At 36.3% G+C, this 144179-nt stretch overlaps 1 protein-coding gene and 1 long non-coding RNA gene across 4 annotated transcripts; both read right to left on the bottom strand.

Moving 5' to 3' along the window:
* Positions 1 to 81247: 81247 nt before the first annotated feature.
* On the bottom strand, positions 81248 to 88780 carry LOC144330616 (uncharacterized). Its single transcript, XR_013396911.1, has 3 exons — positions 88347 to 88780; positions 86497 to 87248; positions 81248 to 83738 (listed from the first exon to the last, which is right to left on the bottom strand). It is a non-coding gene; the product is annotated as an uncharacterized LOC144330616 (long non-coding RNA).
* Positions 88781 to 97899: 9119 nt separating this feature from the next.
* On the bottom strand, positions 97900 to 127480 carry PI15 (peptidase inhibitor 15). 3 transcript variants are annotated; one of them, XM_015145508.3, is made up of 6 exons: positions 127281 to 127480; positions 126426 to 126738; positions 108644 to 108762; positions 107503 to 107635; positions 107266 to 107381; positions 97900 to 103844 (listed from the first exon to the last, which is right to left on the bottom strand). In XM_015145508.3, exons 2-6 carry the CDS (start codon positions 126696 to 126698, stop codon positions 103709 to 103711), a joined length of 777 nt encoding a protein of 258 aa, XP_015000994.1. In that variant the 5' UTR covers positions 126699 to 126738; positions 127281 to 127480; the 3' UTR covers positions 97900 to 103708.
* Between the last annotated feature and the right edge of the window lie 16699 nt (positions 127481 to 144179).

The raw sequence follows: 144179 nt of genomic DNA, 5'->3' as shown, positions 1-144179 counted from the left end.
AAGAAACAGTTTTAAAGTTGGCAAAAAAATATATTACACTTTTAAGATTTTTAATGAAAATTTTGAAAATTGTAAACACACTGAGTATTTTGAAAAATCTCATTAAAAGAAGAAAGTTCTAGTTGACACTGATAGAACAGCACAAATAAATTGTAGTGAGCCCCATATTGCTGGAGAAAATTTAATATTATAATTATCCAAGACATTATTAGGACATCTTAGGATGGAGGGAAATACAAGTTATGTAATCTCTGTGCCTCTTTTATGATATTTTGTTCAATATTTGATATTATAGATTTTTGATTTAATTAAAAACAGAATGAATATATGAAATTGTTTGATAAAGGTTTTTATGTATTAAAATATATCAATAGTTTCTTTTAAATGTGTAATGATATGCAGTAGATTTTCTTAAAGTGAATAAAATTGCCACTGGTTTATCAATAAAGTTGTTAGTTTAAAAATGTCTGTCTGACTGAGAATTTTTATAGGATTTTTTTAGAAAATTAGATGTGATAAATTTATAAATGTTGGTTAGTAAATAATGTGTTCTCATGTGGAGGCTATTAAAAACTATGATCTTTGGACTTAAAAATCCATATGAACTTAAACAGGAGGTTAGGATATTAATTAATTTGAAATAGAAATGGAACATACAAGCCAACTTTTACAGAAAGTGTTAATTGAGCTAAAAGATAACCTTGAAAGCAAAGTTGAATTATCAAACATTTGAATCTAGTGAAGGCTTTCATATACACATTCTCGGAAAAAAAATAGCATTTTTCTTTTTATAGTACCTGACAAGTTTTTCACAGATGTACTGCAGCTACGGCAAAACAGATGTAACCAACTAAATATGAATAACAGAGGTGACTGGAGACTCTTTCCATCATGTGAATGAAATATTAAATGCAGGGATCTCATAAAATTTTGTTAATGAGGCTAATAAAAGTTGTAAAATGTTTCGTATCATTATCATACTAAATACCTGACATGTATTATAGCACAATGGTAAGTAATATATTTTGTTACAATTATATATTTAAGACACATTTTTGTATTGTGCATTATTTTTTAATCTTTCCCTAATATGGTCCCTAGAGGTTTAGAACATAGACTCTTGTATCATTTTATCTTTGTTCCACCCTAATGTCTGTTTCCTATCAAATACTGAATATACAGTGTTTAGGTTATTTTTAAGAACTAAAGACTCAATGATTGCCTTGACACATGCTGTGATTTTAGACAGAAAAATACTTGCTATCAAAAGCTTGTCTCATAACATAATGTCAAGAATTCGATGCTTAAATTTGAAAATAAAGTCCAGCATATTTGCAAGAATATTATACTTCCTTTTTTCTCCCCTTCAGCAGCTATTAATTTTCTTGGAACAATAGTCTTACCCCAATTATTTTCATTTTTATCTTATTACATACAAGTTACTTTACTTTGTTAACACTTTTTCTGAAACTTTCACTTTTCTTCTGATTGTTGTTACTCTCTTCATCCCAAATGTCTTATTATAAATATGTTCAACAATCATTGAAACACCTCATTTTTTCTCTTAGTGTAGTCAATTCAGAGTAATAATTGATAGAAATGCAATTTATTTGTTTGTTTGTTTGTTTGTTTGAGATGGAGTCTTGCTCTGTTGCCCAGGCTGGAGTGCAGCGGTGCGATCTCGGCTCACTGCAAGCTCCGTCTCCCGGGTTCACGCCATTCTCCTGCCTCAGCTTCCCGAGTAGCTGGGACTACGGGCGCCCGCCACCAAGCCCAGCTAATTTTTTGTATTTTTAGTTGAGATGGGGCTTCACCGTGGTCTCCATCTCCTAACATGATCCGCCCGCCTTGGCCTCCCAAAGTGCTGGGATTACAGGCATAAGCCACCATGCCCAGGCTCAGAAATGCAGTTTTATTATAAATTACTTTCCTTTCCTTTTTCCTTGCTGTTATAATGAGGATGTCATATTGATTAGCTCTTAAATATTCGAATTAAAATTCAGTGGTTTGGGATACGAATCAGCAGCTAAAAGAAACATGCTATCGATTCACACAAAAACATTGTTAAAAACGTAAACAATGCTTTAACCTTCCCTCATTTTATGTAGTAGCTGTATCCCTGGAAAAATTCAGTGTATATTAAAATTGTATAAAAATATTCTGTTTTTATCAAAGAGAAAGATTCTAGGTCGCATAATTATGAGCATAGTTTTCACTTGTGTGAAAGCTTAACAAGACGTTTGAAACATATGCATGATCTGAAAAAATTATTCTCTATGAAGGATGGCGAACCTTTGTGACTTTATATCAAATTTCTTTTCCACTTTTGAAGCTGATTTTTATACCCTTGATATTTAAGTTTAATGCCTATATCTGATATAGACAATCATGACACAGCAATTTACATAAACTTTTGGTTACTACTTCAAATTTAAAAATTGACAACATTAACAAGACAATTGATGTGAAATTTCCCAACTATTAGTTTAGTTTCAGACACAGGAATCTATGACACCTAATTAAATTATTTTACTTTTCAAATCTAGTTTGGGAACATGTGTCAGACAACTGGATGCAACTAGACATGTCTATAAAATGTTAGAGAGAAATAAGCTGGGCCCCTGTTTACACATCTTTGAGATTTCAGGGATTAAAAAGATGCTTAAAGTATTTACTACTGTGCCTGATTTATAAAAAGGCACCATAAAGCAGTAAATTATTAATGAAGATAATTTGTTTCAGGAGGCATATTTAAACTCAGAATGTATATGAAGTTATTCCTGGAGTAGAGTAAAAATCATTTTTTTCTTATCCAAAGCCAAAATAATTTGAGCAAGAAAATAAATAGATGTGGATAGACTCAACTTATAAAATAAATATCCATGAGTCCATAGTGATATAAGTATTTGAATAAATAAGGGATACATTTAATATATTAGACAAATTAGATTATATTAGAAAAAATTAGATTATATTAGACAAATATCACATGCAGAAAAATTAAAAATAATTCATTTAGATACTCTGCCCTCAAGGAGATAGAGCACAACGTCCCACTTCTTAAGTGTGGGCTGCAGACAGTAACTATCTTCCAACGATGACAGTATGGAAAGAAGTACAGGAGGAGTAGCTTTAACCTGGAGAAACCTGACAAACGCTGCCTCAGCCATGTGATCTAAGTCAACATCAACAATGAGAAATCACATTGAACCCATTTGCCCTTGATAAGATGTGATGAAAATGGCACCCCACCTCTGTGGTCTTCTTTTCAAAATCATATCACCCCAGGATAATCAATAGGAAAATATCAGACAAATCTTAAAAAGGACATTCCACAAAACATCTGACCCAGTACTCCTAAAACCTGTCAAGGTCGTGAAAAATAACAAAGTCTGAAAAACTGTTGCAGCCTACATAGGAGACTATAAAGACGTGATGCTAAATGTAAAGCAGTTATCTCAGAGGTGACCCTGGAACTGAAAAAGAACACTAGATAACTCAGGAAATCTGATTCAGTACAGACTTTAGTTAATCCTAATGTATCAATATTTTTCATTAATTATAACAAATGTAATTTGTTAATAATACAGGAAACTATGTACGGGGTATATGGGAACTCTGTGCTATCATCACATTTTCTTCTTGTAAATCTAACACTGTTCTGAAGTAAAATGTTTATTTTAAAATGTCTTAAATTAGAGCTTTTTTTTAAAAAAAAAATGACATAATCCAATGAAACAAACCAGAGCATCTTGGAGAACTGATATATCAAAGACCAGAAAATATTAAATGCATGATTAACTTGAAGCATTTGTTTTGACAGGAAGTTACAAAACAACCACCACCACATAAAATATGGATGGGAACATGTCAGAACACAGGAACAAACCTGAAAGAGCTTCTAATGGCCAAAGCTAGGATGATTTTAGCAACTAATGAATAACAATAGTGTTGGATCCAAATAATTAAAAATTAAAATCAATATGCACAATTACACAATTGTTATAAGTAAATTATTGAATAAGTAAATAAATGGGGTGGGGAGGGGAAAAATTTCAAATAATGCGTTTCAATAATTTTCATTTCTGAGCAATAAAGCTTAATTCCCCTCTTCCTGAGTGTGAGTTGGAATTAACAACTTACTTCCAAATAATAGAATGTGGAAAGGGAAAAATACTAATTTAACAGTGGAGAAACTTGGCAGACATCACCTTAACACCTAAGTGATCGGTGTTAACACCACCAGCACTGAGTCGTGTTGATATTAGGTACCCAAGTAACTAATATGTTGTAAAGAGAGGGGCACTTTACTCCTGTGGTGTTTTTCCCCTAAACTATAATATTATGTAATCATAAGAAAACATCAGACAAACTCAAATACAGAGACATCCTACAAAATACCTGACTAGTACTCTTCAAAACACTCCAAAATCACAAAAAAAGGGAAAAGGCTGAAAGGTTACAATTCAAAGGAGAAAAAGGAGATAATATTGAGTAAATGCAATGTGGTATCCTGGATAAGATCCTGAAACAGAAAAGGGACATTACAGGAAAACTGATGAAATCCAAATGCAGTCTGTAGTTTAACCAATAGTATTATATCAATGATATTTTCATAATTTTGAGAAATGTACTGCAGATATGTAAAATGTCTACATTAGGGGAAAATCAGTGCTATATGAGATATATGAGAAGTTATATGAGAATTCCATATACCATCCTTTGAAACCTGTCTGTAAATCTTAAACTGTTACATAATGGCCGTCTTTTCAAAATAATCACACATATCAATGAAACTACTGACATTTTGAATTCAGACATGAAGAAATCAATAAAAAGAGGAGCAGTGGCTTTGCTTTTTGCCTCAAAACTATCTATTCACAGAAAAGAAAATTTCCAAAATGACACTTGCTTTCTGAAATGTCAGCAAAATCTTAGAAAAGTAGATAAAGAAATATTTGAAACAATTGTCCACACACATGTGGTTTTGTTATTAATGGATGAAATTAAGAGTTCAAATGTTTACTCAGAACAAGTCAAAAATGTAGCTACTATGGTAGACTCCAGATTTATTTAGTTGGTCAATTCTCATGAGATTTTTAAAAGTGTAACTTTATCTAAGAATTACTCATATAAAAGCTTCTGCAGAAATTTACTCCAGTTCTTCAGAAGGAAAAAAAAGTCAATGATTTTTAGAACTCTACCTCAAGAAAATTGTCACATAAGAATTATTTTAATTTTTAATTAAACTAATGAATCCTACACATAGATGTACTTACCCAGCAATGAACACTAACAAAGAATCTGGAAACTATCCTTTTCACTCTTGGCCAATAGAAATACAGATTGCAATATCTTTTACCAGCTGCACAAACATCCACAGATTCAAGCCAAAATCATATACTGTCTAGCGTAACTTTTCTCATCATTGCTTTTCATGTACACATATTTCCAAAGCCTATTTGTTGTTCTTTCCTAAATTACTCATCAAATTTAGGGAATTGTTTTGGCAACATGTGCATTTAGGAAAAACTTTAGAGTTTTGAAAAAAAGAACTAGACCCATAAATTTACTAGGTAGGCACTGGAGTAATGCTTTACCTTTTCAACAGAGGAAGCAAGAAATTTACAACAGAAAAATGTATTGCACATTTTTTTTCAAAAAGACAGGGACCAGGTGCGATCTTGCTATCGCAGCACCATATATTAAAATTTGCCATTAACTTGCATATATATCTGGCAAATTCTCTCTCTTTCTCGTTTTCTCTGTGAAGAAAGAAATTAGAACACTTGGAACCTGTTAGATTGAGAATTGCCTACCTTACATAGAGACAATAAGGTTGCCTTGGTTTGCTTCAATCCGTGGAAGAAAAGTCAGTATCAGTCCACTCTCTTTGGTCAACACAAGGCACCTCTTGCTTTTAGGTTGAGAGATGATATGAGAGCAATTGTAATAGGGCCACGTGGTAAATTAATAGGCAGCCGTAGAACCACTATCTTTTCACTGCTGTGATCCCAATCAGAGTAAGTACACGTTTGATGTATTACAAAGGCATGCCCTTGGCAGAAAATATGGAAACAATGAGCTTCTTTGTGCTACAAATGTGACATTTTCTTACATAAAATCGTCACCATCTGCTTACCTCACAGGCGTTAAATGATGGGATGGTGTGATTGAAAAGCTTGTATTCCTAAAGAGCTTTGAAGACTTGTGCTTCATTCTTCATGTTGATATCTCTAATCATTTAATTTTCCAAGCTGTGTTTAAATAAGGTATTGTTTTCCCAAATTATATAAAGAGATCTCTAGCTTCAGATTTTACAGAATTTTTAAGCAAATAAATTTTTGTTTAACAAATCCTAGGTTTGGGATAGAGTTAGAGTGGACTTCTCCATGTGAACTGATCTTCTATTATAGAACTTGCATGTTATATAAATAAGCATGCATTGTGACTTTTTAATATATTTTGAAATTTATCAAACTAAAACTACTTTTTTTTTTTCTAATTTTCAAACAGCCTCTAGAAATATATTCAAGAGACTACAGGAATAGCGATTTTGGCCCCAATTCATCTACTTCTTCAACAAATGTTTACTGAGCATCTCCTCAGCTGATGAGTATTTGGCTTTCAGATTTGGTACTGCTATGTTGGCACCAATTCTCACATATTCATATGAAGTGTAATGAGTTGTTTTCTGCTTCCACAGTGGTTAGGAAAATTTTCATGTTCTGTTTATTATTGCCTTACCTTAAGGAATGAGAAAGGGAGAGTGAGAGTCAAGTTGTTATGAATAATGCCCAGATAAATAGTATTTATAATTGTCTCATTTAGGAAGAAGTCTAAACATGATTTAGTTCAGAATGTGCTGTTTTTAATAATTTTTTGTACATCTTAGAGACCTGGCAATGGAATTGCTTTGCTTTCTGGTCATAAATCAGAAATTGAAGAAAAGGAAAAACAGTAGAATTTGTAAATAAGTCAATTACAAAGTAGACAATTTTAGATGAATCATGAATGTCTAAAATTGGCTGAAAAGGTAGAATATTTTAATAGCAAAGTGACCATAGGAGAAACTAAGGATGTTGCCAAATACCTACCACTCCATACCCACATAAAATATTGGATCAAGATGACTTTAATGTAAAATTCTTTCAAAACCTCAAGGAATTCATGTTTATATCCTATTTTAAATGATCTGCAGAAAGTAGAAAAAATGTTTTTCTGAAAAAGTGTACAGAGCATATATAATGCAGAGAAATCCTCATAGAAATGCCTTAAAAACATATAAAGGAAGGAAAGGAAACATGGAAAAATTAAGAACAATAGGTCAATATCATTGAAAATTTGAAAATCAAAATCAAAAATGATATTTGGAAAACTAAATTCAGCAATATATTAAAGTAATTGTTCAGAATGGCCAGGAAAGTTTTATTCTAAAAGCCTGGTATGATTGGACATTGAATAATCTATGGACATAATTTATTTCAAAATAAGGCAGTTAAAACATTGTATGATAATCTTGATATATTTCAAAAAGTTATTTCATAGATCTTCAGGTTAATTTTAGATTTATAAAGTTATTGATGGAATAAGAATTAAAGAGTGGTTTAGAAAATCCTATCTATTTCAACCGAACAGTCGAGATTTTGTTTAACAGTTTAAATTAGTGTCATTTTGAGTAAAATGGTGAAATAATTGGTATATATATGGTCATCGCTGTCACAGCCCCCAAATCTTAGTGGTTTATTCGATAAAATTTGCTCACACTACTTTTCTACATGAGAGTTCTTATTCTGGCAGTGCTGTTGGGCAGTTCTCCTCTAAGTGTTGATTCAAGATTCACTCTCTTTTTTATTTTGGCCTCAAAATTCACCAAGGAATCAGAACTTTTGGCCTCTAACTTCAGATGGGAACAGAGAAAGTAAGGAAGATTACTTGGGAAGTTTCTAGGGAAAAGGCTTGGGAGTCACGTACATCACTTCTGCCCACATCCCGTCCACTTCTATGGTCCCACGTTTGTGCAAAAGGGAATGGAAAATGTAGTCTAGCGGCGTACCGAGAAGGAAAAGAAACTAGGGTTTGGGAGGTGCCTAGAAGTCTCTTCTCTAATGAGAAATAAACCAAGGCTGCCTCCTTTCATGACTGTGTATCATCATTCCAGAAATGACAGCTAATACAACGTATGATGTAGTCACAGGTGGTAAAAATATTGGTAAAAGGTAGGAAAAATTGTAACTATTTACTGATGATTCCATATTACAGAGAGAAAATAATCAACTGAAATGCTGTTAGAAATTATGGGAGTTCAGTAAGTTTACTATTCCAAAAATAATTGTAGAAAATCCAATCATTTTCTGATAAAACAATAATAATTTAATAGTATAATGGCAAACATTTAGGAACACACATGAAAAAAAATCCTTAGGCCTGACACGGTGGTTCACATCTGTAATCCCAGCACTTTGGGAGGCCACAGAAGGCAGATTGCTTGGGTCCAGGAGTTCAAGAATGGCCTGGACAACATGGTGAAACCCTGTCTCTTTAAAATAAAAAAATAAAATAAAATAAATATTTAAGGCTTACAACAGTAAGCCTTCAAAATTATACAAAAGCATGAGAGAAACCTTGAATCAGTGAAGAGATATGTTTCTCTACATGAATATTTTATATACTAAACAGAACTATATCCCTTAAATTAAACTATAAATTTAAATGCAACATTCAGAAAATTCTCATAATTTTAAATTTTATGATGTGGTTTTAGAATTTTATGTGGAAGCATGAATATGTGAAAATATTGAAAAAAGTTGACAAATGAGTATAAGTTTGCTGTATCAGACATCAGAATATATTCTAAAGCTGTAATAGTCCAAGTGATGTATTATGGGCACCAGAGAACAGAACAAAAATGTTTTTAAAATATGAACACTAACATAACTGTTAAATGTGAGATTGATGCTGGCAGGGGAAATTAGAGAGAAAAAATTCAGTTTTTGAACAAATACTTTTTATTTGAAAAAAATTAGTAAGGTCAAGTCACAATTTTAAATAACAAATCAAAATATATTTCCTATTAAAGAATTAAGATATCATAAAGGCAGTAAAAGTAGAATTCAATATTGTATACTGGGAAAGTTATTTTTAAGGACAATGCCAAAGGTAGAATCCATCTACAGATTTCTTTCTTTCTTTTTTGTTCTACAAATATTCACTCAGTGCCAAATATAAGCTGGACATTAATGACCACTAGTGAAATATTTTTGTGTGTTTTTACAATGTTAATCGTTACACAAATATTTAATGAAACTGTGAATGCCAATATGAAGGATAATTATAGGAAAATATAAGAATGTACAACATGAAGAAACAATCTACTTTGGAATGTTAGGGAATAGTTCCTTGCAGCAGTGACATCAAAGATTAACTCGAAAGATAAATAGAATTTAGGCAGGCTATTGTGTGAACATAAATTCAAGATAGGCATGAGGGGAAGTGGGTAGAACTGTAGGTGAAAGATGAAGATTTAACTATGGTAATGATTGGTAGTGGCTGGAGAGATGGAGAGAGTAATAGATTCATTATCTATTTTAGAGGAAGAATCCACCTACTAATGGTCACAGTAATGAATTAGATAATGGAAAAGAGAGGAAAATGTAAAAGATGACTCCTACGCTTCAGATGACAACCATGTGTTGGCTTAAGGTCCCATTTCCTGACATAAAATACTCTGGAGGAGGAATTTATCTCCGTTAATGGGAGGTCAGGAGTTGAACTCTGAACATTTGAATTTAAGATCTCTATCTTAAATGAGGCATCTAATTAAATATACTAAGTAGGATGCTAGATGAAAAGATCTGCAGCTCAAGGTATTCTCACCTAGATTGGTTTCCAGTCATGAGCATAGTCAAATAGAACTGAAGTTTCAGGAATAAATGGCATGATTTGAGAATAGAAATTTTACAGTGTATGAGAAGTATCAATAGTGTGTAAGGAAAATGAGAAGGAATAATGTCTATGGCTGAATGCAGATAACTCTACCATTTAAATATTGTGATGTGATCACAAGGTTAAGACTTATGCGTCTGAGACTTCAGCATGAGAGCTTTAAACATTCTAAGATAGAGAAATAAAAGGCTTAAAAAAGGAAAGAACAATATTCCATTTGGTTTTACTATTATTATTTCTCTTTCTTGTATTCCATTCTAAGTATAAAGAAACAGTATTTTTAAAAGAGATGGGGTCTCCCACTGTTGCCCAGACTGGAGTGAAGGGGTCTTAGCTCACTGCAACCTCTAACTCCTGGGCTCAAGTGATGCCCCTGCCTCAGCCTCCCAAGTAGCTAGGACTATAGGCAGGCACCACCATGCATGGTTATTTTTTCATGGTGGAGTTAAGGGTCTTCCTATGTTGCCCAGGCTAGTCTGTAGTCTCAAACTCTTGGCCTTAAGTGATCTCCCATTTCAGCCTCCCAAAGTGCTGGTATTGCAGATGTGAGTCATGGCGCCCAGTCAAGAGATAGCAGTTTTGACAAATTGAATGAATACCCCATTTATTCTCTGTAAGTTTTGTTGTACAATGGCTTTCTATTCATTGCATTAATGACATCCATGACTGCAGGATTTGATGAATAAAGTCGAAAGCAATAGTTGAGCTAATGTTTCAAAGTATATTGCTTTTAAGCTCATAGTCAGATAATCTTAAGTCATGATATGTAAGGTAAGCTTTTTGAATTTAGACAACTTCATTCTCAATAAAAAGCCTTGTCAAAAAAGGAGCAATGCAAAGGAAGTATCACGTATTTGATTGTTAATTAGTACTGTATATAAATATATTTACCACAATGCAACATCTTTCTGGAAGAAAATAATGGCTAAAATAATAACAAATTTTATAACCATCTAGTAGACAGAATTTCAGTTTTACACATTCAAACATAATTTATATCTACATCATCAAAGCAGCTTTATATACAAAGTATCCTTTTAAAATAACAATCATATATTCAGTCATTCATTTGTTCAGCAAATATTTGCTAAGTATCTCCTATGTTGTAATAACCATATCAGGTATTTGAAGTCTTGAGCTATTGATGCAAGAGGAAGTAACATCCAAGCAGAGACCTACAATTTTAGCAAAATAGGAATGGATGATGAGGGAAATGTGAATGAGAAGAGTATATCAAGCAAAAGGAATGACTCTTAAGAAGGCTAAGTGGCTAAAGAGGACCACACAATAAAAAGATAAAAACACTAGTGGAAAAGGCATAGAATAAGGCCAGAAAGCCAAGGGCCTTCACAATTACTTGAAGGAATATGAACTATGTTGTAAGAATAATTGGGAGCCATTGACTAGATTTTTTCGAAACTTCTTTGAGGTATGTTCCACATGTCATAAAATTCACCCACTTCGAGTGTACAATTTAATGATTTTTTTTTTTTGTAATCTTACCAAATATAGTGATGCAACCATCACCACAACTTAGTTTTGGAATCTTTATCCACCCCCACAGTAAGATCCCTCATGCATAATTACTCCTCATTCCCATTACAAGCCCCATTAATCTACATTCTTTCTGTATATTTGTCTTTTCACGATGATTCATGGAAATTGATTTATATAATGTGGTTTCTTATATGTAGCTTCTTTCGTTGAATATAATGTTTTAGAAGTTCATTCATGATGTAATATGTCAATAATTTAAAGGTAATAATGAAAGACAATCTAATACATGTATTTGTCGAATCCCTACTATATGCTAGGTACTATTATAGTCACTTAAGGATGTATCAATCAATGAAATGGATAACATTAACTTCTCTTGAGAATATTACATGCTAGAAGAAATGACAGAAAATAAATATTTAATGTAATGAATAATTGGATTAGGCAGTATTTGAGGCAAAGATGAAAGCTGTGGAGAAAAAAGCATAATTCTGGGAAAGGAAGACTAGCTGTACTGCTCAGGGTGCAAGTTGCAAAGTAAATTAGGGTGAAAAAAGTAGACCTCATCAAGAAGATGAAATTTGAGCAAAGAATTTAAAGAGTGAAGGATTGAGCTAATGAACATTTGTGGAAAAGAACCAGGTACTGGAAATAATCAGAGAAAAGGTCCCAGAGTATGCTGAGAGGAACATCAGAAGGAAGAAATAGGAGATGGATAAGAGAAGTAAAGAGAGGCCTGATAAAGAGAACCCCGTGAATCTTTGAAAGACTTTGGCTTTGCCCCAGGTGAAATGGGAAAACGTTGCCGCATTTTGAAAGAACTAATGTCATGTGGCTTAGATACTAAAAAGGTCCACTCTGACTGCTGTATAAAAAAAGACTGTAAGTGGAAAAGGATAGATGCTAGAGGATACAGTAGGAAGCAACTGCAGAAATCCAACCCAGAGATAAATGGTGGCTTGGACAAATTTAGCAACAGCAGAGGTGATGAGAAGCAGTCAGATTCGGGATATATTTTAGTGGTAGCATCAATAGATGTGTGAGAAAGAGGAGTTCAAAAGAACTCCAAAGTTTCTGTTCTGAACAATTTTAATGATGAAGTCAACTGAGACTGGGAAAGTGAAAGGTAGAGCAACCCAAGAAGAACATTAGGAGCTCGGTTATAGAAATGCTAAATTTCAGATGTCCCATCCAAATGAAGGCAGTTGGATAAATACATCTGTTCAGAGGGGAATTCTAGGATGGAGATACAAATTTTGAGTTTACTAGGTTAGAGATAATATTTGATACCATTCGTATGTGGAGAGATCATCAAGACAGAGAATGCAGATGGAAAATAGAAGATTACCAAAAAATGAGCTCTATGGGCATATTACAGGAAGGTAATTCCACAGTAGTAAATGTAATCTAGATTGCATGCTCAGTTAATACATTAAAGACTATAGATGGCTCTAGGGAGTTTTTACTCTTAAAGAAGTAAATAACCTAATTTTGAATCATTATAACCAAGATTGATCCCAAAAAGGAAGTCTTTAGCAGACTGAGGTGATATGAGTTCATTAGGTCTTGGCCAAGGCCCTTTGAAGGGGAGACAAAAATGATAATAAGAGATTGGCCTGATTTATTGACTGAATCCAGTTGAATAAAGATTATTCCCAAATAATTCTCAAGATGTTGTTACAGATGTGAAAGAGCAACCTGTTTTGCATTACTGCAGACAGTTATGAATTAACTGAGTTCTTTAGTTCTTGTAAATATTTTATAATATGGCAATTACAAAAGGACATTCATACAGTGGCATAGGTGTGAAAACATCATTTATGCCAACGCTATTTTCTTTGGCAGAAATTTTATGAGTTCTCATTTTAACTTTAAAGAGTAGGAGTCTATATATGATTAATAATATCTCATAACATTTAATTTTCACCTTCATTGAATAACCATTGTCTTAAACGGAAGCTTTTAACTTTTCTTGGTAATGATTGAAGTCCAAGGGAAACAACTTTTTATTTTTTAGAATTTCACAGGAATTCTGATGATGTAATAACAGAGAGAGACAGAGAGAGACAGAGAGAGAGAGAGAGAGAGAGAGAGGGAGAGAGGAGTGAGAAATTGGAATAGTTTTTTCATCTCCCTACTGCCGGCGAATCCTTTGGCCTTGGTAGGTCCCAACTTGCCTTCATAGAAATGTATTTATTGCAATCACGTGACTGACTGGTTCTGTAAGGAGGTCTTAGGGGCACAGGAAGCTAGTAAAGAAGAACAATATATTTTTAGGCTGATTAGATATCTCTTGTGATGCCTTCAGTAAGAGAAACAAGAAAATTCAACAGACAGAAAAAATTAGAACCAGACAGTTAAAAGGCCTATTCTGACAAATAGATCTGGAGTTACGAGATTGACAAATAGATTTATTTTCCGAACAATTTGACTTTCTTTTTAAAATCAAAGGGCACATATTGTAACAATCTTTACTTAGATTTGCAAATTCTTGCCTAGAAGTTATCTTATTCATTCCGCAATGTATTGCATATTCACATTGGTGTTTTCCAGAGTCCTTCCAGTTTCTCACATCTCTCGGCCAGCTGCTTTTCCCTCGCCCCAGTCACAGCTGGTCTATTCATCTGCTTATGTTGATCAAGTTATTGAAAGACATGACCTTAGTTTGCCTTGTGAGACTTATTAGCAGTGGAAATGTGCTTTTGCCTCTGATTTCAGTTTACTCTGTTAATGTGAAAAATGAAAGAACACTGCTGCTTCACTATGCAATTAAAACTGATTTTATTAAAATAGGAAGATTTTCTTTTTATTTTTTTTCCTTCTTTTGAAAAAAGTCTTACCAACTCTATTATTCTCTTCCTTCATTCTTCAAGGGTAACCACAATTCTAACATATAGCCTTGAATCCATGAGTTTTGTCGTTTACACACTTACATATGCATCTAATATGACATTGTTTCATCTGTCAAATTTTTTGGAAGTGGCATTGTACTGCAGCCAGCTTTGGTTCACATATTGTGTTCCCGATATCTCTCCATGCCAATACCTCCATATGTATGTGTATATAGGTATTAGTAAATGCTGATAAAGAATTTTTCTAGCATTTGTACAAATTTACCCTCCTACCAGCAATGTATGGGAGTTCTGAGAAATCCATATTATTGAGGCATTTGTTATTACTAGTCATTTTATTTAACTATTCTGGGGAAAATGCGGTGGTATGCATTGTGATTATAACTTGAATTTCACTGATTTTTTTGCACTTAAAAAGTTGAGATAAAATTCACATAGCATAAAATTAACCATTTAAAAATATGTCAGTCAGTAGTTCTTAGTATATTCATAAGGTTGTACAATTATCATCAGTATTTAATTCCAAGAAATTTTCATCACCCCAAAAAGAAACACAATACCATTAGCAGACACTCCCAATTCCCCCCTCCGGCATACTCTGACAACCACTAATATACTTTCTGTCTCTATGCATTTGCCTATTTTAGACATTTTATGTGAATGTCATTGAACAATGTGTGACATTTTGTGTCTGGCTCTTTCATTTAGCATAGTGTTTTTAAGGTTTTCTTTTATACCTGAATAATATTCCATTATATAAATACATCACATCTTATTTATGTATTCATCAGTTGAAGAACATTTGGTTTATTTCCACTTTTTGGAATATCATGAATAATACCGCCATGAACATTTTTATACAAGTTTTTTGTGGATATGCTTTGAACCCAATAAAAAATGAAACATAAGAGAATATAAGAGAATTGAATATAAGGTAATTAAATATATTAATTATATTGAGTATGAAATAAATATTTTGAAATATACGTGTTTTCAATACCAAAGAGTTGAATTGCTGGGTCATATGCTAAATCTATGTTTAACTTTTGAGAAACTGCCAAACTTTTCCACAGCAGCTGTCCCATTTTACTTTACCACCAGCAATGTTGAGGGTATGAGTTTCTCCACATCTTCACCAACATTTGTTAATTTTCATTTTTTCCATTAAAGTCATTCTAGTGGGTGTGAAGTGGCATCTCAGTAAATTTTATTTGCATTTCCTTGATGACTAATGATGTTGAGCATCTCCTGATGTGGTGAATGACCATCTGTAGATCTTTCTTGGAGAAATGGGTTATTTTTAAAATGGGTTATCTGTTTTTTCTTCTTGAGTTGTAAATGTTCTTCATATATTCTGCATACTAGATCCTATAATATATAATTTGCAAATATAACTTTGTTCTACTCTGTGGGTAGTATTTTTATTTTCCTGACAGTATCTTTTTGAGGAACAAACATTTTTAATTTTAATAAAGTCAAATTTATCTATTTTTCCATGGTCACTTGTGGTTTTAAAGCCACAGCTAAGAAATTACTGATTAATTCAAGATCATGAAAAATTACACATGTATTTGATTATTAAAGTAGTTGTACCAGTCAGGGTTCTCCAGAAAAATAAAACTAATAATTAGGGTAGGTACAGAAAGAAAGAAGAAAGGAAGAAAGCAAGGAAGGAAAGAAGGTAAATAAAGAAAGAAAAGAAAGAAAGAAGGAAGGAAGGAAGGAAGAAAGAAAGAAAGAAAGAAAGAAAGAAAGAAAGAAAGAAAGAAACAAAGAAAGAAACAAAGAAAGAAAGAAAGAAAGAGGAAGGAAGGAAGGAAGACATTTATTTGTCTTAAGGATTGGCTTAAGCAAACATGATGATGGCAAGTTTAGAATCTATAGAGCAGATAGGGTGAAAACTGAGGTAAGAGCTAATGCAAATAGAGTCCAAATCCGTAAGACAGGCCAGCAGATTGGAAACTCAGGCACGATTTCTACATTACAGACTTGAGGTATCTCTACAAGCCTGCAAGAGCCACAGTGTTACTGGGCTTGGGTTACCCCCTAATGCAGATATGGCTGCATCAGCTGATGCCCATGGAGGAAGCATTTAGACCAGTGCTAGCGAGAGGGGAATTGTTCATCCAAGTGACTGGAACTGAGTTCTGGCAAGCCTCGCTGCTGTGGGCTAAAGTACTCTGGGGTCCTATATAAACTTGAAAAGCAGTCTAGGCCACAAGGACTGCAATTCCTGTGCAAGTCCTCATTCTGTGCTGGGTTTGAAGCCAGTGGCCTTGAGGGTAACATGGCCCAGTGAGAAACCAGCTGGAGTGGCCAAAGGAGGGCTTTCACCACCCATCAGACAGCCCAGCCCAAAGAAGTGCATCTCACAGCTCCAAGAGACTCCATCCTTCCAGTTGAGGAGAGAAGAGGAAAGAGTGAAGAGGACTATGTCTTTCAACATGAATACCAGTTCAGCCATAGTAGGATGGGGAACTAGGCAAGTCCTGAGGCACTTATTCCAGGTCAAAGCTCCCAGACATTTCTCGACATATGCTGGGCCAGAAGGGGACCTGCTGGATTAAAGGGAAGGATTCAGTTTTGGCAGGAGTCAACACCTGCTGACTAAAGAGCCCTTGGACCCTGAATAAGCAGCAGAAGTAGCCAGGTAGTAGAGGCCATGGGCCTTGGGTGAGACTCTGAGCCATACTGTCTTCAGATGTGACCAAGCACATTCCCAGCTGTGGTGCTTATGACTCTTTCTGCTTGAGAAAAGCAGAGGGAAGAGTAAAAGGGACTTTGTCTTGCAGTTTAAATACCAGCTTGGTCACAGTGGGGTAGAGCACCAAGTAGGCCCTTGGGGTGCCTAATTCCAGGCCTTGGTTCTTGGACATCATTTCTGTGTTTTCCCTGGGTCAGAAGGGAGCCCACTTCCCTGAAATGGGAGTCCCAGGTCTGACAGCATCCACCACAAGCTGACCGAAAAACACTTGAGCCTTCAATGGACATAGGTAGTAGTACTCTCTTCAGGCCTGCTCTGGTGATGGCCATGGGGAGAGAATCCTTGGCTAGTGGAAGGGGGAGGGAAGAGTGGGGAGGACTTTGTCTTGAGATTGTAGTCAGCACAATCACAACAGAATAGAGCACCACATATATTCTTAAAATATTTGGCTCCAGGTCCTGGCCCCCAGACAACATCTCTAGACCTACCCATGGCTAGGGGAAACTCACCACCCTGAAGCAAAATCAAAGCTTGGTTGGCTTTGTCACTTGCTAATTGCATAGCTCTAGGGCCCTGAATAAACACAGGCAGTAGCTACATAGTGGTTACATGGGCCTTGGGCAAGTCCCTGTGCTTTCTTGCTCTCAAGTCTGACCCAGTACAATTCTAATGTTGGTGGCCACAGGGGTGCTTATGGCCCCCCCTGTCCAGATCCAGGCAGCTCAGCAGAAAGAGAGAGACTTCTTTTGTTTGTGAAAAAGTAAGTGATGAGAATAAGTGTCTCTGCCTGGTAATCCACGGAATTCTTGTGGATCTTATTCAAGACCATCAATATGGTATCTTTACAAGTCTGCAAGAGCCAACGTGTTACTGAGCTTGGGGTGTCCCCTAATGCAGATATGGCTGCAGTAATGAAAAACTTAGATCACAAGACCCAAGTCCCCTCAAATACATGGAAAGTCTTCCTAAGAAGGGCAGGTAAAAATAAGCCCAGACTGTAAAAATTACAATAAATACCTAACTCTTCAATGCTCAGACACCGATGATTATCCACTAGCATCAGTACCATCCAGGAAAACAAGACCTCACCAGACAAACTACATGAGACACCAGGGACCAATCCATGAGAGACAGAGAAATGTGGCATTTCAGACACAGAATTCAGAATAGCTGTTTTGAGGAAACTCAATGAAATTCAAGATAAGACAGAGAAGGAATCCAGAATCCTATCAGATAAACTTAACAAAGAAATTAAATAATTAAAAGAATCAAGCAGAAATTCCAGAGTTGAAAAGCACAAATGACATAATGAATAATGCATCAGAGTCTCTCAATACCAGAATTGATAAAGCAGAAGAAAAAATTAGTGAGCTTGAAGAAAGGCTATTTGAAAATACACAGACGAGATGAAAGCAAAAAGAATAAGAAAGAATGAAGTGTACCTATAAGATCTAGAAAATAGCCTCAAAAGGGCAAAACTAAGAGTTATTGCCCTTAAAGAGGAGGTAGAGAGAGAGATAGGGGTAGAAAGCTTATTCAAAGGAATAATAACCGAGAACCTCCCAAAACCTAGAGAAAGATACCAATATTCAAGTACAGGAAGGCTATAGAACACCAACTAGATTCAGACCAAATAAGACAACCTCAAGGCATTTAATAATCAAACTCACAAAGGTCAAAAATAAAGAAAGGATCCTAAAAGCAGCAAGAAACAAAGAAAAAAATAACATACAGCAGAGCTCAAATATATCTGGCAGCAGACTTTCCAGAGGAAATCTTACAGACCAGGAGAGTGTGGTATCAAGTATTTAAAGTGCTGAAGGGGCCAGGTGCGATGGCTCATGCCTAATCCTAGCACCTTGGGAGGCTGAGGAGGATGGATCATTTGAGGTCAGGAGTTCAAAACCAGCCTGGCCAACATGGTGAAACCCATTTCTACTAAAAATAGAAAAAAAAAAAAAAAACAAGCCATGCCTGGTGGCGGGCACCTGTAATCCCAGCTGCTTGGGAAGCTGATGCAGGAGAATTGATTGAACCTGGGAAGTGGAGGTTGCAGTGAGCTGAGAGCACACCACTGCACTCTTACCTGGATGGGGTAAGACTCCATCTCACAAAAATAAAATATAAATAAATAAAATGCTGTGGGAAAATTTGTTTTATCATAACCTGGTATATCTGGTGAAAATATCCTTCAAACAGGAAGGCGAAATAAAGACTTTCCTCAACCAACAAAAGCTGAAAGATTTCATCAACACCAGACCTGTCCTACAAGAAACTATAGGAGTTCTTCAATGTGAAAGAGAAAGACCTTAATGAGCAATATGAAATCATCCAAAGGTACAAAACTCTCTGGTAATAGTAAGTACACAGAAAAGCACAGAATATTACAACACTGTGGTTGTGGTGCATAAACTACTCATATCTTAAGTAGAAGGATTAAAGTTGGCCAATCAAAAATAATCCTACAACTTTTTAAGACATAGTACAATAAAATGTAAATAGAAACAACAAAAAGTTTAAACGTGAGAGGACTAAGTTAAAATGTAGAGTTTTTGTTAATTTTCTCTACTTATTTGTTGGTTTGTTTTTGCAGTCAGTGTTACATTGTCATTAGTTTAAAATAATGGGTCATAAGATAGTATCTGCAAGCTTCATGGTAACCTCAAATAAAAAGCATACAACAAATACACAAAAAATAAAAAGCAAGAAATTAAAACATACCAACAGAGAAAATCACCTTTGCTAAAAGGAAGACAGGAAGAAAGGAAAAAGGAAAGAGACCACCTCCAAACAACCAGGAAACAAATAACAACATGGCAGCAGTAAGTTCTTACTCATCAATAGTAACATTGAATGTAAATGGACTAAACTCTCCAATCAAAGCTCATGAACTAGCTGAATGAATAAAAATAATGACCCAATGATCTGTTGCCTTCAAGAAACATACTTGACCCATAAAGACACACACAGAATGAAAATAAAAGGATGGAAAAAGACGTTTCATGCAAACAAAAACCAAAAAAAGAACAGGAGTAGCTATACTTGTATCAAACAAAATAGATTTCAAGACAAAAACTATGAAAAGAGACAAATAAGATCATTATATAACGATAAAGTAGTCAATTCAGTAAGAGAATATAACAATTGCAAATATATATACACCCAACACTGGAGCACCCAGATGTATAAATCAAATATCATTAGAGTTAAATAGAGAAATAGACCCTAATACAATAATAGCTGGAGACTTCAACACCTCACTTCAGCATTGGACAGATCATCCAGACAAAAAACCAACAAAAAAATTGGACTTAACCTGCAGTATAGAACAAATGGACCTAATAGATAATTGCAGAACATTTCATCCAGTGGCTACAGAATACATATTTTTCTCCTCAGCATAAATCATTCTCAAGGATAGACCATATTCTAGGCCACAAAACAAGTCAACACAGTCAAAAATCTTGGAATAATATCAATTATTCTCTAATCACATGGAATAAAATTAGAAATTGATAACAAGAAGAATATTGGAAAGTGTAAAAAGACATGGAAATTTAAACAATATGCTACTGAATGACCCAGTGGGTCAATGAAGAAATTAAGAAAGAAATTTTAAAATTTCTTGAAACAAATGATAATGGAAATACAACATACCAAAACCTATGGGATGCAGTGAAAGCAGTAATAAGAGGGAATGCCTACATCAACAAAAAGAAAAACCTTTTAAAAATGATCTGATGATGCTTAAAGAACTAGAAAAGCAAGAGCAAGGCAAACCCAAAATTAGTAGAAGAAAAGAAATAATAAAGATCCAAGCAGAAATAAATTAAATTGAAATGAGAAAAATAATACAAGATATCAATGGACTGAAAACTTTGGTTTTTGATAAGATAAATAAAATTAACACACCTTTAGCCAGACTGAGAAGAAAAGAGAGAAGACCCAAATAAATAAAATCAAAGATAAAAAAGGAGACGTTACACCCAATACCATAGAAATTCAAAGGACCACAGAAGTCTACTGTAAGTTGCAAGTATATGCAAATAAATTGGAAAACCTGGAAGAAATATACAAATTGCTAGACACATATAAGCTACTGCCATTCAACCATGAGAAAATCTAAAAGCTGAACAGACCAACAACAATTAATAAGATCAATGCCATAAAAAGTCTCCCAGCAAAGAAAAGCCCAGGACCCAATGACATCACTGCTGAATTTTACCAAGCATTTAAAGAAAAAGTAATTTTAATCCCACTCCAAGTATTCCCAAAAATAGAAGAGGGAATCCTTTTTCTTTTTTTCTTTTTTTTTTTTTTTTTTTGAGATAAAGTCTCGCTCTTATCCCCCAGGCTGGAGTGTGATGGCACGATCTTGGCTCACTGCAACCTCCACCTCCCAAGTCCAAGCGATGAAGTAGGGGATACTTTCAAACTAATTTCATGGGACCAACATTACCCTGATATCGAAATAGGACAAAGACACATCAAAAAGAGAAAACTGCAGGCCAATATCCCTGATAAACATGGATGCAAAAATCCTCAATAAAATACTAGAAATTGATTACAACAGCACATTAAATGATCACTTATCATGACCAAATGGAATTTATCCCAGGGATGTTAAACATACATATATATATAACAGATTGTTAAACATACATAAATCAATCAATGTGATATATCGTATCAACAGAATGAAGGACAAAACCCATGTGATCATTTCAATTGATGCTGAAAAGGCATTTTATTAAATTCAACATTCCTTCATGATAAGAGCCTCCAAAAAACTGGGTATAGAATGAATATGCCTCAACATAACAAAAGCCATATATGGCAGACCCATGGCTAGTATCATAATGAATGGGGAAAACATGAAAGCCTTTCCTCTAAAATCTGGAACATGACAAGGATGACCACTGTCACCACTGTTATTAGACATAGTACTAGAAGTTCTAGCTACAGCAATCAGACAAGAGAAATAAATAAAGGGCATCCAAATTGGAAAGGAAGAACTCAAATTAACCGTGTTTGCAGATGACATAATCTTATATTTAGGAAAACCTAAAGACTTCACCAAAGAACTATTAGAATTGATATACAAACTCAGTAAATTTGCAGGATACAAAATCAACATACAAAAATCAGCAGCATTTCTATATGCCAACAACAAACAATCTGAACAAGAAGTCAAAAAGTAATTCTGTTTACAATAGTGACAAATAAAATTAAATACCTAGGAATTAACAACAAAAAAAAGTGAAACATTTCTATAATGAAAACTATAAATCACTGATGCAATCAATTGCAGAGGACACAAAAACATGGACGGATACTCCATGTTTATGAATTGGAGGAAGCAATATTGTTAAAATGTCCATACTACTAAAAGTCATATAAAAAATCTTGCCATATAAAGAGATCAAATCAAAGTAGGTTAAAGACTTAAATCTAAGATCTCAAACTATGAAACAACTAAAAGAAAACATTGTAGAAATTCTCCAGATCATTGGACTGAGCAAAGATTTCTGAGGAATACCCCACAATTACAGTCAACAAAAGCAAAAATAGACAAATGGGTTCATATTAAGTTAAAAAGATTCTGCACAGCAAAGGAAATAATCAACAAAGTGAAGAGACAACCCACAGAATGAGAGAAAATATTTGCAAACTATCTACTTGACAAGGGATTAATAATGAGAATATATAAACAGCTCAGACAACTCTATAGGAAAAAATCAAATAATCTGATTAAAATGAGCAAAAGATCTGAATAGACATTTCTCAGAAGAAAACATGCAAATGACAAACAGGCATATGAAAAGGTACTCAACATCACTGATCATCAGAGAAATTCAAATCAAACAGACAATGAGGTATCATCTCACCCCAGTTAAAATGGTTTTTTATCAAAAAGACAGGCAATAACAAATACTGGTGAGGATATGGGGAAAAGGAAACCTTCGTACAGTGTTGATGGGAACGTAAATTAGTGCAACCACTATGGAGAACAGTTCGGAAGTTCCTCAAAAAACTAAAAATCAAGGTATTATAAAATTCAGCAATCCCACTGCTGGGTATACACCCCAAAGAAAGGAAACCAGTATACTGAAGATATATCTGCATTCCCATGTTTATTGTAGCACTATTCATAATAACCAAGATTTGGAAGCAACCTAAGTGTCCATCAACAGACAAATATGTAAAGAAAATGTAGTACATATACACAATGGAGTACTATTCAACCATAAGAAAGATTGAGATCCTATCATTTGCAACAGCATCAAAGGAACTGGAGGTCACGATGCTAAATGAAATATACCAGGCAAAGAGAGACAAACTTTGCATGTTCTCACTTATTAGCGGGAGCTAAAAATTAAAGCAATTGAACTCATGAAGACATAGAGTAGGAGGATAGCTACCAGAGGCTGGGAAGCATACTAGAGGGGTGGGCATGGAGGGATGGGAGCAAGTGGGGATGGCTAATGGGTACAAAAAATAGAAAGAATGGATGAGATACTCTATTTGATAAAACAACAGGGTGACTATAGTCAATAAGTTAATTGTACATTTTAAGATAACTAAGAGTTTAAATTGGATTATTTGTAACCCAAATAATAACGGCTTGAAACTAACACAGGAAGAGAAAACCAAACAACACATGTTCTCACTTATAAGTGAACGGTGAGAACACATGGACACTTGGAGGGGACTAACACACGTGGGGGCCTGTGGCGGTGGTGGCGGGAGAGAGGCAGCGCGTCAGGATAAATAACTAATGCATGCAGGACTTAATACCTAGGTGATGGGTTGATAGGTGCAGCAATCCACCACAACACACATTTACCTATGTGACAAACCTGAACATCCTGCACATGTATCCCAGAACTTTAAATTAAATTTAAAAAAGAATAACTGCTTGGGGTTATGGATATCCCATTTATCCTGGTGTGAATATTATGCATTCTATGCCTGTATCTAAATATCTCATGCACTTCATAAATACATACACCTACTATATGCCCCAAAAGACTAAAAACTAAAAAAAAAATTTAAAAAGAAAAGCCCTATCAGATTTTGCTGTGAAGATTATTAGGCTTCCTAAATAATTTAGAAAACATTAATACTTTAAAAAATCTTCATAAAATTGTTTTATATAGGTATTATAGCTTAAAATCAACTGGTGAGTTTTCTTTTAGGAAAGCTTTTAATTCTGGGTTCCAATGCGTAGTATATATTGAACTATTTAACTTTCCCTTTTTATTTTGTTAATATGAGTAAGCCATGATTCTTTTCTAGAAATTTGTCTGTTTCATTTAATTTTCAGGTTTATTGAAAAAGTTTTCTAAAATAGCTCCTCAGAATATGTTTAATATCTGGAGGAATTGTTTTAATCCTAACTTTGATCATTTTTTGTCTTTTTTCTTTTTTCTATTTTTTCCAGGAGACTATCAAATAATCACTTTATTTGCAAAACATCTATCGGTTACACTAGTTACATATTCTTAAAATCAGCTTCCAATATATATTGTTGCTTCTATCGTAGCCAGGTCTCATGGGCCTGTGAATCATGGGGTGGAAATGGGAATGACTCTTCGCTATTGCTTCAGCAGGCAACATGCTTTGCTTAGCTCAGGTCATCCAGAAAGACAATATGCTGTGCTACAAAGTAAGTCTAAATAAATTAAAAGCATCTGTAGTATGTCCTCTGAACACATTATAATTAAATATAAATAAATAATATAAAAACAATACTAATTTGGTTATGAAACAATGCACTTCTAAATAATCATAGTTGAAAGGAGAAATTACAAGGCAAACCTGAATAATAATAAAAATACTACACATCAGAATCATCAACGATAAAAAAACCCAAAACTTACCTGGAAATAAATGATAGGAAATCTCAGTTTGCAAGATTAATATAAGGAAGTCAATTGTTTTTCTATACATTATCAATTAATACTTGAAATTGGAAATATAAAAATACCATTCACAATAGCACTGAAAAAATACTTAAGTAAGTGTGTGTGTGTGTGTGTGTGTGTGTGTATATATAGCAAAGTATATATAGGATATATATGTGGAAAACTATAAAACTCTGATGAAAGAAATCAAAGACCTAAATAAATAGAAATGTATTCCATGTTCATGCCTTGGAAGACTCAATATTGCTAAGATATAAATACTTTCCAACTTGATCTATAAATTCAACACAATCCCAATCAAAATCACAAAAAGCTATTTTGCAGATATCAACAATTTGATTTTTAGTATATATGAAAAGGCAAAAAATCTAGAATAGCCAACAAAATACTGAAGAAAAACACAGAGCATTGATATTATTCAACTTTAATAGTTACTATAAAACTACAGTAGTCTGGGCGTGCTAGCTCAGGCCTGTAATTCCAGCACTTTGGGAGGCCAAGGTGAGCAAGTCACTTAAGGTCAGGAGTTCGAGACCAGTCTGACCAACATGCTGAAACCCCATCTCTACTAAAAATACAAAAGAAATAGCTGAGTGTCATAACGGGCACCTGTAATCCCAGCTGCTTGGGAGGCTGAGGCATAAGAATCACTTGAACCCAGAAGTCAGAGGTTGCAGTGAGCCGAGATTGTACCACTGTACTCCAGCCTGGGCGACAGAGCCAGACTCTGTCTCAAAAAAAAAAAAAAAAAAAAAAAAAAAACACTACAGTAAAGAAAAAAGTATAGTATTGGTGAAAAAAAAAAAGGGCACATAGATCAACAGAACAGAATACACAGTCTAGAATTGACACATATAAAGTCAATGGACCTTTGACAAAAGAGCAAAAGCAATTCACGGAGAAAGGATATCTTTCTAAATGTGATGTGGAGCAGTTAGATGTTTATACGCAGAAAGAAAAAAAAGGGACTCCAGCCACAGACCTTGCCTTTCATAAAATTAATTCAAAATGGATCAATATTAAAATGTAAAATGCAAAACTTTATAATTTCCAGAAGAAAACACAAAAAGACGTGTGTGACCTTGGGTTTGAGAAGAGATTTTAGATACAATACCAAAATCGTGGTTCATGAAAAATACGAAGTTAAATTATTTTAAAATTAAAATTTTCTGTTTTGCAAAAGAAACTGTAATGCACATGAAAAGACAAGCCACAGGCTGAAATAAAGCATTTTCAAAACACATATCTGATAAAGGACCTGATCTAAGTAACACTAAGAACACTTTAAGCAATAACAAAACAAAGTCTAAACAAGCAAAACATTTGGATAGACACCTCACCAAAGAATATATACAGATGGTAAATAAGCATATGGAAAGATGCTCAACTTCATTTGCCCCTAGAAAATTGCAAATCTGAACTACCAGATACCACTAGACACCTGTTAGAATGGTTAAAATCCAAAACACTGACAATACCAAAATCTGTCAAGGATGTGGAGCAACCAGAACCCTCATTCATTACTGGTAGGAAAATAAAATGGTACAACTGCTTTGGAAGACAGTTAATCAGTTTCTTACAACTGTGAGCCAGAAATTGTGTTCCTACATATTCACCCAGTTGATCTGAAAACTTTTGCCCACCAAAAAACCTGAATGTGAATATTTATAGCAGCATTATTCATAATCACCAAACACTGGAAGCAACTAAGATCTCCTTCAATAGATGAATGGATAAACATAATGTAGCAGTCTATATAATGGAACAGTATTCAGTGATATAAAAAATGAACTTTCGAGTATGAAAAGGCATTTGAGGAACCCTAAATGCATATTGCTAAGTTAGAAAAAAAAAGCAATCTGAAAGGCTACACACTTTATGAGTCCACTTACATTATATTCTGTAAAGGGCAACCAAAGAGACAGTAAAAAGATTAATGGTTGCTAGGGTTTGGGGGAAAGAGGCAAGGGTTAAATAGGTAAAACAAAAAGGATATTTTTAGGGTGGCGAGACTATTCTGTATAAAACTCTAATGGTGGGTATAAGGCATTATTCCTTGTCAAACTGCATAGAACTTTTCAAGCACAAAGAGTATACTTTAATGTATTCAAATTTAAGAAAATAATTTATGAGATCAGTGGATCCCAGAAAGGAATGCAGATTATGACAAGAGACTTTAACTGTATTACAGATGTATGAAACAATCTCACTGAAGGGATGAGGGGAAAAATGACAATCCAAGTTTCTTTGAAAATGAGTGGCATCTGCAAGACTAAAGGCAGAAAGAACTGCACATAAGCGCTCTGTGTAGAGCACATAAATACTCTAGTTCCTAAAGCTGCTGTCCATGGAGATATAGGTCAACAATTCTGATACTGCTATGAGTGTACACTGAAAATGAACGATCAAGTCAATAGGTGGCAGGTTGTAGGAGCCAGATTTCTCACTGTTGAAGTGGGAAGTTACAGATAAGAAAGGGGAGAAGGCTAGATGATCTATGTGGTAATGGATTAGAGTTGGAGCTCTCAGTATGAACTATGTAATATTAATATAGACATAGTTGTATATGAGTGTTTGTAGATATGCGTATATAAACAAGTTAATATTTAAACCCAGATATTTTCTTTTTTCTGTTAGTTGTAAAGGCCTAGAATCAGTAGCAATGAACACACTCGGTACCCCTAATACCTATATCTTAGTTTTTATTACTATTCTTCAGTTTTAAAAAAAAGAAAAACAGGACACCTTAGAGAAATGGATGATTGTACAACTGGAGTGAAAAATACATAAGCTGAACTGGAGCATCTTGTAAAGCCACAAAGAAAGAAATGTTTTTTAAAATTCCACGTTGATGGAAATATAATGAATAGTACAGGAGCCAAGCGAAAAACTCCAAGGCAAGACTAGAACAATTTGAACAGAATAAATAAAATAGTATTGAATTATAACCCAAAGCGTAAAGTAAATATCCCTGAGTTCATTCTTATATAAATAAGTGATTTACTAAATTAATAAAAGAGGGAGAAGTGACAAATACGCTATAAAGAAGAAATCCAAATATACTTACCACTTTTATTCAGCATGGTCATAACTATAGCAATAAAAAAGAAAAATAAATAATAACCATAAATATCAGAAAAAAGAGGAGTAAAACTATGCAAAGCGAAATAATTATTTACATACAAAATTATTTACATACAGAAATCCTATAAGATCTACCTAACTAGAATGAATTAGTAAATTCAGAAAAATTGTAGGATACAAAATTAACGTACGGAAGTCAAATTTTGTCATGATAACAGCACAAAATGAGGGAGATAAATTTTAGAAAATAATTCAATTTAAAATAGCATGATAAGGCACAAAATTCCTAGGAAAAATATTTTAACAAAATAGATGGAAGATTTATATGCTCAAAATTATAAAACATTACTGACAGGAATTAAAGAGGACAAATAAATGAAGACATATTAAAAGGTTGAAAATACTAGTATTATTAAAATGTCAATCCACATGCACAGTGTATATATAGATTTGGACATATCCCAGTAATGTACCTAAAGGCTGTTTTGTAAAAATAGAGAAACTTATTTTGAAATTCATATAAAACTGCAAAAGATCTAGAATATCCAAAGCAACCTTATAATAGAAGAACAAATTTGTAAGACATATTACTTGACTTCAACACATATGAAACTACAAACACAAAGACAGTTATTCGATAAAATAGAAAAGAGGACTCAGAAATTGACTCACACTTACAAAGTCATTTGATTATAGACAAAGATGCCAAAACATTCAATGGGGAAAGAAAGTCTGTTAACAAATGGTACTGTACCAACTGGATGTACATTTAAAAAAAAAAAAGAAGACATCAACCTCTACCTCGTTTTATACACAAAATTTAATTCAAATTAGCTCATCGACCTAAATGTAAAGACTAAAATCTTAAAGCTTTAGAGGTCATCATCAAACAATATCTTCATGACTTGGGAGTGAGTGGACAAGTGTCCTAGAGTGGTCCCAGATAGCAATGAAAATAAGGAAAGATATTTAAAATTGATTTTATCAAAGTTTTAAAAATTTCCTTCATCAGAAACTATTGTTTAGAGGGGCATGGTGGTGTGTGCCTGTAGTTCCAGCTACTTGACAGACTGAAGCAGGAGAATTGCCTGAGCAGGGAGGTCGAGGCTACAGTGAGCTATGATTGTGCCACTGCACCCCAGCCTAGGAAACAAGAAGAAGATCCATCTGAAACAAGAAAGAAAAGAAAAGAAAAGAAAAGAAAGGAAAGAAAGAAAGAAAGAAAGAAAGAAAGAAAGAAAGAAAGAAAGAAAGAAAGAAAGAAAGAAAGAAAGAAAGAAAGAAAGAAAGAAGGAAAGAAAGGAAGGAAGGAAGGAAGGAAGAAAGAAAGGAAGGAAGAGAAAGAGAGAGAGAAGGAAGGAAGGAAGGAAGGAAGGAAGGAAGGAAGGAAGGAAGGAAGGAAGGAAGGAAAAGAGAAAGAAAAGTAAGAAAGAGAGAGAAAGAAAGAAAGAAAGAAAGGAAGGAAGGAAGGAAGGAAGGAAGGAAGGAAGGAAGGAAGGAAGGAAGGAAGGAAGGAAGGAAGGAAGGAAGGGGTAGAAAGGGAGGGAGAAAGAGGGAGGAAAGGAAGGAAAGAAGGAAGGGAAAGAAAGAAGGAGGGAAGGAAGGAAGGGAAAGAGAAAACAATTTTTAAAGCAACTACTGTTAAGAAAATTAACAGGTAAGCCATGTTTAGGGAGAAAATATCTATAAAACAGATACATGACAAAGAACAGTATGTTTTTTAAAATAGTATATTTTATAAGCATATTTTATATAGTCTACATTTATATAGTATGTGTCATATAAAATAAAATGCATTTTTAAAATACTCACTACTTAACAACAGACCAATATCCCAATTAAAAATGTATAAAGGATTAGACCACACTTCACAAAAGGAGATATATGAATAGCCAACCAATACATAAGTGATCAATATTATTAGTCATCCAGGAAATGACAAAATTAAACAAATATTAAACTCTAGCTAATGATAAGAATGCAGAAGCGTTTAGGGAAGAGTGTACTTACATCTACATTAATAAAATGATAAAAATGAGATAGATTCATGATAGAAAGAATGATGGATTTGTGACACAGCAGCTATAGTAAAATATTACTGGTTAAAACCAAGTTACAAGTAAATATCCACTATAAAATTCTTACAATCAATATTTGAGTTTTTCATAAGATGTTAGAAGAAGTTGACGTTGAATATTAGCAAAATATATCTTCAATTAGGAATAAATTATTCTCAGAATGTATCAAAATTTTGAGAAATATGCAGCAAAAAAATAAAAGAATTGTGGTTTGTCTTCTGGCAGAGACTCCAAGTTACTGCTGCATACACCTCTCAAACCGTGTGAAGATGATCACTAGAGAATACTAGCACACGTAAAAAAACACATTTAGTGTTTTTAAAAAATGGTTTCTCTCAAAATCTTGATCCTCTCCATTGTTGAAATTTCAGTCCTTATGTATATCTTCCCACAAAAATGAAAATCTATGCATCAATATTGGCAAGTCTGCCTATATTATTATTAACTTCAATATATGAATACCTAATTAACACACTTCAGCTCAATCTTGACTTAGAAGATCCTTGGCTGATAGTTTTAGTTTTCATAATCCTATCATTTGGCCTTAGTCCTTCCTGACAAATGATATTTAACTACTGTAGATAGTAGGAATAGATGTTCCCAGATACATTTCCTAAATGGGATATTTAGTTATTTTAGTAGGCTTAGTTTTAATGATAATAGGGAGAAATCTTATTTTGCTCAAAAGAGCACCTGACTTTATCTCCAAAGGGCGCAGGACTATTTAATGTGAATTGATCTCTGTGGGAATAACCGAAAACATTTCGGATACAGCTGAAATCCAATAGATGGCAGTGAAATACAGAAAATTCGCTGATTCCTGAATCTTTATGTGATTGCTTTCAGTGGTAAGCTGCTAGTCTACTGCCAATTAGAAGCTCCCATAAAACTGTAGAATCTCTTTAGGATCATATTATATTTTTTAAACCCTGTGAGGTCTTGGATAAAAAATATTTCCAAATCTACTGTGTCCATGAGGATGCTGTGGCTTTGTGGGATTAAAGAACCTACTTGAGGTTATATAAGTATGTTTGTGGTTCATTCAAGTGTAGAATCAACATAATTCAGTGGTGCTTGTATAAATTCTAAATCCATCTCACAGCTGGATGATGTATTTTGGAATATCAAAGCTGTATTTTAATAACAGTAACAATCCATGGAGTGGAAATGAGGTCCAAGATGAGTCTGGAGATGGGCAGAGGTTAAGCTATGAAGGGCCATCGTGGATTAGCAATTGAAGGATTAGCAATATGAAGGATTAGCAATTTCCTTGTAAGTGCAACACATAATTAAATGAAGTTTAACTCTGGCTTTTTACAGCTATTATCTTTGAGGAGTTTTAAAAAACAAAAACACACCAATAGCCCATCTCCCTGCAAACTCTCAGAGATGCTGATTTAATTTTTCTCAGAACGTGTCTGTAAAATGACATTTAAAAATGCTTCCCAAAATGATTGTAATATGGATCCAGGGCTGAGAACTCCTGTCACAGAAATAAGGATCATGGGCTTTGGTATCAGAGAGACTTGAGATTTGATTTGTACTCCATCCACTTCCTAGCTCAGTAAACTGTTATACATTATTTAATTTCTTTAAGCCTCAGTTTTCTCATATGTAAAACAGGTGATAATAGTATTATCTACTTCATAGGATTAGTTTCAGGATTACTTATAAATCCCTGGATTTAAAAAATAATTCTGTAAGTTCAATACATATATGACTACTTTTGAATATGTGCTTTGATTCTTCATCTGTGGAATTCTATTTTATTGTTGTGGTGTTATTTTATTTTCATATTGATTCATGAATTTCCTAGCTGACAATTGTATATTCATTCAAAGACAGTCATGATTTCATGAATACTGGTTATAATAATCAAATTGGAAAAAATACTATTAAATTACACGGTATTTTTTCTCAATAAAGTCATCATAAAATTATTATTTACATCATAGGTTTAAGGATTGCCATGTAGAAGGAGAATTTATCTTTATATCAGTTAACTATGGCTGTCTAATAAATTACCTCAAAATTCAGTGGCTCAAAACAACAATTTATTTAACTCTCAATTCTATGGATCAATTTAGGTTGGTCTCAGATGGGACATTTCTGGTTTTGGGTGATTGCCACTGCAATTCCTCACATGTTGACAGTCAGCAACTGGGCCAACTATGAGTTGGTGATCTAGAATGGGCAGAACTGGGATGACTCGTCTCTGGTCCAGGTGGTCTCTCATCTTCCAGCATGCTAGTTCATGTTTCTTCTCATGGCATGGCATGGGTTCCAAGAGAGCCAACCAAAGCACGAAAAGCCTTCTGAAGCCAAAGCTCATAGTTGGTACGCCATCACATCTGGTCCTTTCCATATGTCAAACTCAGTTACAAAACCAGCTCAGATTTAAAGGGGAGGGAAATGGTCCCCACTCCTTGATAGGCAGAGATGCAAGAGATATAGACACAGGAAAGTGTAATGATCAGAGGTATTTTTGCAGTCATACCATAGTCTTCTTTGGGATTTCTCCAGAAATAAAAACTCTAATAAATTGTTGGGATTTACACAGAGACAGAAATCACCAAATCTATAAGAAGGACTTTATAACTGTTGAAATAATGAGCTCCCTGTCACTGCAAGCAACCAAGCAAAGGCCAGATGCCATTTTACACCTATAATGTAGAAATGACTGATGCATTGCTTAGAAGTTTGATAAGGACTATCGACACGTTTGAATTCTAAAATTTCACTCTGAGCTATTTTAATGTGGAATTTGAAGGATGAGTAAAAAAAAAAATAAATTACAAGTAGATAAGCAATCAAGGGCTTAAATATAAAAAGCAGATCTTAGAAAGTTTTAGGCAAAATATAGGAGAATGTGTTTATGACAAAAATACTAACAGATGCTCAGCCTTATGATAATAAAAGATATAGAATAATCAAGGGACTGTAAATTAAATGATAATGAAATACTATTATACACAGCAGATTGAAAAGTTAATTAAGAATCTGTCAATATTAAGTGTGGATGAGAAGAGAACTTATTAAATGTGGATCAATGGTAACTCAGGCACCACTTTGGGGAGTACAAATTGAACTACCACTTCAGAAGGAATTTGGGATTATCAGGTAAAACAAAGGAATATACACCTTGTAACTAGCAATTTGACTCTTAGTTTAAGAGGAAATATTTCACATGAACACAAGGAAGCATGTAAGAAAATACTCAGAGCAGCGCTATTCTTCATAACCATAATAAAAAAGAAATAAGCCAAATGTCCATCATGGGAATGCATAAGCAGGTGACAATGTATTCTCAGCATGGTATGTAAAGCAACTGTGACATGGAAGGGATCATAGCTAGAGGCATCAACATGGATGAATCTTAAAAGCATAATGTTGAGTAATAAAAATGCTCATAATGTTCAGCAAAAGAATTCATACTAAAGCATTTTCTTTACTTAAAGTAAAAAATTAGCAATGCGAAGTAGTTTATAGCTAAGAGATATATACACATGGTACATATAAGCAAATGAATTGTGAACAATTCAGGATAGAGATGACCTCTGAATAATATTCCATTTCTTAAGTTATTTCTTAAGGGTGAGGATAATAGGTGTTAGCGCTTTTACTAATTAGACTATGCATGCATAAGCACGCATATGTATATGTACAAAATGCACATGATATATACATTGATTTGTATGTGTATTTCATTTTGCTTCCTGGCCTCTTGGCTAAGATCAAGTGTGATATTTCACAATAAAGAAGGCTGAAAGTCATCCTTATGTTAAGTTTAAGGAATAATTTGGGTTTTTTTTCTCCCACTGCAAGGAAGAAATTAGCTGCCTTCTTGGCCTCACTGGTGTACATTTTCATCAGATTATATAGAGAGCTTTAATCACCTTCAGTTTTCAGAGACATAACTAAGGTTATAACAATTCCTTAATGGCACTATTTTTTTTCCAAGAGATGTTCAGAAACTATTCCAGATCCTAGTCCCCTCATAGACTGCGGTGTTAAGACAGAAATTCGCTTTAAGGAAGTTCATTCTGGGACAAATGCCTGGGATGATATGAAGATTTCTCAGTCCTCTGCACCCTGGGGATGTGTGTTCCCTCTTGTTTAAGGTGTAATTCCCCTCACCGTGTCTTTTTTGGGAGGTGAATTTTAAGTCACAGCTTTGCCCAATCACTGTGGGAAGAGGACAGTTTCTTTCTTCAAATCTTTTCATTTCCCATGTCACATTCTTTTCTCATTCACTCATGGCCCCACTCTTGGACCTCCTAGCTCCAGCCCCAGTCCCAAACTTCTCCCCACTGCAACCATACTGCTTAGTCAAAGAGTAACAGTCTCCCTCTGTGCACTCGCTTATGGTTGATTCTACAACAATCCTTTGGTGAGTGAAATATCAAGCCTCTGCGTTTGGCAGCTCTGGCCACCTGCAAATGAGAACGACTATATGGTTGAAGGCAGAGCACCACTCTGATGTAAATCAGAGCTGATTAAATATGTGGGTCTCCTTTTTACTGTTGAAAGGAGTCTAGACCAAATATGTTTAGAGGGTAGTTGTGGCAACAAAGATTCGATCCCAGATTACCTGTGAGAGCATCAATTATAGCTTCTCGGCGTGATCCATATTAATTTGGATCATTATGTCGTACTAAATTTCCACCTTCATTCCTAGTGTTTATTTTAGATTTGGTTTGGAGTAGTATCCAGGCCTAAGCCCCACCTAGTAAGTAGATACACAGACCTCTCCCTCTGCTCCTCTTCCCTCTTTCCCCCGGGGACTATTTCTAGTACTCTTCTCAGGAAGAGGTGCCAGAGCATCTGAACATGACTGTTCAATGAGTGCTCCTGATACCACACCCTCTTCTCTCAAATCAATAGCCCCAAGTAACAACGTTAGCTTCTGTTGAACTGAAGTCCAAATGCGTCTCTTGGCCTTACAGATTTAGACAGCTGTCTCCTTCCTGGAATGAATAGCTTTCTTCCTTGCTGGTCACCTGTGATCCATGTATTCTGTCCCCTCAGATTTTGTCCACTTGCTCCCTGATAAGCACTCCCACCAAGTCTCATGGTAGTAGCCATGTGGCTTATAAAATTGATCATCTACCAGTTCTCTTTGACAGCGGCTTCATGATCCACTTCTTAATTTACTAACACCTGGTAAGTTTTACCCTGAAAGATTAAATAATTCCATCTTCAACCTCCACTAATTATTATAGAAATCAGATTCAAAAAATATTTCCCTAAAGAAATGATTCTGGCATTTCAAATATTTTTGTTCTCTCTTTTCTGTCCCTTTGATATTATTCACTCTCAATTTTTCCTTTTTTTAAGGCCATCTGTCTATGTGAGTGTATACACATGAGTGTGTGTTACATTTACCTATATGAATTGTGCCTTTAAAGTAGACATAATATCTTCTATTTGTAGGTGATGACAAAGAAAATTAAATTTAACATTGATAGTTATAAAGAAGCAAATATTAAAATTAAACTCATAAGCATACACAATTCTATTGAATACAATACCCTGCACACAGTAGGTACACTATAGACGTTGCTATTTTAAGATAAAACTGTTTTTGGGTGATATTGCTTTGAATATAGAGCTTCCTTGAATCATAGCTACATCACTTTACCTGCTGACACCTTCTACGTGAATGATTCTGCTAGTTGCCCAAACTTAAAGTTAGATTTATTAGTATTAAACAAGAAACATTTCTAGCAAAGTTCCAAACAGAATGAAGCATATTAACAATGGGTAGCGCTTGGTTCTCTCTGTAATCTCTACTTCTAAAAAGGGCTTCCTAATGAAAATATGGGGAAACTAATCAAGTCTCTTTGAAGCTGCTGGCCTTGACTGGAGAGGAAGAGAGGAGGGAGTGTAAAAAGAAAGTGGGAGAGAAGGAATAGGAGGAAGGAAACTAAAAACAAGGAAGAGAGGAATCTTAGAAAATGGCTAGGAGAGAGATTTATGGAAAGGATGCTAAAAACAATTGAAGAAAAAAGAAAATAGTAGTCACTGAAATAAAAACAATAAAACATGAAAAAATAAACATGTTTTTTCATTACCTAAGCTAGCAGAAACCTTAATACACAAATGCAAAGACGCTGTGAGACTTGATCTAGCCGTTGTGAGGAGCATATCATTATTATGGGGTGGGAGGCAGGGGTATTGTTCCAATAACTTTCTTACCCTTTGTACCCATTTTAACTCCATATGGTAAATTAAAGAAGTTGTCAGAAGCCAGTGGAAAGAAGGTTCAGAAAATAAGAGGGCAAAAATATATGCTTTCATTAATTCAACTAACGAAGGTTAGTTGCATTGAAAATAAGTTGAGCCCACCCACTAAGTGCCATAAACTTTCCCACGCACTTGGTGTATGTCAGCGAACAAAACCAACAAAAGTCTGTGTCCTTATGGAGTGTTTTGTAGTGGGAAACACATGCAATAACACACATTGCATCTCATTTTCACTATTTGTTTGTCTGGAAGAGCCCGTTGTGCCTCAGGAAGGCAAACATTGGTGTGCTGTTGTTAAACAGCATTACACGATCATCAAATTGCTCTAGTTTTTAACTATTTACTGCATCAAGCACTACTATGTGTCAGGAACTGGTAGAGTCACAAAGAAGGCATTGCAATAGCTTCCTGCCAGGTCTGCTTCAGGCCCCTCTTACCCCCACAGAGCTCTCAGAATGTTTACAAAATACACAAACAGGCAAAATGAAATGCAGGGAGGGAGACAGGGAGGAAGGGAGGGAGGAAGGGAGGGAGGGAGGGAGGAAGGGAGGGAGGGAGGGAGGGAAGGAGGGAAGGAAGGAAGTTAAGAAAACAAATCTTATTACATCTTTCCCCAGCTTAGACCCCTCAGAGGATTTCCCTTTACTCTTTTAATTTATTTTTCATTTATATTATTTAAATAAATAAAAAATAAAATGATAGATATCACTTATGGCATTAGGTTTTCTTTCTTCTCCTTCCTTCCTTCCTTCCTTCCTTCCTTCCTTCCTTTCTTTTTCTTTCTTTCTTTCTTTTTTTTGGACAGAGTCTTGCTCTGTCACCCAGGCACCCAGGTAGAAGTGCTATGGTGACGCAATCCCGGCTCACTACAGCCTTGACCTCCTGGGCTCCAGCAATCCTCCTGCCTCAGCCTCCCAAAGTGCTGAGATTACAGGCATGAGCCACCACACCTGGCCCCATTCACTCTTACAATAAAATGTAAACTCCTTATCTTGCCTTAAAGCCCCCTGCATAATCTGATCCCTGTTAACCTCACACTTCATAGGAGCTTAGCCTCCTCCTCATGGAGGTACTCCAGCCAGTAGCTCTTTTTTTGTTTGTTTCCATTTCTTTACCACCAAGTGTGTTCCTGTAGAAGGCCTGGCAGGACAGGACTTGTTTCCCACCTAGAACCCTCTGCTTCAGGGTCTGCCTGGAGCTGGTTGATTCCTCCCATTCATATTTCAGCTCCAATATTACCACCTTACCATTTATAACATGTGACCCTTTGCCGCGCCACCTCATTTTCATTCTCTGTGAAGCACTTGCCAAAACCTGGCATATTTCTTTCTTATTACTTTATCTGCTTAATTATAAATCCTCACTAGTATCTAAACTCCATGAGAACACAGATGTTGCTCATGTGCCAAAATATACGCAGATGTTTTCTTCCCCTCAAGGATCTTGGTACAATATGAGGAATACACATAAACAATGTTGCTGAAAGCAAAACATACCATTTGAGAGGTACAAATAAAGTGCTATGGAGCATAGAAAATCATAAGATCAGGCCAGGCCACTGTAAGCCACTGTGCCTGGCCTACGCCTGTAATTCCAGCACTTTGGGAGGCCAAGGTGGGTGGATCACCTCAGGTCAGGAGTTCGAGACCAGCCTGGCCAACATGGCGAAACCCTGACTCTACTAACAAATACAAAACTTCGCCAGGTATGGTGGTGGGCACCTGTAATCCCTGTTACTCGAGAGGATGAATTAGGAGAATTGCTTGAACGGAGGTGAGAGGTTGTGGTAAGGAGAATCGGGAGGCGGAGTTTGCAGTGAGCCGAGATTGGCCACTGCACTCCAGTCTGGGTGGCAGAGCAAGGCTCTTTCTCAAAAAAAAAAAAAAAAGAAAAAAAAAAAAAAGGCCTGGCGCGGTGGCTCGAGCCTGTAATCTCAGCACTTTGGGAGGCCGAGACGGGCAGATCACGAGGTCAGGAGATTGAGACCATCCTGGCTAACACAGTGAAACCCCGTCTCTACTAAAAAATACAAAAAACTAGCCGGGCGAGGTGGCGGGCGCCTGTAATCCCAGTTACTCGAGATGCTGAGGCAGGAGAATGGCGTAAACCCGGGAGGCGGAGCTTGCAGTGAGCTGAGATCGCGCCACTGCACTCCAGCCTGGGGGACACAGCGAGACTCCGTCTCAAAAAAAAAAAAAAAAAAAAAATTATAAAAACAAAAATGATCTACAAGGAGACTATCAGAAAAGACTTCCTGAAATTAGTTTTCAGTTAGATTTAAAGGAACAGTAGAATCTGAATAGAGGGAACTGAGAGAAATAGATTTTTCTGCGGCGGGGGCGTGGGTAGGAAAACGGAAAAATCTCAAAGCTTGGCAAGGCTCATAGTATTGCTCCATGTCACAGAGCACAAGGCTCATGGGAGACTGCAGTGAGAGATCCTGCCATGCAGACTCCACAACTGCTCTGAGAGTGTCCCCTCACAAGGAGAGGCGTGGACTCTTCTCCACACCCTTCAAAACAAGTGGCGTGGGCCAGGCACCCGTTGGAAGCTTCTCTAGGGCAGCAGTATTTCTCATATTCTAGAAAACAAAATATGCTAAAGTGAACCCACTAAGTGAGGTGGCTGCTTATTGCTCCCAGTTTGTATTTACAATATAGATTGTGAAGAGAATGCCAATGAATATTTTAAAAAATAAATAAACCTAGGTAATAGAAGGGGGATGAAGAAACAAAGAGCCTGAGCTACGAAGTGGCAAATCAGTTTACTTATTGTTTTAAGAAATAATCATGAAGCACCTACTATGTGCCAGAAGGTATTCTCTAGCAGTGAACAAGGCAGATAAAGTCTTTGCTATAGTGTTTCTATTTTGGAGCTTGGAAACAGGAAATACATGTATAAACAAGTAAATACATAGTACATGCTAGAGCAGTGAGTGCCATCTCAACTTTTCTGTCCCAGGAGGAGGACTTTTTCCTCATAGAGCCAAGACCTGTGTGTGCATCTCAAATTGAAATAATCAGAAACTCTGTGGACCTCTTCCTTAGACAAAGCTGGGAGACATGTTTTCTAAATTATTAGAACTTTTCAAAATTTATCTCAAAATCTAATAAGAATCATTGTAATGTGTGAGATAATCTTACTATTATACCTATTTGTAACTCAGGACTAGATATCAAAGTTTATATCTAATTTCTCTTTAATATCCCCCTGTGCTAGCATCGTAGGCATAAGACATACCCTCAGGGAGTTTAAGAGCATTTGTATAACAGTAGTTCGGGTTTCAGGCTAAGAACAGGAAAAGTGCCTGGCATGCTATCTTATAATATTTCTTTGCTTCTATGTGTGTGTTTGGACCAGGGAAACTTTTGTTCCAAACCATAGCCTTTCCAGCATTTATATGTCTTCTATGTTGAGCCTGGAGGTAGTATTCGTGGGAAATAAGATTTTATTAGGAAGCTTATAAAGAACTTCCCTTAAGTAGGACAAAAGTTGGACCATGAACAATTAGACTTGGAGTAAAATTTGATTTCATATTCAAACAAAAAAATCCTATCTGAAGAAGATTCTGGAAAAGTATCAAGAGCTCTTGAAATGAAAGGAGAATGGTGGAAATGGATAAATGTATTTCCCTCCATGAAAAAATTATTTCTGTATTTTCAGCCTTGATTTTTCCAGTGATCTATAGGGTTTTTGTTGGGCAATGTGCTTTACAGTGTAATAAGAAAATGAAATATTCCAGTTCTGTCATTTTCTTGATGATTCTACCTCGTTTTCAACTCCATTTGCTTTGTGATTATAAAGATGTATTTTCCATAATTACCCATACTGAGAAATACAACAATGTGTAAGTTCTCAATTCATGCACATGTTCATTCTGAGAAATCCTGGAAAGAATAGAATATACTAAGAAAAAAATGAAAACCTAAACATATTTCTCTTTCTCTACAATCCTTAGACTTTTATGAGCTTTTAAAAATATTTTCTTGCTTACCTGCTTCTTCCTTCCTTCCCTTCCCTTCCTCCCTCCCTTCCTCTCTCCTTCCTTCCTTCCTTTCTTTCTTTCTTTCTTTCTTTCTTTCTTTCTTTCTTTCTTTCTTTCTTTCTCTTTCTTCTCTCTTTTTCTTTCTTTCTCTTTCTTTCTCTTTCTTTCTTCTTCAGAAATATACTATTCAAACTATATTTCGTAATGTTACTAACTATAAACTTTAATAAAGTTGGACATAAAGACATAGTTTTTGCAAATATTTTTACTATAGTTCAGAACTACAGAACAGAAGAAACACACAGTATCTCACAGTTTCCCCCTTACTCTTAATAATTCAATGGAAAAAAATTAAATGAAAATAATGACTGGATTATTAAGGCTTCAGAAGACGATATTCCTTCAAAAAAAGCAGTGTGGTGACAAGCACTTAGTATTCTTTGGACATAACTTAATGTCTTTTGTTTTCTTCATAAAGTTCAAGTCAACTCAATAGCTTCCACATCTCTGTAAAGAACTACACTAACCAAGAAACCACAAATGAATTTTTGAAGGTGACTTTCCAGCTCTAAGAGCTGCCAGACCTCATAATTATTACTCATACAAAATTTTGCTGAACAAGGCCACACTTGTTCATGTTTTCTTCTGCAAAGGATTGTTCTCAAAGAACAGACATAGGCTTTGAATAGTGATAAAAATCCAAAGATGTTTTCAAAAGATTATACATGCAAAACCAATGGGCTTTGCTCATGACCATCACTGAATACTGCTACATAAGCAGTGATAATAAAAAGAAATAGTAAATAAAAAGTAAAGAGAGACATTATTTACTTTTTATAGTAAATAAAAAGAAAGAGACACACACACACACAGAGAGAGAGAGAGAAGAGAAAGGGAATGAATAAGAACTACGTCAAACTCACTGACCCATGTAGATATCATCCATGAGTAAGTGAACATGTTGTGAAAGGTTCTAAAATAGTGAGTTAAGTTTTACAAGGGTTTGAGAAAGAGTTGTAGATTTGTATCACTTTTGTGTCCATGCCAACAATAAATGTATTTTCTCAAGGACAGTAAGTCCTTGATGAGTTTTGGTAACAGAAGTAAAGAAAGACCTGGAGCCAGAAGAGCCAGTTCAAATTCCACCTTGGCCACTACTTACTTGGCTTCATTCTCTTGTTTTCTCATCTGTAACATGAAGACAATAAAACTGCCTACACCTTGTTCCTACATCCCATTTATCCTGCTCCTCTGCAATCACACTGACATTCCTTTATTCATTTTCACCTAGTTTACATAATAGGTTCATAATCGGCCTCTCTGCGTATTTGCTATGTTCTCCACTAACTTTCTAAAGCAGAAATATGAGGATGCTACACCCTCCATCATTCACTCCTATCCAAAATGCATTAGTGTGGATAAAACCTTGTTATCTTAGGAGTTGACATCATATTAACTCTTAAGAGAAAGAAATGTCTTGCTTTGAAAAAGTACCTGTTACATTAGTGGTTCTCAAATTTTCTCATCTCAAGAGCCCTTACACACTTAAAAGAATTGAGGACCCCAATGGGCTTTTGTTCCTGTGGGTTGTATTTATTAATCTTTACTCTATTCAAAATTAAACCTGAAAAAATTAAAAGCTGAGTCTATACAAGGAAACATTCCATTACCTGGTATCTCATGTCATGTAGCATCTGGACAACTTCCCTGAACACCAGTGACACAATAAGAATGAAAGGCACATGATTTTGTAGTAATACCATGAAAATAGCTTTGACCTTGCAGACTCACTGAAAGACTACATTGCAGAATTGCTGTTCGGAGAGAAAAAGAGCCCTAGGAATTCTCAGGAATCATAGAGAGAGTTTTAGTCTCTCATGAGCCATGGAAGGAGCAGTCATCTGGGTATACTTACCAAGATCTTAAAGGCAAGGAAGCCCTCAGATGACATCCAGGCCTTGCTTATTGTATAATGATAATAAATTGGAAATGATACAACCACCAACAATTATGATGAAATAATTTTATGGTAACAACACATCAAAATGCTAAAGGTTATGGTTTCAACAAATATTTAATAGAAAGCAAAATGCCAACATATAAAGACAATGAGGAAAATCTTAAAATGATTTAAATATTGCAAATTAATATAACTATATAAAAGTTAAACAGAAGAATACACTCAAATGAAAGATATTTAAACATTGATTTTTTTTGTAGCTATAGGATAATTTTAATCTCTTTATAGCTTTCTGTGTTTCCCAGCCTTTCCACAGTAAATATTTTATAAATCAGAAAATTCAAATAATCAGGAAATGATGTTTAATAGTCTTTCAATTGTTTTCATTGGCTTTCAGGATGTAATTCAAACTCCTTAGCATTGCCCACCAGGCTATCCTCGTGGTGCCCACTTTTCCATCCCTAACTCTCCCTACTGCCCCCTTAATGCACTCATCTTTAGCAAGGCTGACTGCTCAGAATTCATATGCCATGCCTCTTCATGGCTCTGTACCTTTGCACATACTGCTCTAGATTTATGGAATACTTTTCCCCCTTTTCTCATGTGGTTAAACCCCACTGTTCAACATGTCCTTTTCCTTAAGAAGTTCCACCTCCACACTCTGTAGCAACCTTTGCATTCATATGTGTCTTTGTAGTATAATTGTGTTTCAGATTTTCTGTCTCTCCTTCTAAATGAAGAATTTCTTATAGTGAAGAACTTTCCTTTTCTTTGTTTGTTTTGGTTGTTTGCTTGGTTTTGGACTGTTTATTTTGCTATACTCAGATATTGAGAAAATCTAGAGAAACATGTATTTCTCCAGAATACATTCTCCCAAGTGCTGCCTTTTCAACAATATTTGCAGTAATATGTTGACATGACTGGTGTTCAAACTGATTCAAAAAATAGATGAGTCAGTATGATATCTGGAAGTTACGTAAAGAAGGAATCAGAGGTTGAGGCTTTTGTATTTATGTATTTCCTACAAGACAATCTATGGTCTTCTCGCCCACCCCAATTCATGAATCACTTGTGATTTTTAAATCTGGTTGTACTTTGACCAAAAATATATAAATCCTCATTAATGATTCATTTGGTTTTGGTCTTAATGGCTAGATGATAAATGAATGAATGTGTGGTGAGAGGAATTTAAATTGTAACTGGGTAAACATTGTTGAAGCAAAGCCCACTGGAATAAAATTCATCCCACATATACATTTATGAATAATGCGGGGCAGGAGAGCTTCAGATAGCTGCTGAAGATAAAATAAAGTGGACCTTCAAATGTAAGGAAGTGTGGCCAGGCAGAGAAGAAATATTGCTTAAAAAAATGAAGCACAACTTCACATCTTTGGGCATACTTGAAGTTGGCTAGGAAACTGCAGTTGGATACCAATTAGCCCAGGATAGAGCAGGCCAAGAATGAATAGTCCAGGAGATAAGTCAGAGCCACAAAAAAATGCTAAGTTATGCAAATGGTAATTACTACAAGAAACCAAAGGACTCTCTTAACATTTTTTAGCATAGTGAAGAAAACATGTCTGAACAATAGAGAAATCTTGATCAAAATCAACACACAAATCTCAGATGGAACGGGCTATGTAAAACAAATACATGTATGTCTACATATGATTAGAACTTTTATGCACCATCTCTTATTTTAAAAATAATGATAGTTTATTTCTGCAGTGTAATTTTAGATAACACAGAGCTAAAATACCAATCATCAGCTTATATTCACTATGGGAAGGAAATTCTAACCAATTGATTTAAAAATCCAAGATGAAAAAATTTAATATATATGTAGATAATTTATTGAGCACAATAGTACAATTGTGCTTCTTCATTTCAACTTGCATCTGGGTCACTTAGCCACTTTGGATCTCAGTTTTCTCGTCTGTAAGTTGAGGGGGTTGGAATAGATGAGATCTAAGGTGACTTCCAACTATAAATTTACTCCATGAGACAATGATGGGTTCAGTTATTCTGGATTTTGTTTTGTCCTGACATGATAAAATGTGACCTCTTGGGGAAAAAAATATAACTTTTAAATAACATCAGTTTTGATACAAAACCATAGATTTCAGGAATTTATAATATATAAAAATAACTGAATCTCTGTGTTCGTTCAATTGTTCTTTTATATTGATTGAGTGGTTGCTTCAAACTGTAAGCCTAATGGGGTTAATTAAGGACCTCAAATATAATTTGAAAATGTTTACAGACAGCACATTTTAGGTTGCCAATTCCATCTGTAGACACTGCTATATTAATGACACAATATTTGTTTTAGAGGTCATAGTGCTGTTTGCCAGGTTAAACATTTGTAATCTGGATCCAGCTTTAATATATCCTTTCAAAGAAAGCCACAGGCTGCTATACACTACATCAACAGTACTCTTCAATCGACTGGTTTGTCAGGATTACAGAGACAACTAAGCCAACAATAACAGGCACCTTCCATTTGGATGCTAATTAGAATGTTGACATAGTAAAATCCCTTACTAGGGACAAGTTGGTGTTCAGTACTCACAAGCCAAGATCATACTGAAGGCATAGCTGTTAATAGACTCTGTCCCCAGAGTGACCAAAGGCAGAGCACAAAGAGCTACAGCCTTGTGTATATCCTGTGGGGGTGGTGAGTGTGTGGGTGTAAGCTCCTGGCTGCACGCTGGCATCTGATGACCACACAGTGGTTAATTTGTATTTTTCCTCTCAAATATCATTTTTAAAGGTCACCCTTCTGTTTACTAAACCTATACATAGGTAAGCAACATCAGGTTAGAGACCTAAGTGTGCATCTGGGGTTTACTATCACCACACTTTTTAAATGATTTCAAGAATCTATCACCCATATTGTAATTTTTATAATATTCTAGGAGATCTTTGTGTTGCATAGTGTCTCATTTTTTTGGAGCTTAAAGTAATTTTACATATCTTGCATTCATTTTTATTATTCCTGTGAGATTGAAAAGGGATTTTTTTAAAACATGGACAATGATATAGAAAAAGAAGAACAGAAAAATGTAACTACCAGGTTAGTTTTTTGTTTTTTTTTGTTTTTTTTTTTGAGACGGAGTCTCGCTCTGTCGCCCAGGCTGGAGTGCAGTGGCCGGATCTCAGCTCACTGCAAGCTCCGCCTCCTGGGTTTACGCCATTCTCCTGCCTCAGCCTCCTGAGTAGCTGGGACTACAGGCGCCCGCCACCTCGCCCGGCTAGTTTTTTGTATTTTTAGTAGAGACGGGGTTTCACCGTGTTAGCCAGGATGGTCTCGATCTCCTGACCTCGTGATCCGCCCGTCTCGGCCTCCCAAAGTGCTGGAATTACAGGCTTGAGCCACCGCGCCCGGCCCCAGGTTAGTTTTAATAGGATGTAGTAACAATAGAAAAAAACAAAAATATAATGAAACAATATCAAAGAAGGTAAATGACTTTTAGAGTAGTGTATTAGTCTGTTCTCACGCTGCTATAAAGAACTGCCCGAGACTGGGTAATTTATAAAGAAAAGAGATTTAATTGACTCACAGTTCCATAGGCTGTACAAGTCACATGGCTGGGGAGGCCTCAGAAAACTTACTATCTTGGTGGAAAGTGAAGGAGAAGCCAGCATGTCCCCTATATGGTGGAACCAGGAGGAAGAGAGAGAGAGAAGGGGAAGTGCTACACACTTTCAAACAACCAGATCTCATGAGAACAGCAAGGGGGAAGTCTGCTCCCATGATTCAATCACCCTCCACCAGGCCCCTCCTGCAACACTGGGAATTACAATTCAACATGAGATTTGGGTGGGTACTCAAAGCCAAACAATATCAAGTAGGTCTACCAGATAACCTCTAGAAACTCAGAATTAAAGCATATAAAGGCAACCAAACAAACAATCATTATTGGGCATCGATGCTGGGCATTATTGGGCATCGAAAGCCTTACTTTCTCAGTATATCATTGTCTTGTTTACATTAAGAAATTCACCTTAATTGGGTATTCCCAAAAGGCATGGAGTGTAAAATACCTTTCTTGTGATTGTCATGGTGCATGTCCTGTCTTTCACTGTACCTGTGGTGACTAGACTCTAAGATAGTCCAAGATGACCCTGGTCTCCTAACATACTCTTACCTAGTCTCCTCCCCTTGACAGTGCACTGGCCCAGCCACTTGCTTCCAACAAGCAGACTATAGCAAAAGTAGCAGAATGTCACTCCTGGGATTAGATTACACAAAACAGTTACTTCCATGTTGCCAGCAGAGTCTCTCCTTTGCTGTGTTTGCTGAAGCAAACCACCATCTGGAGAGGCTGCATGAAACCGAGGGTGACCTCCAGCCAACAGCCAGCAAGGAAGTGAGGCCGTCAATACAGCAACCCTTGAGAAACTGAATCCTTCCACCAACCATGTAAGCTTGGAAGCGGATCTTTTCCCACTTGAGTCTTGATATGAGACCCCAGTCTAGCTGAAAAGTTTGTTTCAGCCTGTGAGAAACCCTGAAACAGAGAATCCAACAGACCCATGCCAGGACTCATAATCCACAGAAACTGCAGGATAAGAAATGTGTGTTGTTTTAAGCCACAGAGTTTGTTGTGATTTGTTTTGCATCAGTAGATAACTAATACTATTCTCTGACTTAAGGAAAATGCATTTCATGTCTGAGATTTATCACTTAATTCAAAGGATACCTTGGTTTAATTATTGGCATAGGTTAGCACACACGAATTTCGCAAACTAATTATCCTTTGTAAATTACCAGATACTAGAATTTACTGCTCATCTTCATGTCTAAATCAAGTTCAGAATAATAAAACGTTACTTATTGTCAACACCACCAGGTGGTACATAAAATACATTAAAAACTTCTTTATTCATTAGTCATTCACAGAAGCTTTTTCTGTATTGAAATATCTATTAAATTAGAAAACTTAACTTGTGAAAAAATGATATTTTCCATTTTTATAACATCTAATAGTAGTAGAAATTACTGGTCGTATCAGTCAATCATTCTGGGAATCGTTTTGGAAAAGTCAGGCTACACTTCATGATGTGAGATCTTAATCAAAATTAAACGTTTAAAAACCTCTGGGAAACGTTTAAAAACCTCTGGGAAAGCCTGTGGCACTGTTTGGGGTACGAGACTATCAATCTTATTAATTTCCATATAACATAGTATCCCTTTTCTTTTGCGACCTTGGGGAAAATGCTGGACTTCTTTAAGTTTTAAATTCCTTCTCTATAAAACAAAAAGAATAATTTTTGAAGAGCTACAGTAGGTGCAACACAAAGGAAAATGATTGTTAACATTCAAAATTGAGAGGAAAAGAAGGAAGTGTGTCATTTCTTTCTGGATCAGTGGTCCCCAGCCTTTTTGGCACAGGGACTGGTTTCATGAAATAAAATTTTTCCATGGAGCAGGGTGGGGTTATGGTTTCAATACAACTCAAGCGCATCACATTTATTGTGCTCTCTGTTTCTATTGCTATTACATTGTGATATATAATGAAATAATTATAAAACTCACCATAATGTAGAATCAGTGGGAGCCCTGAGCTTGTTTTCCTCCAACTAGATAGTCCCATCTGGGGGTGATAGGAAACAGTGACAAACCAACACAAATCACCAAACATTAGATTCTCATAAGGAGCATACCACCTAGATCCCTTGTATGCACAGTTCACAATAGGGTTCAAGGGTTCACACTCCTATGAGAATCTAATGCCATTGCTGATCTAACAGGAGGTGGAGCTCAGGTAGTAATACGAATGATGGGGAGCAGCTGTAAATGCAGCTGAAGCTTCACTCACTGGCCTGCTGCTCACCTCCTGCTTTGTGGCCTGGTTTCTAACAGGCCATGGACCAGTGGTTGGGAACCCCTGTTTTAGATGACGACTTTATCTTCCCTCATAGATACAAGAAAACAAAATGCTCAAGGGATAATTTGCCAGAAGGAAAACAAAGAGAAAGCTAAACTCCTCTGCACAAGAAAATAAATAGACATTTTGGAGTAAAGAAGAGCACAGAACAAAGGAGGTGGGCGTGTGGGAAGACAGGAGGGTCCAAGCACACAGGTGTAGGTGAAGGGATGGGTGGCCGTGAGCTGTGGTGAAATGCCAGTGCTGAGAAATTGCCAGTGTTGGGTATTTCTAAAGAACCATGAAGCAATGCAGAGTAAACTTATTGCCTCAAAACTTATTCTCTTGCAGACAAAAATGCCACTAAGAATATTGTCTGGGGAAATAAAACCTAAGGGACAATTAAGACCACATCTGGTCTTGGGGAAAAAAGAAGGTCCAGCTAATGGAATGCAATGAGACTTAATTGAGAATGAGACCTTGGGGGAGACAGGAAGTCAGGGAGATGACGGACCTTGAAAAAGATCACAAACTCCTGAGAATTTGGAGAGAACATCAAAAGATCATCGAACACCCAGGGGAATACACAAGAGAGGGTTTAAACTAATTGTCAATCCCAAAAGACAGAGTGACTCCGGCTACCAACGTAATAATTAAAGACTTAAAATATGTAGAACTGGGCCTATTATTAAAATACTCAGCACTGAATAAAACAAAATGTGTTTTAGGCTCAGGGACTGTACAAGATTACTTTCCCAAGTAGCTGAAAATAATGCCCAGAAAATTAAAGAACGTGAATTACTAAATAAATTCACCTGTTTGGATTTGAATGATTTCCAATCATACAGAAAATATGAATCAGTTATAACAGCTTATTCGTCAGTTATATTCAGTACTGTAATATGTCTACATCTATGCGTGCATAATTATTAAGCCACAAACTAAATACATTGAAATGCTGTCGTTAGTATGTTTTTATCATGGGATTCCTAAATCACTCCAGCATGTGGGCACTAGCTGAAATGGCTTTCCTCTTGCAAACCTCTGTTAGAATCTCACCCTATAGGTGAGGCTTCCCCAATAACACTCTTTAACATAGCAACCCTCACTTTCCCAGCACATGCTCACCCTCATTCCTGTTTTATTTTTTTCCAAAGCATTCATTTTTCTCCAAAACATACTATATATTTTTACTCAATTATTCGTCATTTTTGACAGTTTTGTCTACATAAAACAAGCTTCATGAAATCAGGTTTATTCCTTACTCATGTAACAAACCTGTACATGTACCCCCTGAACCTAAAATAAAAGTTGGAAAGGAAAAAAAATAGAAAAAAAAATTAGATGCATACTTTGAGGATGATTTTTTAAATTTATTTATTGTAGAGCTTCAACTGTGATGTGGTAAAAATTGCATCACCCAGTTTGTTGAAGAAGCATGGTTTGCATCCTAGCTATGCTTTCCCGAGCTGTTTCACTTCCTTGGGCAAACTCCTTAACCTCCTGGAGTCTGTTTCTATGTTTATAAAACTAGGGACATGAGCATCAACTCCTCAGAGTTGTCCTGAGTGCTAAATATGAAGATCGATGGAAGCATTTACTCATTGTATGTGTGTGTTATGTCTCAGATTGTCTACAACTCTGTTCTGTTAATTTGTTAAATTTGTTATATAAATAGTATATCAAATCTCTTCCTGAAAAATAAAGTAAAAGTTAAAAATTAATTAATTAGTCATTAACTAGGAGTAACATTAGGAAATTCCATACTATCTTTCTATCAATCTTTTTTTTTTAATTGATGTCATAAGTCTGGAGTTGCTTTCTCACCTGACAACACCCTTTACTACACTCTTTACTTATTTGTGCTGTTAAACAAGGCCTTGTTACACACAACCAAGCTTTCTCATCATTTTCATACACACTTATTTTAAATTCACATTTTAAAAACAAAGGCTATTTGAGGATATCACTTTTTCTAAAACATGTTTTATAATATGGTAATATCTTCATCTGTTCAGGCTGCTGTGACAAAATACCTTAGACTGGGTAATATATAAACCATAGAAATTTATTGCTCACAGTTCTGGAAGCTGGGAAGTTCAAGCTGCCAACAAATGCAATGTCTGGTGAGGGTTTGTACCTCACGGATGATACCTTCTGTGTGTCCTCACATGATGAAAGGGACAAACCAGCTTTCTGGGGTCTCTCTTACAAGAGTGCACATCCCATTAATGACGGCTGCACCTAATCACATCCCAAAGGTCCCACCTCTTAATGGTTAGCACTGAAGATTAGCTACCAACATATGAATTTGGAGAGGAACATAAACATTCACACCACAGCAGGGGACAAAGATTTTTTTAAAAAAACTGAGAAATGGTTGTAGTTACTCAAGTTGAACCACTTTATTGTTAAGCATTAGAGAATAATTTCTATGGCAGAGGAACACATCAGAGACTTACAGTGTCATTGGTGCCCTTTTTGTAAGGAACTAATTCATTTTCCTTCTCCTCCTTGGGATTCTCGGTTGCTGTCTTCGATGCCACTAAACTGCTTTGACCACTAGGTCTTTCCTCTTGACAAGCTCCTCCACTCTGTGATGACTGCTCAGATGTCTCTTCCAGGTTCTTCTCTCTTCTATTATCAAGATTACTGTGAAGCTAAAAGGTTAAACGTCAGGGACCTGCTTTGCACGGGCCCCATTGAAATCCTGTTCCTAATTTTAGATTTATAGTTTCTGCAATATTTTCCTTAAAATCTGCCCCCAAAACTTCTGCCACACCTATACATGCATCAAATTGTGTACGCTTCCAGACCCACAAACCAGGTATTCCCTCCTGTGCTACATAGTACTTCATAGAGCTAAAAGAACTCATCACACATTATCATAGACACTTATTTATATGTAGATTGTATTTACACAGAGTATGACCTCCTGGAGCCCAGGGATCATGTCATATTATCTTTCTATCATAGTAGTCACTCAATAGGCTTCTGTGGAAATGATTTGTTGAGAAAAGCATGGTTCCACAGTTCCCCGACTCCATTGCAGTATTTTCTCACCCTACAACAAAGGGCTACTCATTTCCTTTCTGCAACCTATTCAAAAGGTTTATTTTGGTTGGTAACCAGCTTACGAAAGAGCAATTACATTTTTCATTCCACTTTTTCCAAGTCTAAGTTAAACTGGTTACATACTAAAAGAGAGCCTAGAATTGTGGAAAGAGGGCTGAATTTTTTGTCTTTATATCTGAATGAATCACCTATTTGTATTACCATAGAGAGATCATTTTCCATCTGTAGGCTTCAGTTTTCTTATTTATAAAAGCAAACAAGCAAACAAACAAACCAAAGGTAAGGACTGTCCTGGGGGAAGAGCAACTTTTGACCTGGTAACTTCAAAGCTATTTGGTAATTGGATGAAACTCTATATATGAAAGTCCTGACACGACATGAACGTAAATTGTTAAAATTACTTTGAAAAGTTGGGGGATAAATTTATTTATATAACTTTGTTTATATATAAACATAGGTTAGAATTACTCTTTAGTTAAATGATTATTATCCCCCAGGTTCACAAATTTAAACTTCAGAATCATGAAGTGATTCAAAGATCAAAAGAAAAAATACATAAATGCACTCATAATTAAAATGTCATAATAATAAAGTTCACTTGCTACTTTTGATTTCTCAGGGTTTAGAAACAAACAACTTGCTCAGCATGTTTTGGCAGAACTTCTTTTTAAAAAACAAGGTTAACTACGAAATTATGAGGACAGCAAATGGAAAAAAAACAACCGTAATACTGCTAAATAAAGATATGAACACAAATTCTATATTGGAAATCAAACTAGTACATTTTAAATGGGAGGTTGTGTGGGGTTGTTGTTGTTGGGTTTTTTTTGTTTTGTTTTGTTTTACTTTCTTCTTATATTGAATAATTTTTCCAAAAGTCTTATTATACTTAAAAAGGAATTCCATTTTTTGGTTCTTTCCCCCCAAGGCATGAGCATTAAAAAAAGGAGAGAAAACTCTATGACGTCTATTGACAGAGAAATAAATATGTTCTTCTATTTTAGTCTTATTTAAATACACGTGGTACATAAAGGCGTGCTTAGCACTAAAAATACATCTTCCATGTTAAGAAATTGTATCCTTAGGATATAACATGTAGGAAAGTAGTAAGAAACTTTGAACTACATAGTGTATGTGAATTAATACTCCAGGGCTATACGCTTTTTAACAGAGGACATAACTGTGTTTTGCCCACTGACAAGGGAGAAACACAAAGCTAAAGCCAACCCCTGTCTGCCTAAAGGAGACAGATAACTATTTCAAATAATTCAGGTCTGAAGGATTTACCTCAAGACTATCCCAGAGTTTTACCAGTTTTAGTGGAATCTAACTGGCAAATCCACTGCAAACACCATCACACACTGTAGTATTTCTGGAATCAGTTTATTTAAAAAAAAAAAAAATCCCTTTTCTCACCAGGCAGATTGGCAGTTTTCAAAAGATTTTACTGAAGGAGACAAAATGAAATGAAATGAAATAAAATAAAATAAAATAAAATAAACATTGACTTGCACTGCAGTGACTCACGCCTGTAATCCTAGCACTTTGGGAGGCCAAGATGGGCGGATCACGAGGTCAGGAGATCGAGACCGTTCTGGCTAACACGGTGAAACCCCATCTCTACTAAAAATACAAAAAAAAAAAAAAAAAAAAAAAATAGCCGGGTGTAGTGGTGGGCGCCTGTAGTCCCAGCTACTAGGGAGGCTGAGGCAGGAGAATGGCGTGAATCCAGGAGGTGGAGCTTGCAGTGAGCCGAGATGGCGCCACTGGATTCCAGCCTGGGCGACAGAGGGAGACTCCATCTCAAAAACAAACAAACAAAAAACAAAACAAAACAAAAAACGTTGGCTTGCAAAACACTGAATTACTATCCCAAGATAATTTAGAAGTTTTCTCAGGCTTCCTAGCTGACACCAGACAAGCGGATTGAGTCTGTCACTCATTGACTTGGCTTTGTTGAAACGCAGTGATATTGAGACTACCAAAGGAAATTGCGTCAGGAGCTGGTGTGAATCACACATTCTCAGAAGCTACCTCTGGGTTGGCTTTAAACATATGAGCACATTGCTTTTACACTCTGATTCCAGGATTGAGTGTATTTTTCCGTGCAGCTTTCTCACCTCGCTCCCTTTGAAATGGCGGATATTTCCATTCCTGGTCTATAGATTCCTCCCTCGAGCTTCAGATCATTCTGCACTGAACTTCTAACACCTCTATTTTCACGATTCCATGCAACTTTTCTTATTCCCCCGGCCCCTCACTTCTGCTACATTTCTTGCTGTTTGTTGGCTTGTTAAAAACATATTGCTTAATAAGCCAGTGTTTCCCAAATTATTAGAATGTTAAAAAAAATAGTTTAATGGAAAAAGGATTTCAGGGTAAAATAAATTTGGAGAAACTGAGATAGTCAAAGTCAAACAAGTCTCCACTACTGAGTTTCTTAGGTATGAAGCATACAATGTTGGTCAGGAGTAGTGGCTCATGCGGGTCATCCCAGTACTTTGGGAGGCCAAGGTGGGCAGATCTCTTGAGGTCAAGAGTTCTTGACCAGACTTTCCAACTTGGTGAAATCCCATCTCTACTGAAAATACATAAATTAGCTGGGCATGGTAGTGCACACCTGTAATTCCAGCTACTCAGGAGGCTGAGGCATGAGAATCACTTGAACCTGGGAGTCAGAGTTTATAGTGAGCCAAGATAGTGAAATAAAGGGTAAATGCTTGCTACATAGTGACTGAATAAATGGTAAGAACTCTGCATCTCTGACCAAATCTTGATGCTCTAACTTGTTTTAATCAACCAAAGCCATGTTCTCTGACCGTGGCTAATTGAAATACTTTGCTCAAGCTAAACCAAAAAGATTTTAGTTTTTGTGCCCAACAATGAGTGAGAGATAGTCATTTATTTTAAGGAAAGGGAAATAAAAACCCCAATCCATCTCAGCATAGGTTTAAAGAGACACAGAGGCCCTTTCCTGTAGAATATGTCTGAACCTAGGAAATCCAAATACCTGTTATATAACCTTGTTAATTTTGTTTTAATCATGAAGCTAAGGAACTACTTCATTATTTTAGCTTAGCAATCCCTTTTGAGTCAATTTAGGAACTTCCTGTGTTTTCCTATTTTGAGTAGATTTGGTTCAATTCAATGTATACAGAGTGCCAAGTAGGTAGGTTATCGTTTCAACTCTGTGGAGTCTATAATCTCATTGGAGGCAAAAGGGTGAGTACAAAATAATTACCATATAAACTGGAATATGTTTATGCAGTATGGAAAAAAGCTATGGTACCTTTGAGAAAAGAATGTTATATAGTGTGATGGAAAATAATAAAGATATCTGAATTGAGGTAGCAAGTAGGATGGTCTCAAAGAATAAATAGGATTTTAACAAATAGAAGTAAGAAATGAAGACCCCCCCCAGATGTGGAAAACAAAAAACAAAACAAAACAAAGGTATAAAAATATGGAGAAGAGACAAACATACTTAGATAATAACCTTAAGAATAGTTAAGAACCCAGAGTAAAGTAATATCAAGAACAAAAGAAAACACTAGGAACAAAACACTGGAGTATGTCTTTAGAGAACAGCATCAGTTCTAAAGCATGGAAATTATAGCACCAATGGAAACCAAGGGGAGGATTTAAAAAAAAGGACAGATCACAATTTCAGATGCTTCTGAGATGCTAAGAAGGACTAGGGTTGAGAAAAAGCTTTTTTGATTTGGTGATTGGGAGGCTTCTAGAGATGTAAGAAAATATAGTTTCTGTAGAAAAGTAAAGAGGTGTGGAAACCATGTTGGAAAGGATTAATTAGTGATTGGAAAGTGAAAACATACTAGAAATAATTTGGTGTTAAAAGGAAAGACAGTCCTTTGTACCTTGAGGAGTCGGGAGATTGAAGGGCTTGGAGATTTCCAAACGTGAATGAAGGGAAGGATGGCATTATATAGGAGAAAATGCAGACCAGAGAAGTTACACTCTATGAATCAAAGATCCAATCAGGAGGAGACAGAATAAAGAGCTCAAAAGAGAGGATCACCTAGCAAAGAGAACAATGACTTAAGAGACAGAGGATTAGAGAGGGAGAGGGATTAGTAGAGACAGAAACAAAGGTAAAGATGAAAACAGGAAATGAAGTCACCTTCTTTAAGTGGAGGGAGTATTGGTATCTTGAAGACAGTGTAACTGACTATAAGAATAGCTACCTGTGAAAAATATGCCTAGAACTGTTTTTGGAGGCACATTCATATGGGTCTGCAGCAAACTCAATTCTTGCCTCCCCAGAAGAAAAAATTTGACTGAGAGGCGTAAGGCAGAAGGAGAGACTGAGGCCAGTTTTACAGCAGGAGCGAAAGTTCACTAAAAAGCTCTAGAGCAGAAACCAAAGGAAGGAAAGTACACTTGGATGAGGGCCAAGTGGACAAGTTGAAAGACAAGGGCATGGTTTGACCTTTTGACACATGGTTTTATGCACTGGCATACTTCCAGGGTCTTGCACCCCTTCTCCCCTGTTCTTTCCTTGGGGTGGGCTATCCATATGCATAGTGGCCTGCTAGCACTTGGGAGGTAAGGATGCACAATATGTTTACTGGATCTGTATGCATGCTCACTTGAGGCATCCTTCCCTTACCAGCTGAATACTTTCATAGAAGGTCATTTACCAGTAAAATCTCTGCCATTTTGCCTCTCACTGCCCAACTCCTGAGATCTTATCACCAGCTTCAGGTTTTTTCTATCTATAGGGAGATTGCTTTTCTCTAGTGCTGACTGTAACAAATTATTATTTTAGAGAGACAATTAAAAATCACCTGACCATCACCTGATGGTCATCTGACATTCCAGGTTGTTGGGGGAGCTCTCTCCTGCCCTGTTTATGTCTTACTAGTGACCTGCTGTAACATTTCCCTGCTCAAGAGTCCATGACCCTAATTCTTTGAAGAAAATGGGCAAAAGTCCATCTGCTGCAACTGCTTTCTGCTGACAGAGGGACAGTGGTGGTTGTTCTGTGTGTCTTGGCCTCTTGCTAGCTGCCAGGACAGGAGGGTGGCTCCATGGGTTGGGGAAAGTGGTATCCAGCCAGGTCCAAGGGAAACAGGGGCAGGATTTTACCTCTGTCATGTCCCACTGATGGGCAGTCTAGAGGTCCTCTGTAGAAGGGTGACTCTTGAATACTGAGAACACAGTATCCCTCACTGAGGAACATGTGGGGCTTGATGGCCTGAAGTCAAGAGGAGACAAATTGGGTTATCAGGTTTAGAAGAACGTCAAAATGAAATAAAAGGGTGAGGACAGCTCCAAAGATTCTCGAGGCTGCCAACACACCTAGGTAGCTGGTGGCTGTAGTCGTGCCTGCTAAGACTTGGGTTTATGGGATTGCTAGCCAATTCCAGTGGGATTGCTAGCCAATTCCAATGTGTGTCCAGAATTAGAATATTGACCCAGATTTTTACATTACCCATCCCTTTTGTTTCTTCTGAGCTGCAGCCAGAGATCACTGGTTGGTTTACAAGAATAAGCAGGGTTAGTCCAAATTGAGACAAAAACACAAAAACAACTTATGAGACTAGAAGCTAACAATAGGTGTACATCGTTCTTGAAACATGATTTTTCTCTTTCCAGTCCTCATTTTTATTAAAAACAAATCATGATAAGAGTGATTTGTTTGCAAAATAAGCTTTAGTCCTATTTACTTGGCTTAATTACTTGCATAAAGCACAGTAAGACTAATTATTTGCCATATAGGCTCCTTTTTAAACTGACTTTGATGGAACTTTCATAAGACATCTCAGATAAGATTTTTTAAAAATCTTAAGCCCCGCCATGGCTTGACACCATCAAACGCCTGTATGAATTGGGTAAATTCCTCTCCTCTTGAGGTCCCAAGATAACTTGAGGCTCCTGGGCCTGTCAGAAAGTGACATTCGTTACTTACCACAGGTCAGAAACCCTGTACGGGGACTCTGTAGATAAGGTATAAGACTGGTTTTCCCAAGGGCCTTTTATTGGCTGTATAAGTCAATTGTGATTCCTTAAAGAAAAGCATGCCATTCCAGTCAAAGCCTTGGTAAAAATAACCAGTTTCTCCAATTGCGTCCTGTTGCAAAAGAAAACAGATTCTTATTGGACTTATGCAAACAACTATATTGCCGTAAGTTAAGAATACTCACAAATAGTTCCCAAATTTTGGAGAAATCAGTTAAGAGAAACAAATGTGCTCCAAATTTTGTTTATACACAAAGGTGTACAGGTGTATACTTTACTCAATTGTTAAAAGCTGTAAATAGCTCAAAGGAAGTGTTCTTGGCTCTGAAAAATCAAAGGATTAGCAACGTTTTCAAAAAAAGCATAAAAGGTTTACTTTAGTCTTCCATTAGTTTGGTCCATGCAGTTAACCCTTGTTCTGCTTGATAAATATTTTAGCTCTCCATGAAAGTCTCAAAAGTTTTTCCTTTATTCTAAAGTCACAATTTCCAACGCTCTCAGAAACTTGCATTTAAGAGCATCTGTTAGAGTCGTATAGCTGAGTACAAAGCCACCTTTTTAAAAAATTTATTTATTTATTTTACTTTAAGTTCTGGGATACATGTGCAGAATGTGTAAGTTTGTTACATAGGTATACATGTGCTATGGTGGTTTGCTGCACCTATCAACCCGTCATCTAGGTTTTAAGTCCTGCATGCATTTGGTATTTGTCCTTTTGCTCTCCTTCCCTTGCCCCCTACCCCACAACAGGCCTCTGTGTGTGATGTTCCCCTCCCTGTATCCAGGTGTTCTCATTGTTCAACTCTCACTTACGAATGAAAACATGTGTTGTTTGGTTTTCTGTTCCTGTATTACTTTGCTGAGAATGATGGCTTCCAGCTTCATCCATGTCCCTGCAAAGGACCTGAACTCATTCTTTTTGATGGGTGCATAGTATTCCATGTTGTGTGTGTGCCACATTTTCTTTATCCAGTCTATCACCAATGGGCAGTTGGGTTGGTTCCAAATCTTTGCTATTGTAAATAGTGCTGCAGTAAACTTACATGTGAATGTGTCTTTACAGTAGAATGATTTATAATCCATTGAGTATATACCCAGTAATGGGATTGCTAGGTCACATGGTATTTCTGGTTCTAGATTCTTGAGGAATCACCACACTCTTTTCCACAATGGTTGAACTAATTTACACTTTCACCAACAGCGTAAAAGCATTTCTATTTATCCACAGCCTTGCCAGCATCTGTTGTTTCCTCACTTTTTAATAATCACAATTCTAACTGGCATGAGATGGTATCTCATTGTCATTTTGATTTGCATTTCTCTAATGACCAGTGATGATGAGCTTTTTTTAATATGTTTGTTAGCCACATAAATGTCTTCTTTTGAGAAGTGTCTGTTCATATCCTTTGCCCACTTTCTGATGGGGTTTTTTTTCTTGTACATTTGTTTAAGCTCCTTGTAGATTCTACATATTAGCCCTTTGTCAGATGGGTAGATTGCACAAATTTTCTCCCATTCTGTTAGGTTCCCTGTTCACTCTGATGATAGTTTCTTTTGCTGTGCAGAAGCTGTTTAGTTTAATTAGATTCCATTTGTCAATTTTGGCTTTTGTTACAATTGCTTTTGGTGTTTTAGTCATGATGTCTTTGCCCATGCCTATCTTGCTGAATGGTATTGCCTAGGTTTTCTTCTAGGGCTTTTATAGTTTTGGGTTTTACATTTAAGTCTTTAATTCATCTTGAGTTAATTTTTGTATAAGGTGTAAGGAAGGGGTCCAGTTTCTATTTTCTGCATGTGGCTCACCAGTTTTCCCAGCACCATTTATTAAATATGGAATCCTTTCCCCCTTGCTTGTTTTAGTCAGGTTTGTCAAAGATCAGATGGTTGCAGATGTGTGGTATCATTTGTGAGGTCTCTGTTCTTTTCCATTGGCCTATATAACTCTTTTGGTTAATGTAGCCTTGTAGTATAGTTTGAAGTCAGGTAGTGTGATGCCCCCAGCACAAAGCTAACTTTTAAAGAGAATCAAAGCAAGACAACAATTGTCTGTGGGTGGCAAAAATCTTAAGGCTGTCGCACTTAAAGATGCAATGAACAAGGGAATTTCTTACCTCTGTGGGTTTCAATAATTTAACATAACAATTATAATTATTACTCATAACGTATACTAAGTTGTATCAGAACCATAGGAGTTTTGCATAACTGTGGGACACATATTAACACATTTATACAAATACAGCCCAAAGAAAGCCAGATATTACCTCAATATTAGTGTACTATTGATGTCAAACCCAATTCTTAACAAAACCTTATAGACCAATTTTTTCCATTTTAATCACTCTGACCATAAGGTAAGAGTCTCATAAAGCATTCATAACCCTTTACAATTTTCTGTTAAAGAGCAAAACAAAACAATGTTCTAATAAACCTGTGTTATGTTTTTATTCCAATATTAAATTTACATCTAAACAGAATAATACTCCTTTAATTTTAGCTAATATAGTCAGTCACACAGAGAATGTCTTTTACAAGAGTAATCTTTCACAAACCTCCCATAACTTGCTCAAATCTTCAGCTTTATTGTAACTTAAAACAATCATTTAACCCTCTAAACTTGGACAAAAATCCACATTTCGATGCCCTTTTATAATTCTTTTTCACCAAAAGCACATTTTGCTTTTCTTACACATCTTGCATGTAAAACTGTCTCTTTGGTAGTTTCAACTGCATGTTACAATGTTAACTCTTAGTAACTTTTATTTTTGGTGAAAAACCTTGTAAGTAAGCAATTTTGTAAGTGAATTCTGTGCTCGGTGTGGAGCCCAGGACACCAGACAGAAGTGCACATAAAATTTGGTTCTTTCCTGAATAGCCAGGGGGCATGGCTAACTCCACATGTGCCCAGGCCTTACCTAGAATTTAATTGCTCCAAAGTAGATAAGTTGAACAATTTTTAAAAGTCAAAGAGGCAGTTTATGACCTTAAAGTATTTAGGAAACCTAATATCTTACCTGCATAATTTAGATCGAATGTCTAAACTTTTGAAGATATTTTTATTTTACCAATAACCTTTAAAACTATCTTTATTTCCCAAAGCTTGCTTAAGTCACATGAACTAAAAGGCCATTACAGCTTTTATTTTTCTGACCAAACATTTTATTTAAGTGCTTATGATTTTAAGTCAATTAATCAGAACTTTTTCAAATATTAACATCACACACACAACACATATAAATCATAGACAGACATTAGTTGTAAGATTTTTCATTTGCCATTTTTTCTTAATTGGATAACTGGCTTCAGGGTGGAGTCCTTTGAGGAGCAAGGCTAGGAAAGCATGCAGTTTCAAGAGCCTTAATAAGCAGGCACAGCTGAAAGGCAAAACAGATCCCCCAAAATTAAGGGTCCCATTTTTATACCAGATCCTAGATTCCAAATAAAAGAGAGAATAAGTGCATCTCCCATGGGAGTCTTATCTTTCAGTGAGGAGTGGGGACAGTTCTTTACCTTCTAGGTGACCAAGAGCATGCTTCTCTGATCTAAACCTGCAAAGAGCTGAGTATTCCCCTCTAACTGCCATTAGCCATCCCTGAAAGTATATTTCCTACGTAGTTATTACATACCAAAGCTCTCTCATAATGTGAAATAATTTTTGATACCCTCAAAAGTTAAAAAAAGTCAGATAACACAATGCAAAATGGAACAGAGACTCAGAATTTGAGTGGGATTTATCTACATTCAATTCCTAGGGCTTCATGAGGAAAACTGTTTTTCCCACAACAGTTTTTTTCAAAACATAGGGAGCCTCCTATGTTTTTCCCAAGGAATCCCAGACTGTTAGAAATTATCTTAGGTCCTCTCATGTGTGCATCAAGAGCAACAAGAAGACAAAATGGAGAAAAACAATTCAGTCAACTGAGAAGAATAAAACTTTTTTTCCAGAAAAACATGGTCCAAGAAGAGAAAAAAAAAACCATAAAGGCCATTTAAATATACGCATAGCTTGGATATATGCATAATTAAGCTGACTTTTAACCATAGCACTCTTTTAAAACAATCCTATTAAATCTCTTTATTACCCTACTTTAGCTAGGCCAAACAGCCTATATTTCTGGCTTTTAAACTTTACCAAAAGTAACCTCACAGGTGAAATCAATAAGACTTAAGTAAAGTTATGACTTAACCACCAGTGTGTGAGGTATTTTCAAAGAGGTTGTTAAGAGTTGTTACAAAATCTCCAAAGAAGATTTTACAGAATCTTCAAAGGTAACTCAGAGAAAAAAAAATTCAAAAATGGAAGTCAGAAGTTATTCATGGAGGGGCAAAGAATTCACAAATGGAAAAGGTCACACAGATAACAGCCAGAAGGTACTCATTCCCTAAGCCAGGAATCGAATCCTGACTCTGTACTTCCATTGGGAAAACACGAAGCCTTAGCTACTAAGCAACAGCATTGGGCAGTTTCTGTTGCTCTTCCCAGAAGGAGCCTAGAGCAGTCAATTTTGAGCATGCAACGGCTTTTAACTTGCTCAAGATTAATTTTAGAGCTAGCTATGACGTGAATTCCAAAATTCCTGTTCTCTGGATGGTACAGAGCAAGAGGAAACACTGTCACTGGTCACAAGGACATAAAATAAGATGAGAGGGAAGCTTCATTCAGTATTTTTTTTTTCCCAGAGAATTGCAGCAACATTTGTTACTAACGAGTTTGCTGGGCCTGCTAGAGCAGTGGGTTTACAGGGGTCCTAGGCCCACATTCTATCCTAAGGTACTCCTCTTTATGACAGAATGACACAGACAGACAAATTCATAGCACAAAGTACACCAGATTTGCCATAGCTTGACTAGCCTCATGAATCGTTTTTCTCATTAATCAAAACTTTGCAGAGGAGATGGTGATTTTTGCCATTCTTACAATTGGTTTGCACACATAAAGAGGGGCCAGAATTCTGACTGGTAAGAAATTCTTATACTTTTGCTGGCATGCCAGGTTTCTGGGTTACCTTTCCCTGAGAGACCCTAGCAACCCTGCTAAGTGCACCATAGCCTTGGGGGCCAAGTTGTAACACAAAGGAAAACCATCCTTTGTTTCATAGAACCTTTGAATTAGACATAAGTCTTTTTTCTTCTGTTAGGAAGTTATGATTTGTATTGCAAGTTGCTGTGTGAGTCCTGTGAAAGAGCGGATAAGGTGGTTATCTGCATACTGTAGAAATTATCCCCCCTCAAGAGATTGCGCAGTTAGATTTTTGCTGGGGCTTTTTTAAATAAATATGGGCGATTTCTAAACCCCTGAGATAGGAGTGTCCACACTGAAGTTATTGGTTAACAATTTAGATAGATATTTAGGACAAACATGGGTATTAGAAAGAAAGATGAATTCAGTGGTTGGGTAAATACTAAGTGAGCACCCATCTTATCTTGGAAAGTATATTTTTGTCCCAAAGAGGTGTGAGGCATTTAGACCTTACCAGAGACTGATGGAAGAATGGTAATTAGTCCCTTAAGTAATATAAAGGAGAGTGAATCTTTTCTTTTGGAGGAAGGGAATGCCATCTGCCCGGATTACCCAACAGGATTTGGAGGAGAGTTGCAAAGAGAAGATTAGCACAGAGTGGGCAGCTTTTCAACCCAAAAGGGAAATTTCCAATTTTACTTGCTGCCTCCAGAGTTGCCCTTGGCTTTATCCTTGTGATGACAGTGTCTGATTTGGAAGCCAGCTAGAGCAGAGAGTCCTTTAGCTCAAGACCATCAGGGGTTGGGATTCTGTCCCAGGATCCCTTCGTCCCTCAGGGCAGTCTCTTTCCCAGTGGCTGAGCTTCTGGCAGAGAGAATGAGCCATGTGGGGCTTTTTCCCATTTATCCCGTTGGACAGTTTTCCTTCCAGTGGCCTGGCTTTCCACACCAATGGCAGTTACCTAGAGGAGTGCCCTTAGGCAACTTGGAGGGGGCTGGTGGGCTTGCAGGGCAGTCAGTAGTTGAGCTTGTCTCCTTTCCCTATCTTTCTCATTTTTTTAACCCTGTCTTCCTTATTCTGCTCTTGGTTGTAAAAGATAGAGGAGGTTAATCTGAAGACCTCCTGCAGAGAGGCACTGGGTTCCAAGGCTGACTTCTGTGATTTCCTCCCAGTTCATTTTTAAGCCAAACAGTATTACAAAGATAAACTCGTTTTTTGTTTAAGGTTTAGGGGAATCAAACTTTTCCCAGTTTTGAGGGATGCATCCGAGGGCCATGTCCTATGGTATGGAGATGCAATTACCCAAATGCAAAGAGAGAACAGAGGAGATAAAAAGGAAAAAGAAGGCATTCTTTTGTCTTTCTTATTATCCTGAATGGGGCATCCTCCAATGTCATTTGAGTCCCAGAATGAACCAGTCTTGGTCCCATCTTGTCACAGTTGCCCACTTGAGAACGGAGGACATGCTGCAATCAACAGTAGACCCCCCCATTCATCCTTGAGGTTCTGAAATGAACCAGTCTTACCGCATACCCCTAACCTTTCATTCCTGTTCTAATGGTGTAATCTGTTAGCCTGGGACCACCCATCTTCTCTGTCCTATGGGTCTCTTGTACCTGCAGCCTTACGCTGACCTATATCCTTGTTTCCATGACATTATAGTGACTCTCACTCAGAGTATTCTGGAAACAAAATGATTATCTCTTTTCTCAGATTCCCTTTTTTACATGTTCTGTAAGTAGACAAGAAGCCTGTTTTTTAGCTAACTGCTGCAAGGAGGCTGGACTTCTCTCCCTGTTTCCTCTAAATATGACATTGAAGGTCTTGCTGCATATTGAGAAGGACATAGAAGTAAATAGAGAAATGGAGGCTACAGGAGGCAGTGGGAGGAAGTCAGAGGAATACTCTTGAAAGTCTTTATATGCTCGCAAAAATGGCAGCCCTTGGATTCAAAAGGGCAATGTTTGTTTGCTCTTTTGATGTGAAGTAGTAACCTCCTGAGGACTTGGGGCTTATGGCAAGAAATCACAAATGGCAAAGGAAGAATTTCCTCTTCTCTCAAAGGGATGGTCCCAAAGGACTATGAATCTTTTCTTTTTGGAGGAAGGGGATGCCATTTGTCCTCCTTATTCATAGGTCAAAAAACACAGCACTTTGAAAAAGAACTTCCAGTTCTCTTTCCAGAGCAAGCAATCTTATAAGGTAAGCTGATGAACTACAAAAATGATTAAGTCACCATATTCAGGTTACTTGTTTTACTTTATGCAAATATTATAAATATTTCTATAAAGATGACATCTTTGATTAGACTTAAATTAATTCTTATGATCAAAGTCTTTATTCAGGTGAACAATTTTAAATTTATATTTGTTTAGTATGCATTTCTCTATGCATATTTTCATTTTTAACAGATTAAAAGGATATTCTGATGGAAATAGGAAATAGGTTCTTTTGTCTACATTTAATTATAAAATAAAAGTCAAGACCAGTATAAGTGGCATTGAATTTTTCTGAATTGGCTAGATTGGTCATTTTGATATTCTAGATCAAATGTATTTGAGGTCAAATGGCATCACTGAAAAACACAGGAATAAAAGTTTCTCTTTTTCCTTAATTTATCAAATACATGTTAGATAAACTTTCAGTAAATCTACAAACCTACCCTAAGCAGATTTTTTAAAACCCAGATTTTAAAATTTCCACAAAAGCCTATCTAGGGGGGTCAACACCACTAGCATTTGCTTTTTCTCTTTGAGTGGTCCTAGTCATCAGAATGATGAACTCATCAGAATGGCAGGAAATACAGGTGAAACCAAATCTTTTGTAATCACATTAAACTGAGTTTGAATCTGGGGTTCAACACAAGTTATTAAATTTCTAAGCTTCATTTTCTTTACTTGTTAAATTATCTACTTTATGGGCTCTGTGAAAGATAGGAAAGTAAGGCAGAAAATGTTAGCATTATGTCTACCACATAATTCTTAAAAATCATAGTAATCACCACCACCATCATCATTATCATCATTAACTTTGTCAATATTTTTACTATTTTCAGTGTGAGAGGGGAATACCTGGTACCTAAAAAACTACAAAAACAAAAGCTCTATGCCTTTCATAAAGTAACCTTTTTCAGTAGATTTTTCACCAATAACTTTTTAGAGATTTGTTTTTGAATGCTAGTTTCTATTTTACTAACATCTGAACTTCCATGTTGAGTGTGAATGTGAATCTAGTCACTAGTCAATGTATGCTGGGTAATACCATAATTCATAAGACATGGCTGATTAGCTGAATTTATAAGAGAAAAAAGGGGTTAAACTGAGATCACAGATACATAAAACAAAAGATCACAGTGAAGAAGAGATATAAACACAGGTACATGTACAGTTGAGCACGCTGTACCTTGCAAAACCCTGGTTGTGCATCTTATTTCACAGAGTCTTCTGTGTAAATAGTAAGACTTGCAGCTGTGTAGGTTACAGACTGAGTGGCTGTGGATGATGTTCCCAGAGAAGTTGACCAAAAGTGACACAGGAGTGTTGAGGACGAGGAAGATCCCAAAATTTGGGTTCTACATTGGACCTGATTACCACCCCCGTCACCAAAAAGTTGAGATTGCGATTGATTGGAGAAATGTTCATTGAAATATTTATAAGATGTAACAAGGTAAAGTGAAAAGAGAACACTGGTTTGGGAGTCTAACATATATCATAACTTTGAGTCACGTAGTAGCTGTGTGACATTGGGTCCCCATAAAAAACTTAGCTTACTAACTCACCACCCCAACACAGAGTTCCCCGTCATCATTTTAATGCCTACTCTTTAAATTTGAACAAGCACCAACAATTAGTCAACGTCTGAAGAAAGCCTCTAACATGAAAGAGGGAGAGAGAGATTACAAAAACAGCAAAACAAAACAAAACAAAAACAGAGAAATGGGAACCAAGATTAAAAAATAGAGAGTAGAAAAAAACTATAAAGAATATAATTAATATTCTCAGAAATACAAGAGAGGATGTCTCCATATAACAAGAACAGGATGCAATAAAAAGAAAAAATATATAAGGAAAAACTATTTGTGTGTGTATAAATTTCTGCATGGTGCAGTGGTGTGGCCCATAGTCCCAGCTACTCAGGAGGCTGGGGCAGGAGGACCATTTGAGTCCAGGAGTTCAGTGCCAGCCTAGGCAACATAGTGAGATCACCCATTAAAAACAAAATATATATGTGTGTGTGTATTTTTAAGAGCAAAAAGTATACATTCATGAAATACATAATACAATATATAATAAATATAAATATAAATCCACAAAACTCAGGATATAAAGTTTAAAATATATCAGAAATAAGAACAAATAAAAGTAATAGGAAAATAATAGAGAAATATACATTTGGGAAGATTGGAAGATTAACACAGAAGGCCAACAACAACAAATGGGGATTCAAGAATGAGAGGTCAACAACAACACAAAAATAGATGGATAAAAAATACTAAAGAAATACGCTTGGGAAATATCCTAGGACTGAATAACATGAGTCTTCATATTAAGAAGGCCAAATAAACGTCCAACAAAAAAGATCAGTATTGAAGTATATTATAAGGAAATTCCAAAACATTGAGGATAAATATTGGGTCCTAATCCCTCCAGAAAAACTTCTCAACAGCTATGCCAAATGCTAAAAAAAAATACAAATGATACCATCAAAAATTCTGAGGAAGATGTTTTCCAACCCAAAATTCTACTCAGACAACTATTGATCAAACATAACAGTAGAATGAAGATGTTTTTTAAAATACACAGGAACTCAAAAAAGTGTTCTTTCTTTTGCATACTGGTAGGAAACCTTTGGGTAAGTGTTTCAACAAAATATGTGGTAATACAAGAAGGAAGAAGCCTTGGAATGGAACAGAGGATACAGGGATTTGCTAGAGAACAGTTCAGGGAATTTCTAGGACTGAGCTATGAGCCACTTAATGTGGAATCAGCAACCCAAAGTGGTGCAGAAATATAGAGATATGAGTGAGGAGGGAATCAAAAAGAAGGAAAAGGAGAAGGAGGAGAGGAGGAGAAAAAAGGAAATAATAGATTATCAAATGGATGCAATTATTTGAAAAAAGTTTTGCTGGACATTGACAAATATCTTGGAATACTTCCAAAAATTAATTTTAAGTACATCAAAAAGAAAGCAAAAGAAAACAGAAGTAATTTCACAAAAAGTAAAAGGTGATCATGTATTTTCCAGCATTAATTTGAACATTAATATTATAGTAAAGTATTGGACCATCATTGAATAAAAAATGTTGTGATTATTATTTTGCAATGATGCAGGTAAAGGCAGTGGTTTCATCACAGTTATCCAGCATTGGTATAAGAATGAAGATCAATAACAACTAACAGAGAAGAGAGTTAAAAGTGGTTTCCTCTGTGGAGCAGGACTGAAAGGACGCTGTTTGTCTTATTCTTGGTCTGTTTTAACAGGAGCCTTTCAATAATGCTTGTCTTTTTAATGAAATGTCTATATTACTCTGATAAAAATGAAAAATTTATTTTAGTAAATCTACAAAACTTCAGATCACATTGGCTAACTATTAAATAAATGGAACAGACAGTGCAGATGATCTGCCTTGTAGAACTCGTCAGCCAGACAGCCCTGTTGTCAGAAAATATTAATATGTTTTGCAGATGAGGAATGATGAGAAGTTTTCTGTGTGGGATCCTTGGGTGTTGATGGAGGAGACCAGTCATCAGGCAGGTGGTGACAGGCCTTCAACATCATGGTGAGTTGTTGGAACTTTACACTGTGGTCAGAAAAAAGCAATCTTGGGTTGCAAATAGAGGAGAAAGAAAATTAAATTTATTTTTTTGGAAAGATACCTAGCACCAGATGGGAGAAGAAGAAAAGTTTTGGAAGGGAGAATAGTGAGTAGCGGTTACAAAGTTTTGAGACAGGATGACGGTCACAGAGACCTTAGATAAAGGTTATATTTGGAAAATATTTGTGAGATAAAACTTCATGAAAGATTGGATGTGAAGAATGAGAGAATATTCTAGTGTAATTCCAAGCTTTCTAACAAGAGAGACTGAGACATTGGTGACCCATAAAATTGAGACTAGAAAAAAGTGGAGGCGATACAGTTGTCATCCCTTTATACATGGCTTCACTTTGCATAGTTTCAGATATTCACAGTCAACCTCAGTCTGAAAATGGGTGAGCACAGTACAAGAGGATTTTTTTTTTTTTTTTTTTTTTTTGGAGATGGAAATGGCTGAGTACAGTACAATAGGATTTTTTTTTCTTGCTCTGTCACCCAGGCTGGAATGCAGTGGCACAATCTCAGCTCACTGCAAGCTCTGCCTCCCGGATTGAAGCAGTTCTCCCGCCTTAGCCTCCCAAGTAGCTGGGATTACAGATGCATGCCACCACACCTGGCTAATTTTTGTATTTTTTAGTAGAGACAGGTTTTCACCACGTTGACCAGGCTGGTCTCGAACTCTTGACCTTGTGATCCACCTGCCTCAGCCTCCCAAAGTGCTGGGATTACAGGCACGAGCCACCGCGCCCAGCCAATAGGAATTTTTCTTTTTTTTTTTTTTTTTTTTTTTTTTGAGACTGAGTCTTACTCTGTCACCCAGGCTGGAGTGCAGTGGCATGATCTCGGCTCACTGCAAGCTCCACCTCCTGGGTTCACGTGATTCTCCTGCCTCAGCCTCCTGAGTAGCTGGGACTACAGGCGCCCGCCATCACGCATGGCTAATTTTTTTGTATTTTTAGTGGAGACGGGATTTCACCGTGTTAGCCAGGATGGTCTCGATCTCCTGACCTTGTGATCCGCCCACCTCGGCCTTCCAAAGTGCTGGAATTACAGGCGTGAGCCACTGTGCTCGGCCCGCCAATAGAATATTTTAAGTGATAGAGAGTGAGAGAGAGAGAGAGAGAGAGACAGAGACAGAGAGAGATCAATTCACATAGTGTTTACGACAGAATATTGTTGTAATTCTTCTGTTTTATCATTGGTTATTGTTTTTAATCCCTTATGTGCCTAATTTACAAATTAAACTTTAGCAAAGTTGATGTGTATAGAAAAAAAACATAATATTTATATAGAATTCAATACTGTCCATGCTGTCAGGCATCCACTGGGGGTCTTGGAACATATTCCTTGTGGATAAAGAGGGAGGGACTACTGTAATTCCATTGCTGCAGATTTTTGAAATAATCAACAGAACATGCATTTTTCCAAAGTGGGTCACACATCCAGAGGGGTGACATGGGCATGTACTTTAAACAGTCAGAAAGTCAGATGTGTGAAAAGCAGTTCTGTTTATATCTCAATATCTGAAAAGTCACTTTGTTCATAAGACATCAATTCCAGTTGTAATAGAAAATGTAACCTTGCTACTTTAATGTAATTCAGTCAGATCCTATTAGAGCTCAGTGTCCTTTGGATAACTGCAAATATATAATAATGGATATATATCCAATGTCCTTTGGATAACTGCATATAACATAGAACTCCTCATGGATTTGTTTCCTGCTCTCCCTTCTCTTTCCCCTATTTCCAGGACAAGGGAGTGAGGTAGGATCCTGGTTAAAAGGATAGTTAGTGAGGAAGCAGAGGTAGGCAGGGTGGCTTGTGAATTGTTCTGGCATTGAGAGAGCTGTGTTCGTTCTCTGGTACTCATCCGTCCCTGCTGGCCTCAGCTTGTACCTTCCTGTCTTGCACAGTAGCCTCAATCCCAATCTGCTGCCAATGTCCATAGTCCTGCAACAATCCTTATGTCTTAGACCCACATGTCATTCATCCTCCTTTCCTTGGGGAAAGCTTACTCCTCAACTGGTCCTTAAAACTATTTCCACACCTTGCTGAAAGTGTTTTAGAATTACCCAGTGTTTTTTGTGCAACTTGCTGGTCTAAGCTGAAGTCTGTAGGCCCATACTCTAGATTCCTCCCACAGACTTAGCTACTCTGGGACTCCAGGGCCATGTTGAATGTCAGTGCATTGACATTAATTGCTAACATGGATCCATACTTATTTTAATTTACTTATCCATCCATCCTATGCATTTATGTTTCTATTTGTTGTATATATCTCCTCACCATCTCTCTCAGTATATATGTTGAGTAAACCAATTTCAATAAACAAATCACTTCCTTTTTCTTACTTTTATTTTAAGTTTGGGGGTAAATGTGCAGGTTTGTTATTTAGGTAAACTTGTTTCATGGGGGTTTGTTGTACAGATTATTTCATCACCAAGGTATTAAGCCTAGTACCCATTAGTTATTTGTTTCCTGATCCTCCCCTCCTCCTATCCTCCACCCTCCAATTGGCCCCAGTGTCTGTTGTTCCCCTTTATGTGTCCTTGTGTTCTTATCATTTAACTCCCACTTATAAGTGAAAACATTTGGTATTTAAACAAGTCACTTTCAATTAGATCTTTTAGTGGTTATGAGAAAGATGAAAGTGTATGTGAGTGAAGCAAGTAGAGGCCGTGAGAAGACTATAAATTCCAGCAAAACGCACTAAAACTAATAGACCAAGGCTAATGGTGAAGACTTAGAGGACAAATCTTTACCTTGTTGAAGGTCAGAAAGAACAAATGGTGACACACATATCAGATACCCTACTGTCATTATTTCAGGACACTTCGTAATTCTCCCACACATCCCTTGGTATAGGAAAGGAAAAGGGGTTGGGGGAAAAATTGAGAGTTGACTCAAAAGTTACAAAAAGAGACTGTTAAAAATTGGTCATAAAGAACATGGACTTTTATTTGTTTATTTATTTTTTTTGGAGATGGAGTCTTGCTCTGTCACCCAGGCTGGAGTTCAATGACACAATCTCGGCTCACTGACACCTCCGCCTCCTAGGTTCAAGCGATTGTCCTTCCTCAGCCTCCTGAGTAGTTGGGATTACAGGCTTGAGCCACCACACCCAGCTAATTTTTTTGTATTTTCTGTAGAGACAGAATTTCACCATGTTGATCAGGCTGGTCTCAAACTCCTGACCTCAGGTGATCGACCTGCCTTGGCCTCCCAAAGTGCTGAGATTCCAGGCTTGAGCCACCACACCCAGCCTAGAACACGGTCATTTTTTTTAAGAGTAGAAATGGTGTAAATATTCTTCTGACCATAAAAAAATATAAGTAGGAATCAATACCAAAATGAGTTAAAATAGACAATACATAACCTTTCACCTGGAAATTTTAAATAAAATACTTTCTTAAATACCATGTCAATGTGGGAATAAAGTGAGAAATACATGGAATTTGACAATGGAAACCCTATCTGTTAAAATCTAATAGATACAGAAAAATCAGAGGAGATAAATAGCTTTACTCATTTACATTAATAAAAGAAGTATAAAAGATAAATATGATTTTAAATAAAGATTGATAAAAATAACAAAATCAACCAAAAGCATAGAAGAATTCAAGACCAGCCTGGGCAACATGGTAAAATCCCATCTCTACAAAACAATAATAATAATAATAGAAAAATTGGCCTGTTGTAATAATAATAATAATAATAATAGAAAAATTGGCCTGTTGTGGTGGCATGTTCCTGTAATTTCAGCTACTCAAGAGACTGAGGTGGGAGGAATGCTTGAGCCCAGGAATTCAGGCTGCTCTGAAACATGATCCCCCACCTCACTCCAGCTTGGGTGACAGGATGAGACCCATCTCAAAAAAAAAAAAAAAAAAAAAAAAAAAAAGAATTAATGAATTTTAATAGCATTAAATATATAGTAATTCCAAGAGCAGATCTTTTGAAAATGTCAAAAAATTAAAAACATAGTTAATTTAAACAAATAAAGACATCACAAATTCACAGATTCCAAATGATAATCAGTGAGGAAATGCAAATGCTTAAGAATGAAAAGAAATATAAGATATTGTTTGGTTCAAAAAAGTATGCAATTATATTTGGAAGTCTGAATTAAGGTGAAAGGTTTTTTCCAAAACTGTGCAGCAAGAGCTAGAAAATGTAAAGATACCAACAAATATAGACAAAGTATTTAAAAACCTACTTCCTCTAAAAATAACAGACCCTAAGAGCAAGATATATAATTCCTACCAAGGTTTTAAAAATAGGTAACTCTCATATTATTTACACTATGTCAGAATATTGAAAAATAGGAAAACTTTCACATTCTTTCATAAATCCAGTACAATACTGATACCAAAGCTATTAAAATAGAGTAAAATAAATCTTATTTCATAAAAATTTAACAAACACTATATGAAAAAAAGCCAAAACGAATTGCAAAATATAAATGAAATACTGTGAAAAAGGTATTCTTAAAGGTTTCAAAGAGTTAATATATGTAATGATCAAAAAGGTTATGCAAAGTGAAAACAACAACTAACAACCAAATAGGAAAAAGGGTAAACATTTAAAGTTATTTTAAATAAATGTAAAAAACTACCCACAAGATGAAAAATATAAGCTAAATCTATAATGGAATATTATTTTTCTCTAGTCAAATATACCATAAAACCATAAAAATAATATTTTGTCCAGAGTATGGAGGTAGGTTGGAGATGAATTAAGTAATACTTATTAATTTTTCTCTTTTTTTCTTTTAGTTGGAGTGGGGTGGCATGTTATCTCACATGGGCTTTTTTATGCTTTTTCCCATTAAACTTTTAAATGTAAACACCTTCCACTTAATAATGTTACTTCTATAAATCGAACCTGTAAATAAATGCACATTGTACATTTCAACATTCATTTAAGAATTTTTTTAGTAACAAAAATGGGAAACAACTGAAATGCCCATCAATAAGTTAAAATGTGTACATCCATACTAGTGAATATTTTCTAATATATTTAGAGGAAGGTGATGAGTTAAGCTTTAGACCAGTTAAATATGTGCCATTTGCAGGAACTCCAGAGATACACGTTCAGAAGCAGTTGTAATTGCAGTATAGAGGATGAGAAAGAGGGAGAATCTACAGGTTAAAAACAAAGTTAGTGATTCTATAATGTGTAGCAACATTTGGAGGAATGGGTAAGATCATCTTGAGAGAGAATAGAAGTACTAAGACAGGAAATATGGGAAACGCAATATTTAAAAAGCAGGCAGAGGAAGAGAGGCCATCACAAGTCACAGAGGAGTGACCTGAGGAAGAAAAACAACAGAGCAAGAGTGGAGGAAGTTTCCCAAAGAAAATCCTCAGTTTTGCACAGCACATAATTGAATGCCACTGAAAAAGGCTACGTGGTATTCCATATGAAAAATGAATGTAACCCACAAAAGAAATGTTCCTATGCTAATTAAAGACTAGAATGTTATCTATGCTTAAAGGCACATATAAAACACTACATTTTGAGCTAGTCAAGTAGCCTGTATCCCTATTTATGACAATCAGTAGTTTTGCTTTGCAGGGGGCATAACAAAGGGTCCTACAAAAATCTAACATTTAATCTCATTAATCAGAGGATGAACAAATATGTAATGTGTGACACATTGTAGGAAATCAATAAGTAGCTACTGAATAAATGTTGAATAAGCACAATTGCTTTTTCAGGCTCAACGAAATGCTAATAATTTAATAATTATAATATGTTCTGCAACCATAAATTAAACCAAGCAGCTATTAAATAGACAAGTAATCAACTATGAAACAGTTTCACTTATACTTTTCTAATGCTTCTCCCTAATTATTAGCAATAAATTTAAAATACTTGTTAATTTTCCAGCTGAAGTACAGGGAAAGAGAAAAGAGGAGAGGGAAGATGGAGGGCATGGGGGCTGTGAGTACATCATTCCCATTGTGAAACACACTATGACACACACACATAATTATGCAATTCACAAAGAAAAAAAGAGTGAGACATAAAAGTTAACATTTTCTAATTACTCTCCTACAAGTGAATTAGAAGGCATTTAAATAATAAGTAACCATTATACAGTAAAGAAGGCACTTTGGGCATTATACAGTAAAGAAGGCACATATGACCTAGTCACTGCACTGCTAGGTATTCGAGTTGAAAACACATGTTCACGTAAAAACCTGCACATGAATGTTTATAGCAGTTTTATTCATAATTGCTAAAACTTGGAAGCAAACATACTGTATGATTTCAACTACACGACACTCTGGAAAAAGAAAATCGGTGAAGACACTAAAAACATGAGTGGTTGTCAGGGGTTGGAGTGAGGGAGGGATAATGAGGTGGAGCACAAAGGATTTTTCAGGCAGTGAAACTACTCTGTTTGATTTTGTAGTAGTAGATACATGTCATTTTACGTTTGTCAAAACCCATAGAATATACATCACAATGAGGGATCTCCAATGTAAATGATGGACTTTAGATAATAATAATTTATATTGACTCATCAACTGTAATAAATGTACCACAGTAATGCAAGGTGTTAATAATAGGGGAAACTAGTCAGGCGTATTAGCTCACCCCTGTAATCCAGCAATTTGGGAGGCTGAGGAGGGTGGATGGCTTGAGCTCAGGAGCTAGAGATCAGCCTGGGCAGCATGATGAAATCCCATCTCTACAAAAATACAAAATATTAGCAGACATGATGACACACACCTGTAGTCCTGGCTGCTTGGGAGGCTAAAGTGGGAGAATCACCTGAGCCTGGGAAATGGAGGCTGCAGTGAGCCAGGATTGCGCCACTGTACTCCAGCATAAGCGAAACTGTGTGGAATGAGGAGGTACATGGTAACTCTTTGTGCTTTTTACTAATCTAAACCTAAAATTAATCTAAAAGATAAAGTCTATTCATGTAGAGGGAGAAGTAAAGGAGGCAACCCCCAAGGACATAAAAAGTAATATACAACTTGCGGTAGTTTGAATGTTTGTGTTCCCCACAAAATTCATATGCTGAAATCCTAAATCCCAAAATGATGGTATTAGAAGGTAGGGCCTTTGGGTAATTATGTCATGGGAGTAGAGTCTTTGTGAATGGGGTCAGTGTCCTTACAAAAGAGGCCTGAGAGAGAGACTCCTTGCCCCTTCCACCATGTAAGGACACAGTGAGAAGGTACCATCTATGAACCACAAAGTGGGTGCTCACCAGGCACTGAATCTGCTGGTACCTCAATCTTTGCTTGCCTACCCTCTAGAACCGTGAGAAATAGATTTATTTATTTAAATCACCTAGTTTATGGTATTTTGTTATAGCAGCATGGATAAGCTAAGGCATGAATTATTCAATTAGTAACTTATTTTTGACCTAAAGAAAATAGAAAACTGAAAAGTCAGTGTGCATGATTAGGTATTGACCAACTGTATTTATTTATTTACTTACTTATTCATCTTTTTTCCAAATATATTGAGTCCTTTTTATGTCAGGCAGTTTCAGAAACAATGAAAGCAAGTAAAGCCTCTGTTTTCATAAACCTTACATTTGATGGGAGATAAAATAATAACAACAATAATCAAAGCGATGGTATAAAGCTGAGAAGTCACGCTTCTCCTGTTAGCATTCCAGCTACACCTCAGCTTCTCCTCATTGCAGCAGCTACACTTTCACAGCCTCAGCGAAGGGACGACAGCAGAGCACAGATAACTGAACTGAATTCTTGTTTCTCAAATGTCTAACTGAGCCAAAGACAAAAATAATTTTCTAAAAAACTCCATGATATTAAAGTTAGCTGTCCTCACCACCACCCGGACCGTACAATAACCCTGCACTGGAGGACAGGAAAAATGAGAAGAGCGGCTGAAGTTTGGTAGGCACTGGGCTCCTTGGAAAAGGAATGCTAGATTCTGCGCCAATTCAGGCCAACCCCAGGGGTGGTAATGTCGGATGATGAAGCCACTCTAGGAAGGTTTGCAGAATTCAGAGGAGATATGGACCTTTACTATCCACTGAAACCCCCGAGGAGCCGTGAGACAGCAGAGCGTGGGGCTGAAGTCTTCTTCTGAGGCCATCTCTAACTCTCAGAAACTTAGGTTAGGAACCTGCATGTCATTAATCTCAGACATATTTTTTTTTCCTTTAGTGAAAGATACATGTAATAAATGACATGTGTTCCTTTTGTACAATTACATTCTAAAAAATAAATACTTCCCCATGTCTGAATTTTCAAATGAAAATGAAAATGTCTGGTCATTTAATGCTTCTTTAAGTTTTCTTATTCTAATTATAATGATGTCTTATAAACAGGAGTGAGCTCACCTCAATCGATTTTTTTAAGATTAATATCCTAATAGGATTAAAATAGATACCTGTGTATTCATTTGAGACAAAATAGGAAAAATATGTCCATTGTCATTCTTAGACAACTATTTGGATAAACCAAAGTACTTTGAATTTTAGAATCTGACATTGTTTTTGAGTCTCTAAGTGTGAAAAGAATACATTTTTTCTCTGTACATTTTAAGGCAATTTTTTAAAACATTTACTTAACTATTAATTTGATGTTTTGGGGAAGGGTCTGATTTTGGACAGTTAAGTTACCTTACAACTGACTACATTTCAGGTAGATTTGAACACAAATCAAGTCTTTTGTATGAAAATGCTTCTTTTTATGCACTTCCTTCTTTTTTTTTTTTTTTTTTTTTTGAGACAGAGTTTTGTTCTTGTTGCCCAGGCTGGAGTGCAGGGGCACGATCTCCGCTCACTGCAACCTCTGCCTCCCAGATTCAAGTGATTCTCCTGCCTCAGCCTCCCAAGTAGCTGGGACTACAGGTACCCACCACCATGCCTGGGTAATTTTTGTATTTTTAGTAGAGATGGGGTTCCACCATGTTGGCCAGGATGGTCTCCAATTCCTGACCTCAGGTGATCCACCTGCCTCAGCCTCCCGAAGTGCTGGGATTACAGGCGTGAGCCACCGCGCCCAGACTATACTTCTTTTTAACACTGTTTCTTTTCTTTCTTAAGCATCAATAGAAAACACCATAGGTCACAGGTTCAAACAAGGCCATGGTCCATTTGCGGTTTTCCCAGTGATGTGGCCACTGCAAATTAACCCAGTAGCTGATTTGCTTTCCAGTTTTAGAATTCGCTTTAGCTTTATTTGCTAAATGTTAGAAGAGATCCTGAGCCTGGTCCATTGGTTGCTTGTTGGATGTCAGGGAAACATGTCTTCCTCAGAGAAAAGGGCTTTGGCTGTAAGGTAACTCTTACCAAATGAAGTTTTGATGACTTAAGTGTAAATGAATCAGAGCATACATATTATATTTCCGTTGAAATACACTGGGATTTAAACATTAAGGAGCAAATGGCTTGGCAAAATGAATTAGGAGGCTTTGCCAAACCCAAAACATAAAAAAAAAAAAAAAGAAAAGTCAGGCTATTTGAAGAATTCTAACTGCCAAAAGTTTTGCCTATCCCTAAAGTTTATAGTTTGGCATTAATCGTGAAATCTGGTAGAGCAGGACTGAAAAACCGAGAGGAGAAGTAGATTACCATCTAATTGCCATTTATTTGTCACTGTGTTTTCCAGAGTTAGCTTTCTAGCACATTTTAAATCTACATTCAGAGTTATAGATTTTCTGTTCTGACTTGGGTTCACATGCTGCTTCTGCTAGTTACCAGTTATTTAACCTTAAGCAAGTAACTTAATATCTCTGTAACTCAGTTTCCTTATCTTAAAAATGAGCAAAATTATACAATGTTACCTATATATATATAATATATTTAAGAGCCTTGAGCTGAACCAAGCACACAGTTAAGTGCTCAATAAATATTAACTATTAATTATCAGATAGTAAACCGCTTTGGTTACTAAAAACCAGCCACTTGTAAATAACTTTACTTTCCCCAATACCTACTGGAATTGGAGGAGTTAAACATCCAGACTGTAGGTCGGGTGTTTGGCTCAAGCTCCCACACACTTGTTCCTAAATTCTCTAGTTTCTTCTCCCCTCTATCTATTTCTCTCTTGAGGTTGCTCTTGCATTCCCTCTGCGGAAGAGGTGTTGTAGTGACTACTTTTGTCAAGACAGTTAGGACCATATTCTACTCCTCTGCTGCTGCACCAGGCCTTACAAGACTACAGTAACTCCATTCCTTGTTCCTTCTGGTGCTCTCACCAGGGAAGAGGGCGCTATCACAACACCTCCCCCAACTCCAGCATATACACCCTGCTTTAGTTCATTTGTGCTGCTATAACAAATATCTGAGACTGGGTAATTTACAAATAATAGAAATTTATTATCTTACAGTTCTGAAGACTGGGAAGTCTAAGATCAAGACACTGGCAGATTTTGTGTCTGGTGAGGGACATCTTGCCACATCCTCACATGGCCAAAGAATGAAAGAACAAAGAAAAGGGGACTAATGCTATGTCCTCATATGACGAAGAGGAGAAGGGCAAAAGGAGCCAAAGCTGGATGCCTTCAGCGCTTTTGTAAGGAATTAATCTATTCATGAAAGTGGAACCGTCACAATGTATCAACTCCCCCAAACGCCCTACCTCTTATTACCACCACAATGGGTATTAGCTTTCAACATAAACTTTGGAGGGAATACATTTAAACTGTAGCACACCCCAAACGTTGACATCACCACTTGAAGTGTTAATACCAGAAAGCAAAGCATAATCCTATCTTGAAGTGGTAGATTTTCTCTCGGATGGTGCTCAAAACTGATCTTCCCTCACTCATTCATTTATTCATCAAATATATGTTGAGGATACAACAAATTATTTGATGTGTTATAGGAATCATTTTTATAAAAGATAGGGAACTTCATTTATCCCTGCCATTCAGAAACTTGCAATCTAGCTGAGGAGACCCATAAATCCTGACCGGGACGTTGTAGAGCAGACTACCGGTAAATGATGAACTGAGAGGGACACACTGTGGTGCCACAGGAGACCAAGGGAAGGCTGAAGGCTCTGCAAACTGGTGGGCAAAAGCAAGGCTTTGTGCAAGAGGTAGAAATAGAAAGTTAGCTCATGGGAAGTCAGGCAGTTATTAAATCGAACAAAGGAGAAGGGAAGCTGGTTCTGGGAACTCAGAAGAGCACAAGCTGGGCACAAAGGGAGGGAATTCCCCCAGGAAAAAAACAAAATACAGTTTGGTGAGAAAATACAGACATGTTTTTGAGGAACGTTGCATACAGGGAATACATACAAAAGAAATCATCCTTGAAGTATACACAGCCTAATGAGGCTATTGGGTGGTGGTGCATGAATAGGGACACCCAAAGTAAACTGGGGCATGGAGAAGTACCTGCACCTGTATCTCCAGTTTTCTTGGTAAGATCCAACAGCTGTTTGATTCTGAAATTAAAGCTGTCTTTTTTATTACCAATGTCATCAAGTAATCTAAGTATTTGTACAAATTGCAATAACCGTGAAACCCCGTCTCTACTAAAATAAATACAAAAAACTAGCCGGGCGAGGTGGCGGGAGCCTGTAGTCCCAGCTACTCCGGAGGCTGAGGCAGGAGAATGACGTGAACCCAGGAGGCGGAGCTTGCAGTGAGCCGAGATCCCGCCACTGCACTCCAGCCTGGGCAACAGAGTGAGACTCCGTCTCAAAAAAAAAAAAAAAAAAAAAATTGCAATAACCTACCAACCTGACTGTCTGCCCATCAGCTGCCTCTCTAGTCTGTGTGAAAGTTTTTGCTACTCCCCTCTCCTCTCCTCTCTTCTCCTCTCCTCTCTTCTTGTCTTCCTTTTCTTCTCCTCCTCTTCCTCCTTCCTCCTCTTTTTTCTTTTAGGCTCTGATAGTTTTCTTTCACTCTTAGTCCATCAACTTTAACAAGAAACAAAATGGAACTGTAATGTATATCATAAATTATGTATCTGAGTTTGTCTATCATCATGTTGCAGGTTCTCTTATATTTCAAATAATTACAAGCAATTTGTTCCTCTCTCAGCCCTTTTTTGAGGGTTCAGTGCTGTGAAAGGGAGGGGTGGAACCTGGAGACAAGGACATATATAACCTTGGTGATTTTTGTAATGAGCTTCCATCAACCTTTGAACACATATACATACACTCTCTCTCTCACACACACACACACACACACCCACACACACTATTTATTAATTAATTTATTTACTTATTTATTTTGAGATAAGAGTCTCGCTGTGTCGCCAGGCTTGAGTGCAGTTGCACAATCTTGGCTCACTGCAACTTCTGCCTCCCAGGTTCAAGAGATTCTCCTGCCTCAGCATCCCGAGTAGCTGGGAAAACAGGCACACACCACCCAGCTAATTTTTGTATTTTTAGTAGAGACAGGGTTTCACCATTTTGGCCAGGATGGTCTCGATCTCTTGACCTCGTGATCTGCCACCTCAGCCTCCCAAAGTGCTGAGATTACAGGCACTAGCCACCTTGCCCAGCCCCACATACTATTAATATATATTCATTATTAATTCCATAAAACCTTATCAGGGACTTAACATATGCCAGGCACTATTCTAGGAAGTGGGAATGCAGCAGTGAACAAAAAAAAAAAGAAAGAAAAATTTTTTAAAAATTCATGGAACTTTATTCTAGAAAGGGAGGGAAACTAGAATCAAACAGGATAATATCATTTGTCATGTGGCAGAACAATAAAGCAGGAGAAGGGGTAAGGATGGTCGCCATCACACACACATGATCACTACCCTGCTGTAGTCTCTGTTCAGATAATAATTTTGTGTCTTTAATAATATGGAGATTTTCAAAGATAAGACTGGAATGGAGAAAACCTAAGTGTCTTATACTCAAACTTTTCCTTTCCATTAATGGTAAAACTGTAGACCACAATCACAAATAAGTATGTCAGTATTTCAGTTGTATTTAGAGTTGTATTTAAGTTGTATTTAGTAATACATATATATATACACACACAATATATAATGCAATATATGTTTGTAGTTTTTATATATTATATGTAATGTATGTGTTTATATATTATAGGTAATATATGTAGAAAGTAAATTTATTATGTAATACATCATTCAATTATTATATATCATATATTATCTAAAAACATTTTATATATATCTCTCTATATATAAAATACATATATATATTTACTCTCTAGTGGAATTTAAAGTGTTCGAAAGTCTTACTTTTGGTGCTCTGAGAGTCTGACAGTGAACCCCAACTCACCTGACATTTTTCCCCCGGGGAACATGGATGCTGGGTGCAAGTGAAACGCCAACTTACCTCTGACACCCCAGAGTTCCCAAGTCCAGTATACACTCTGGTCCTGACTCCCAACCACTCCCCAATCCTAGACCTCAAATACCAAGAAGTTCCAAAATTGATTCTTGGCCCTTTCACTCCCTCTCGTTTCCAATATGATTCACAAAGCCTGTGAAAATAGACCTGTACCTAATTATCTCCCATAGTTGTGTAAAGTTCGTTTATTTGAGTAAACGTTCTATGGATTTCCTCTCATTAGGGCAAAATCACTGTTAGACATTTCACAGGCATGTGTGATTGAACACAGGGAGAAAGTGGGTGACAGGTGGCTAAACTCAGCAGGATACTGGCAACATTTCTAGGAGAAAATATCTACTCTTAATATTGAAGAAGTGACATAGATTAATTAATTAATTAAAGTACTTTTTTAATGCTAGTGAATGAAATATAACTTTAAGAAATTTTAACAAAGCATTCTACAAAAGTTTACAAAGTCTAAGAAGAATTGTATCACTGGTTAGGAGATTAATTCTGTAAATTTTACAAATTCATTGTTTATACTTGCTATTTCTTTTGCCTGGAATGCTCTTCCCTTTGACTGGCGAAACTCTTATCATTTGCAGTTCATTTCATGACCTACCTCTGCTTCTCGGATAGCATGGCCATACAAAATTTAATGCACATCTGTGCTCCTATAAAACACTAAGCTTTCCTCTGTTACTGATTTTTCGATCAGAAGCATAACAACTCAGATCTGATTTTCTCTTTATTTCCATTCTTTGTGGTTGGTGGATAATTTGTCCTGAAACCTGTGCAGTTTCTTACTTCTATAATTTAAAAAGAGGCTCATTAGGAGTCACCAATGCTTCCAGGCAGATTTGGAAGTTTTAGGGACAGAAACTATGATCAACATCTTTAGACTGAGATAGGTTGAGATATAATTTGATGATCGTTAGATTGAGATTTCACATTGACTACAGGATTAGTGAATCCAGAGTGGATTAACTAGTTAATTGATTTATGCTTATATATAATCAGTTAATCGGTAGTCATTGAATAGCTACCTGTCAGGCATTGTACAAAGCAGAATAAAAAGTTAGAATAATAGTTACCGTTATTATTATAGGAATACATAATAATTTTAAAAATATCTAAATATATGATATAGGAGTGTAGAATTGCCTGCCATTGAAGAATTTGATAATTTCGATCAGAATATGGAAAATCTGAGATCCACTAAACAGAAATGAAATATTTACAATGAAAAGATTAAAAATGTGTTTTAGTGGGTTGTTCAAGATGAAAGAGAAGACTGTTCTTCCAGGCTTCCAGCAGTTTTATCAGCAGGATTTTTACTAAGAACCTTTTTACACAGAATGAGAATAAATAATTTTCGAAGTCTCAGAGTCAGAGTCAATCAAGACCTTTGGCTCCAGAGTGAATACCATTATGCTATACTGCCTCTTCTATGTTCTGGAGGTTTTAGAAAGCCAGTATGAAGCTTGCTTGGACAGTACTGGGATGGAGCAGAAGGGTTTAGGAGGGGATAAGCTAAAAGTTCATAAAAGCCTCTCTCCTACCTACTCTCCTCCCTTCCTCACCCCTCTCCAGGACTAAGGATAAAGAAAATGAGAGCATCAGGGTTATTTGTCCAATAGATGCAAGTCTGAAGTTGGTCTAAAGTCAGGATATCAATTAAGAGAGAAAAACACATGCGTACACAGGAACTGTTAGGCATTTCACATTCTGGTACCTAGAATTTCATTTATTCAGCAGTGGTGGCTTGAGCCAAAAAAATGCAGTCAATCAACCTTAAAGTTTCAAGTTGAACTGTACATATGTAGTTTCACAGGAGATTTTCCATGATAATGTATACAAAGTCACAAGATGACTGGAGTTCAGAGGTGGAACTTCATTCAGTGGAAGGACTAGAAGAACCAATTAGGAGCCTGGTGAATGGAGACCTAAGGATAAAAAGGAAAAGCCAGCAGAAAAGGCAAACTCAAGTCCTGGAGGGCTAGAATACCAAGGTCCTAGAGTGACTGGTTGGAATGAATTCTTGTAATTTTGAATAAGAGTTGTACTTTCTCATAACAAAAGTAGAGCTTAGTCACTTTTGAACACAGTTTCCCGTTCTTCAACTCCTCCCAATTTTCAATAGGATCAATCCAGATATCTGCCTTAGACAACCACCTCCCAGTAAAACCACCTCCCTAAGGACAGATGGATACAATTCTCTTGACTCACCCCACTGATCCCCACACCTTGCATGGACTATTCAGACAGGTCACAGTGATTCACCAAACTTGTGCCTGCTTGCTGTAAGTCAACTAATTAGAACTCCCTGCAGGTAATCTGCTTGGGTACTGCCCTGGACCCCAGTGAAGACTTTGCACCACAGTCCTTCTTTCTCTCTCATTTGCTTCTCACCTTCTGGTTGAGCCGAGTGTCCCCGTTCTCCCCTTCACATTGGCCCTGCAAAGTGTGCTGCCATCTTCTCTCTGAATCTGTTAAGTAATACACCATTTGTGTTATTTCATGTGTTTTGTTGTGTGGCCTTCTTTGCATCTCACCTGTTGGGCACACCCGAGCACAACTCTCCTCCTGCTCAGGGCCCTCCTAGAGAGTGGCTATCTTTGTTGGAATAAACTGAACACAGGCCAGCCAAGAGCTTCAAGGGCACCTGCTAGTATAAACAAGTTTCCTGTAAGAGAAACACCTGATCAGAGGTTAGACACTTAGGTATTAGGCCATCCACCAGGATAAAGGAGCATCCCATGAAAGGCATTCTGTAAACATCCACGACCATCTCCCCTGGAGCCATCAGGTCAGGGCTAGAATTATAGTCACTCTCCGGAGAGCGAGACCTCAAGACCAAATTAGAGGAGAATTTGACACCAGTTGTGCATTAGTCCATTCTCACATTGCTATAAAGAATTACCTGAAACAGGGTAATTTGTAAAGAAAAGAGGTTTAATTGGCTCACAGTTCTGCAGGCTGTGCAGGAAGCATGGTGCTGGCATCCGCTTGGCTTCCAGGGAGGCCTAAGGAAATTTACAATCATGGCAGAAAGTGAAGGGGGTCAGGCTTCTTAGCTGGCAGGAGCAGAAGCAGGAGAGAGAGAAGGGGAAGGTGCCACACACTTTTAAACGAACAGATCTCATGAGAACTCACTATCACAGGGACAGTACCAAGAGGGAGAATCCTAAAGTATTCATGAGAAATCCGCTCCCATGAGTTAATCACCTCTTGCCAGGCCCCACCTCCAACACTGGGGATTACAATTTGATGGAGATTTGGTGGGGACACAGATCCAAACTATATCATGTAGTCCTATGGAAGTTCACCTAGCACTGATCTAAGTTCTCTTGTTGTCTTCTTGCTTAAGTAGAAGGCCCCAGACCTTTAGTGTTAGCCTAAGTCTTAAGTGACACTATCTGAGAGTTACGGGACTTAAAGACTGAAAGAGCAGTTGGTATTACAGAGCAACACAAAAGAGACTGTCCAATCCACAGGCCTATTTTGCAGCCCACCACGTGGCAGAAACTGGTCTAGAATATGGGATCCTCTGTGGCCAACTCCTCAGACAAGCCTCATTGACTGTCTTTCTTCGAGCTGAATTCTTACAAATAGGAGGAGAAGTAAGTATCATAAATACTGTAGCCAAAAATAAACCAAAACAATCCATGTATACAACATGTTCTGCCAATTAGACATTCCTGAATGAATCGATGCCAAAATATTGGGAACATAGAACAGCAAAAGACCCAAGCATGAGAGATTGCCAGGATATCACAATGGCTCATATTCCTTTGTCTTCACTCACACAAACTCACTTTCCAGAAACCTTCAGTTCATTCTCTCATCACCTAGTCCTGCCAGTGGTGTTGAACCTCTGTGGAAGAAGGGCAAAGTATAAAAGAAAACTTTTCCCACCTGTTACAAAGAAGGTCAGAGTGGCAGACTCCACTGGAAAAACCACTGGAGTGGAGAATAAGAATAAGATTCTTATTCTTCCACAACACCCAAAGAAGGTATTTTTTTTTTTTTGTATTGGTATGAGCTGAGACTGCAGAAGCCTCCATAAAAATGTCCCTGATATACTCATGTGTGCAAAAAGACAGAATATGAAGACAAGGGTGCTATCTGTAGTGTGTGAAAAACTCACATGCTCCTTAGAAAGACTGTGCCAACACTGAGGCCAACCCCAAATGAGAACGAGAGAATGGGTTTATTACAGCCATACTCCCCTCAGTGCCTTAGCAAAGCCTCCACCTCTTGTTTAAACTCTGAACCAGAGCAAATCTTTTAGGCACTGAAACACTTTTCCAATCACTGTTTCAATAAAGTAAATGGCTCCTTAAAAGACACAAAGAGCTAGTGGAACTTTAGAGTGAAGAAGTCGTCCAGTTTTCCATTCAATGTGGTGGAGAGAGTACAGAAAGGGGGCTAGTTATATTAAAATCAGGTGAGCCCATAAGCGTATGTGCAGTGAAGCTGGGTGGGCTTCCCTTGTTTATTAAGGGCTCAAAGTATTAATGGACTTACATACTGAATGCACAGATATGTTATAAATAGGTCAAAGAGAAGGTAATTTGTGTTTAGTTTTTTTGTTTGCTTGTTTTCTTTTCCCTAAGTTCTCTCTGAGCCAGAAATTGGTTTCCTACCTTTTGAAAAATTATTGTGTACAAGCAGGCACTGAGACCTCTGCCCAAGAACAAGCCCAGCTGCCGGCGGTGGTTAGTGGGAATGCTTATTTGTTCTTGGAAATGAAACCATCCGGGTGGGGTGGGGGTCAACTTTTGAACAAAACACTAAAAAGAAACAAATCTGAGGAATCTGGTGAAATTGAAACTTTTCATCCAAAGAAGATAATAATGACTGAATGGAAAATAATTTCATCCTCTCATATTTTGATTTCAAGAAGCATTGGAAGTTCTTTTATGGTCTAGAATTGCTGCCATAGCAGTGGATAATTGTGCTTGATTGGCAGTAGTTTATTGGAGATATTTCTTCTTTTAACCTCAGTTTAACTGATGGCAGTAAAACAAATTAACTGGAGAAATTGCTTTAAAGACAACCATTTTAAGTAAAAAGCCTGTCAACTAATTCTGGGTTCCTTTGGCTTCACATGCAAGAATAATCACATTAAAAAATAAGGACTGAAACTAATTGTAGGCATGGCCGGTTTCTAAACTGAGCTAAACTTGACTCAAGAGGATCCCTTCCAGGGGCTAACATGGTCTTACTAATGAACATACTTACATTTTAGGGGAAACATCAGTGTGGAATTTGTCCATTCATAGTCCATGCCCAGAAGCGCCCTGTTGTTTCCCATTTAGCAAATATGGGTGAAAAAGACAAAACACTACAAATTAGAACAGAAAAAACAGCCTTTCCTACTTATTGCTCGTATTGAATCAAGTGTGTATTACTGTTCTAGTTTCATAGGCTCTTCTTCCCATATCAATAACAAGTCTTGGTAACATATTTTTTTTACCAGAAATATTTATTTTTTTCTAAAGTTCTCTCAGGATTCCATGAAAATTTCTTTGAAATATTTTTTTCCTTTTTGTTCATGTGAAAGCCTTAAGTGGAAGTGTACTGAAGATTTAATTCACTTTTATAAAATAAGTTAATGTTTTATAACACGAAACGATAGCAATAAAGGTATTTTGTGTTCTCTCCTTACATTGTTTCTCAAATCACTTCTATCCAAGTTTCTGCTGAATGATTCATCAATACAAAATCCGGGGCTTGCAAGGCAAATCTCAAATTAGGCCACTTTCTGTAACTACTTGTGAACCTTAGATAACCAGTAGACAAACTCCATCTTGTGACAAAACAACAACAAAAGTATTCTAAAGAAAAAGTGAACCTAGTTGACAAAGCAAAAGTTAACATTAGCTTATGTTTGTTGTTATAAAAATGTTACCTTACATATTCTTTGACTTCTATTTAATGTTCCCCAACTTTCGGTCTGCCCTTTGCGCAAATCTGAACATCCAATTCGCCTTCTGGAGTAACAAAATAGCATTTATTCAAAAACCTATACCCATTTTCATTTTACTGCATTGTACTTAAATCACATATTATTTCTATTTTTAAATTCATATTGGAATTTAGTTAACTTCAGCATCTAAAATTGTGAATTAGAAAACTATTCCTACTTGCACAAAATTCTAGAATCAAAAAAGTTATCTAAGAAAACTAAAACCAAGTTTTTTTTGTGTGTGTGTGTGTGTTATACATGGTAGGTGCCAGAGGTATTTTAGCTGTACATAAAAGCAAATGCACTTTCATTGTTATATTTAAAATATATATTGGAGTCTTTATCAACCATCTATCAATGAAAACTCGAACTACTGAAACAAAGACTCTTTTAAACTTGAGGAAGGGAATCTCTGTTTGACAAGACTGTTATAAATTTGATAAAATCTCTAAAAGAGAATAATTTAAGTAGGAAAATAACCTACCAATCTTTCAATGGAGAAGGTGGGAAAACTCTAGTGGTTTAATACTTTTATTTACAAAATTAAAATAGCAAAAATGAAACCTTTATTCTGATTTGGAAGAATTTAAAAACTGTAAAAAAAACTTACTTAAAAATTTTTAAGAGTACATCAAAAATTAAATTATCTATAGCAAAACTCCTACCTTCAAGGGAGAATCAAAAACATTAATGCAAAAGTGTTTGATGATTTAGTGTCAAATGTTAGATCCAAAACCAGATCATTTCTCCTCATGTAATTATGAGTAAACATAGCAACCTATGGAGAATTCACCTAAGACAAGATTCCTTAATTTTCTTTACTCCAACTACATTCACTTGAGTTTTATTACATCTCTATGCAGTATTTTCAACTAATTATTCAATATTTAACTAAGGGCAATGTCATTATTCAACATTTATCAAATTTCATTAGTTCACTAGTCATCAGGTGAAGAAATTTCGTATTGGTTAAGAACATATTCTAACACAACTATTCATCCAAACCCTATTTAGATTTAAAGTTAGTGCAAAGATGCAACCTTGCTTCTAGCCAAATAACAAAATAAATATCTTCAGAAACCCTCATACTTAAAATCATTAAAATTCTGTATAAAATACTTACTTGCTTTAGCGCATCACTGGACTGATAAAAAATGAAGGAATCTGAAGAACAATTTAATAAAAGGGGAAGCAACTGAATATTCTCATAGGAGACTTCAGGTAAATCTGGACCCCAGCAGTATAAGAGCAGATGAGAAATAAACCCAGCACACAGAAATGAACAGCAGGAAATCTTAGTTGACTTGATCTTGGCAGTAAGTGGTAAGATAATAAAATCGTCCTTGAGACTTTATAACCACAAGCTAGCCCTTACATGACCAGCGTTTCAGTCTGAATCCACTCTATCTTGGCAGTCTGAAAAATTTTAATCCAGGAACTTAATTTAAAGTGGTAACTGAAGCAAAGCCCTATTAGAGAAACTCAGCTTCAGCCCAGGCCTCAAATAATCTACAGGTAAAGTTCCTGGGGTGCGTGTGTGTGTGTGTGTGTGTGTGTGTGTGTGTGTGTGTTGTTTGTGTGTAGGCAAGGGAGGGCTTTACGTAAAAAATCACAACTAAAACAAACCTGCAATTAATACAGATATTAGAATTAGCAAATGCAGACTATAAAATAACTACCTTTCATTTATTCAAAAAATTAAAAGAAGCCTATAAAAAATATAAATAGAATAAGATACTATAAATAATAACCAAGCAATTTTGAGTAAAAACCAATTAAATCTTGGAAGATAAAAATTTAAATTTTTTGTCAGATTTTTTAGAATTTGAATATCTTTTTCTTTTTGATTTATTCAACAATTCTGAATATAAATACTTTTTTGGAAGTGCACTATAAGTTTTTTCTCCTGGTTTATGCTTTACCTTTTTATTCTCTTGATGCCATCTTTTGATAGGCAAAGGTCTTAATTTTAATAAAATTCATTTATATTAATAAATAATTCTATTTTTTGAGTAAATGTTTATTGTGTCCTATTTAAGGAGTGTTTGCCTATCCCAAAGTTATGAAGATATTTTCTTAGGTTTTCTTCCAGAAACTTGATGTTTAATTTTTGCTTACAGTTCTGTAAATCACATTAATTTTTGTGTATGGTGTGAGGTAAGGCTTAATATTATTGGTTTGTTTTCAAATGGATAGTCAAATTATAAGGAAGAATTTATAGAAAATATCAACCTTTCCCCAGTGAATTGCAGTAGTACTTATGTCATAAATCAGGAAACACAGACACACACACACAAACACACATATACATATGAGTTTGTTTCTGGTCACTCTATTTGAATTTGAGTATTCTTATGCCAATACTACACTGACTTACCTACTCTAATTGTAAAATTAATCCTGAGATCTGGTAAAGTACTTTCAATTTTGTTAGTTCAGTTCAAGACTTTTGGCTATTCTAGGTCTTTGCATTTTCCTGTAAATTTCATATTCAGTTGGTCAATTTACACACACACACACACACACACACACAGAGTAACTTTAGTAGGTACTACATTGAATTTACAGATCAACTAGGAGGGTACTGGCATCATAAAAATACTGGGCTTTTCGGGGCCGGGCGCGGTGGCTCAAGCCTGTAATCCCAGCACTTTGGGAGGCCAAGACAGGCGGATCACGAAATCAGGAGATCGAGACCATCCTGGCTCACACGGTGAAACCCCCATCTCTACTAAAAAAATACAAAAAACTAGCCGGGCGAGGTGGCGGGCGCCTGTAGTCCCAGCTACTCGGGAGGCTGAGGCAGGAGAATGGCGTAAACCCGGGAGGCAGAGCTTGCAGTGAGCTGAGATCCGGCCACTGCACTCCAGCCTGGGCGACAGAGCGATACTCTGTCTCAAAAAAAAAAAAAAAAAAAAAAAAATACTGGGCTTTTCAATGCTTAAAAATGATTTATAAATTTCAATTGATTTTTTAAATTTCAGAGTAAAAGTCTTACATGTACTTTATTAAATTTATAACTAAGTATTTGGTATTTTGGCATTATTATAAATATTTTTTAATTTAATGTTTAGCTTTTGTTGCTGATAGCAGAAAGTAAAACTTACATTTGCATATTCAATGACCTTGTCAAACACACTTATTAATTCTAATTATTTGTATATTCTTCTAGATTTTATATGTGCATAATCATGTCTTACATTAATAGTGCAACTCAAATATTCCCTTTCCTTTCTTTATATATATATATTTTTTTCTTTGCCATGTTACACTGGATAAGACTTCAGTACAATGTTGAATAAAAGTGATGATAATACATATAGTTGTTTCATTCTTGGCTTCCATAGAAAATTGTTCAATATTTAACCAGATTAAATATGATGGTAGCAGTAAGACATTTGTTAATATCTTTTATCAGATTAAGGAGGGTTACTTTTCCAAACAATGAGAGGTTTTTATTATTGTTTTATGATAGTTCATTAATTTTATCAAATGATTTTTCTACTTCTATTTAAATGATATATGAATTTTTGTCTTTATTGTGACAATGATTAGAATTATATTAATTGACTTCTAGATGGCAAACCAACTTCAAATTGGTTTTGGATTTATTGGTTTCAAATTTTTTCAAATTTCTGGAATAAATATATTTTGGCAATAAAATACATAATAAGCTGTTCATATATATATATATAAAAATATATATATAAAGAATACAGAATCTGTGTGACTGCAATCTTTTGAAATTTGCTTAGTCTTGCTTTCTGGCCTATTATAGGGTCCAATTTGATAAGTGATCCATTGACACACATATAGAACATTGTTAAGCAGTTGTTGGATAAAGTCTTCTATATGTACAAATAAGTCATACAGGTGAGTCCGATCTTCTAGGTCTCTCTTGAATTTTTTTGACTGCTGATTCTGTCAATTATTGAGACAAGTGCTCCAACCTCCCCCGATGATTGTTGAATTCTACATTTTTTCTTTTAGTTCTGCCATATCTTTACATTGAAAATATATGGTTTGTTGCCTAAAACTTTATAATTGTTATATTTTTCCATAAAATCAAGATAAAATAACTTTTTAATGTAATTACTGATATACAAGTTGAATTGTAAAATCCAGCCATTGGTTCTCTGTGTCTCATCTTTGTTTCCTAATTCTTTCTTTTTGACTTCTTTTGAGTAATCCATTTTTCTCATTTTCCTGCTCCATTAGATTTTTATTTTTACATTCTTCTATTATTCCTTCAATAATTGTTCTAGAGATTATTTGGTTTCTTAACTTATTACTTAAATTAATACAGCTACCATTTCCTAATCAATGCAAGACACTCTATTTTCCTCCCCACTTTGTATTATTGTTGTCATACATATTATTGTATATACATTATAAACCCCGTAAGACACCATTATTGTTCTCATTTTAAACAGTTAATACTCATTTATATTCCCTTTGTATTCACCTTTCTGGCATTATTTATTTATTCTTATAGTTTACTTTTTTCATCTAGTATCATCTTCCTTGTGTCTGAAGAACACCCATTAGTGTATTCAGGTAATAATTCTCTCAACTTTTTTCTTTCAATCTGCAAATATGTTATTTCATTTTTATTTTTGAATGATAAGGTCTACAGGTTTGGAATTTCAGTTTGGAGATTTTCTACTTTTAATACTTTAAGGATGTTATTCTTTTGCCTTCCATCATTCAAAGTTTCTACTGAAAATCACCCTTTGGTCTACTTCTTGTACCATTAATGACTATTGTCCTTTGTTTCAGCTGCTTTAAAGCCTTTCATTGTCTTTGATTTTTAGTAATATGATGTACTCAGGTGCCGTTTTCTTTTAATATGTTGTGATTAGAGTTTTAAAACTTTAAATATATTACCAAATGTCTTACATCAATTTGGGGAAAAACATCTCATGATTATGGAGAACAGGAATAGGAAGAGAGGATTTGTTTCAGAGATCATCTCAGTCAGAAAGTCCAAGAGTCCATACCTACCCACAAACCCCAGGTCTTCCTAAGGTATACTTGATATTCTCATTTTATATTGCATTATAGGCCAGACGTAGTGACTCACACCTGTAATCCCAGCACTTTGGGAGGCTGAGGTTGGCAGATCAACAGAGGTCAGGAGTTTGAGACCAGCCCGGCCAACATGGTGAAACCCCCATCTCTACTAAAAATACAAAAAATAGCTGGGTGTTGTGGTGCAAGTCTGTAATAGCAACTACTTGGGAGGCTGAGGCATGAGATTCGCTTGAACTCATGAGGCAGAGGTTGCAGTGAGTTGAGATCATGCCACTGCACTCCAGCCTATGCAACAGAGGGAGACATTATCTCAAAAAAAAAAAAAATGCATTACAGTACATTTCGTTCTAGAATGTAGCTAGCTAGCTTTTCCACTAGTGAAATGAGTAGAATGCAAATAATGTGGACTGTTTTTTAATATGTAAAAATATGCATGTATATGAAACACATAGAAGGTGATACCTTTATACTTTTTATTTAATGTTTTGTTTGTGCATTGTGCTTAAGAAAAAAAAAACTAGGAAATAGAATAGGTGCTTTGAAATGCCATAAAAAATATTTATTTACTGGAGGGTATTAAGAATTATTTGAATTATAAAGTTATATTTTGCCATAAATATTTACTTAACAAGGGGATCAACTATTCTATTGTAATTGGTATTTAAATTTATACTAAGTAGAAATGATCTTTGAAAATACTTTTTTGTTGTTGTTTTGTTTTGTTTTGTTTTTTTCTGAGACGGCGTCTCGCTCTGTCACCCAGGCTGGAGTGCAATGGCGCCATCTCAGCTCACAACAACCTCCGCCTTCCAGGTTCAAGGGGGTCTCCTGCCTCAGCTTCCCAAATAGCTGGGATTACAGGCATGCGTCACCACGCCCGGCTAATCTTTTGTATTTGTAGTAGAGATGGGGTTTCACCATGTTGGTCAGGCTGGTCTCGAACTTCTGACCTCAGGTGATCCACCCATCTTGGCCTCCCAAAGTGCTAAAATTACAGGCATTAGCCACCCCACCCGAAAATACTTTTAATTAAAGAAGAGCCTTGAACGATTTTTGAAAAAATGTACAACCCTTATATCTGTTTCTTACTCTTATTTAGTCAGTGTTTCTCTTCAACTTTATTCTCAAGCATCTTTGAAAACATCACCACACACTCACTGGTCCACTTGAAGTATGAATTACATTAGTTTGTCAAAGATTGGAAAACTAAAAACCATTCACATATTCTCTGCATTTGACAGACATTTCTTTGACAAACATTGTCTATTTCTCTACATTTAATATGACTAATGGAAAAAATATATTTAATATTCCTATAATGTAGCTACTCTAAGTTCCCATAAGTTTGCAACAGAAGTATGCCACTGCAGATAGCTACAAGAGTGGCATCTGTTAGTCACTCATGTACCTGCAGGTATATGACTATGGCAGAAAAAATATGACAGCTTGACCACAGTCCTGAACAAAAGAATCAATTCTTTCAATGGCAAATGGCTATTCTGTGCTAATAGTTTGTAATACAAAGATGACCCTAGCACTTGTTGTGTACTACAGATATTTTTAGGATGTTTATGATTATGCAGTAAGGGAAACTAGAAGGCAAATGCAAGAATAGAGATATCATTCAAGTGCTGTTTGGGCTCAAAGGAAAGTATGCTTGTAAATGGGGAAGTCAAAGACCCCCAGAAGAGGTAAAATCAAAGCCATGACAGATGCGTGCTGTCCCGCGCATGCCCAGGCAATGTCAATTGTATGAGACTCAGCAGAGATGTTGGGAAGTATGGAAGAGGATATAAGTGATACCAGGTATCAGTTTATCCTTAGAAAAAAATGTGAAGCATAGCAGCAATAAGCTGTAAATATAAATTCTGGCCTCAGCATGAGGGTAGTTAAATGAAAATAAAGGCTGTTTGCATTTATTCTATAAGGAGAAAGAAGCAAAGAAAAGTATTTGAACCACAGAGTGACATGTCAGGCTTGGCCTTGGGGATATGGATTCCTCATTAAACCACTCAAAGTCCCAGAGATAATAGAGCTCAACTAGGATAGTACAGAACTGAAAAAGAATTTCGAGAAAAATCAAATGAAAACTGCCTTAAATTCAACAGAAACAATGAAGAAAGACAATAAAAGTTCTAGTTATTTTCAGTGAAATCACACAGTTCTTTCAAGGCACAGTTGCATTTGAGGAAGAGTCGACATCACTCAGGTGTTGGCTCAAATTTTACCTCTTCAGCGAGGCCCTTCTTGACCAGCTCAGGTACCCATGGGCCCCTCATCCTCTCTGTCCTCCCGTTTCATTTTTCCTCCTAGCAATGATCTCCACTGGACATTTTATTATACACTTAGTGATTTCTATATTTCTGCCACCTACCACAACATAAGTTTCTGGCAGGTATACACATGCCTGATTTTTATTTTAAACAGTACCTAACATGTAAAACATGCTAAAAAATGTTTGTAGAATGAATGAATTGCAAGAGGCCAGGGATTAAGCAGGCAATTGGGATAACCTGAAGAATGAGAGAAAATATTTTTGAACTACCCATTCAACAAGGGATCAATAACTGGAATATATAAGGAGCTCAAACAACTCTATAGGAAAAATCTAATAATCGGATCAAAAAATGAAGTCAATGACTATGTGAGGCACAGTCATGAGTCTGAGTGGTCAGGGACCAAACAGTGGATAAGACAGTGGCTGTTTTGTGTATGCTCTTCTGGGCTTGGAAGAAGAGTAAAACTACCAGAGAAAGAAAAGATGATTGACAGAGCAAGATCCTAATGAAGGTGACCTCTCTGCCTCTTTACAGTCTATTTTAAGCACAGTGAAAATAGTGATCCTTCCGAAATGTGTCAAATCATGGCACTTTTCTGCTTAAAACTCTCAATGACTTTCTGTTTCACTCAGAATAAAAGTCAAAGTCCTTACAATAATCTAGTCCACACAGTATTTTGTGACCTCCCTGTCCTCATTTTCTTCTTTTTTTTTTTAATTGACACATAAGTGTACGTTTTATGGGGCACACAGTGAGGTTTTTTGATACATGTAATATATTGTGATCAGATCAGGGTAATGATCTCAAACATCAGTTTTTGTGTTGGCAATATTCAATATCTTCCTTGTAGTTATTTGAAACTCTATGTTATTGTTAACCATGGTAATCCTATGGTGGTATAGAACATAAAACTTATTCCTATTACCTAGCCATAATTCTACATCCTTTAAGAAATCTCTGGCCCCTTTTCTTTTTTCTTCTTTTTTTATTTTTTTATTTTTTACTTTTTTGTTTGTTTTTGTTTTTGAGGCAGAGTTTGACTCTGTCGCCCGGGCTGGCGTGCAATGGCGCGATCTCAGCTCACTGCAACCTCTGCCTCCAGAGTTCAAGCGATTCTCCTGCCTTAGTCTCCCAAGTAGCCAAGATTACAGGCACCTGCCACCACGTCTGGCTAATTTCTTGTATTTTTAGTAGAGACAGGTTTCACCATGTTGACCAGGGTGGTCTCAAACTCTCGACCTCAGGTGATCCACCCAACTTGGCCTCCCAAAGTGCTGGAATTACAGGCATGAGCCACTGCACCTGGCCCCCCTTTTTAATACTATTTTATTCTCCCCCTCTGCTGCATACCTGCGGACCAGATAGGCAAGGTCCTGCCACAAGGCCTTTGCCCTCCACCTTCCACTGCCTGGAAACTTCTTCCCAGCCTCCACATGGTAGATGGCCAGGTGTAATTGCCACATGGCTATCTATCTCCAGCAAATCTTTCATATCTTTGCTGAAGTGTTACTTTCCTTAGGGCTTTCCTTAGGTAAAATTAAGCATCCTCCTTCCCTGTTCTTCCTCTGCCTCATCCTGCCTTATTTTTTCTCCATAGTGTTGATTACCCTCTGACATATTCCATGTCTTACTTTGTGTCTCTTGTCAACCTCTCCCTGTCTAGAATAGATGTTTTGCTAACACTATTACAAATAGTTACAAATCATGGTATAATGATTCACACTGCACACATACCATTTCATATTTTGCCAGTGTATCTCTGGAATGGATGTGTAGAAGAGGAATTGCTGAGTTAAAGCATAAATGCATACACAATTTTTCAGGATACTGATGGGTTGTAGAGCCGTAGAATTTTTACATACCTTTTCGCTTTTAGAATAAAGTATAGTTATACCATTTTCATATGCATATTGTCAGTAAAAAATCATTTTTGAAATAATTAACTACATTGTTCAATGTGTTATGTAGAAAGTCACAGAGTGAATTTCTGTCCGCCCTTAAGTTTGGTAAAGTCCATGTGTTCCTTCATAAGCTGGCATGTTCCCTTCAATTATTAGGCTATCAATGAAGGAAACATGCCAGGACTTCACTTGTCCTTCATCAAAGGAGAAAGTTGGGGTCACACATATTCAACTGAGGATGTGTGCCACCTCTCTATTTTGCTAAGACAGGATCAGGTGGGACCAATCACTCCCGCAAAAGGTAAGCACGGCCCAGGAGAGTCAGTGCTCTGTGGGACCACAGTGCCAAGGTTGCTGTCTCAGAAGGACCTAGGGCAGAGTCAAATGACAGCAGGAATAGGTGTTGCTCATAAGAGCACAGTAATGCTGTATCTGGGAAAGCCAGTGTCTGCCTCGTCAGGGGGCATTGCCTCTCATGAGAGCGTAGGCTAATTAGTGATCACCAGTGGGTAAGACTGAATGCGGTCATCACCCCCCGCCCCATTTCTTCACCTTCAGAGATGTCCAAGAATAGAAGGATGAGATTTTGCTAGCATCAGTCAGGCCTCTGCGGGGCTAGAAATTGCAGCACACACACCTCACACACCTGCACATGCATGCATGCACATACACACGCACCGATCAGTGAATGGAACCCCACATCCTCTGGAGATGACAGAACTTCGCAAAATTGTGAGTGGAAAACCAGAGGCTTCAAATAGGAGGAAGTGAAGTGAGCAAGGACAACTAGCAAGAGAAAGAGAAGCTGAGAGAGAGCTGCAGGGTTGGGGGGAGATGCTCTTTGAAAAGGCTTCAGTTTGTGAGGCTCTCTCAATGGTAAGGAAAAATTTAAATGAAGTCTTAGATTCTGGTCTTTCTCAGCTGGCCTGTGAGATCAACCATCTCATTAGAGATGAAGGAGTTACCCCTCTACAAGAAAGAGCCACCCTGGGAGTCTCCAGCCTTGGGCAGATTGGTGGCCTGAGATGGTGCCTCTCCCTTAGAAAGGCTTAGACGCCCTCTCTAGGAAGGAACAAAAAAATATTCATGGTCAACTGCTGCAGTTTTCCTGAGTCAGGACTTCTTGATGTTCTTTTCTTCTCCCTCCATGGAAATATCTTTTATAATGATACCTCAAAATATTTTGGGGGATTTAGTGGCAAAAGAAGGAAAGAAGGAGGGAAGAAAATAAGAAAGGGAAGGAAGAAAGAAAAATAGAAAAGTTGGTGTTCAGTGATGCATTAAAGATACAATCATTGTTGCTTTAGAAAAGTGAATTATCTCTCATCAAAACTGGTAGATGGTCCATCCAACAGGCCAGTTCATCTAGTGTCTAATTATGAAAATTTAAAATTATGAAATACTACTCTAAAATTATGAAAATAAAGAAAACAATTAGATATACTTCAAAAACAACACAATTAATTATACTCTTTTATTGAAAGAAAAGTAATACGATGGAGTTTAAAAAGCTACATTTGTTATGGTTCATAAGGACAGAGGTTTACACAGGTTTTATATATGTACACACTCACAACACTATATCACAACATCAGAAGCACCGTTTTTGCCACAGCATTAGGTAATGAATACAACTCCAAATTAATCTGTTTAAAAAAATATCTAAAATGATACAGTATATTTGAGGATTATATAAATATATGAGACATATTTAGATATTTTTAAAAAATAGTGTTTATATATATGCATCACAATCATCTCTAATTCTCAAAATATTATGGTACCAAAATTCTGTTTGTCAAATAAAACATCAGATGCTGCAGTATGTATCCAAGCACCAGTTTAGCACAGTATTTAATTCTCCTCCAAACTAAAAGACTGCTAACACATACAAACTGAACTGAGTATTTCAAACAACCATTGGAATCATTTAGGCCCTCAAATTTTTTTTTTTTCATTAGCTGATTGTTCTTAGAGAAAAAAGAGGGAGCTAAACCATTTAGATTAATGTTGCTCTGTGTAGTAGAATCAATCCTAGGGCTCAGAGAATATTCCTAGGCACTGGAGAAGGTGCAGGGAACAAGTAAGTCCATTTTATGTATGCTACAAGTTGGAGTTTTGCATGGGATTTAGTTCATAGAAAAGGTTCTACTGCTTTAAAATAAGTTTGGAAATATCAATTTGGAAAGTGCTTCAAGGTAAATCTTACTTGATCATGCTAACATAATTTCAGAAATCTGTCAAAACAGATTACAAAAGAGATTACACCCAGATCACAAAAGAGATACACCCAATTATATACCTAAACTGAAGGTTTACAGGAGAGTATTATCTATATTAGTTACAGATGATATAATCCTAAACTTTTACATACATTTTTCAATCTAGAAGGACTTTGAATGGAATAATACATTAGTTCAATAATATGACCAAATAACATTGTCAAATTATAGGCCAATAATTAAAAGTGGGGAAATAATCCTTTTATATATGAAATTGATTATTTTTCTATATGTTTTTTATCTTATGAACTGTGCTAAATAAAAACAAATGATCACTTCTGAAAGTGAGACAGTTATAATTCTGTTAATTAAATGTAATTCTAATTGTATTTATAAAGCTAACTAAATTTAAAAATATATTTTAGCAATACCTAATTCAAAAAAAAAAAAAAAAAGGAGCATTTTAATAAGTGCCTCAGACCTGGAAAATCATGGAAAACATTATTAATTAGGAAAGTGGGTGCCAGAATATATTAACTCGCCTTTCCTCTTAGATACATGTTAATATTATCAAACATTTTTAGGTGCTGTCAGATTTAGGAAATATATGAGAATTCTAATATCGCGCAACAAATTTTTATGAAACAGAAATGGCTTTTGCTGTAAGTCAAGCAGCCATTAAGAATTTGTCCTCAAAACCACCAGAGGGCGCCAGTGCCTGCAACATTATTAGTTGTAGACAATCTAACCAGTTTAGGTGATATGTGACTTTGGACATTGCCAAGCTATAAAAAAATTTAAAAAAGAAAATCAATAACTCCCAAAGAAATATATTTACATTCTGTAACACCTAAATAATTTTTGACTGTTGAATTAAAACAAGAGTTAATTTGCCTATTTTTGGTAAAGATTAATTTAACACAGGATTTTATTAATATTTCTGAATCAGGAATTGAATGGATAACACTTTTAACAATGCATAAAAGGAGCATTACTAAAGCCATCAACACTAACAATTCATTTAGCACCATATATTTAGCACCAGAACAGATACTGACAGTTCACACTGAATAAAAAAACTTTAATTGCTAAGAAACTTCAAAACTGATAGCAAGGATATGTGATAATTGTAATGTGTTTTCAGCACCATTAATCAATGAAGTGTTAAACCTTCTAAGTTTTTTACTGATCTCCCATAAGTCAAATTTAAACAATAACATCATTTTAAAAATTATTTTGCTTGTGTCCCAATGATTGGACGTGATTATATGTTTCACCAACACAAATAATGACAAATTTTTATGAAACATAAAAGCAAAGATAATGTTAGACATTAAGACAAATGTAACTTTATTCTCCCTAATCACTTTGGTAGGTAAGGGCTTCCATCTATGTCAAGATTGGCATCCTTTGATACTGCAGAGCCTGGGTATATGGCTACACAGGAAGAACCTACACCAAAGTCTAAGCATTATTTTTCCTTCATAGTCCCATTCAAATTATGTGTTTAGCTTGTGCATATATTTCACAAGCACGGCATCAACACAGAACAAATAAACTGGCTTAAATATGTATTCGATTTCATTACGTAGATAAGTTGGTTTCACACAAGTGCATATTATGAGAAAAATATCTATTGTTTCAATTCAAATATTCTGTGTAAACTGAACTTGCCCTAGTGTTTGGTCAACTCTGTGCTAAAGCTGCATGGAACTTTCAAATGAATGTTTCCATGAACTTTTCAAATGAATGTTATGGCGCTGCCAAATGAAATTTGTAGGGCAACTCTGTTGGGTGATGGGCCACAGAAGGGATGATGCTTAGACAACTGAACAGAAGCAAAAACAGTAAGAACAATAATGACTTCATCCACATTTTTTGAGCAAACTTATCTATCATAACCAGAAACATTAAGACTGTGCCTACACAACTCACAGATAATTCTATAATAAAATCCATCAGTTTAATTCTAAAATTATAATTAAGCCTCTTGATGATATGGAAGCCCCAAAACCTGTATTGTGGGAATATTAAAATTTTTCTACTGGTCATATAAAAAAATCAACACCATAGAGAGGATTGATGCTATGAAATACGTATGCCAATTACTTTTTTTTTTTTTTTTTAGTGATACCTTTCCACATGAAAACCTTAATACTGACAATTTAAAGCTGCTCTTATGAAATAGCTTATACCCAGACCCTTTCTGCCTTTGGCAATTACAGTGAGAAATAGTTATCTTAGCACCATTGTTGCATGCTGTGAAAAATATGGCAGGCTGTGTTGATACTAGCAAACTTTCATTTGCTTTAGCCTGGAAAATAAAATATTTTACATGGCCACTTTATATTATTAACTTTAAAAAAAAGAGTTAGAATAACAAATATACCCGTTATATTTTCAGCTGAGTTGTTAAATTATAAATAAACTTGTAGTTCTTGTCATGGTTTAGAAAGGATTGTTGCCTAAGTGTGTAGACCCTAGTCTTAATCTGATATATTTGATGATTTATCTGGATTTTTGATACAATCAAAACTTTGTATTTAAGACATTTTTGTCTTAAGCATGGAAAGATGGGATTTCTGTAAATTGTTGCCATTCTTGGCTTTTTAGTTAATTCTAAAAATCCATTCATATAAGCATTTATTAAACATTTATTATGTTACACCATTTAAGAAGCTGGGATAAATACAAGATTAAACAGAGTTCCTGCCAAAGAGGGGCTCGTGAAAAATTTAATTTAATCTCAAATAAACGTTTCATAATATTAATGAAAATTTTAATTTTCATGAATTTTTATTAATCTGGTAATTTTACCTTCATAAGAACTCCTGTGAAACATGTAGTAAATATTATTCTTCCTTATAACTGAAAAGTGAACTCACAGAAGCAATTCAGCAACAAAACTGGAACTTAGTGTAGCCATCTTCTGTTTAATAGTACTTATTGCTGTTTCTGTAGAATGAATATAGAAAAATCGAAGAAGGAAAAACTTTCTAGATAAAATCAAGCAAATATCCAATGAATGAGCTTCCCCTACAATTGTCTAGATATATTAGAAAAAAGTTGGATTAAGACCTAAATAATGTAATTACTTCTATTCTCCATTTTAATCTCAAAATTATTTATCTTTAGTAGCATCTGCATATGTGCCCACAGAGGCAGAGTGGTATGATATCAAAGCATTTGGTCACCATATTCAATTTATAAGAATAATTGGGCCAGTCATTCGTTAAGAAGTACACTCAATCTCCAGATGGTGTATTTCTTCACCATTGAATGGATTTAATGATCTGTCATCTTTCAAAGTATCCAACCTAAGAAACTGCAAATGTGTATGGAATTTTAAACAAGTAGCTTCCTTCTGTTATTTGCACTCTGGAACTAACCATATTTAATTGTTCTGTAATTCTATGGAAGCATTACACAACCTGAATAAAACACACACACACGTACTTGAAGTGCAATATGTTAAATGTCTGGACCAATATGTTGTATTCTCCTCTCTGAAAGAGATTTCATGATAGGAAAATGTTGCATTTCCAAATTACATGAGGAAAATTTTCATAGTGACTTTGAATGGATTTCCATGATCAGACTCAACGAAGAACTGAAAATGTTTCTTCTACAGAAACACAAAAATAAAGTTGGTAACTAGCCCTTAGAAAAGCATCTGAAAAAGGCTACTTTAACAAAATCATGACTGCGTGTGGTGTGCACGAAGGATCTTTCGTACAATACTCAAAGACCCAAGAAGATACATAGATTGAGTCAATGACAGGCTAAACAACAAAGAGATAGAGGTGGCCTCAGCACCTCCACATCTCTTTCTGAAATCCTTCGCCTCCTGCTGACAGGCCTCAAGATGTACTAGACCCTAAGCATAGCCCATTCTGAAGCTCTCCATCTGGTAGTTAGGTGCAATTACACTTTTCATACCTGTTCCCTGAATTTTATTTCTCTTGAACTTCATTAGTTTTCTGACGGTCTTACTTTCTCTTTTCCAAAGTCACAGCTCTACGATCTGCTCCAGAAATCTTGGCACTTGTTAATTCTTCCCTTCCCCTTCTCATTCCAAGCACCGTAACTAAATTTCCATGAGAAGCAGAAGCCTTATGTATATATTGCACTGCATGGCTTATTACTTGCTCCACGTACAGGTAAATACTGCTGTGTCTGCTTCCTTCAAAAATAATTTTATAGCAAAATCACCAGTCAGCATTATTTCCGGAATATTTTGTGAGCTTCTTGAGGGCAGGAACCATGTCTAATTATCTCTGCATTATCAGAACATAACTAGCAGAGTGCCTTGCATGTAGTAAGCGTTCAACTCATGATGACTGATTCAATAAAATGAGACTAAGTGGAAGGCATGATCTGAGAATTTACATAAGATATACGTTGGCATTATCCTTTGGCAGACTCAAATAAGAAAAAATATCTCCAGAATGAAATTCATCGTTACTTGATTAAATTATTATTTCCAGATATCACTAAGTGTTATTTTACAAATTAACATTTTGTGGGTATTATAGAAATGGGTGCTAAAGAAGTCCCATCACCTCATGTATATCTGAAAATAGTTTTTTAAAAATTTCCCTCAAGTTGACTACTGAATCATATTACTATCTACGTGTAACGTCACATATTATATGTTTGTGTGCATATATAAATCCATACACATATATATGTATATGTATACATACACACACTTACAGGTCAAATATATACTTATTCCTTAGGAACATAATGATATAATTCCTTTGGAATGTAAATTTTAGGATTGGATGCATCAACTATGTCATCATTACATATACAATATCTTAATTTAGGCTTAGAGGTCAGAAAATAGAAATTGATGTTTCAAATATCTCAAAGGATTAAACAAACATGCTAGACAAATACTAATTTATACAAAGGAATACTAAAAGGAAAACAAGATTAGCACAAAATATGTATAATATGTGCAAAATTCAATATATATATATATATACACACACATGCCCATGTTCCCAGAAATCATTATATTTCCTGGAGGAAAAGGTAAGCTTATTTAAACCAGTACAGGTAGTTTGACGTAACTCCTGGAAAACACAGATTGTCAGTACAAGATCCCCCATAACTGGGAGGACAAGATGAACATGGTACCCCTACTTTATATGGTGCTTCTCCAATCCAGTTGCCTCTAGAAGGGGGGGGGGGAAAGAAAAAAGATAGCCTTAATGCAACCCATCCATTTTTTACAAGTAGATTGTCCTTAAGCCATATGTTCATATGTATTAACATGTGATGATCTGTTAGAGAAGTTGCTTTAGAAAGTCACTGAAAGTTATAATCATTTCTTATTTCAATAGTAACTTATTCTGTATATCTTGCTTTTAAAATGTAATCTGAGTATTGTTGATGCTATGTTAATTTACAGATAAGAAGTTTCTCCCTGCAACACCTGATGACACAGAGTCCTGGGACACCAGGCTTATTCCACTCAAATCGCTCTCCTTCTACAGCAGATTTCTGGAGCACATACTCAGGCCATATTCCCTTAAACTTACTCCTTTTAAACTCATACTAATGCTCATCTAAGGATGATTTAAAAAAGAAGCTAATATTTTCTAGGAGACTTAAAAGTAATGGAATGAGTAACAAGTTATCATATACACAAAATATATATTATCATCAATAAAAGGAGATTTGCTTCTAAAGCTGTAAAGTATTTTAGATTCCCAATCTTCATAAAATGAGACGTGAAAAACCTCATATATGGTATAATGGTATAAACCAATATACCATTATTCTCATATTAAGAGAATAATGTCTCTCAGGAACAATTAAAGATGATTTCAAAAGTTTTATTTCATATGCAAATTCATAGCTACTAATTGTTTTAAATTAGTGCTATTAGATTTTTGATAATACTGAGCCTATCTAGTTGAATTACTTTGTGTTATCAATATTTTTCCTTCACTGTGTTGATAACCATTATCATAACAATAAACCAAAATCTCCACTTTACAGTGTTAAACAGCCATAACGTCATACTGTTATTTTGCTCTTTTAATTATAAAGGAAAAGTTAATAAATGTGTTTTCAGTAGCGTGGTGATAAGTAACTAGAATACTAAGAAATAGCAATATAGACAGCAATGTGAAGACAATTGAATGGTCGGGAGAAAATTTGTTTATCGGTGGTAAAAAGTCAGGGTTGAAGATAAGACAACAATAGGTAAGAGGCTAAAACGTAAAACAAGTGGTCCTCATCTTCCTGAAGACCCAACTAAGACCCAGCAGTGACTCATAAAGTCTGTAAGACATGAAAATATCTTGATCAACCAGTCATTAAAAATTCAGACTTTTATCTATAAAAAATCTATACAGGAAAATCTATCTTTAAAATGAAAAACTTTTATTCATATTACAAAACGAGATGGGATTTTAAGACTGCCCACCTCTATTAAATTTATTCTACACTATGCTCTAAGGATAAGCTTCCTCATGCATACTTTTGATGCCATCACAGGCTTGCTCAAAAAGGTTCCAGAGGAACGCATTATCTTATGAGTGTAGCTCGCTCTCTTATTCTAATCCTGTACCATTCATAATCTTATTTCCCTCTATGTTTTTTTTTGTTTGTTTGTTTTGTTTTGTTTTGTTTTTTGAGACAGAGTTTTGCTCTTGTTGCCCAGGTTGGAGTGCAATGGTGCAATCTCAGTTCACTGCAACCTCCACCACCCAGGGTCAAGCAATTCTCCTGCCTCAGCCTCCTGAGTAACTGGGATTACAGATACACACCACCACACCAAGCTAATTTTGTATTTTTAGTAGAGAAAGGGTTTCACCATGTTGGTCAGACTGGTCTCGAACTCCTGACCTCGGGTGATCACCCGCCTTGGCCTCCCAAAGTGCTGGGATTATAAGAGTGAGCCATTGCACCCGGCCCTCCCTCTATGCATTTACCAAAGGCTATAAAAGCATATGGGCCAAGCCAATGCTATCTTAATTTCATCTTTTTTGTCGATTTGTTTTTCACACATTTTTGAAGCACATATTTTTAGAAACAGAAACTTGGAAATAAAATTGTATTATAAGTAAAATTATTACATATTTTATACTATAAACTTTTACATAAATGTCCGATTTTATTGAATAGAGGATAATTATATTCAAAACAGTGAATCAGCCAATTTATACATTTATACTATTCATTCTTTCATTTTATGCTATTCTAACTAAATTCTTTCTCTTTCTCTCTCTTTCACTTATCTCTTTGCCTCCTTCAATTCCTTCTTCTCTATCTCTCTCTCTCTCTTTCTCTCTCTCCCTCTCTCTTTTTCCCACTGAATAACAGTTAGACTTGACATAATTTCATATTAGGTTTGGAAGAATTATTCAGCTACCAATCAGGACTTGAAAACCTTCTTCATTACTTAGTTTTCAGAAAAATTGTTCTTTATTACAACTGAAATGTAGCATGTTAATGTAATATCTTAATCTCTTGGACCTATAAAGCAATAATACATCTCACCGATAACATTAGAAAATTATAACTATGGGCCAAAAATGAATAGTTACATAAATGAAACAAAAATCTCTTAGACTATTTGGGTACCAACTGGCCTATTTATGTCAGGGAGAAAGGGTAAAGGTTTCATAGGAAAATACAACGTGTAAAACTAAAACTTTCATATAAATGTACAATTTTAATGCTTTTTAAAATAATGTAGACACAGTCTACTTTCTGAATCTTCCTATTCTAATAATTATGAAGAGGGGAACATAGGGAGAATCACTATTTTTCTGACTTTGTAAAAACACTGCCACTGGCATACTACCATATAAATGAGTAATGCAGTTATTTGTGAAACATTTTCTCATTCCCTCCCCATGTTGGAATAGCTGGAGAAAATCTTTGTTTGAGACTTACTTTGGAAGACACTAGCAATGTCATAAATCCTTTGCACATTTTGGTATTTATTCCAAATGGGAACAGAATTGTGTATAAATATTGGAACATTTTATCATCCGAAGAGTTATTGTAATCAAGAGGCATTTTACCAAATGCTGATAAATGTTTATCCTCATAAAGAATGTTCACGAATATGGCTATATCTTATAATGTTTGATAAATTTCCATAATCCATTTTATGTATGCCCTAGGATTAAATTATGAATTTTTTAAATATAAAAAATAAGAGAAGGAAGAAGGAATTGACTTCCAATGCTTTGCTAAAAAGGTAAGCCAACATTTTTGTACTGATAGATGAGAATATCACGGAAGATTCTTCATTTATTTTATATAGTTATTAAAAGCTTGTGTGGTACAGTGTTTATTTTACAATTGCCATAATTAAAACCTATGGTAAGGAGAATTTAGCGAGCCCCAGCATTTCAAATTGCTTTGCCTACAATTTTAGACTAGAATCCCCGTCTTTGTGAAAAGTAATCTTTCAGCTAATCCTTTTTTCAGAAATATTGGAAGGATAGTGGATTTGAAGATTAGAGGCCATTATAGCTAAGTCCTACTCACTTACCTGTCACAGATACCTATCAGCCTAGGGATATTTGCCATCTTTAAAGGATCCAGGAAACAGAATCCAAACTGGTACTTACTTTGGGGCATAGTTGCATACCAAGTAAACTGCACGTCGCCAGACAGATCCCCAAACATTCATGTTTTGGCAAGTATGAATTGCACATCCTATCCGATTGGAAGTGGCCCAAACCATCTGTGAAAATAAACCAATATACTATTACAGACGTCAGAGCTAAGACAATGCATGTCCACCAAAATAGTATTAGCATATTTTAAAAGTATGAATCAAAAATGAACAAGGTCATTGAAATAACCTGCGTATAATGTGTGCACATGGGACCAAAACATCTCATAGGACATCTGGGGTTGCAATCCTGGGGATATGGAAAAGCATAATCTTTCACTTCATCATACCATGGCTTGACCAACTGGAGAATAGAGCGATATCTGCATATCAAGAAAATAAAGAAATCAGAGTGCAGCAGTGGTAATATATAAGGGACTCATGTTACACTGTAAATTGATTATTCTTTTTACAGATTATTCATGAAGATCCAAGAGCACGTCCACCCCTCACAATCACCATCACCACCTAGTCAGGTCCTCTATTCCTCCAAGTGGGGCCAAGCATGGAAATGGCCAGGGCTGGAGTAAGTGATTCTTTATTTGTCTAAACATGTGTCTGGTCATTCCACAAAGAAAATGCAAATAATTTCAGGAATCATCAATGTCTTGTTTAATCCATGTCGAAAACTTCCTCCATCAGAAATTTATAAGCAATTCAGAATTAGATGTATAAAAGTAGTCACAATAGTAGAACCCAGTGCATTTTTTTCACTTCAGTTTGAATTCCCTTAGTTTTAATAATAGCACAGTTGATTTTCCTTCCTTATTTGGGGGAGATGGGTCTTTGAAATGTTGGATAATGACATTGCACAGTGGCAGAAAAATTATCCTAGCAAATTGGAATAGCTTTTCCCATAGCTGCCTATACCTGCATGTATAGGTGCGTGTATAAATATATGTAAATGCATACATTTTTATTGTATACATTTAGGTATATGCAGGTATATGCAACTATGGGAAAGTTTCATGCATGTACATATGCACACACATGCACACACACAACCTCTGCACAGTCATGGAGCTTTTTCCTGAGATGGAGGGGGCAAGATACAGCACAGGCTTAACCCTTTCTAAGATTCTGTGAGCTCAAAGAAAAGTCCAGGCTAAGGGAAGGTGTTCCAGGGGTGAAAAGGGGAACTGGCCCTTTAACCCAATTAAATAATTCTGGAAGACATCTAAAATATTCGTAGACCAAGCATTAGTACCTGACACATAGTGAGCATTCAATAGGTATTTGTTGATATTATTTGAAACTGATGTAATTCCCTCCTAGAGTCCATAATTAATAAAGCCATATGGATAAACTGCATCAGTGAAACTACTTCCTACCTTCCAGTGCGTACAGATAGATTTTGGCCCAAAAATCTCAGTAAGTAAGAAGGTCCATGGTCCCAAATGCAAGTAGCGGCCCAAGCCTCTGCCGATTTCGCAAGATTTTCATCCCAAACCTGTAGAGGTAAAAAGTCTTCAGCATTACGGGATTTGCTAATAATAAACAAAAAGTAAGACGAAATAAATGTTGTTACTATTTCCTAGAGTGTTTTTTCTTTTCTTTTCTTTTCTTTTCTTTTTTTTCCTGGGCTGGAGTGGAGTGCAATGGTGCAAACTTGGCTCACTGAAACCTCCACCTTCCGGGCTCAAGCAATTCTCCTGTCTCAGTCTCCTGAATAGCTAGGATTACAGGCGCACACCACCACGCCCAGCTAATTTTTGTATTTTTCCTAGTGATGGGGTTTCACCATGTTGGCCAGGCCAGTCTTGAACTCCTAGCCTCAAGTGATCCACCCACCTCCGCCTCCCAAATTGCTGGGATTACAGGTGCGCGCTACCACACCTGGCTAATTTTTGTGATTTTTTAGTAGAGACAGGGCTTCACCAAGTTGGTCAGGCTGGTCTGGAACTCCTGACCTCAAGTGATCAGCCTGCCTCAGCCTCCCAAAGTGTGGGGATTACAGGCATGAGCCACCGCTCCAGGCTTCCTAGAGTTCTTTTAATTCTGATTCCTGAGACTGCTATAACTAAAAGAAAGCAAATTCAGGCCACTGTTATTCAAAGTTCTGTAATGCAATATGGTTATACTACAAAAAATTACTGCCTTTTCAGTGTCATCTAGATCCAACATTCATACATCAGCTTTAGTAAAGAAAAGGTTAACAAAAATACCATAACTAGTTGTAACTTGGGGACAGCTCATCTTGACTACTGAAGTTTGAATCCAACAAAGTCCATTGGTTTTCCTAGAGATAATTTTCACAGCCATCGGGAGCCATTATATTAATATATTTTAAGAAACAAAGATGATCCAATTTATTCAAACTGATTTTACCAAAATTAACAATGTCTAATTTTATATTGCAACATTTAAGGTCATACTCTATTATGATATAATAAATCCCATAGAGTCTACATACATAATATAATTTGAATCATTAGTGGTAATAACAATAATACTATGAGAATTTACATTTTTGTTGGCGTAAACTAGAAACAAACTAATACAAGTAACACTGCTACATAGTGTTATAAAAACATAGTACTTCATGGCTCAATTAAATAAATTAAGAAAAATAGCAACTGTTGCTTTCCTTTATAGAGAAAGCTAAGTTAATAAGGATGTTAGTGATGTATTGTAAATTTTCTTTAATTGAAAACTATTGTATGACAAAATTTGAATGAGCCATGGATTTAACATACATTCATATTAGTTACCATATGGATTGGCATACTCATTTCCATAGCCACAAGACGAAACCAAGTCGAGCATTTGTGGACCTGTCAGTAATAAATCAGCTCTGAAATGGTAATCTATTTTCCAGCAAGTCATAAGGTGCAAAAATACAGAATATAATTCTTATACATATTATAGAAAAAGAAGTTTAAAAATTTTCTCTTTTAACATAATTTAGTGATGTATTTACCTGTTGAGAATAATTATTTTAAAATTGGTTTCATAGTTCAATGTCATGGCATTATTTCCTAAACTATTTATAATATTTATATATTATTCTACCTGGAAAAATAGTGTTCACATTGTGACTAGACAGTGGTTAGCAGTATATTTTAGAAATTGAGACCTTGTGTGAAGAAGGAAGCAACAGTTTTATAATCACTTATATTTACATGGAGCTTATATGAGGAGGTATGTAAATGTCCTATTGATCTTTTTGTCCTACTTTTCTTCCATCAGATTGTGTTCAGCTAAGCAAGGATTAGTAGCTATGCATTCACTGTAAATTACAAGCTTTCAAGCAAACTCATGGGAATGCTTGACCATATCACTGAAAAGGCTTCATTTCCCTTGAGGATAATGAATTGCATAGATTTATTTAATATAACAACATATTTAATTGAAAGAAACTAATTTAGCGATTTTAAACAAAATAAGAAAAAAAAAAGATGAACTCTTCAAGAGACCTTGTTACCTCAGGAGGCCTACTTTCAAAAGACATTTGTTAGTTACTCAGAAATAGTTTTAAATTAGGAAAAACAAAGTCATCTTACACATATTGACCTAGGATGGCATAAAATAAACTCACTCACAGAGTTCATGCAAAAATTATAGCACTCTGGGGCTGAAATGAACTTTAAAAAACATTTCATTTGGTTGAAAATTGATTTATCAAATATTTTTTCTTCTGACCAAATATTAACAAAATATGGATTCATAAAATATTGATTGCAGTTCACCACAATACAAAACACTACAATTAATTTATAAAGGCATTTCAGACGTAGTAGCTTCAACAAATTATGTCCCCTACATGGTCACTAACAAATTGTAGTTACTTGGGAAAAAGTACATGTATCCATTCTGTACATATTGGACTAGAGCGCACACTCAGATCTATAACTGCTAAAATCACTTCCTTATAATCCTATGTTGAAATATTGGCACACCACGCACACATAGTGCTGACCTGGATCAGTGACTAATCAAGGATCCTGTGCTCTAACCCTAATTCCACTGCTAAGGTCATCTGCGACTGAGGCCATGTCAATTATGATCTCCCAGTTAACTCATCTGTAAAATGAGATTGAATGAGGTCATCCTCAGGGTCCCTTTCATCTTTAACTTTTTGTGATTTCGATACACTTGAGTAGCCCTAGCGTCAGAGCCAGGAAGATCTATATTCTAATGGCCTGGGACTTCCTCAGTTCTAGTATTTTCCATATCATGGAGAAAGCAAATCTAGATTACTTTCAAAATAATTAAAAATATTCAAGACATTTCTTTTTCGTTATCTCACTCTCTATATGTATATTGAAACATCACATTGTGTACCTTAAATATGTACAATAAAAAATAAGTAATAAAAAATTAAGGCATTTAACAATTTTAAAAGTAATTTACCATATGTAATCCTATATTTATACTCATTCATATATTTAAAAGCTAAATATTGAGTATGTCAAAAAGATAAACTAAAAAGTTCATGCCTGAAAAATATCTTACAAGACCATCCTTTGTTAACTGTTATAGGGAATTTTGATATGAAGAAAATGTGTTCACTGACGTCCATGCTTTTAGATATTTCTATGTACAAATATTATATATTAGAGAAGGTAGTTACAGGGAAGGAGGGATAATTGCTTTCTCTCACTGTGTTTGCTTTTAGGAAACTGAGAGGGTTTCTATCTGTCTCCATGTCCCTAAAGGAAGATTCTGGAAAGTCTGGCAGGCACTGTCAGACTCCCACATGGAGACAGGACTGACCTACCCTCTGATGCTCACTGCGGGGGAAGTCAGAGGGCCCCATGCTCTTTCTTGCCTCTCTGTCTCCAGGCAGAACTCACATCTACTCGAGAGAGAGGGAAGGTCTGGCTTAAGTAGTGAGCTCTAAAATTTGGGAATTACATCGTATCCTCTGTTAAAACTGAGACCTACATTTACTTTCTCTGTCTTTCTCCACTGGTTACAACTCCCAGGGAAAGATCAGTAAGTGATTTATCCCCTTAGGCTCCAGTTATTTAAATTTATTAATATGAGTTTTATTATTAATATTAATTATTAATATTAATAACTAAGTTTGAAACTGACAAGCAATGATAACTTTATTTAATAACTATCAGAACCACATGAAGAGAAGTTGATTAATGGGTACAAATATAGAGTTTGATAGAAAAAATAAGACCCAGTGCTTGATAGATAACTAGACTTTAGTTTACAATAATCTAGTGTATATTTCAAAGTAAATAGAAGAGAGTTATTCAAATGTTTCTAGCATAAAGACACAAATTTAAAGTGATGGTTATCCCAATTACACTGATTTGATCTTTACACATTATATGAATGTATTAAATTATCATATGTACCTAAAGTATTTCTATTATGTATCAATAAAAAATTTAAAAAATTAAGAAACAAAAAATATAGAAATTTTCAACAAAAAAGTGGGGTCTGTAAGAACCTATGATTAATTCTTTCCTTCAAGTTGTAATGAATGTTGCCATTGTAATTATGGGAAACATTTAACAACTTATGAAAGTTCAGAAAATGAAGATGTAAATTATTTAAACATTTCACTTAATTTATTAATTTCCAGATGCTTAATAGGCAACCTATCTGACAAATTTCTCTGAGTGTCTGTAGCATTTATTTAAAATGATTTTAATATACTCTACAGATGTATCAGTGGAAGAAAGAAGGGCACAGGTGTGTACTTATTTCTATGAAATGCCTAGTAAATATACAACATATTGTTATCTATTCTTGAAAAAACTAAACACCTAATATATACGGAGCTCTTATTAAACCAGATTCAACATTCTGATATCTCAGTTCTTATCCCTCTCAATAGATAAGGTATTTTCACAGATAATTTGCTTGTAAACACTTAAAATATTTCAATTTAAAAATGAGGCAAAATTAAGAATATTATGCGTAAATATGCAAAAATATTTACAAGACCCATTAGAAGTTATATATTATGATTAAATTAGATAAATCAGATAAATTTTAATTCATAAAATTAAAATGGTTCATAATGGTGTCAGAATATGCATATGCTTGTAGGATGCTTTATTGCTTCCAAGCAGTTTTCTTCCATTCTTTTTTAATTAAGAGACATTCAGTTGGTCAGCTCATACATTGGTTGATTTAGCTTTGGACTAAAATATTCACCATAAGCTATTGTGCTTATAAATAAAATTAGAGAGTTTGAGGTAGACACAGTACCTTGTCTGAGAAGCACAAGAAGTTGAAACCACATAGTCAAACTAAGACATGACACATATCCAGAATTCACACTGAAGTCATTTAAATATCTAAAAGAGTAGTGATGCCAAGAGATAGAAGGAATATGAAAAGAATGCAGGATTCTCATCAAGTTCAGATATCTTTATAACTTGAGTTGAATACAAAATTGAGTTAAAAATGTTGCTGCATGGGCAAAGGTTGCTGACTTCCATTAGTAGACAGAAAAATTTGATAATACTGATCCAAACCAGATACGAGGCTGTCTTATCAATTGTTTTTCTAAGTTTTGGGATCCTCAACACAGTGGCAGCCAGGACCATGAAGCCCATTGACATCTGAAGATGTTGTCCTAAATCCCAGCCACTATCTCTGGCTAATAAGAAATGCAATAAGAAATGGAAGGCAACCGCCAAAATTACTTGGGACTCTATTCCTAAACCTGATTGAGATGACCTATTTTCCTTTTTAATTGGGTAAGATCCTCTAACTCCAAATATAAAAATTAAATGTAGAGATGTTTAAAATGATAAAATTTAAGGTAAAAATCCAAATAATGCCCATTTTCACTTATAAGTGGGAGCTAAACATTGAGTACACATAGACACAAAGATGCGAAAAATAGACACTGGGGACTACTTGAGAGGGGTGGGAGGAAGGTGGGAACAGTAGAAAAACTGTTGGGTCTTATGCTCACTACCTGTGTGATGGGATCAATTTACTCCAAACCTCAGCATCATGAAATATACCCAGGTAACAAACCTACCCATATACCCCCTAAAATATGAAAGTTGAAATTACGTTTTAAAAAACATTAAAAAGAATGGGTTTTTAGGGTTAGGACTCTGATCTTATTTGATATTACTAATATATGTAATGGTTACAAAAATGCCCTATTACAGTAACATGTTAGTCTTACATTTTCAATTTAAATATATATGGATATAAATACTTGAATTTATGATTTTACATTGAAAATGATAAGAAAATCTGTTAATTTTTTCTACAGTTTTGCAAAATTTAGGTGAATTGAATCACTACATTTCTTAGAATTATATAACTTATTTAACTATATGGAAAGTATTACTATCAATAAATATATTGAAATACTAAAAAAGAAAATCAAATCTATTAAACCCGTACATGCAGTTTAAGAAATTTAATTTGCAAGTGGTAACAAACATTAAATAAATGTGATTGTCAAAACTTACTATACTTATGAAAAGAACAAAAATTTATAAAGTTAAAATGTTAAGGAAAAAACAAGAATATTAATTTTGAAAATTAAAGTGACCTTTGAGAAGTCTATTCTACACATGGAAACCATTTTCAAATACACAAAATGCTGAAAATAAAAATATCAGACGTTGAATTTTGGGGGACAGATATACAGTTATTTTCTAGATGCCGTATCAATGGCATTGGAGATAGTATGGCATGTCCTATAGACATTTATTTTTTCTTGGATGTTTATGTGTCATTTCACATATATAATATAAAAAGCAAAAACATCTTACATAGACAAGTTTTTATTTTTGAAATAATTTAGCTAGGGCTATTTGATCTTTTTCTTAGATTGGGAAAAGAGGGCTAACCTATAGAAGTGGGAAAAAAAAGGCATTAAAAATTAAGTGATGCCAAAATTATTTTCCTTTAGGGCAGCCAAAGGCTTAAAAACACTTCATAGGCATGATTACGGTTCTGTTTTAAAATTAGTGGATTTATCCTCATTACATAGAAATGCTTGTGAAATGGCCAATAAGGGAAGCTGACAGCTGAATACACAAGAACTTGTGTTAAACCAGACAGGAGGGCAGTACTGAGCCTTGTTAGGCCAGGGAAGGGGAGGGTGGCGCAGAGGATGAGAAAGGGCTTTCATAGGAGAATTTGAGAGTGGTGATTAGATTAATTAGATGATGTTAAAATAGTTCTTTGTAAGAGTAGAAGAGGATTAAAGAAACTTGATTTAAAAAGCATTCCCTTCAACCTCAAAAATAACTACAAAATATGACACTATATTATGTATATCAAAATATATAAAGGTGAGATCCAGAGGATTTTTGTAATGTTTGAAGAAAGATAATGAATTATTTCCTTAAATAAGATGAGTATTATCTTTCATGTAAATTTCTTTATCTATAAAGAGATGATGCAAGTTGCACTATTTTTAGGGGCTCTGAACTGAATCATTGCCAGCAACATAAATATCTTAAAAGCACATAGATAATTGTAAAAATCCTCTTTTGAACCCTTTTCCTATTCCAACTGCTATGCCATTCTTCTCTTTTCTTTTACAACAAAATTCCTCGAGAGAGTTGTCTTCACTGGGAATTTCCAGTTTTGCTTTCCCCATTCTCTCTTGAGCCCACCCAAGGCAGATTTTCCACCCTATCCCCACTCCACCCAAGCAGCTGTCTTCAAGGTCATCAAAGGTCATCAAAGTTCATCTCCTGGTCATCATCTTCCTTGGTCTATCAACAGCTTTTGGCATGCCTGACCACTTGCTCTTTCTGGACACACTTTCATCCCTTGGTTTCATGACTCTACACTTGTCTTTTTTCCTCTGGCTGCTTCTTCTCTATCCCTTTGCTGATTCCTCCTTATCTCCACAACCTCTGTGTGCTGGAAAGTTCCCAGGGCTCAGCCCAAGTCCCCATATCCACTTCTCTTTTTTTTTTCCATCCTTGTTTCATTTATATTCACTGCCCAGGTAAACTCATCCAGTCTCATGGATTGAAGCACCAACTATATGCTGCTGGTATTATTCCAAATTATATTTCTAGACTCTCAGTTGAATTTCAGACTAATTTATTCAAGTACCTACTTTTCCAAAATTGAATTCCAAATATTCATAACCTTACCCCCATCCCTCCAAACCAATTATTCCTGCTGTCTTCCTGGTATCCGTGAATGACAATGCCCTTTCTCTAGTCCAGGAATCAGCTAACTATGGTGGACAGGTCACGTCACCTCTACTGCCTGTGACATATTGTCTATGATGTTTTCCTGCTACAGAGGCAGAGCTGGGTAGTTGCAACATAAACCATAAGACCTGCAAAGCTGAACATATTTACTATCAGGCCCTTTACAGAAGAAGTTTACTGGTTGCTGTTCTTTATTGCTCAGGCCAAAAATCTAGTCATCTACTCTATTTTTTTAGTCTATATCTGCTCAGTGAGCAAATCTTGTTGACCCTACCTTCAAAATACTGTATATCTAGACTATAACCACTGATCACCACCACCGCTGAATATCTGGAGCTCAATTTTTGAAAAGTACGTAGGTGAATAAATTAGTCTGAAATTCAACTGAGAGGTCTCTAAATACAATTTGAAATATCATCAGCATATAAGTGGTATTTCAATCAGTAAGACTGGATGAGTTTACAGCAGCAGTGAATATAAATGAAACAACGATGAAAAACAACGAATCCCTTTCCATTATAACAACATCATCTGCATTTAAAACACACGTTTATTTGACCTACAAGCAGCTTAGTTCATGAGAATGTGAATCATCAGGAGAATGTGCCCACTGACTCTGCCAAGTTAGCTTTAGGATACCTCGACAAAAGTAGAGCAATTGGAGAGTAATTTGTCACATAAATTCTAGACATCTGCCTGTCAGAAGAACACACACATGTTGTAACCCAACCAGAAAGTGCAACCCGTGATGGGAATTCCTTGCTCAGGGCTGCACGGCTTCCAGGTCCCAAGATGATCTCACTGTCACTATTCATTCGTGCATATGTAGAGTAAGAGGCAGGTGGGGAGTGCCTTGACTTTCCATTTCCTTAATTATAAACTTCTTACCTTTTCCAGGATCTTCAGAAATCCACTGTCTTTGTGTAGCCTCCCCTGACAGCTTATATTGGCAACATCTGAATGGAAAGGATTGTGTGTATAGGTGTTTAATACAAAGGGTCTTGAGGCTAAGAAGGGGTTTGGTGACAGGATCCACTGAGTCAAGGATCTATGACATAGAGGTTCTCTTCCCTCTTAATATCCATTCTGAGACTGTATGCTCTGGCCTGTGAGTTTTTCTGGCCTGTGAGATTTCCAAGGATATATATAGTACAAAGAGAAATAATTGATTCCACTAGAAGAAATTCTTCCTAGTATTCAGCAATGCCCTCAGATGAAATGCCTGTAGGGAAATTCTCTATCCAAAGGGCTCAGGAACAGGAGAGATGAACATGGGAAGAGGAACAGGTACTTTATATTGCTATTTAAAGCAGTGCTCCCAAGGTTTTTGGCACGAGGGACCAGTTTTGTGGAAGACAATTCTTCCAGGGAGGAATGCGGGGAAGGATGATTTTGGGAAGAAACTGCTCCATCTCAGATCATCAGGCTTTAGAGCATTAGATTCTGATATGGAGTGCACAACCTGGATCCTTCTCATGCACAGTTCACAGTAGGGTTGGCACTCCTGTGAAAATCTAATCCTGCTACTGATCTGACAGGAGGTGGAGCTCAGGCAGCAATGCTCGCTCATCTACTGCTGTGCAGCCCAGTTCTTAACAGGCCACAGATGGGCACTGGTCTGCAGCCTGGGAATTGGGGAGACCCCTGATTGAAAGCATGCACTTGTCAGATAGAATTGTGTTCTTAACATTTTTATTTACTTGCTCTATGACCTTGGGGAAGTTACTTATGCTCTCCAAACTTAAGATTCTCTATTTCCAAAGGAGGAAAATTTTCTCATCTCGCAAGACTTGAGAGGGTTAGGTGAGGTAGTGACTGAAGTATACTTAGCATAGCTCTAGCAGGGCAAAGTTGTATTTAATGGTAGCTATTATTATTGTTGGAGATTTGGGAATGGTGGTAGAGTCGGTCACTTAAAATGAAAAGCAGTGAGGTGCACTTTTGATCACATTATCTGACAGTCTGAAGTTTAAGAGACATCAAGAATTAATCTCAACTAAGCAGGCAATCAGCTAAAGTGAAAAGAGATAAACCCTGAAGCAACTAAATAATCAGAAATAGAATTGTAAGGAGATTCTAAGGAGCTTGCTTACAGGTAAAAGAAGCTGAAAATTAGAGAACATTTTAGACGTTTTAAAACACATTAATTCACCTCCTTAGATCCTTCTTTAATATATGTTTTATCTTTAAATTTTAAAACCACTTGTTGATAGAGTCTAATAATCATCCCACTCTCCAGGGAAATATAATACCCACCAGCTATCATTTACTATTAAAATTATAAGACAGGAAGAGATTTATACATGTGTTTAATTGTTTTCACCAACTCAATATTATATTTTAGTAACTAATTTCTAGATTGTTGAACTCTCCTGTGACACTCTTGCAAACCTCATATCTTGCCATTGCCCACTTGCTCAGAAGGATTCAAATGCCTTTCCGCCTACCTACGGCCTGCTGCAAACATGATCTCTCTGGAATGCAGAGAGACAGATTTGATAGAATGTTCATATTTAACCAAATTATGAAAAGTGAATTCGATGCACTTTTTACTAGAAAACAATATTGTGTCCTTAAGTAACATTTTTGGACTACTTCAGTTTGGAGTATGAGCTGTGAAATTTTAAGAGATTTTATGAAAAGTTTAGTCTAAAAACACAACTTGTTGGGCATTCTTCCATATGTGTGTCAAGAAAAATGACTGGCACCTGATTTCAGATGCTATGGATAACATAGACTGGAAGAATTCAAATCCCATCCCTCCAAGCCTCAGTCTAGATTGCATTTTATGCCAAACATCTTTCTTGACCATTTTAAACTGTTAGTTTATATCTTCTGTGCCCACTTCATAGTCTTTTTCAGAAATTCTTATAGATAAGCAAATACCTCAAGTTCATAGCTATTTAAGGGTAAATGGTTTTCATAAATGCTAAATTCATGACACCACTTAAAAAACAGAGGGGGGTATTTTCTTGCATATTTGTTGAGTAGATTCCCAGGTATAAAATGATGCATCTATGCTGTCTCCATGACACTACCCAACCTCTAGCATGCAAAGTGATTCATTTTGACTACCAAAGGATATACCCATCCAAAATTCTTTAGTAGAAGAATGCTCCTTCCCCCACACTAGCTCCTTTTTTCAGCCTCCAAAGGTGTGTATCCTGGGTGATAAACCTGCAGCCACTAATGGCTTCCAGAATTCTGCTCTTTATTTTGTGTTCTCTAACTCAGAGGAACTTAATTGTCTTTGTCAAAAATGGAGGCGTCCTCCTTGGCTGCCTCATCATATAAATCCTCATTCTATTTCATCATGTAAACCACTTACTCCTATGGACTTGTACCTTACATATTTCTCGGCTCTAATTTATGTGTGTGTGTTTTTTTTAATATCCTTATTGCCTTAAGCATAGCTGAGGCTACCTAGACTATCCTAACAGCCTCTTGACTGCATCTTTTCTTCACTTCTTTGACTATATAACTTCCCTGCTTAAAACCTTCAATGATTACCCTGGATCTTAAAATGGAATTCAAACAAATTTTTGAGTGCCTTCCTCAACCTCATCAAACATCAGTCTTTCTTCTCTACACTAATCCAAGCCTCACTGAATTTTTATCCATGTCTCCAGTGTACTACATACCGTCTTAGAACATCCTCCTATACCCACTACAGATCCCTCTTTCCTTAACTCACGCCTGTATAACTTTATTTATTTTGTATATTTCCTATTTAAAATCATTCCTTCTGGAAGCCTTCCCTACCTTCTTACTCCCACTCCACATCTGAACTAGGTCTTCCCATGGGATTCCAAAGCACCCTGTATCTATCCTAGTTCAGCATTTAGCATGCTGCCTTGCAGCTGACTTGTCTGTTCACAGTACTTCCTCCCAAAGAGAGTCCCTTTGCTCCCCACTGACTCCCTCAGCACACAGTGCCAGACATATGAGTAAAAATTATGGAGTGAGTGATTGAATGTTGTACAACTCTTGCCCCCCAGAGCACCACAGTTACACTCTAACAAGAAAAAGTTAAAGGACCTCATTTAATTGTTCCACAAATAGTTACTGAGTAGTTACTACATATTCTCTATGGAGCCGACATGATGCTAGGCTCTATAAACATTCAGGAGAAACACAGTACAATTATTTTTCTACGCTGTTGCATTTGGTCAAATATCATTTTCCACCAAAAAACTGTGTCCAATATTGGGAAGGACAGTCACTACCTATGTGATTCACAACTTTTCTGCCTGCCTCCTGATGCTGAGGTTTCAAATCACATCCTGTTACTGCTTTTACATTTGCATGTTTTAGAGCCTATATTGAAAATGGTGACAAACAAAATGTTCTTACCTTCAGCGGCTGGCTCCCTATGGAGAGAGCAGAACAAAAGGAAAGAACCTTTAAGGTTACTACCTTCTTCAGGCGTATCCAAGTGATACTAAGCAACGTGCACCTTGGAAGAAAATTCCTACAAAATGTGCCCAGTCTCTTTCTGAAGCCAAGACATTGAAAAGGTTTTGCATCCAGGAGAGCAGGAATGCAGAGTTCTGAATGTGCTGGAGAAATGCCTCCTGCCAGCAATTGTTCTCAGTACATTGCCTGCTGGCAGAGGCTCTCAGGAGGCCTTCTAGTGGTCATGAAAGCATGCATTGGAGAGGTTTACATTATACGCATTAAAATTCTCATGTTTATAGCAAGAAAATTGAGTTATCCTTCCCAAAAGACAGGAAATGTGCCATGTGGGATGGTATATGGCTTTGTTAAAAAATAGATATATACGTGTATATATAAAGATAGATACTACAAGTGTTCAATCAACTACTGAAGAAAGAAAAACAAAAAGTAGTTTACCTTATCCACATTCTCTTCCACATGAAGCCCAAATAAAGAAAATCAGCATTTTTCTTTATTCCCAAGTCATAAATTATCATCCTAGGCAAATAGTTCACGGACTCTTTTCAAGCATGGATTAATATGTTCTCCATTCATTCATTTAAGTCACGCTTTCTGTAACTTTACTACCTGCTCTGATTTGGTATCCAGTATTTTTCTTTTTTCCAAAACACTGTAGGAAACCTTATATCTATAGCTCTGCAAATAATATTTGTGGGCACCAAATAAATAATATAGATACTGTATTATCAATATAGTTATTTTGGCTTCTTAAAATTACATTACACATTTTTTTTTTTCAGTTTTAAAGTGATCAGTTCATTTCCATCATTATATTCACATTGCCCCTCATCTGCCTTTCCACCACTCCATACCATCTGTAAAGGCTGCCATCTCACCCATGACACTTCAGGGAGTTGTCCTGCCTGCCGCTTTATGTTGGTGCAGCTGTGTGGTTCTTCCTTACCTTTGGCTGAAGGATTGGCATTGCTTACTCAGGAGTCATCACCTCTCTGGTCACTTTCACTGCCAATATCAGCTCCATCAACTGCCAGGATCATCTTTCTAAAATGCATCCCTAATCCTTCTCTAAAACCTTCACAGTCTTCCTAATTGCCTTTGGAGTAAGGAATCCTCAACCTTTTCTCAAACTCCTCAAAAACACAGCTCAAGTGTCATGGTTTTTCTCTGCTGGAGATTTCGTTCATGCATTGCTTTGCCTGCTGTAACAGCCAACCCTGACCCTTCCTGGGCATCTATTTCACATGCCCCTTCTCCAAGGAGCCTTTCATGATCTGCCAACTAGAGATTATCACTCCCTTCTTCAACTCCTCCATGGTATTTGTCTGTACCTCTTTTATTACATCAGTCTTATACAGCAGTATATTATACTGAATTATATCCTTAGTGGATTTTTTTTCCAATTTGTTTTGTTTTTATCGCATTGTTTAGACTCTAAAGACAAAAATTTTGGTTTTCTTTGGATCTCTTTCTCTCATGGAGGGACCTCAAAGTTTTTCAAATTAATTTATTCAATTGACTTGAATTCAGAGAACATCCTACAAATTTTACTCTACGTGTGGGTCTTGCAATTTTATTCTTTTGGAGATAATACTTATTCTAAGAAACTAGTGTGGTTTGTGGTTTAGAGTCATGGTTTAAGCTACCCTCAGGAAGAATAAAAAACAGCTGGTGTCCAAGGAGCTCTGGAAATTAGTCAATAAACTAATTGTAAAACAGAAGCCAAGAGTAAAAAAGTTTTACTTACAAATTTTAAGTTCTATCTATATGTTTTGTTTTTAGAATTTAAGAAAAAGTTTTTAATTCAGGTGTAGAATCAAATATTATTACAAATGATGAGAAAAACTCTATTAAAGCATTTATAATATCAAAATTGATGCTAATTATAAACATATAACAATTCACAAGGATTTCAACTAAATTCGACAGATAATGGTTGATCACTTTCTATACACAATAAATTGCCCAAGAAAACACAGATACAAAAATGAATAAATATAGACACAGCACCCAGAAAGCTCAAAATTAAAGTTTGCAAGAAATGCACGAAGTAACGGTAAGTCACTTCATGAGAGCAAAACATGATGAAAGTAGACATGAAGGGCTACCCCAGCTCAAAACTAGGAGAAATCATCTGTGGTCATGGATATTAGAAGCATTCTGACATCAAAAGCTTGAAGTGTAGTATTATAAATAAAGGAATAAACTAAGGAAGAGACTTTAGAGGGAGAGAAAATGGAGTGGCAAAAGGCTCAAAGAGTTGTAGGTGAAAGGAATTACAAACCAGGCTGGTGCAATTCAAAGCCCTGAGCCAAAGACCATCTTTTATTAAGTTCTCTTGGGTGATATCACTCACTGAAGAGAATTTGCCAACACATGGCTGGTGATCAGAGCACATATATTTGTGAGATATCAAGTGAGGGGTGTCCTAAGTTTCTGAGGTATATAGAACAGGTTAGGAACTCTACTATATTTCACATGCTCACAATCCAAATCAATGTAGAACAAGTATAACTAAAGGAAATAGTGTCAAACTAAGATCTGCATTTTCTATCTAGCCTAGAGAATTCAAGTCACTTACAGTCCCTGCTTCAATCTCCAAGCTACCTACTATACTGTACTTCCCTCCAAGTTCCTCTGGGTCTTCATGGGGGATTTAGATGAACTCTTTCCAGTGATCAATTTACTCAAAGAGTCCTTCTAACTTATGATTTCACTCAATTGAGCACATTTTTCTAACTGAACTGATGGATGTTCTCCCACCTCCAGGCCTTTGTCCAAGACTCCTCAGTCTGTCTCTCTTCCCTCATCTTTGAGAGTGGCTCACTCCCTCGCCTGCCTCCAGGCCCTTTCAGTGAGCTCCTCCTTGACCATTTATTAAAAATCAAACCCTCACCACAAACCACTTTATTTTTCTTCATAACCTCATCATCTTACATCCTATGTAACATATTTATTTACCTGGCTTATTGTCTGATTCCCCACCCCCACCGGGAGCCAAAGATGTCTATTTTACTCATGAACGTATCCTCAGTTATGTAGCCTAACATATAGTCAATGCTCAACAAATATTAAATATTTAATAAATATTAAATTAACAAATACAGGTGTGAATGAAGTGTATGCACAGTATTTACATGAGTATTTGAAACAAACCCTATTTTAATTTCTAGCACTTACTGTTCTCATCACTCTTACCGAATTAAGGAGGATTTACAAAGCATCTACTATGTAATCAGCACTGGAACTAGTTCTTACAAAATAAATAAGAAGAAGAATGGAATAATAAATAGAGTATGAATATTATAGGACTTCAGCTAGCATTTTACCTTGACATCTTCAGGGGTCCCACCATGGAGCATTTCCTCAATGCAGCAAATGAGAAGATGCTCCCCAATAGAAGCATGGGCTTTGAAAGTACACAGACCTAAATTCTAATTCCGGCAGTGCCGTTCATTATCCTTACCACCTTGGCCTAGTCGTTAGCATCTCTGGGTCTTAGTGATTTCATTTGTAAAATGAAGATCACAATGTTAACCTCACAAGGAGAATGTGAGCTATCAGATGAGATCATCTATGGAAACAATTAGTCAAGTCATTGGCATACGGAAGCAATTAAATAAATGCATGTGGAATGAATTAATTCTTGATAAGTGAGGGAAAATTGAGCTAGAAAAAGATGTGGCTTTTTTCAACCTACTTATACTGTGTTTACCTAACTATGCCTTTCCTCATGGTGAACCCTGTGACCTCAATATGATAAAAATAGTGAATTGCATTCTTTGATTGGTTATTACATGTACTGTTATTCTCATTTTACAGATAAATAAATTGGGTCTTAGACACATTAAATAACTTGTGCAAGGCCACAAAGTAAGCAGCAGAGTTAGGATGTGAACCCAGATGAGCTTGCCTTCAAAGCTGGCTGGGCAGTCTTGGTTCTCAAGAGTCATGTGATTGCTACAAATTCTCTAAACTCATAGTTGGGATATTACACCTTTCTGAGCTTGCGTGGTATCTTAGGCATATTTATTTCATCATTTTAGTGATTTTAAAAATGTATTTGTTCCTCTACTTTTTACATATTTACATCACCTTCTAAAAACATCTCTTCTGTATGGGTAACCTTTTGTCTTTAGATCTTGAATGAGTTTTCACTGGGCACCTTTTACAAGACGTTCAAAGAAACCATCAAAACTAATGTTTGTTGATCATCGAGTTAGTGACAGGTTCTGGTCTGATTACTCCCCAACTCATACACTTATCACAACAATGCTATGTGGCAGATACCACCTTTATCTTCATATTAGAGATGATGAAAATGAAACAGTGTGGTAATGAGTTCATTCAGCATATACTTCAGGACTAGGATTCAAACCCAAGCATTTAGATTACATAGCCCATATTCTTAATCATGAGACTATACGGCTCCTCACACACCAGGACTGATTACGTCTTCTCTTTCTTTATTAATTCTAGGAAAAAGCATTTTCATGGAGTCTAAATTTTACTTCTATGAACTATGACTCTCTTACATCATTTAGCAAGTCGTTAGTTTTCCTGTGACGTTGGCATCTGCAACTAGCCAAACTTTTTAATATAAAACGTATTTATATAAAACAAGTAAATCTAGCATATGATAAAAATCCCAAATTTTAATTCAGCACGTATAAAACTGTTAGTGGTACCCCCTCCCCTCATCCCAATTTGGAAATACCATATTCATGGTCTTCATTGCCTTAAACAGGCTCCAAGTTGTACTCTTGTAAGACGCTAGACTTTAAATCATAACCTTGCATAAATTCAAAACCAAATACAAGCTTTAACAAGACTTTTTCCTTTCAATACTAACTTTTTTTTTTCCTTTTTAAGTAAAATGATTTAAACATTGTCTATTTTTAAGAGACAGCAAAGAATGTGTTCACGGCAAGTTGGAACAGTGTGGAAGTGAACTGGCTTCACTGTTATCTGGACGGCAAAGCATTAAATCACAAGGAGGGAAAAGTCAGCGTGTTCTCTTAGAATACAAATAGATTAGCGTCAGTAAGAGCTTTGTCCAAGAAAGGGAAAAGACACCTACCCAGAGAATACATCATGAATATGAAACCTATAATTTAAAGAAGTATTTTCAAGAAATGTTATAGCTGATAATATGACTATGAGATAAAGAAAGCACAGAAAAAGTTCATGTGACTTTTCTTTTAAGTGGACCTTCCAAATTTGATCAGTCAACATACTCTACTTTTTATCTATGATTCTTACATAAGATACAATTCACCAGTAGCTATGGAACTCACAGAAGAAAGTCTATGTAGACTCTCTCTCTCTCTCTCTCTCTCTCTCTCTCTCTCTCTGTCTCTGTCTTTGTCTCTGTCTCTCTGGACCTCTCTGTCTCTCTGATTCTATGATGCAACAATACTCAACATTATTAGGCACATAAGAACCTTAGGTTAACATATGTAAAAAGTCCATATACCCGGACATAGAAACACTCATGGTCGTTTGAGATTCTGCTAATGTACAATATAAAACTTCCTCCCTCAGAACTTAAAAGAGAAATAAAAAGAATTCTTCTTACCATATATTCCATATTTGCTGCCGGTGGGAACACTTTGCCCCGAACTTGATTATGATAATCAAGAATGGCGATCATGTCATTCTGCGAAATGTAGCGCTTCCGCCTGGCTTTGGGAATATCCGCCGAATCTAGTTGTGCTTTCAGAGCTGCTTCAATATCAGTGAAATTATTGGTTGGCGGGGATGAGTCAGTGGAATTGAGTAGGACGACGGTACTTGCTTCACAGAGAAGGGAGAACAGGAGTGCACTGCTGACGGTAGAGATTGCTATCATTTTGAGGGGTGGAGAAGAAGAGGCCACCGAGTTTACTTTGCTTTAAAGCAGAAAGGTAGAGTTAGGGTCTATGAAAAAAAAATAGGGCCAGAGGGTATGAATTTACAAAGTCATCATTTGGGAGCATTGCTTGATTTGACTTTCTCCAAAAATCCAAACAAATGTTGAACTCAAGCTTAGGAGATAACCTACAGTAGAATCTCTATTCATTTTGTGTAGTGTCATGAGGCAGACCCCTAAGAGGAACTTTGCACAGCAGAGAAAAATAAACAGCATGACCATTAACCCTAAAATGAATGTGAACCATTTGTCTCCAATGTCTGAACCACAAAATGCATTACTGCATATTTATTTTCAGTGGGAAATTTTCAGAAATTGAAATTCACCTTGAGAGTGAAGAATAAATCAATCATAGGTAACAACAGAGAATGTGCTGAAAATGTCTGCCAGACATACAGACACACCAAGTGATAGAACACATACAAAAAAGTCATAGTACTCCAATCTCATTTCTTTAAAAATAATGTGAGCTACTTTAAAATCAATGCATGCAGTAGAAACTTGTTGAGCTAAATAGCTTACCTCTGCACAATGCCAAAATGAATATATGGTTCTTCCAAAAATTTAAGGTTCTTTGCTATGTTGTAGCATGAACTCCTGTAAGAGGAGTGTGTCTTATTACAAACTCTCTGAGAGCAAAGCCCTGCAAGGTTTGAATGCTGCTGGCTACAGGAGCAGCTAACAGCTTTTATATGTCACAGTTTGCAACGTCCAGAAAGGGCAGTCTTTCTAAGGGTCTCTCTTAGCCAAAATCAAAGGGGAGGGGTTTGGGGTAGAAAAAAAACAGTGATTGGGTGGCAACCTTTTTATGTGGGTGGTGAGGAAATTGAGTCACACCCACAGCTTACAAAGTACAAGCCATAAAAGACAAATCCCTTTTTCTCTGGGCTTCCACCTTTGCTGTGAGTAATTTCTCTCATTTTATGCTTTCTAGTTCCTGGTTCCCATACAAAAAAGAAGAAACAAAGAAAAAAAAAAAAAGGCTGTGGGTTCATAAAAGCACAGACGGTTGAGTAACAAGCAGTACATTTTTTTAAGACAGTAAATGACATGGGAGCTAAAAAGAACAAGCTGATATTAAATCAAGAGATCAGCTAACATAGTTAATCTGGGTGGCCACAAATATGATTTGAGAGGGATGCCAGGCAAATCAGTAGTAACCAAACTATAGCATACGATATTAGGATAATAGATGCTCAAGTGGCTGTGTTCTCTGTTTCCATGCGGCTGCATTCCTGTACTCTATAGTTTTCTTCTTCTCTCTCATTTTACCTTCTCTCCCTTTTTTTCTTTCTCTACAGAATGAAGTCAGAAATTACTTGCCTTGTATAAAATGTATAATCTTTTACCTGCCTTGTATAAAATGTGAATAGAGAAGCTCATGGCAAATGACAGCAGCCAAGATAACATCTGTTTCAGGTTTAGAAGCATATAGCTGAAATTTTAAGCAAAGAATAGCTCAGCCTCTCAGGAAACATATTAGAGGGCACAACACAGAGGCCATGAAGAATTTTAACAGCAGCAGCAGCTGCCAACAATTAGAAGTGCCTTGTTAGGAGGATGTCATAGGGGCAAAAATCTGTGTCCGACAAAGCAAAAAGAATGTGAACATTGGTGCTCTGTAATGAAAGGACCCTCCCCCAAATGCTTCATGATCTCATTAACAAAATGTGGACCATTTACAGTAAGTAGCAATAGGAATCCTGGAAAATACACACTCTTCAGTTTAGAAACTTATTTAACTTACACTGATTTTTTCCAGCTTGCTAATGTGATTGTCTCCCACATGTTTCAGCAGAAGAAATACTATGTGAATTTACAGTCATCAGAAATGATGGTCATGTGGCACACTGGACAGGGAGCCAAGTTTCCTAGGATATATTCCCAGTTGGATCACGAGTAGTATGTGTGGACAAATGCATACTGTTTAACTCTTCATTGGTGCACCTAAAAATGGGAGAGAAAAGATTCATGTTCTGTGGTGAGACAGACACCATCAAGTACTTTAAGAGGGCAGTGAGGTATACCAGAAGTGTCACTAAAATTCAAACTACAGTGAGATACAGACTTTACAATAATATGTACCAAAGTTCAAGTTTTGACACATTTTGATGACTATTCAACTCCTAACTAAAGTGAAATCATTTTAGGAGAACCGTAGGTGAAATATTGAGAGCTTTAAACAAGGAATTAACACTAAAATTGAAAAGGCATACACAGATAATATAAACTCAGGAAGTGAGCAAGGATATTATGAAACATTGGAGCAACTAGAGGAAATTCACGTGGTTGTTCACAGCTGTAGATCTTAACAAGTGGAGCTGTCCAACTAGGGTCACACCACTTCAGAAAGTATTCATGGCACCTTAAATGAATCTCAAATATGCTTTATTAAGGACTCCTGAATCAAATCAGAGGTTGGATGAGAAACTCTCTGTAGGCCATCCAGCTCTAAGATCTGTGGGCTTTTTGAGAAATTAGTGGCAGCACACATTAGCCTTTACTCTCTACATATCTCATACAGCTTCCCAGCTATCTGAGGAACTAAAGGACTTTTAATACCTGAACAGCAGTCATGAGCCTTTCATTCTCCAGGGTGACTGAGTTCTTGCTTAGAACCTCATAAGAATCAAAAGTTATATTTAAGACTACACCCTTTGTCATACACACAAAGAGGTATTGTCTACCTCTTGGGGTTTGACTTGAAAGATTTCCATAGGGATAAAAATGTGATGCTTGAGAAACTTGTCTAAACCAAAAATGGATTTCCTGTAAGTGCAGGAAGTGGTGGGATGGAGGAGGAGGAGAAGGAATTTCTGAGATACATCTAAACAGGAGATCACCTCTGAGTCCAATTACAGAAGGGCAGAGCTGATAGTTGCTTAATCCGGAGACCCTGAGGCATGTCAATGATTTCAGATGTCTTTCAGCACACATGGATTATATTGTGGAATTTCGGACTATTAAGGAAACCCACAAGGCTATGGAATCATAAAAGAAAAGACCTGTGGGAGGAGAGTTAAGAATTCTGCTTCCAAGCAGACATTATTGCCAGAAGAACTATTTGAAATGCTTTGGAAGTAGTTTTAATTTTAAAATCCTCGCAAAATTAAGAGGCATACATCCAAGTTGTCAGTAAGAGGACTATTAACGAACAACTAACAATGAGGTGGTTTTTTATGAGGATTCTTCTTGAAAAAGACCATTGACATGTTTTGAAACCTTTAGGTCCTGCTTGCCAACAGAGACAGAAATGGAATTTAGTTATATTACTGAGAAGAAATGCATATGCATTTGGCAGCATCTTGAAACCTGTGAGAAAGTAGTTGAGTGGTTGTTATTTTAAAATGGAAATCACATGTAAGCATTCCAGAATGGTACACCTGCTTAAGCAAAGCTACTTTGATGTGTGTGTTTGTGTGTGTGTGTATGTGCTACATATGCATTTGACTTTAGTCTAATTCTTTTCTAATTGAAATATGTTCTGTGGACTAGTACCCTTGAGATCACCTGGAAACTTGCTAGAAATGCAGAATTTCAGGTCCAGCCAAGACCTACTAAATCAGAATCTTCATTTTATCAGGAACCTCAGATGATTTATATGCACATTAAGGTTTGAGAAGTACTATCTAAATTACTTTGCTTTCAGAGACACAGAGACACAATCTACTACACACATGCCCATTGCATTAGCTATTGGAAAAGTCGATCTATCTAGCAACATAGAGAGAACTAAAGACAATAGAAGTATGCCCAAGTGTCTTTGAAGCAGAGAACACAAGTCAACCTTTATTTTATATGAAAAAAAATGGATTGGGCACGGTGGCTCACTCCTGTAATCCCAATACTTTGGGAGGCTGAGGCGGGAGGATCACCTGAGGTCAGGAGTTCAAGACCAGCCTGACCAACGTGGTGAAACCCGGTCTCTACTAAAAATACAAAAATTAGCCAGGTATGGTGGCAGAGCCCGTAGTCCCAGCTACTTGGGAGGCCGAGGAAGGAGAATTGCTTGAACCTGGAAGGCAGAGGTTGCGATAAGCCAAGATGGCGCCACTGCACTCCAGCCTGGGTGACAGAGGGAGACTCAGTCTCAAAAAAAAAAAAAAAAGACCGGGAAAAGAACACACAGCATCTTACAAAGAAGTTATTTAGCAGTGGTGAGAATCTTTGCAAGATTACTATGTAAGCCATATTTTTAATTTAATACATATTAATTCATCACAAGATTGCTGAAACAACAAAATTCAGTATATGTGAAAGGACTCATAAACTGTGATGTGGCATATAAATAAAAAAACTATTATTTTATTCGGTCTCCCTAAGACAAAGGCCCAAATCATCCTTTGTTCCTCACTCTCTCACCTTGTTTCATACAATCAATAACTCTGGAAAACATGTGTATTTTTATCTCTGACCTGTTTTGCCAATCTACTATTTTTATCATCATCATTATTATTGTGACTGCTTAAAGTTAATGCCATTATCTTTTTCTAGAATTAGAATAATCACCTTCTAGCTGATATTTCTCACTCTAGTGACTCTCTTATCCATTATCCACACTGCTTTCAGCTACCTTCCTATAAAAAAAGCTGAATCATTTAACTCATCTACATATAACCCTCTACTGGCTCTCCATTGTCCACAGGCCCAAGTTCATCTGCCTTGACCTGCCTTACAAGAGCCTTGACTATTAACACAAAAGCATATTTTTAAATTTTGAGTGCTCTGTGTAATTCACATTATATATTTTAGGGTATAAATATATTATATATCATTACATATTTACATATTATATATATTACACATTTATATAATAGATATATAATTATAAAATGCCAAAATACTGTATTACCAAAATATTTGAGAAATTTTATAAAATATATATGTATTACAACCTATTACTATGCATGCAGCATAAATGGGGCTGGAGGATTAACTTCCAGGATGGCTCATCCACACAATCGGCAACTGAGTGCTTCTGGCAGGAAAGCAGCATACATGGACCCAACCGCATAGACCTCTCCATTGAGCTGTTTGATCATCCTCACCACATTGAAGCTGGCTTCCTCCAGGGTGAAGCGGGAGCAAGGTAGAAGATACAGTGTTGTATGGCCTGTACAAGTCACACACCAGCATTTTCACAACATCTTATTGTTAACATGGGTCACTCGAACCTATTCAATGTGAGAGACTACTACACAAAGCCATGAACCAGTAATTGAGAATTCTTGAGGGTCATCTTGAAGGCTGGCGACAACAGGAAATTTTGGAAAATAGCTGAAACAGAACTACAGTTAAACCCAGCAATCCCATTACTGGATATATACCCAAAGGAAAACAAAAATCTACAGAAAACACACATGCACTCATATGTTCATTGCAGCACTATTACAATAGCAAAGATATGCAATCAACCTAGATGCCCAACAATGGTGGACTGGATAAAGAAAATGTGGTCCATATACTCCATGAAATACTACCGAGGCATACTCTATGAAATACTACCCAGGCATAAGAAGAATGAAATCATGTCCTTTACAGCAACATGGATGCAACTGCAGGTCATTATCCTAAGCCAATTAACACAGTAACAGAACACCAAATACCACATGTTCTCTCTTATAAGTGGGAGCTAAACACGGAGTTCACATGAACATGAAGACAGGAATAATAGACACTAGAGTCTACGGAGGAAGAAAGGGAGCCATGGGCTGAAAAATTACCAATTGGGTACGTGCTTACTACCTGGGTGATGGGATCATCCATACCCCAACCTCAACATCACTTAATAGAACCATGTAAAAAACCCTCGCATGTACCCCCAAATCTAAACAAAATTTGAAAGTATTTTTTAATGAAAATAGCTATCTAAAAAAATAAAGAAATATCTATATTACTTGGAAATATGGAGTTAACTACCAATAAGAAAATTTTTAAAGAGGTGAAAGTGGTTGCTTCCTGAAAGCAGAAATATAGATGGGATTGAGCAACATGGGATTATCGTAATTTTTATTTTAACTTTACAGAACTATTTGACTTTGAAAAATATATGTATTTGCAACTTTAATGTAAAAGGTAATTACTAATTAATAGAAATTAATTTGGTAAACAGTGCAGATTAAAGTATGTTTAATGAACTAATAAACACACAACTGAACTGGAGATGTAGATAAAACTGAAACCACATTTGAGTTTGCCTGGTATCTCTCTCACTGGGTTTGGTTATGTTACAGAAGTTTCTAACTGGCTGGAGCTTTAATCTTAATTCAGTCGCCTTACTCTGAGAATAACCCTTCAACGTCTTCAATGTTTTAAATGATCCTTGTCTAACTTCCTTGTTCTACTGAGCTTGAGACTATCTTTTTATCTTCCAGTTCAATGGAGGAAATGAGGCCCTGAATTAGCATGTACATGGCTGTTCCTCAGTACAGTAGCATGGCCCCAGATAAAGAGGGGGTAACCTTCACTCTTCAGTTTTCTAATCAATACTTAAAATGCACACATCTTTTTCTCTCTGTTTACTAGACATCCTTCAGAAAGCCTGGGCAATAAACCAAAGGCTCTTAAAAAGAGCAAAGTGTCTGGTGAGTCAAGCAGAATCTCAAAGCTGAACTAAATTTGATGAATCTGGATTTTGCCAGCCCTGAAGAAGAATAAGCATCAAGGAACTCTTCAAGTAGCTAGTGCATTTGTGTTGCTGTCAGCAAAACAGCCAGTTGGAGAGCTATGCTGTTCTCCACTAAAATGATTGTGGAACTATTGGGCTTTAATAGGTTTGAAAGACTGTATAATTGAATTTATAATCATCTGGCTTAGAAAATATGCAAAATCGCATTCAGAGTGAGTAGATGAGTTATGGTATCAGTGGACAATTCTGATAGGAAATATTGGTTATATCTGGTGAAACCCACAATAAACCAAAGGCACTTTAAGGGCAGATGGTTGGAGTTGGGGTGTGATTGTTGGTCATATGGTGGAGGGGAAAAGACTAGGATGTTAGGATCATGCAGAAATTATGTGGTTACCCTACAGAAATGATAAGCTGTAAAGTTCTACTCTGGCCTGTGCTTAAGATAAAGTCGATGCTAGAAAAGAAAAGCAATAGTGACACAAGGATAGGGTATTTGTTTTCCACAGGCCAAGAATATGTCAAAATAAAGCCCAATAGGATGTCTATTCAGTAGTCAAGTAGACTGAGAGATGTTAACGCACTTATTCATGGCATCATTTCAGATTTTGCCTATAGTAGGCATTCAAAAGATGTTTGTTAAATTTTATAAATAAACAAAAGCTATATCAGCATGGCCTTTTTCTAATCCAAGCCCTGGGCACACAGCCAGGATAAACTTAGGCTGTCCAAAAGCCATGTGCGTTCTCGCCAGAATCATCAATTCTCTCCAGTCATTTCACTATGAAGAAGGACTGGATGAACTTAGTGGGAAAGTCCCATAAGCTGCCACTCTAGTATTGCATATCTACATATCCTTCAGATTTTATGTCCCCCAGTCTATTTGTGTTCTTACTAGTCCTGATTTTAAATTATTGCTTTTTCTTTTAATATTGTTCTGATTTATTTTTATATGTTACTCAATATTCTTTAATGACAGCAAATAATGATACAAATAATAGCTGCCATGGCATGTTGAGGCTTCCTATGACAGAAACTCTTCTAAGATAAAGTTTCATCCTCATGACAACTCATAACCTTTGAGAAAGTTTCTATACATTTCTACTTTTACTAATAAAAATACTGTGGTTTAGTGAGATTATGCAATTTACTCAAATTCACAAAGCTAGAAAATACTTGAGCTGGGATGCAAACCTGTATCTAAGAGAAGAACCTGATTTCCTTATTGCTATATATACCATTAATTTGGAGCAAAGCAAAATCACTTAAAAATCCTTTTAAGTGATGATTAAATAAATAATTATTAAACAATGATAGATGCTTAATTATTTTAATTCATTTAGCACTAAATATAACAACAATAGTAGCAATAATAATAATGATAACCCATCCACCTGTGTTCTTAAATGTCTTATATATTAGTTGTGGAAATAAGACATATATGGTGAACTGTTAAAAACCATAGAAGAGAATTTATACCTAAATATGTGGTTCATGTATTAAGTCATACAAGAAAGTCATTTGAAAATTTTAAAGTGAAATCTGCAAATATTAAGTCAACTGGGCATTTCTTCTCAGGAGATGAAAATTAAGCTGAATCTGAATCTGAAGGATCCTAAGAATAAAATTGAAGGAGGTGAAGACAGAGACTTCCACATAAAGGAAATAGTTCGAAATTAAGCACAGAGGCGAAAGTAAAATACAGTGTTTTTGAGGGGGAGAGTGATGGGCATATCCAAGAAACAGGATTTATTAAGTAGATTGATAGGAAGGTTTAAATGCATCAAAAGTTCTAAGCCTAGATGCTTGGAAACAAAATTTGACCAAGAATTTGGGTAATAAATCTGAAGAATAAAATGAGAAGCTTAATTTGCATGTGTTCAGTTTAAAATGATACCCAGTTGGAAATACCAAGTTGCAGAGCTGGAGACATTATACTGGGAATTGAGTAATGGTCAGGATTTATTACACTGGGACAGATGAGACCAACACATAGAATACACTGAAGGTCAGGTTCTGTCTAGAAACCAGTCAACACCAGAGCATTAATGAATAGGTGAATAAGTAAGTACATCTTCTTAGCTCAGGCAAGGAAACAGATTTAAAATGTAAGAAGTCTATATGGGTGGGAGAAAGAAGTGGAAATCAATCTAAAGGACAAAAAGCAAAATCAGAATGTACAATCTCTCATCTGAGGCCCTAGTCATATGTTGCTAGCTATAGAGGAGTGATTAAATAAAAGTGTGTACATTTGGAAGCAAAGACTGCATCCTATGAGATTTCAGAAGCTATGATTATTATAAAGAGCATTAGACCCTCAAAAATACTCTTAAAAGACTATACATAAAAATAGCTAATATTTAAAGGCTCATAAAATTCTTGAACAGCTACTAGCCATTTAAGAAGTGATGGTAGAAAGAGAAATGTATAGGTCAGAGAACAGTCCTTGGAAAATGAAAGGAGTTAGGAAGTAAGAAGAAAAGCAGGGGAAATAAATGAAGGAATAACAGAGAAAAAGAAGGAACTATGTTGGCATTTTTGCAACTATGATCGTACTCATTATGTTTCATTTTACCTTATCTGCATTTAAAGATATATAAAAATAAATATAGTATAATAAGCTGTTTAATATAATATCCTAGAAATAATGGCCTTGAATATTGTGAAGAAGTCATTGTGTTAGGCTGGTGATCCATGGATATATAGTGACTAATTGTAATGTGTTTTGAAGAAATTTCAAGATTCTACTTACTACCTAATCTCCCCACTATTCACCCCCTCCCTCCCTGCCTTTTCACCAATGACAATGCCCAAATTTAGAGTCCCTCATGACATAGTCAAGAAATGCAATGCAAATGTGTACAAAAGGCCAATATTACAATGCATTTATGATACTTTCCACCTTTTTTTCCCATCCATACACAGATACCATAAGTAAATTCTTCCTACATATACCTTGAAAGCCATACATGATTTGCTCCCCGAGGACCTCTCAATCCCCACTCCACCCGCACCTTGTAATTAGCCTTACCTTTTCAATTCTCTTAGAGCAGAGGCTATCAAACTTGAGCATTTATCAGCATTACCTGGAGGGCTTAACACACCATTAACCGGTTTAGAGTTTCTGATTTAGTAGGACTGGAGTGGGCTCAAGAATTTGCTCTTCTAACTTATTCTCAGTTGTTGGTGACACTGCTGGTCTGGGGACCACAAGAATAACTGGCTTAGAAGAATATTGTTGTTGTTTATAGTGAGAGTCACCAGTTAATTTCACATTTACCTCCTTCACCAGATAATATGATAAGGAGAAGACTGTCTCATTTATCCCTGGACTCCCCCTGGGCTGACACATACCTAGCACAATAATAAGCATGGGCTGAATTAATGAATAAACGAACAAATTTACTCTCATTCCTGTCTCACAACATGGTTTGTGTGTGTGTGTGCCTATATCGAATTTAGTATCCCTCATCCCCATTCTTAGAGAAATACATCTTCTTTTCTCTTAAAATTAAATCTTCAAACTTGCAACCTTGATTTCCTGCATTTCTGGAAGAAATAAATGTGGAAGGGAGGCATCTCATTCACAATGAGGCATATCACATCTACAAGTATTCCTTCCCTTTCCAGCCTTTTCAGTATATTTTCTCTACAAGTTTTACTTTTCCCTGACTGAAATTTTTCACAAGTTCTACTTATTTCAGAACAGTTTTTGAATAAGTTTAATTTGTCCCTCCTCACTTCCACCTTGTAACTTTTGGTATGCCTTAAATCAGGGTTCCCCCACTGGATCCAGTCCATGGCCCATTAGGAACAGGGCCCCACAGCAGGAGGTGAACGGCAGGCGAGCTGGCAAAGCTTCATGTGTATTTACAATGGCTTACCATCTCTTATATTACTGCATGAGCCCTGCCTCCTGTCAGATCAACAGCAGCATTAGATTCTCATAGGAGCGTGAACCCTATTGTTAACTGTGCATGCGAAGGATCTAGGTTGTACACTCCTTATGAGAATCCAATGCCTGATGATCTGTCACTGTTTCCCGCCAACCCCAGATGGGACCATCTAGCTGCAGGAAAACAGGCTCAGGGCTCCCACTGATCCTACATCATGGTAAATTGTATACTTATTTCATTATATATTATAATGCAATAATAACAGAAATAAAGTGTACAATATGTCCTTGAATCAACCCCTTCCCTGGTCCATGGAAAAATTGTCTTGCACGAAACCAGTCTCTGGTGCCAAAAAGGTTGGGGATCACTGCCTTAAATCTCAGGCCTTGGGTCCCTTATCTCTCAACAGTACTTCTCTAAGAAAGTCGTCTAAAGGTCTTTATCTTTAGACTAAACTTTTCACTCAAATCCCAACCTCATACTCCACACTACCTTCTAAGAGATAACTTCAAACTCAATAATACCAGAATAGACTACAGGCATACTACTGAGATATTGTAGATTCAGTTTCAGATCACCACATTAAAGTGGATATTACAATAAAATGAGTCACATGAATTTTTTGTTTTCCCAGTGCATCTAAAAAGTTATGTTTACACTATACTATATTATATTAAATGTTCGATAGCATCATGCCTAAAAATATGCATACCTTAATTTAAAAATACTTCATTGCTAAAAAATGCTCCCTACCATGTAAGCCTTTAGTGACATGGAAAAATTTTGGTGGAGGGTCTTATGTCAATGTTGACAGTTGCTGATTGATCAGGGTGGTGGTTGCTGAAGTCTGGGGTTACTGTGGCAATTTCTTAAAATAGGACAACAATAAAGTTTGTCCCCTCAGTTGACTCTTCCTTTCACAAAAGATTTCTCTCTGTAGCATGCAATACTGTTTGATAGCATGTTATTCATGGTAGAACTTCTTTTATAATTGATGTCAATTCTCTCAAATCCTGATGCTGCCGTATAAACTAAGTTTATGAAATATTGTAAATTATTTGATTTCATTTCAACAATATTCACATCTTTCCCATGAGAGGATTTCATCTTAAGAAATCAGTTACTTTGCTCATCCATAAGAAACAACTCATCTGTTCAAGTCTGATCATGAGATTGAAGGAATTCAGTTATATTTTCTGGCTTCACTTCCAATTCCAGTCCTCTTGCTCTTTCTCCCACATCTGCAGCTACTTCCTCTACTGAAATCTTGATTCCCTCAAAGCCAACCATAAGGGTTAGAATCAACTCATTCCAATTCCTGTTAATGTGACTGTTTCGACCTCATCCCATGAATCATAAGTGTTCTTAATGGCATCTGGAATGATAAATGCTTTCCAGACGGTTTTTAATTTACTTTGCACAGATCCATCTGAGGATTCACTATCTACAGTAGCTATAGCCTTACAAAATGTATTTCTTGAATAATAAGATGTGAAAGTAAAAATTACTTCTTGACCTATGGGCTGCAGAATGGATGTTGTGTTAGTGGGCATGAAAGCAACACGAATTCCCTTGTGCATCTCCATCAGAGCTCTTGGGTAACTAGGTGCATTGTCAATAAGCAGTAATATTTTGAAGGAAATCTTTTTTTCTGAGCAGTAGGTCCCAAACGTGGGTTTAAAATATTCAGTCAACCAGGTTGTACACAGATGTGCTGTCAACCAGCCTTCACAGTATGTCTCCCCAGTGGTGTAAACTCATTCTGTCTTCACCTCTGCAGATCTTTTCTACAAGCTATCTAAACACTTCCACAAGTTGTCTCAAGTCCTTTGTTTCAAAACCTTTTTAGGGACAACATGAAGTAGTGCAAACCAATGTTTATCTCACTTCTCTGAATTATCCTATAAATGACACCACTCTATTTTGTATTTGACTAAATACTTTATTATTCCTTCTCTGTTTTATGTGGATCAATCTGCAAACTACCACACAACCACAATTTTTTTTTTGGTTTTTTTTTTTCTTGGTGGACAAAGACTATACTCATCTCTACCCCCATAGTATCTAGAAAAGTAATCGGTACATAATATAGACTCAATAAATACTTTTTGGTTATTCAGTTATTTACACATCTAAACGTTAAAGATAATAATGACCATAGTACGGGTGAAAGGAAATGATTTTTGCACAAGTGCAAAAATCCTTGCATTGTGGTTAGACTAAACTCTTAAAAACTCAAATGAAAGGTACCTTTTGTGTGTGCCCCTTTAACATCTCAAGTCAAATTGTCCTTTACAAACCACAATGTGTAATATCTCTGATTAACAGTAACTAAACCAAAGAGTACAATTTCCCAACATTGTGGTGGAAAAGTCATCCCATATTACCCACTTTTCTTGTAATTTTCAGTCATTTATTAAACAGAGGTTTTTTTTTTTTTTTTTAAGTATACATACTCCCACTACAATGTAACGTCAGCAGTGTAATCTCTTAACTCCCCCAAATTTGTTTACTTGGCCAAAGACCGCATCTTCAAGCCAACTTTTCAAGGATCTGAAAAGTAACAAGTGGTACACAAAGCTGAAAAAAACCTGTAACATAGAAAAATACATTTTTTTTTTCCAGGAGATGGTGGCAATTAAGCCATAATAATTCTTTCTTCTTTTTCCCTAGCTCTAGGATATCTCCAGCTTGTTCAAGTTTCAGCCTCACATTTACCACAACCTTTTCCTATACTTGGGGAGGGAAGTGAAAGGCAGCCCAGCAGGGCAGTTGAAAGCACGTCCTCTGGAAACACACAGCCACCTCCAGCATATGTCCAGCCCCACTGCTTCCCAGCTGTAGTCTTGTCAGCAAGTCACCTAACCTTCTAAAACCTGATTTTTTTCCTCTTTAAAGGAGAGATAATAATCTACCTCCCTGGGTTGTTGTGAGAATTAAAAAGAAGTAACCTACAAAAAGCACTTAGCACATAATTATACACACATGTACATATGACATAGCGCATCTAGGGCATTTCTGCTGGTGTCCAAGAACCCTGATGTGAGGGGGAAATTGTGAGAGTGAGGAGGTGGGAGGGCAAGGGATGAAAGGAAGGAGAATGTCCAGATTTTTGAAGGAAGAGGAAAAGAAACATGTTCTGACAATTTTCTAACTTTAACAATTGTACCTGGTTGGGAAGGTCATCATAAAGGGAGTAATAGAATTACATTTTTGAGAAATGTGAACTTAGTATAGAGAAAGAGAGAATAAAAATGGGTTGAAAGGAAACAACTGTCTATAACTAAGGGTCACAGTCTCCCACACTGTCCATATGCTACTGTCAGCCGCAGTGTGAGTTGGTCAGACCAGCTGCCAGAGGAGCCTATGCCAATTCCTGAAAAAGGTGGATACTTGGAATAGTGGAGGAAGAAACTGATAAGGAGAAGGGAAGAAGGCTTGTGTAGGGTAAATAGGCAGTAAAGAGATTCGGTGGGAACATCTGTGAAATCCCAGATGTCTAGACACATCAATGAGGTCTTGGTGTCACACTGTCCCAGCACATTGAGTAACATTTAGAACTGGACAAACACAAGTGTCCTTTGGTCTTTATCCTTGCTTCTTTTTCCCACCAATAGTGACTGCCTCTGTGCTCATAGAATATCTGTGCATCATCTGAGCTACATTAGTCCATCGAATGATGCACTTGTTCAGAAAGAGGTCCATGTGATTGTCCAAATGTTCGGGCCAACTTCAGAGAACGCCAAGCAAGATCCACTTCAACAGATCATAATTTATACTGGCAGCTGGACAAACAAAAGCAGAGTGACGCATGAACCAGCTTAAGAAAATTGCCAATCCTCCACCAACTGCTTGTTATATTACTCTTAAATGTTTCTAAATAGGTCAGTTAGAATAACAGCATGTGGGCCATAGTAAGTCAGAAGAAAATAAATGTCACTTTTAGCAAGTTGAATTCTTCTAAATACCTTTACTTTGGTCCTTTTATTTAACTATCATCCAGCTGAGGGTAAAAAACAAAATTGTCATGGTTTTGTAGTGCTCAGCAGTTTCAATGATTCGCATTTCAGTGTGGCCCTGTGACAGCTATGGGTCTTTTCCAGGTGGTTTTGGCTCTACCTACACCGCTGGTCACACAATGTATTTTGCCTTGGAGACTGGAATAATAATAACAATGACCCCATCTCTCAGAGAACCACAACTTTACTCTGGCAGAGGTTCTGAGCCAAAAGCTCTGAGATCCCGAGCTGTAGGATGGAAAGGAGGTCCAGAGTCTCCAGCCTCTCCTTCCTCGATATTCAAATGACAAGATAATCCCTGGAAGTGTCCCAAATCAGTTCTCTGGCTGAGATTGGACCTCATGTCAAAAGTGATCTCTATTGAGATTTTAGCCAAATGGAGTTGTGTTAATGGCCTTGCACATTTGGAAACACAACCAAAAGAAATTTGTCAGCACTGAAAACTGTAAAGGGCAGCTGCCTTTTTTTTTTTTTTTTTTTTTTCTTGGCTTGTATATACTGTTCTGTCTGTGATGCTACCAAAGGGAAGAAATTAGTAGGATCCAGTTTTGAGGTAAGAAAATAGCAAAACTATAAAGGGGGAAAGAGGAGCTGAAGTTGCATATTTTTCTCTTGATGTTTTGATAGTGTATGATAATCATGCCTTCTTTCCATATAGAAAACAGTGGTCTCTAACCACTCCCAAACATCACTAATATTTGCACAAAGACGAAATATGAACCCATGGAACTAGTCCAAAACCCACATCATGGGCCTGCTCTTGTCTTATCTACAGTAAAGAGGGCACTACGTGTTGGTCGGTTTGTTAGTGGTGGCAGGTATCTGAGTCACCGGCCGTTAATCTGTATGGGTCTGCCGCAACCTCAATTCTTGCCTCTTCAGAAAAAAGAATACAACTGAGGGGCATAAGGTAGGAGAAGAGACCAAGGCAAGTTTTAGAGCAAGTGAAAGTTTATTAAAAAGCTTTAGAGCAGGAATGAAAAGAAAGTAAAGTATACTTTACAGAGGGCCAAGTAGGCATCTTGGAGGACAAGTTCAGGATTTGACTTTTTGACTTGGATTTTATATGGTGGCATACTTCTGGGGTCTTGCATCCCTTCTCCCCTGATCTTCCCTTGGTGGGGTTGTCTGCATGTGCCATGGCCTTCTAGCCCTTGGGAAGGGAGCATGTACAGTGTGTTTATTGGAGTTCTATGCATGCTCACTTGAGGTGTTCTTCCATTTACCAGTGGAATGTCCCCAGAAGGTCACATACCAGTTAAACCTCACCATTTTGCCTCTTAGTGAACAAGCTTCAGCCTACTGGCCCAACTCCTGAGATCTTACTGGGAAGCTGCTGATCACCAGTTACAGATGTTTCTATCTATTATGAAACTGCCTTTCCCTGGAGCTGGCTGCAACCAATTATTATTTTAGACGGACAGTGTGAAAACTGCCTGACCATCACCTGATGGTTACCACACATTCCTAGTGGGGTGGGGGGCAGCCCTCTCCTGCCCTCCTCATGCCAACTAGCTACCTACTCTAACATGTTCTTCACACATCCTTTTAGGTAAAATCAAGCTCATCAGTGCAACTGTTTTTCAATAGATAGCTATCCTTTAATATATTTCTAGCCAAATATATTTTATATGTATTTCAGAATATGATACCTTTGAAAAGTATTTAAATAGCAGTATGAAACCTCTGGAAAACATTTATTGAGACCCTTCTATGAATTTTAAATAAATGCTGGCCACCAAAGATTCACACGTGGATAGACCCAGTCCCTTCCTTCAAGCAACTCATGCTTGAGTCAGGCAAAAGATATACACAGTAGTCATAGCTCAAGAAAAGGTTAATCAGTAAAAATTTTAAAAGTAAAAACATAGCATTATCAAGTATGGGAGTGATCAATTCTAACTAGCACAATAGGAAAAACTTCATAGAAAAAAAGCATTTTATCAGAATCATGAGAGAAAAATAGAATTTCAACAGAGAGGGGTGTGGATCTGAAACCCCCCCACCAAGGGGTTCTTCTTGCCCACTGTATAAAGAAAAACCACAGCATTGTGGTAGAGAAAGAGTAATTTGTAACCACCCAAGGGGTTCTCCTTGCCTGGTGCATAAAGACAGACCACGGTATTGCAGTAGAGAAAAAGTTTAATGGACATAAGGCTGACCATGCCATATGGGAAATGGAGTTTGTACTCAAATCATCTCTTCCAAAGCTGTTAGGTTAGGGATTTTTCCGAAGGCAATTTGGGAGAAGGGGTTGGAGTGGCCAGGTAACAGGTACTTGCTGCTGATTGGTTGGGATGGAGATGAAATCACAGGGAGTGGAAGCTGTCCTCCTGTGGGCTGAATCACTTCTGAATGAGGCCACAGGAATGAGGCTGGCGGGTCCAGTTAGAGCCATGGGTGTCAGGCATGCAAAAAACCTGAGAAGCGATCTCAAAAGGCCAATCTACAATAGTGGTATGATTTTCAGGAGTAACTGGGGAAGTTGCATGTCTTATAACCTCTGCAGTAAGGGCTGACAATCATTTCTGTCTGCACCCCAGCAGCTCTCAGGCTTCTCTCCTCTCCCCAGCCTGATGGCCTCCCATTAGCTTTACAAAAGCAGTTGAGTTTTAGGCAAGGCCTATTATCATTGAAACTACAGCCTAAATGTCTTCCAAAGTTAGCTTGGCCCAATAGCCTAGGAATAATTAGGGGAAAGGCAAGATGCCTGGTGGGTGGGTTAGCTCAGATCTCTTTCACTGTCATTATTTTCTCATTGACATAATTTTTGCAAAGGTAGTTTTTTTCAGATTGTTACAGGAAAAGGGTCAGGATTCAGACCCCCAGAGAGGATTCTTGGATCTTACACAAGAAAGAATTCAGGGCTAGTCTGTAA

Source organism: Macaca mulatta, chromosome 8, assembly GCF_049350105.2.
Source record: "Macaca mulatta isolate MMU2019108-1 chromosome 8, T2T-MMU8v2.0, whole genome shotgun sequence".
In the NCBI taxonomy this organism is placed as follows: domain Eukaryota; kingdom Metazoa; phylum Chordata; class Mammalia; order Primates; family Cercopithecidae; genus Macaca; species Macaca mulatta.
Note: the sequence above shows the minus strand (reverse complement) of the source record. Positions and strands in the feature narration are given on the sequence as shown.

Excerpts from the sequence above, each read along its gene's own strand:
- PI15 (XM_015145508.3), bottom strand. The coding sequence starts at position 126,698 with ATGATAGCAATCTCTACCGTCAGCAGTGCACTCCTGTTCTCCCTTCTC. Across the intron at positions 108,763-126,425 it reads CAGCAAATATGGAATATATG|GTTTGGGATGAAAATCTTGC; the intron begins GTAAGAAGAATT and ends TTACCTCTACAG. Across the intron at positions 107,636-108,643 it reads CTATCTGTACGCACTGGAAG|ATATCGCTCTATTCTCCAGT; the intron begins GTAGGAAGTAGT and ends CTTGATATGCAG.